This window comes from Python bivittatus, unplaced genomic scaffold (genome assembly GCF_059951505.1).
Source record: "Python bivittatus isolate LINGU-HERP-01145 unplaced genomic scaffold, Pbiv_v1 ctg000840_np1212, whole genome shotgun sequence".
Classification (NCBI taxonomy): Eukaryota; Metazoa; Chordata; class Lepidosauria; order Squamata; family Pythonidae; genus Python; species Python bivittatus.
The window spans coordinates 6,080,241-6,224,419 of record NW_028277113.1 but is presented as its reverse complement, the minus strand read 5'-3'; the positions used below and the strand labels follow the sequence as shown (position 1 = coordinate 6,224,419).

The 144,179-nt window shown below is 37.4% G+C and overlaps 2 long non-coding RNA genes across 2 annotated transcripts; both read left to right on the top strand.

Moving 5' to 3' along the window:
- The first annotated feature begins 36,605 nt into the window (after nucleotides 1-36,605).
- Nucleotides 36,606-100,326, top strand: LOC148213691 (uncharacterized). The gene is made up of 4 exons (XR_015793994.1): nucleotides 36,606-36,783; nucleotides 41,774-41,819; nucleotides 98,776-98,893; nucleotides 100,246-100,326. It is a non-coding gene; the product is annotated as an uncharacterized LOC148213691 (long non-coding RNA).
- Nucleotides 100,327-126,561: 26,235 nt separating this feature from the next.
- LOC148213690 (uncharacterized) lies at nucleotides 126,562-130,659 on the top strand. The gene is made up of 3 exons (XR_015793928.1): nucleotides 126,562-127,483; nucleotides 129,435-129,619; nucleotides 130,149-130,659. It is a non-coding gene; the product is annotated as an uncharacterized LOC148213690 (long non-coding RNA).
- The last annotated feature ends 13,520 nt before the right edge of the window (nucleotides 130,660-144,179 follow it).

The following is a 144,179-nucleotide window of genomic DNA, read 5'->3' as shown; positions in this document are numbered from 1 at the left end:
GAAAATATTGGAAAGGCCTGGAAAGGTTATCAAATCCAATCTCCGTGTCAAGGTGAAATCAATTACACTGGGACCATCAATACAGCAGGGAGGCAAATGTTTTTCATGGGCCTCCATGAAAGAATGTATCAGAGGTAAAATTGGAAGGATAAGGATTCCTCCCTTCATGGTAATACTTTTTTCTTCCTTTCCTACACTCCCAGAGTGGATGGCCAAAATTATTCCAACACTGCTACCAGTAAATAGTACCAGTGAACTATTGAAATTTATGAGAGCAAACTGCAATGTGTGACAGTCACAATTAACTTTGATGGGCTTGTGCTATTTTGAGAGAAAGAGGAAGATGTAGTATACTCCTCTTCCTCTTAGCCTCTTGCCTTCTGCTACTCCACTGAAGTAAATTAAGCAACATGGTCTATGTCTTGTACTCCATTGCCATTCATTAAGGCTATGTGAAGCTTCAAAGAGGTGATTTGATTCAAAGGGATTCAGTCAAATTACCACTTTGAATTGTATCTTCAAATCAACATTTGAAATGAATTCAAGATGTCAGATCAAATCAATTGTCTTCAAATTGAAAGGATGGAGGGGTGTACCTGGCTGCCTGATTTTGACACAAATAGCTAGCCACTGACTTTTGTCATTTACACAAACTTTGCCCATCAGAGCACTTTAGGGAACGATGCTCTGCTATTTGTGTCTCACTCTTCTGATAGAATTTATATAGGCAGGTTTGACTGGAGGAAGAGAAAAAGAGAAACTTAGTTTTATTGTGCTGCTATATACAGTATACGGTGTCATATTACTGTGTATAATTTGTATTTCACAAATATTTCTTTATATCCTAGCATATTAATAAGTAATGGCAATAACATTATTATATTACCATTACTATTATTATTATTATTACTACTATTGATATTATTATTTTGCACAAGGATCAGATAGCTTAGTTTATTAACTATTAATAAAAATAATATAACCTGGCAGCAGTTTTGTTTCAGGCTGGGGTGGAAAAAGAAGACACAGGCTCCTATACTAGTGAAGTGGTTCTGCCAGTCAGCATTCCCTGTTGGTGTGGCCAATTTTGGTGTGTGGGGATGGACTGGAGGTAGCTTCTCCCATATCAAAGGAAGGGGCAAAGAGAGAGGCACACTTTTCCTTGTGCCTCCCACAGCACATAATGCTTCCATACAAGAAGAAGCCATTGCTGGGCTGGAGAAACAGCTCACAATGGAAGAAGATCTCATCACTCAGCTCCCCAAAGACTCTTTCAATCAGCAAGCAGCACTATCCGTTTGGCTGAGCTTGAGGCTTGTAGTGGGGACAAAGGTGCCAAAGAGACAGGGTCTAAGCCTTCAAACAAAAGTAGATGCTCCTGAGAGGTTCTACAGCAACACAGCTTTGTCAGCCAACTTGTCAATCACTCTGGCATCTAACTGCAACAAAGTTAAGGGGCAAAGTTCTCTCAAAAATGCAACCCTTTTAATCTCTAACATATCTTGTTGTCAGAAAGGAACAAGGCTGCAGGTGTTTTTTCATTGAGCTGCTTTCTAGAATGATTCCCATAAGAGGCTAAGCCTGCCAATTTGAAGCCATGCTGAGCTGGCAGCCAAGAAAGCAAAGGTGGAAGTTAAAATTTTATTGATAAGATTATGGTTTTTTAAAAACTCTAGGAATCAAATCACAGAAGGACTTCCAATTTGACAACCACCTTTTTCCCAGAAGAGGCCAAACTTACCAATAGGCCATACCAACAAGACTTCCAGTGGCTGAGGATGTTGGATTCTTCCGTTTTTACCAAGAGTTTACTTTTTAAACAGAAGGGGGGGGGGTAACAATTTATATTTCTTTGTACACTTTGACTATAGTAGAACACTTCCGCCTTTGCTGTCCTTTCCTTACACCTTTTATCTTTGACTTAAAAGTGACTAATCAAAGATATAACTTTTGAAGAGATCCATTGAAACTTCCAAGAATATCCTCCAAAGAGTCTACCATTTTGCTGTGCTGCCACCCCACCAAAATGAAGCAGCTTCATGTATTTTGATGCATTATCACCCATGATCAATTCTTTCATCAAACTGAACTTCAAATTTCAAATTGCTTTGAATCATATTTACTGCCTTTCAGTCTGAAATCATAAATGTGAATCAAATCTTGCCAACCTCAAATTTTGAAAATAAATCAGATCTTGGCTGACTCCCTCAATCTTCCTATTGATCCTTTCCAAAATAATAACTCATGTATAATTTTTTCACTAAGCTCTCATAATGGAGCCAAATCAGCAAAGATGATGTGATGGGAAAATACAAGTACTAAAGTCAGCAGTGCTATGCATGCATATTCATATAATCTGATCAATTCCCTTTGGGTGAGTTTCTTTTTTATAAAGATCTAAAAAGATTTTCAAAGGTCGGTTGAGTGAATGTGGTGCCTCAAGCTAAAGTAATAACTACTAACTTAAATACTTTATTAAACAATTGGATTATCTGTACTAATACCTAATGTGCTTACAAATGCATATATTGAGACAAAATGTTTATTTTTAAATATATTACCAGAAAGATAAGCATCTAAATGCAAATTTTCATCAGGGTTTATTTTTTTAATTCCAGATTATTACACAAACTGTACATAGTAGATTTCCAAATAACACACTAGACTGGAAGCATGCTACATATACAGAATCAGATTGTACTATGCATTCTCTACATCTGACTGATAAACTAAAGGTATGGGCAAGCATCAAAGAATTTTTATTTCCACTGTTGTAGAGTTTTGAAAATTCCAATGACCTTTCTTAGATCTATCAGATTATGTCACATCAGATGTAGTTCCTTTTTATGCATGTCAAGGCTGCTGAAAATAATGAAACCAGAAACATTTCAATTTATGGTTTTAATTTATTAGTTTCAGAAACACTGTAATACCCATATTTTTCAATCATTAACTGCAGTGTTTTGGGATCCAGAACAAATGTGTCCAAACTACTGTTTGTTTTGGAGAAAGAAATTTTTAAAATATCAGTCAGGTGCTATCAATCTCTATAGCATGATGTTTCTGATTTCTACACCTTGCTGTACTAGTCTTTTATGTGTCTCCTTCCCAGCCTCCCTTTCTGTCTCCCCCCCCCCCTCCCCGGAACATTATCTTTTAGCAGTGAAGGTGTTCTTCATCCAACAAATGCTGTTTCTGGGTGAATGTACATACTCAGAAGTGTCATCTATGATGTACAGACGATAGATGAAGGATGAATATAAACATGAACCACTAGAGATGGAAAACCCATTTCAATATTCTGCAAAGAACAGTAAAAAGACATTTACAGCCAAAAAACAAACAAACAAAAAAAATGTCAGCAGGATACAGGAAAGTGAGCCACCCAGGTTCAAAGGTATCCAGCAAGATACTAGGGAATTGCTGGAGATAAGTATGAGCAATACTGGTGCTTCTGATGTGGCTTTATTAAGGCCAAGAGGATTTTGAAATTCAGACTTCAGTAATGAATGGAATTACAACTTCCATATGTACACACTGGATTCAGAATGGTCAGGGGCACCCATGATGACATTCTAACATTATGATGGATAATGGAAAAAAGCAAGGAAGTTCCAAAAAAGAAAGTTATTTGTGCTGTACTGATTATACAAAGGCTTTTGACTGTGTTGTCTGTGTACAGTTTGTAGAGCTTAGAAAATGATCAGATTCATTTTGAGTTGGACTCCAGCTCTGCAGGTCTTGCTGAGTTGGCTGAGGTATGGTCTGGCATGATTATCTAGGAAGAGTTTGGTTTTTTGGTCCCAAGGAAGTTGTCAGCCCCACTAGGTAGAAAAATCAACTCCACAGACTAGAACTATACTCAACTGAGATAGGCCATAATAACAGAATGTTGTTAACCAGATGGTGCTTTACTTCCCCTTCTTCTTACACCCCAGTGAACCAGGGAGAAGCCCGCCTGAGACACTTCTGGATACTATCATGCTACTCAGGATTTTAAGAACGTTTCAACCCTCTTTGCTTAGGTAATGGTTCTTGCATTAAGGTCATCTCCAGTACTTTTCATTGAAGTAGACACTCAAAGCTATGAGATGGCCTCTCCTGGTTGGATAAGACCTGGAAGAAGACAAATCAATAATGCAACCACAATTAAATTGTTCAAAATTGGGAAAGGCACATACCAAGTTTGAAAACTGTCATCTTATTTATTTAACTTATATGCAGAATATATCATGAGAAATGTTAAACTAGAAAAAAAAATAGAAATTGGGATTAAAATTGCTGGGAGAAACATCAACAAATTCAAGAATGCTGATGATAACTATATAAGAGAGGAATACTTAAGGAATCTCTTGTTGAAGGTGAAAAAAGAAAGTGCAAAAGCTAGATTACACCAACAGGAAATGCCACCCAATGCAAATAGATGGAGAAGTACCTGAAGTGGCAATAGACTTTATCTACCTCAATTCAAAAATTCACAAGGATGGTGACTGTGGTCATGGTTTGTGGTTTAGCTGATATTTGGCAGATCTTGACAAAAAATAGTACAGAGATATAATGCTAAACAAACAGATATGTTCTAAAGGACATGATTTTTTTTTTCTTCTTGTAACATATGCCTATGCAAACTAGGCCATTAGAAAGGCTGAACAAAGAAAAATGGATGCCCTTGAAAAATGCTGCTAGAGAAAATTGTTGAGAATACCTTGGACTGCCAGAAAAATACAACAGCAACAACAAAATTCAGTAGTAGATGAAGTAAAATCAGTCCACTCACTGGAAGCACTAATAATAAAGCTAAAGTTGCAACATTTTGGATGCATAATGCAAAGGCAAGAATCACTGGAGAAAACCTTGATCCTTGGGAAAAAATCAAAGTCCATAAAAAAAGAGGCCCCCAAAGACCTGGTGAGCAGCTACTATGATTGATGACATAAGCATAAGCTTGCAAGAACTCAAAGAAGCAAGTTCTGACAGGCAATCCTAGGGAAGTGATGTCCATCATGTCACAAGGAGTTGGAAGTGACTGAATGTGATTCATCTACATCTGTAAGTTGATATGCCAACTCATTTATACCACTTCAGGGCCATCTTTTTAATTCCCACACCTTTTTGTTGTGCACGGAGATCAGACCAAAGTTCTGCAGTTGCTATAAACAATTCATATGTTGTTGTTTAATTTAGAACTAACTTTTATATTTCAGCAGGGGAAAAAAAAATTGTCTCGTTCAAGACAATTAACAAATGAAAGGGATTGGTCAAAAGAAGTAAAGGAAAAGCTCTTACCCTCCCATATATAATCCTTCTACTGAAAATTGCCCCTGATGGAGTACCTTAAGGGGAAGGTAATAGGTATTCAAAGGACCTGGTGAGTACATGCATACTATTAATCAGTATTACATATACATATGAATACAAGATTATTCATGCTTTCCTCTCAAAAAATTAATGCATCTATGGTAAAGGTAATCAGTGGAGCAAAATATTCTTGGTTGTTCTGCCTAGAGTTGTACAGTCTGAGCAAATGTTATAAAGAAGGAGGAGGAGGAAGAAGAGGAGGGAGTACCAGAGATTGTATGCTGTTGAAAGGAAATGGGAATAGTATGTTGGCAGTTTTTGATCTGCCTCTGAGCTCCTGTTTTGATTTCCAGTCTTGAAAATGCAAGTCTGGTTAATGAGCATGGTTATTTCTTCCTACCCCTTCCTCCACCCCATTTAAAGTTGTTTCCTATAGTCAGAAATGTGCCTTTTCATATTATCAGTTTATCATTGCGTACGTATTTTACTATTTATGTTTGCAGATATATTCATAATGGAAATGTATTTTCATAGCGTAGCTAATGTCTATTTATCCTGCTTGTTCTCCTTTGGGCTCATTATTTGTTGATGAGATTTTCTTTCTTGCTTGCTTGCATGTTTGGCTTCTTGCAAAGAGCCATTTCTAAAAATAAACATTTATTCCTTCTGTGCTGGAAGTAAATGCTTCCAAGGCAAATCCTACAAGGTGCTCAGCTTTTGTTCAGCTGAATGCCAGGATTGTTATCTGAAAAGGCCATCTGACAATCCAGTTAGGTATACAGGAGCAAAAAGTGTTCATTACCAATCAACACTTTGGAATTAGAGAAATGTGAGGATGGTCTGATTTGTTTAAAAATGGTTAGGGTAAGATAGAACAATGAAAATAGCAACAAAGAAGAAGAAAAGAGCTAATTAGTTCAGACTTGTTTTTGAAGTGGTTTAAACGTGGTTTTATAGCATGTTCAACATAGTTTGAATGCTTACTTCTCACTCATTGCAGAAATTTGCTTCCTGGTTTCCCCTATACCTTGGTACATTTGTGGGTTGGGCAGAATGTTGAAAGGGAAAATCCTGCCATAATAGTATGGAGATTGGGGTACCTGCTGTTCCCTTCACTTTATGTGCCCAATGAATGCAGAAAAACCAGTTTCTGAAGCAAGCTTTTGACTCATGCAATTCCAATGGTATCTTGATAATTGGATTCCAGTTGTTCATACGTATATACATACATAAAAATGCCTACTTATTCATTAACATAATGTTCCAGGATTCAGATGATGGATATTGAACAATTCACTGTGTTTTTATCACAAAATACATACGGTTATTAATGTTACCATCAACACAGAATAAATGAGTATTCTGATGCCATTAATACATTGTAAAATGTCTTTTCAATATGTATTAATCACTTACCATATATGAGTAAATATACCTCTAACTTTCACATTTCCAACGTAAGTAGGACTATCATATATGGGCTATTAAAATCTGGACAGTTATTTATTTATTTTGGTGCTTTTAAGTCAGTATTGACTCCTAGTGACTGCCTGGACAAGTCCTTGCATTTTTCTTGGCCAGATTTCAGAAGACGTTTGCCACTGCCTCCTTCCTAGGGTTGAGAGAGAGGGACTGGCCCAAGGTCACCCAGCTGGCTTTGTGCCTAAGGCAGGACTAGAACTCACGATCTCCCAGTTTCTAGCCTGATGCCATAACCACTATACCAAACTGGCTCTTGGGTAATTATTGGTGCTCAGTTGTTAAGCCATGTTGGACTCTTCGTGACCCCATGAACCATATCACGCCAGGCCTTCCTGTCCTTCACTGCCTTCCTGAGTTGGCTCAGTTTCATGCTTATTGCTTCAGTGATGCTAACTAACCATCTCATCCTCTGCCGTCCTCTTCTCCTTTTGCCTTCCATCTTTCCCAGCATCAGGGTCTTTTCCAAAGAGTCCTCTCTTCACAGTAGGTGACCAAAGTATCTGAGCTTCAGCTTCATTATCAATGGGTAATTATTAGATGGCAGCAGAACCACTGTAAAACATCTAGTTTGTTTATTTTAAAATATGTAGATGGTTGCCCATCTTGTGAAACATAACTCTGGGCCACTAGCAAAAATCACAAGAAAATAATACAAGGAACAAGAAAACCAGGTGCCCAGTCCAACAACTACATTTGTCCAGTTCGTGCTGCCATCTAGTGGATGTGCAGAATAATGCAGACCAGATATGAGAGCTGTGCTTTTCTAATATATTTTGATACTGTATTTTAATATATTTAATACTTTTGCTAGACTGTAGTACTCTCTCTCTAGAATCCGATAAAGGCTTTCTTTAAGCAGGGTTTCCCAAATGGTGAGGTGCACCTTTCTGTTGGGGAGGTGCAGACAGCCCAGGGGAGATGTGAAGAACCTTTTAGTTTTACATTTTTACAATAATTCCACCTTTCCCAAAGTTTCATTGTATTGTTTTCATTGTTCATTTGTGTTCATTTTGGTGTTTGGATTTTTAGGGGAGGTATGTACATTAAGATTATACTGAAGGGTGGTGTGAAGGCAAACAGTTTAGGAACCCCTGTTTTAAAGGATGCAACCAGAGTTTATCTAATCAACCACTTTCAGATCTACTGAGTACCCTACATGCAAATACTGTGAGGCACTGTAATTCAAGAAAAAACAAATTCCTGAATTAACCATACCAGTTCAGGTTTTCTTTGAAGTCCTACTTACCCGTTAGGAACAATGCAGTCTGTAGTCTCCTTTGGGACTTGGGCAGAGTTCTATGTTCTGCTTAGTTTATAATGGATGCACCGTCCCAATCCCCTTAATGCTTTCCTTCATGGTGAAACATAGAGGAGGGCTCACCTGGTGTCCTACTTTCCATCTCTATTCAGTTGCCATTATGCATATAAAAAATAAAGCTGGAATAACCAAAGGACACTCCCTTTGGGATGTCCATGCTAATTATCTACAGTATTCTTTCCAGTGGCTCTGTGCCTTTTCATATACAGAGATATAGAAAAAGTGTAAATTGTAGCCTGCTGTTCATGTCTTCCTCTCTTGTTGCTTTTGCTTGGCTTTTGGCTTGTTTTGCCACCTAACAGGTTTTAACGCTTGCCAATGTTTAAAGAATGAACATCAAGCTAGACTTTGATAGCTGAACTGAGTGGCATGTCTGCTTGTTCTGCTCTAGATATAGGGAATGACTGAGAATGAGCTGGGTGCAAGCTAAACTGGAAATTACCCATAGTAATTTTCCAACAGTTTAGGCCATATAGCATATTCCTAGCTCATATCCATATATATAAAAAGCAAAATAAATGAATGAATGAATGAATGAATGAATGAATGAATGAATGAATAAAGCAATCCAATACCATAGCAACAGTTCTTTGTCTTCTCAGCCAAATGAAGAAGCACTGTATTCCACTAGAGACTCAGGCAAGATTCTCCCAGAATTGAGACAAAGAATCTTCTCTAATGAGATGTTCAGAGCAGCCAAGATGGGAGGAATGAGTTATGTCAAGGGGCAATATTTCTTTTATCATTCATGGTACCAGTTTTGTATACCAAACATCATTCATTCATTCATTCATTCATTCATTCATTCATTCATTCATTCATTCATTCGAACTTCTCTAGCCGCCCATCTCAACCAAGTGACTCTGGACTATAAAAAAACAATTAAAACAATTACAATGCACTACAAAATAAATATATATGGCAGCCAAGAAAAAGTATCCCATAATTATCAATATAGCCAGGAAACGGGATCCTTAACACATTTGGGCACATTACCAGCTCTTTAGGGCCTTACAAAAAGCCAAGAGGGTTGGAGTGATCCTAATCTCTGAAGGGAGAATGTTCCAGAGGGCAGGGGTACAGCAGAGAAGGCACATCTCCTGGTCCCCATCAGCCAACTTCCTTTTCTGATGGGACCTGCCGCACGCCCAACTGGCCGGACTGAATTGAATGGGTAGAAACTATTGGGATAAGATGGTCCCTTAGGTAACCCGGTCCTAAACTATGAAGGGCTTTTAAGGTGACAACCAACACCTTGAATTGTACCGGGAAACATACTGGCAACCAATCCAACTCACATAGTAGAAGTGTGACATGTGTCGCATATCCAACACCATTTTTTACGCATGCAGCCTCATTTTGTACCAGTTGAAGCTTCCAAATGCTTCATTTGCACTTATAATGAATACTTGATTGATAATACTGGAGCGAGGTGGCAAATAAATTCTTATTAAGGAGAAGGATAAATCTTCCAGTAATTTATCAAGGGCAGGGGTCCCCATTAGGAGCGTCAGGAGTGCTGCACCTCAGCAATCCCCACAGGAAAAGGTCTTTTGTGATGTCTTCCCCTGGGATTTGACTGAAATGTGGCAGCGAGCCAAGGGGGTTGCAGACCATTGGAAAGATGATTGTATAATGAAAGACAGAACAGTTATGCATACACACACATACTCCTGGTTAACTCAAAACTAAGTGCAAAAATCTCTCTCACGCAAACACAATCCTAGTTCATTCATAACTATGTAAGTGTAAAAGCTTCACACCTCACTTATTAGAATAAGAACAGGTCAAAACCACACAACAGTTCTTTGCCAGGCACTAAGAGTAACTTGAAAACTTGGCCCCAGACTCCCTTGATTTATGTTCAGTATGCATCTACTATAGGTTCATTCATACACACAAGTTCTAAGACCACAAGGTGACTTGAATAGTTGACCTACTATCTTCTTACATTGGACAAAGTGAGTTATCCTCAGTGCTCTGCTATCAGTGAGGTTTCATTAAAAACATGGCATAACTATGAATGGAACATTTACTTTTCCAAATTAAAAACAACTGGCAGTTTCTTTGACTCACCCAAACTTTCAATAATCATTGGGTTCTTGATGTTTTAGTATTTACCCTTTTAGTATGTTTTAACCAAAGCATAAAATATGCCATGTCCCATGGAGGAATTTTATTCTTGATGATGTATATTTAGTGTCTGCAACTTTTAATTATTTAATGTCTTTAACAGTTTATTTGCCTTGAATTATAAACTACTTGGGGGATATTGTTTGTAGGTGGCCATAGAAGCATAATAAATCATTTTTAAAAAATCAGATCAGATTCAAGATTCAAGTAACTCTCTCCTGTACTTTGTAATTCAACAAGTAGATTAATTGATGCAAGGTTTATGCATTCCATCTTAGTAAGACTCATTCTGAAAATTAGTAAATAATGTCATGTTTCCTATAGACTTCAGTGCACTGAATGAGCAGCTGACAAGGTGATAAAGTGTATTAGTTTAAGAATAAAAATGTTATCTTCATATATTTTCAATCCTTAGGTTATTATCTCCATATGCTTGGTGAGTGGAGTAATCAGTTTCATTAGGAACCTTCCAGAAGCAGTGGGTGTAGCAGCCAAATTAGGTGGCATCTTCCTGAATGTGCAGTTAAGGCCAAAACGGCGATCATCAAGTCCATCCATTTTAATCAGCAATACACCAGGGCAACACAGTTTGAGCTCAGCTGTTAAACTGTTAATTAACTCACTGCTGAGGAAGAGGCAATCAGTTTGAGAAAACACAGGCTTCTGTCAATTGACTCACTCTAGAAATTCATGGCCTACTTACTCTGCTGGTGAGGAGAACTGTGGTTTGCTGTTGTTTTAACTCAGTGTTACTCAGCAAGAACTGCTGCTTAGCTGTTCACTTTCTCTCCTTTTAGCTGGGGAGGTGCAAACCCATGACATTCTAGCTACTGCTGCATTGCGACTCCCAGCAGGTCCTCAGAGTTGTAGCATCTCAGCTTGATATGTACAAAATGGCACCCCACATTGTACTCATATAGACAAAAGTGTTTGATAAGATATGGACCATACACAGCATCCAAAACTCAGTACAAAGCCCAAGGCCTGGGTAGAAGGGACAACTACAGGAGTGTGCATTCTTCCTTCGTTTGGCCATATAAGCTGCAGAAGTTGCAGAAATAGTCTGAGTAAGCAACTCCTATCGTCAAAAGACCATGCCATTTGAAAAATCCTGAACAGATTCCTATGAAATTTGGCACACACAAGACTCTAATGTTCCTGTTGCAAAATTCATCCTATACTGATAAAAACAAACAAACAAACAAACTAGTTATACATGCTATTAGGTGTTTTATGATTTCCTATATGCATGTTAATGAAAAGATACACCTCCAGTTTTGATTCACGTGCCACAATCAGGAGTGACTCAAAATAAGCTATCTGACCTGATATCGATGGGATTTGGCTACATCCAGAGCCAAGGTTTTGAACAAAATGCTTGGGGTAGTTTTCTCATAGTCCTTATATGTATAAAAATAAATGCTTATATTACTATACGTTTACTATATGTAGCCAAGGAGGAAAGGATTAAGCCTCCCCTTTTTTGTGTTCTGAGAACCAAATCTGCATTAGGTCTTTTGGACTGTATTTCAGTTATTTAAAACTCATATTTATAACTACTTGCTTTACATTAAAAAAAAAAAAAAAGCATGTAACTAGTCCCTGAGATTATGTACATGGGGAGAGCCAGGAATTTTATCGGAGCAAAATAAGAATATGAGGAACAACTTGAGTAACCTATAGCAATTCACTTTCCCTTTAGAAATTAGGTGTGGCTCAAAATATTTCATTTAGGACCAAAATAGGTCTTACCTAATCTGTTCATCTTGAGACTATAGCACAATTAAATCATCCCAAATAAATTATTCAACTAATATATGGTTGCCCACCAATTACCATAATTAATTATTTGATTGCTTTACCATTCAGATTATTTCTATAATCAATTCCCTTACACAACACACAGTGTAAGGAATGTAACAGCCACTATGTAGGACAGACAGGCAGAAGACTAGCGGAGCACATCCATGAACACCAACTAGCAGTCAGAAGACACAATGAAAACTTCTTAATCTCACAACACATGGACAGACTCAACCATAGTCTCAGCTGGGAAACTGTGAGCATCCTAGACCAAGCTAAATCCAAAAATGCTAGGGAATTCCTGGAAGCTTGGCATCAGACAAATCAGCCATCATAGACACAGAGATAAGCCACATTTGCACACCATCAAAAAAAGATAATAAAAAGCTAAGAAGGAAACAAAAAGACCAGAGCACATCCTTCCCAGCAGCCAACACCCAGATAAGCAGGGATTAACACCAGACAAACAATCAAGCAGAAACCAATACCCTAATCAAGGAAATACCAAGGAGAAAACCACACCCCCACCAACATAGGCAGGGCAAGCTACTGTATATAAACAAGGAGCAAACCCCACACTAACTTGCACTGATAATGTTACATAGTTGGGTAATGAAACATCTGCAACCAAACAACCAAGTTCAGAGAGCACCAAGGACTCCACAGTTCAACCCTGAGCTACATATATTTTCTTCTATTGAAATATCATCCTCTGCTAAAAGTTCTGTCCTCTTATCTGAAGTGGTAGTAAAACATAGTGTGAAGGAGATGAAACGTGGTTTGAAAATATCCCAAAGAAACCTTAGCACCAGACACATTCTGAATACTTTCTCAGAGGCCTCAGATCTTAACTTCTCACAAAAATCATACTGCCAGTTAATATATCCAGTACTCCTGAGAAGTAAATACAAATATAACTGCATTTCATTTGGTCACTTTATGCTTATCTTTGGTCGTGGCTGCCCATCAAGCAGCAGAAAGACATCCAAGTCACAAGCTTGTTCCTTCAGGAATAGCACCAATGCATTAAAAAACAACATTGGAGAAACTAGAGCATCTTGATCGATAAACAGCAACTCCATCTTGCTCAACGTTAGCCTATTTCATCTCATCTAGAACCTAACAGCCTCCAGGCCCTAGGCATCTCTTATCTGACCTGGAGTGACAATATATGATTGGGTAGCATTGGCATATTGATGAACTGGATTGGTCATGCATTGGCATGACCTTATTTGGCAGCTTCATGTAGCTATTAAAAAGTGTGTGTGTGCGTGTGTGTCTATGTGTGTGAGAAAGAGAGAGAGAGAGAGGGAGGGAGTTCACACAACCCTGTGGCATCTCACAAGGGAGTGGCCACCTGGCTGATCTTTCTTCCATCCTCCCCACTCCCACTATCTGGAACTGCCCAGTAAAAAAAAAAGAACAGAACCACTGTAGAATACTACCTCCAATCCTTAAGGTGTAGAGGAATTCCATGGTTAATGGTATCAAAGACTGCTGAGAGCTGTAAGGACCAGGAAGATACACTACCTCCATCTAAGTCACAGCAAAGTTCACTCAGAAAAGTTATTTGCCCTATGCCTGATCCCTAACTGAAACAGCTAATCCCTGGTGATCCTAATCAGCCTGTTTGCCTTGCAAAGGTGCAGGATAGCAGCCAAACTCATCCAGACCAGGTAGTGATCTGCGGAAAGAACTAGTTGCAATGTCTTCAATAACCAAAGTGACACAACAGCTTTGTAGAGAAAGTGAGATCTAAAGCGTATCTACTTACAGGCATCAGGCCAAGATTACTTACATCAAGTCCATGATCAGTAAACCTCCCTGAATTGTCCCTGACTTGGTCCCCAGAAGATGGAAATTGAAATCTTCTAGTACCAATAAGGGAGAAGATCCCAGCTTGGGAAGTGATGATTATCAGCGGCTCAAACCATTCCTTACCAAAAGAAAAAAGAAAAAAAAAATGTGGTGGTGGAAGGTTTAGGACTCTCTAGCTTAGGAAAGAGGTGACACAGAGGAGATATGATTGAAGTACATAAAATCAGGCATGTCATGAAGAAAGTAGACAGAGGTAAGGTTTTATCCTTTTTTTACAACACAAGGACCAGGGTTAGCCAGACTGGAAGGAGACAGAAGATGTACTTCCTCATACAGAATCTAATTAACCTCTAAAGTTCATTACTGCAAGACATGCTGATCGCCATGAGCTTAAATAGTTTTATATATATATAATTTTTACTAAATAATTTTTTAAAAGAATGAAAACAATACAAATTTTGAAAGAGAAAAGTAAGGAAAGGAAATTAGGAAAAGAAAAGAAAAGAAAAGAAAAGAAAAGAAAAGAAAAGAAAAGAAAAGAAAAGAAAAGAAAAGAAAAGAAAAGAAAAGAAAAGAAAAGAGGTTTCCAGTGTTCTTAACCGCAGTTACAAGTACATTTATATTTTAGCCTCTCTGTCTAAGGTTACAATATAATTTCCTTCTTTCCATAGTCTACCCTTTCTAATCATCAAACCCATAAATCACAAGTTCTTTTTTTCCCCTTTTTTTCATCAAAAAGTCCATAAGGGGTTTCCAGCCACTAATAAATGTAGTTATTGACCTTTCCCTAATCATAGAAATCAATTTTGCCATCTCTGCTAATTCTGTCATCTTCAGCAGCCATTCCTTCTTTGTGGATATTTCAGAGTCTTTCCATTTTTGTGCATATAATAATCTTGCAGCAGTTATCATATATAAAAACAATCTTCCATAACTGTTTTCTAATTGTCTATCTGTTAGTCCCACCATGAAAAGTTCTGGTTTCAACTGAATATTAATCTTTAACATTCTTTGTATCACTGTATGTATTTGAACCCAAAATTTTCTGGCAAGTGAATAGTTTTAAAGGGGGATTGGATGAATTGCAGAAAGGCTATCAGTTTTAGGGGAGCGATCCTCCAAATACCATTTAAGGGGAGCAATGGTGGAAGAGGGATATGTCTGTATCTTATCCTTGCAAGCACCCCAGAGACCATTGTGGGAAACAAAGTGCTGGATGAAGATGAGCTTTGAACTGATCCAGCAGGACCATTTTTACATTATTGTTGTTTTGTATAAAATGAAACTCAAATGTCGTGACCTACTCCCAAGCAATGTATTTGAAACACTTCAGCACAATAACCACTTTGTGTAGTTTTGTCCCTGTGGACTTCAGAACTGGAAAGCATATACCTTTGCAATATCTGATCCAGGTGAACAAGGTACTTAAGTCTGTTCCCTCACTCTTAATTAATTTTCTGTATTTTAAAGTCACAAGGGTATTCTGAATGCTCTGCATTTCCTTAGGGAAGTGTGTGATCCTCCACATCTGGAAGACATATGACATTGTTGTTCATAATCTTTCCCATGTCAAGAGGAGGAACAGTGACAGCAAAAGAAGTTGTAGAAAGAGGAGGAGGAAGACAATGACAAGTTGCCATTGCATTTGGAAGTACGGCACAACATAATAATACATCTATTTTATGTAATGAAAAATCTAGTATGGCATGTGGTGAGAAAGCAATTATCCTCCATGTTAGCACAATATGGGTGGTTTGTGATTGATTGATAGGCCAGTGACTTAAAGGAAAAGTGAATTATGTTTGATGTCAGTCAGTTTTGACAGATTCCCCACTTACTATAGCCATACATATCATTACTTTACAACATGCACTTTGAAAGTTTAAAGTCTTCAGAAACAAGCTTCAGACTTCATGAAATTAATGGAAGCAGAGCAGCATCTGGGTTAACAAGGCAGAGAATAAACTCCAGTTTCCATCCAGGTCCGACTTGCACCACTTCCGTCACACTAAGCAGCATTCAACATGTGAGTCATGAATTGTGGCCTGCCAGGTTTTTTGGTCCTAGTCTGTGTGATGGAATGGAATTATGAAGGCCAGGCTCAGGGAGATAAACATTTTCTTAGCTCACCAGAACCACGTGGGAGGAACAAGAGGATGAGACTGGCACCTCCCTGAGGAATTCACACTGTTGTGGCTGGCTGACTTTGGGAGCTGGGGTTGGGGAGCCTAACCCAAGGAACTCCAAGATACAATGCAAATTCAGTCCAGTTATGTTTATTAGCTACAACCTTTAGCAAGAATCTTCCCAGACTGAAACCCCAGCTCCCAAAGTCAGCCAGCCACAACAGTGTGAATTCCTCAGGGAGGTGCCAGTCTCATCCTCTTGTTCCTACCATGCTCTTCTGGGGAGCTAAGAAAATGTTTATCTCCTTGAGCCTGGCCTTCATAATTCCATTCCATCACAGTCTGGCTGGTAAAACAGGAAATTAATGAAGTCGCAGCAGTGGGCTGTGGACAAAATAAAGCTAACAAACAAAATAGAGGTTGCACTCTTTTCCTCCATGTCTTTTAGAAGTGACCAGGGTCAAGCCCAGCTCCTCTCTTTGCCTAATCCTATCAAACCAAACCTTCCTTCCCTGCCCCCAGGCAAAGACCCCCTGCCATCCCATCTAGACCAAAGAACAGAAGCCTCCTCACCAGCTCACCGTACAGCCCAAGGGCAGTCCTAACAAGGAAACTGCAGCATAGAGAAACCCCAACAGTCCATCCTCAGTCAGCCTTTCTGATCAGAACCTCAACCTTCTGTCACCTTGACAATGGCTCTGTTGCTGTTCCTGAAAGAGCAGTTTTGCCTAACATTAGAAGTAACCCCAGGGACAGGGACAAGGACCTGCCTGGCTTCCCCAAACTAGCCAGCAAATCAGATCCCTAGGATTCCCAGCTTGTAGCCCTCAACTTCTATAAAAATCTTTGCTTTCCCCTTGTTTGGGTTCCCTCTTTCTTGTAAAAATCAGGGTCCCAATGATTGGTGCAATAAACATGGTTCTTCTTCTCAGTGTTGTGCTCTGTATTTCTGAATTTTCCATGACATGAAATGACAGGTAGACAATATTCATGAGGAGAGAATTGGGTCTGATTGAGTTTCAGTCACTACAGCAGATATAGCAAACCTAGACAAACTTGAATGATTCCCCCCCCCACCTCAAAAGCTAAGCACAGTTGTATTGAGCTGTTACTTGGAAATGAGACCTTCAAGAAGTATCAAGTTGGATTGGGGAGCTGAAAAAGCATCCTAGAGAAAGGAAGTAGCAAAGCATTTTTGTATTGCTGTCAAAAAAAAAGAAAAAAAGATGGACATTTAGTCACCAAGAATTGAACTTAAACTGAGGAAGCTTTTATCTTTGGTTTCACTCTACAGCTCAGAGAGGTTGGATGACTATCAGAAGTGCCCTAAAGATCCAGCGTCTTGCCATCACAATGCAAGCTTTGCCCCTTTCATTCATATGTGCAATGTCATGCTCCACATACAAAAGGGGCAGAGCTTGTGTCATGAGGGGGCAACAAAGCTTTCATTCTTTGCCTTCCCCTTGCTCACCTCTGTGGACCTCCCTAATTGCCATAATCTGCTCTACATAAGCTACTCTGAAGTTCACTTGAGAGATCTAACTAGTGTAAATTGGTGCCATTAGACATCTGAGTGGAGCAAATTGTTAAAACTATGTGACTCTTTTCTTTTATCAACTACACTGACAGATGCTCTGTTTCTGAGCATAATTCATAGACCAGTAATCCAATTACTGTATTGGAGTACCCTGATACGGAGCACCACAATACATAAAGAGTCCTGCTGGCAAGAACAGGGTAGGGAGAATACTGGATAGATAGGCCTTTTTCATTTATACTTCATTTTTCAAAGCTATTTCTCTCACATATTTATTTTGATCAACTCAATAACTTGTCTAAATATTTCTCCAAATTAAGGAAATGGATGGGGGCTGATATTTTAGTGATGAGCAGGGTGGGTCATTTGTGTCCTCCAGAAATTTTGGATTAGTTCCTAACACTTGGTAGCATAGTCAAAGACAAATAATGATAAGTAAGTCAGTAAGTAATGCTTTATTATGTTATTGGAATTGCAATGCAAAGTATCCTGAAGATCCAAGTGTCCTACCACTGGTCATGAGTATATGCAAAATATTTGGAATGACCCAGTTAAACAAATGATTTAAGGAAAATAATCTGTTTGTATATTATTGTTCATGTCAAAAATAGAAAACCTATAGCATAATTCCCCATCTGTTCTGACACCATTTAGGGTGGCTTATTAAGTTTGTTTCTTAAGGTTGTGAAGACATGCTTGCAAGCATGTGAGAAATGTCTTGGCAAAATCTCAAAAGCAAATAAGATTCTTGAATCATACTTTTTCTGGCAAAAGATGAGAACAATTTCAGTCCGTGGTTGAAATAGCTAAGTGTCCTTCCAGTGACACTTAGCTGCAGAAATCAGAAAATATTGTGGAAAATTAAGCATAATGATGTTTACTTAGGGCTCCTCCTCATGGTTGCACTGAAGTGGTTTCCTTTAGCTCCTGAGGTAGCAGAAAGGTATGCTGGCTTACTTTCCTCATTACTGAGCCTTAATTTGCCTCAGTAACCAAGGTAAGTGTCCTTACAGATTTACTGAGGAACAAATTAAGGAAAGTGATTGATTTTGTTTCTCTCTCACCAAAGTTACCAGTCAGCAGGGAAAACATCAAGCAATCATTCTCCCTCATGTGAGCTGGGTCTGAGAGAGGAGGCAAGCTTTCACTGATGGTTGGAGTCATAGGTTTAGTCATCTGCCAAGCCTGGTTTGAGACATCTGGTTTGTGATTTGGTTGAGCACGGCCTGCTAAAGCAGGAAGGCGTCTCTGCTATACTGGGGAGTGTAACAGAAAGATAGATCGTGGCTGCCCAGCAAAGCAGGAAGCCACCATCCATCCTATGTCGACCAGTGGGGAGCTGACCCATCAACAGTTGTTAGTCTGAGAAGTAGCTGACATGCACTTTAGGGAAGTTGCGGTGAAAAAGGAGAGACCCTGGTGACAGTGTCTATCTGTTTTTAAAAATGGTTCCAAAGACAGCTAACAGTGGGGAGTAGCAGCAAGATGGAGGTGGGATCACTCCTTCTCACTTCGTTTCATTTCACTACCATTGCATTCCTCCATGCTGATAGGTTGTTTGAGCTCTTTTAAACATAATTTAAGAACAGTCAATCCAGGTTTTAATGTAATCAGAAAACAGACATGAAGGAGTTGCATGAGCCACATCATGAAGCAGGATCCTTTCTCTGCCCTTCCCCTCCATGGCTCCCGTCAACTCTTTCTTTCTTCTTCTTTTTTCTTTTTAGGCTGGCTGACAGGTTTGGATAGTTGGCAGCCAGCTGTTTAGCTGCCAGATCGCTCACACTTTTCTCAGCTCTGTGGGATCAGAGACCTAGTGAGTAAACAGCTGGACCCCCTTGCCATTTTTCTTGCCATCTATTCTATAAGCTGGCAGGAGAAATGGGGAGATGTGCTCTTTATCTTCCAGGACTACAATCCCATGGGATTGGGTCTATGGGACTGGGTGGGCAAAGCCAATTTCCTCTCCTTCTCAACCTGGTAGCCTGAGGATTAGCTGCTGGGCAAGGGAGGGACGGCAGGAGAAGTGGAAGGGCCTAGTGGGAACACAGAGAAAGCCAAGTTTGAAAGAACTGGACTCTCCCATTGCCAAAAGCAGCATGATCCTCTAAAACAAGATCAGAACAGTCATTTCTGATTTAAAGTCATTTAAAAATGGTTAGTGGAGCACCCTCATGCTGCAATTCCAGGAATGCATGGAGGAGCCATGACCTACAGAAATTATAGTGGACTAGATTTCTAGAATTACCTCAGGAAAACTTACGCCATAAAGAAAAATCTGAGTGTCTCAGCAAATCTTTTGGCTAATTTAACCTCAGTGGTAAAACTGTCAATGGTATCTTTTGCTCAGTAACTGACTGATGGCATAGAGTACTATGACCTTTTGAAATATCAACTTCAGAGATGAACCCGGGGAGGAGGAGGATAATTTAAGGAAGGGGATCCCTGTACAAGTTGAAAAAGGTTGCAACACTTCTAAGCTTGAAAGCCAGTTTGGTGTAGTAGTTAAGGCATCAGGCTAGAAATCGGAAGATCGTGAGTTCTAGTCCTGCCTTAGATACAAAGCCAGGTGGATGACCTTGGGCCAGTCCCCATCTCTTAGCCCCAGGAAGAAGGCAATGGCAACCTACTTCCAAACAACATTGCCAAGAAAAATGCAGGGACTTGTTCATGTAGTCACCAGGAATCAAAATGACTTGAAATCACCAAAAAAACCAAAACCCTTCTAACTTTACTTAGTGACTGTTTTGTCTTTTGATTGACAGTAGAGCTGTCATAAGATGGAGTGATGTTGCAGGTGATCAGTTTGAGATACTTAGTAAATATTATAATTTGTGGATGGATACCAGTTTGTTCCTTTTATATGTCTCTTTGGGTTAAGGTACAGGTTTCAAATCAATTTATGTCTAGGACAATTTCTAATTTTGGAGAAGGCATGTTGATGAAGTATCATTTAAAGGTGGTTTTTTTTTTATTTTTATTTCCCTGCTGATTTGATGACGTGAGAACAGAGTCCAACCATTTAAGTCTTATTTCCAGTGACCTCCTATCACAGGTCTCTCCCTTGGGTTTCCCATCCCCATTCTCAGGGTCCAGGTGTCAGTTTCAAGCCAAAATTTGATAGTGTGCTATCCAGCCAAATTGTTCTCTACCATTGGGCAAAGAGCTAGTGACTGCTCTAAAAATAATCCAGTGAATTCCATGGAGTTTGGGCCTCCCTGATCCAAGTCCAGCATCTTAATCACTGTACTACATTTCTTTTCATCTTTCACTGTGCTATTGGTAGCTTGAGCCAAATTGCCTGAATAAAAGATGGTTTGTGGTTCATCTAATGACGGCAAGGGATTATTTCAAGAAGGAACAAAATTACTTAAAAAAATTATTATGAGTTGTGGTGGAGTTGGGAGTTCTAAAAAATAAATAATAAATTAAATAAATTAATTAATGCATTTATAGTAGCAAGGGTCACTTAAGATGAGAATCTAATTAACTACTCTGCATTTATGTAGCCTAGTAATTCTGTGAAACCAAGCTTGTTTGCTGGGTTTCTTGTGTAAATTATATACTGTGCTTTGTTCACAAGCATTTCCAGTTCTAGTTTACTGAGGGGTGATAGAAAAACATTGTCTTTCTTTTTTCTTCTATTACTTCATTTCTGTTGATTCTGCTTTATTCAACTCCATCACGGCTTCTATGACAATCCCTTGAAAAGGATTGCTTTACATGATGAAACCTAAGCACAGACATATTGGCTGTCATGGTGGGTATGGCCAATAATTAAGAAAAATCAGTCTAGTTGTTTCTCATTACCCCCTCTTGCTTTCTAGAATACATCTTACCACCTCAATTTACCTTTGACTTTTTATTTTTTATTAATTTTTGGCAGATGGACAAATTTCCAAATAAAGCATTAGATCTTTTAATTTTCTAATAAGACTCCCCTTTATGTGAGATCTGGAAGCATTGTTGTAATAAAACTGATATTCGAGGCCGGTTCTTTGCTTGACGACATGCTCACTTGCTTCTTCATTAAAATAATGTTTAAAAAAATACAGGGGGAATTTGGGTCCAGCAAATGCCAAAGGAGGCATCATTTTGGGGCTTTACTTTAGCTGTTCCCTCCCCTCTGATTTATCCTTCCTCTCTAAGAACTCAATTTCTTTAGCCCTTCCCTTCCCAAATATTAATGATGCATCATTTTGTTTCCATTTTGTGTCCATTTGCATTTTTGCAACCTAGATGTGGCCGTTCTTCTCTTCCTCAGTGCTTGAGCTTAATTTTTGCTTTTAGGCTCTCTAAATATTCAGTTGTAGAACTTCCTGTGCGGCATGAAGTCATGATGTCTTTCCACCATCTTGCAGTTGCCTCAGGAAGACACTAATAAATGGGTATGAGGAAGCTTTGAACCTCATACTGTATAGTTTACATGACGAAAACAGTCAGGTAGATGTTGAATGGGACAGGGAGGAGTCAGGATGGCATTTTCAGGAACCACCATGTATTTATCCTGATGTGTAATTTCACCCTGACAGACAAAGCAATCCAGAAGAATTCCAAAAAAGGAACATTCTAATTGGAAAAAAGTGGAGTAAGTTATCCTATAGCAATACATGAATGTGTGAATGGAATGTCAGTCATTACATTGTGCTTCAGAATTGGAACACCAAAAATACATCTATAATAATCTAAGCCTACTGAATAGGATTACGGAAGGGGTAAACACAGTGGGCCTTCTCTTTATTAGACATGGGTGTCTGCAGGGGGAAATTGTATATGTGTGTCAAGAGATATCACATGCAACATGACATCATTGGGCAAACAAAGCAAATTATGTAAAGTTATGATGCAAATGCTCCAAATATTTTTCAGGCATTCATGTCTCAGTCACCTCTTGACTGGATTATTACGCTTTACATTGGGCTGCCGTTTGGAAGCTATACCTGGTCTAGAATGCAGAGGCTCAAGTAGTTATGGGTCTGCCTTGGCACTCCCATGTAACACCTCTTCTTCTAGTGCCACACTGGTTACAAGCTGGTGCAATTCAAGGAGCTGGTTGTCATCTTTAAAACACTTCATACCTCACAGCCTGGACATCAGTGGGACTGTCTTCTCCCATAACATCTGCCCTTCCAATAAGATTGAGTATGGTGGGCAAACTCCAGGTCTCTCCTGTCAGAGACTACCATTTTCAGTAACCCCCAAAGTCTACCTTTTCAATTCTGTCCCCTTCCTCTGGAATAGACATCAGAATGATTCCTTTTCTCCTGGCTTTTAGAAAATCCATTAAACATAGCTGTTCCATCAAGTGACAAGGGCCAGAAGATTATGACAGTGTTTTCTGGTGAGAAATGATATTTTAATTTTTGAGCATTATTTATGGTATTCCCAATTATTTGCATTGTTTCTTTATTATTATTCTTAATTATCCCCCTGAAGCTTTGTTCTATGGTTATGGTTTATGTTGCTATGCTTAATTGTTTGTTTTTAATCTGAATTTACAAAGATGAGAATTGTACACCACTCAGAGTCAGCTGAAGCAGCGTGTAAGTCCTGAAGATAGATAGATAGATAGATAGATAGATAGATAGATAGATAGATAGATAGATAGATAGATAGATCAATCTGCATAGTTTGTGGGATTGCACAATGACAATCATGACACACATGATGCCATCATAGCTTCTACCAGATGCCTAAACTATTAGCCTGTGTGAGACAGCTCCTTTCAGTGAGGTATCTTGCCCTGCAAAGGCAACACAAACACTGAGGCAATTTACCTCACTGAGACACTTTACATTCTCTCCTTTGCTAATGTCAAAGGAGGCTAAAAGAAGCTGCAGGAGAGTGTTAAATGGAGTGGAGTGAAGAAACCTTGCCACTTTGTTTCACTCTTAGGAGGCCAGGTTGCTTCATGAAGCAATATCAAGGTATGTTAAGGTATGTCCAACAGCGAGAAGTGAGCAAATGACAAAACATGCCCTGATGTGGTATCTTACATATTTGCACTCCATGTTGGGACTCGAGTTGGAAAGAATGAAGTTTACATCATGATGTCCCCATGCACATATCACTTCTTCATCATTGTGGTTACCTGCTGATACCTATGTTCAGAGGGTGCTTCACTCACATTTTTGCAGAGCTCTAAAACCTGTTGCCCTGCTTCCAAAATATGTCCCTTTACCTCACAAAGGCGATGAAGTATTTCTCAGTGACTTTGAAGCACATGCATATAGATACTGAATCCTTCTTTTTCCTCTAAAGACTAAGGAATTTCAATTATATCAACTTGCTGAATGTACTAACTGCCTTATCTTAAGAGCCATTTCATGTATATATGAATGTTTTTTGTTCCATTATAAAACAAACTGGTTTGAGTTCTGCCTTTCTTTCCCGCTGTCAGCATCTGAATGTGAGAGTTACAGCCCTTGTTAATGACTCATCCGGCTAATCTCCATTCTATTCATAGCTTCACACTGCCACTGTTGCCTTGCCACGCTTCCATTGCTGAATCTTTTGTTTCAAATAAAGAAACAGGCTGTTCAGATCTCCTGTGGTGAAAGAACTGGAGAGAGTGACTTGTCTTTCTTTAAAAAAAAGAAATAGTAATAATCTTTGGAAACATTGGAAGAAATTAAACCATTTTTTCCCCCAAGATGGGTAAAATATGTAATATACAAGCTTCCCAAGAGCACCAACTTCAAGTAAGTATCCTTCTGATACTGGTATAAGTTTCTGATTCATCAATGCATTATTTCCCATCAGGATTGTATAAACATTAGTCTATCATGACCATCTCAACAGCTCCCTATTTTCTCTCTTGGCAACTCAGAAAGTAAATGTAAAGAAGCTAAAAGGCTTGCAGTATGTTTGTATTTTCTCCTCTACACTAAAAAGGTAGATATGCTCACAAGTTAAGCTTGATTCTTTGTGAGAACATGGACACAAACCAGGTGGTTTTCATGATAACAACCTTCAAGTAGTTTGACATTATCTTTTTCTGGGATATTTTTCAACTTCCCAATGTAGCCTACAACCTTAATATCCCATGGTGGTTTCCCATCCAAAAGCTAATCTGACATATCCCTGCTTAACTTCCCAGCCCAGACAAGATCAGCCATTGCTGCCACTAACAAGACATAGTCTTATAGTCCATACATCTGGAGGTCACCAAGACTGGAGGAAACTGAAGGAGGCTAACCATAGAGGTGAATATGTATAGCTCAGGGTTGAACTGTCATGACATACCGCTCCAACCAATTGTATCTTTACCAGGGACTCCAACACACAACATAGCGAAAGAACTGACAAAAAAGCTTGGACACCTCACAGAGAACAGTGAATATTCTATCAACTCCTCACTATAGTGCCTCCAGAAAATCAAAGATGTGCACATAGATGAAGATGAAATTATGGTCTCATTTGATGTCACAGCACTCTTCACGTCCATAAACCCAGAACTAGCAAAAGAATCCATATCAGCAGTACTACACAACACACCCGACTTAACCAAATACACCCAGATCAAAATACCCAGAATCATAGACCTCATCAACCTCTGCCTCACCACCTATTTTTAGTTTGATTGACAAATATACCAACTGTAAGGTTTTTCTAGCCCAGAATCTATAAGTTCAAATGAGATTCTAGACCGAGGTTTTTCCAAAGAAAGTTCAGCTTTTATTGTTGGCCAAGAGAAAAGCAGGGTGGACCACTCTGTCTGGCTGGCAGAGAAAAGACAGGGAACGGCCACACCTAGAACAGTTTACAACAGCTTTTATACCTTTTTGTTATCAGGAAGCATCTAGGAGGAGGGTCACACATACACACACACCCGTGTGCCCATCCTCTAAGGTTGGCATAATATTAGCTTAAGCAGTATAAACTAATAGTCAAGTTTCTAGCCCTCACGTGCTCCAGGGGTAAACTAACTTGTCCAAATTGTGCAGAGGATGTGCTTGCATAGTGTGGTTAGAACCAAAAGCAGGTGCAAAAGTTCATGCATGCTCAGGAAATGCGTCCAGGAGCTCTAAAGCGAGACATTAGCTTAACCACATCTTTCCATTTCCTTTCGCACCGCTACATACTCAGCCTAGCTCTTATATGTAACTTTTATCCCTACTTGCAAAAAAAGCAATTTTTTTTCCTTAATATCATCTAGTCTGACCCTAGCCACACAGTCAATAGGTCAGCAACAGCTTGAAGTGCAGAAGCAAAATAGGCAGTTAGTCCAACCATTCCTTACACGACAAATCAGAGGCACACCCATGGGATCACCACTGTCAGGACTCATAGCAGAGATTTTAATGCAACACCTAGAAGCCATAGCACTTCCCCACATACAGTATGTAGATGATACATTTGTTATTATAAAAAAGAAACAACTAGAGAAGACACATGAAACCATTAACAGCATCTTCAAAGGAATATAATTCACCAGAGAGAAAGAAAAAAACAACACACTACCCTTCCTGGATATCCTCATCAGCAGAGGAAAGAACAGGAAATTAGAAACCCAAGTTCATCGGAAGACAACCCACACCAATCAAGTACTCCATTACCAAAGTAACAACCCAACCTCCCACAAGAGGAGCTGTGTAAGAGCATTATTCGAGCAAGCACAAATGCATTGCAGCAACCCAGAACAGCAGAAAAAAGAAAAAGAGCACCTATACAACATCGTCCAACAAAATGGATATCCACGTAATTTTATCAAAAAGTGCCTGACCACTCAACCTACTACAACACAACCTACACAAGCTATGAAAAGGATCACACTGCCATACATCAGAAACGTCTCAGAAACCACCAACAGACTATTACAACCACATGGCATCTCTGTAGCACATAAACCAACAAAATCACTCCAAAATACCCTAAGTAAACCAAAAGACCCAGTAGCCCAAGAAGAAAAAGCAGGAGTCATCTACAACATACAGTATAAGGACTGTAACAAACATTATGTAGGACAGACAGGCAGAAGACTAGCAGAGTGCATCCACGAGCACCAACTAGCAGTCAGAAGACATGATGAAAATTCCCTAATCTTACAACACATGGACAGACTCAACCATAGTTTTAACTAGGAAATGGTCAGCATTTTAGACCAAGCTAAATCCAAATATGCAAGAGAATTCTTGGAAGCCTGGTATTCAGACAAGGAAGCAATTAACAGCATCTACATACTATTCAGAAGAGACAAAAGACCAGAAGATCACCTCACCAGCAATCTATCACATCACCAACAGTCATCACCAGCAATCATCACCCAGATAAGCAAAGGTTACCACCAGGCATACAATCAAGCAGCAAACATATGCCAATCAAAGAACTACCAGAGGAGCAAAACAAAACCCCCACCCTTACCAGCACTGGCAAGGCAGGCCACAGCACATAAATAGAGAGAAAACCCCATCCCATTTTAGCACTGAAGATGTTACCTAGCTGGGTAATGAAACATTTGCAAGAAAGGAACCAAGCTCAGAGAACCCCAAGGACTCCACAGAGGCTAACCATACCACGCAGGGACCACAGGCACGGCTCCTTTATGGCATGCAGGTTACCATCATGTCAGTCCTTTTAAAAACTTTTGCCTTTAAGGTTTAACCTTATTGCAATCTTCTTTAGACTTGGAGGCCTCCAGATGGTTTTCAACTCACAGAATGCTACAGTTATCATGGCCATGCTCTAGGACTATTAAGGTATTGTCCACCCACGTACATACTGTAAATCATAAGAAGCTCTGGACAGATGCATGGTCCGTCCCCCTCCAGTGCAAACATTAAAAAAGTGTATTAACATGTACATACTCTGTTTTTATTGGCCATAAAGATTGCAGTTTGCTTCTTTGCTTCAGCCTCCAAAGGATTCCTATGTAATTATGCATGTAAGAAAGCACTTTTTTTTTCTGAAATCACTGAGTTCAGTTAGATACATATACATATTTCTATGAAAAGCAACACAGACCTTACTTTAATTATTTTTGTAATGCCAGTTATGATATCTCCCATTTCTTTACCTAAAACTCTCAGTTCTGGAGACAAATATTTTGCAAACTCAGAGGAGGAGTCTTGCCCATATGCCAAATGTGTTACAAGCTTTTCTGGAGAATTTAATGTCAGTCTACTTCTCCTACTATCTTTCTCCATACTGCGTATCACAGGTCTGAATGTCATGAGTTCAAGGTCAGAGAGGGCAAAGTATTGGCAATATCAGTTCTGTAAAACAGAACAGTTTACAGTTATGGAATAGAGAAACAGAATGCAACTATTTCTCTACAATCTCTTTTGTTACAAGTAAGTCCGCAGTGTATTAATATAGTTTGGGGTGGCATAAAGGGAAAGATTGAGAATCTCCTCCTGCTTCCCTCAGAGTATTCACACCAATTGTACACAGATGTTTTTAAAAAAACAAACCACCAATGGCACTAATGGAGAGCGTTGTGTGCTATTTTTAATACCTACATGTAAAGACAGACAGAAGTAGGTTGGGAAAGGTTTAACCCACCTTTCTCCATATACAGTAGTCCTGATTTATATTGGTCTTCCACAGTTACTAATAAGAAATGGAAAAAATAGAGAAGTAACTTCATGCTATGTAGTCAATGTTATATGTAGTTTGACCTTTAGAAAGATGAGGACATTGCAATCCTGGGAGAAATCCCTAGATAAAGTCCAGCAGAGAAATAGAAGTAATCTTCACAAAGCTTAAAGGAATTTATGTCAGACCCAGCCCAAGAACAACTGTGAAACTACCAGTTGAGTAAAGTTCCTTTAGTTGCTTACACCTTATAGACAGAATCTTGCCAGACTAAATCTATACTACTGCAACAAGTGGATATACCTGGGAGATTCTAGGGAGTGGCTATCCTGAACTTTTTCCCACGTTCCTCTTGCAGACTGTGTTGCCTTTTGTCTCCTTTCCCTTCCTGGAATGCACCTCCTCTTTCCTGATAGCCTTGATCTCTCACATCACCCTCCTCTTCGTAGATACATTCCATCACAATTTGTTTCAAACTCACACAGAAAGTTTAAGCTTTGGCCATTCTCCTAAAGGGTAGGATCTTGAGGGGGCAAAATTAAGTATGGGAATGAAAATAGGAGGCTTCCATTCCCATCCTTCGATGTGTCTAAATATGGGGGGGGGGGACTGAAATTCAGCTATTTTGGCATAGAAAATAGATAACATAACTTTGGACAGTTATCTCCCTCATTGCAGGAGGGAGGGAGTGAGGGTTAAAGTTGTGGGGGGAGGGATGTAAGTACATTGCCTCCCAGAGGCTTCACACTCCTTTTTCTGTTCTTAATCTCATCAACACAAGGCAGCAAGCTTTCTCCTAAATCATCAGTTGTCTGGAGGAAAATTGCTCCTAACACAATATCTGAATCATCTGTTTGACTGATAAAAAGGCATATGGGGTTTGGATGGCGGAGGAGGAGCTGTGAAACAAAAGTCTGTTTGAGCGGGTGAAAGGCTTGTTGAGCATAGGAATGTACTTGAAGGGAATCTCATAGTGAGATGAAATATATTATTCATAAACCTAATGAAGACCGAAGGCTCGAAAGCAAGCCAAATGATATACTGTGTGTTCAAACTTGCCATAATGTTTGTCAAAGGCAGTTAAATATTCGCACCCATCTTTCATGAAAGTCATCCTGTAAGTTCCTCTAACTTAGCAAAAATTAATGCTTGGTGTAGTATTTGTAGGAGCTCAGAGATGAGGGGAAGAGGATAGAGATCCCTAACATCTACAGAGTTTAGAAATCAATAAACATAAATGGCCCCAAAAGGACCAACTTCCTTTTTAACAAAAAAGATGGAGGCAATCACTGCTGATGAAGAGGAGAGAGTAAATTCCTTCTGTAATTTTCATCAAGAACTTTTTTTAGGCAATCCTACTCCAGGAATATTTTTGTTCAGCAGGATGTTGTGCTTTGGGAAGAAGTTTTATAACTTAACTGAAGGGAATGGAAGGTTTGTAGCTGTTCTTTCCCAAAAGTGCCAGCATAACCGTAATATTTGAAACATAAGGCAGGAGAAATGTTCTGCAGATCTATGCAGGAAAAATATTTCAAGATCTGGAAGCAATGAGGTTGGAGTCTCTAAAAATCAAATGTAATGAATTTTCATTCCCAATAAATATGCAGATGATGGTTTTGAAACCAATTCATCCTTAATAACACAGGAAAATGCAAAAGAGAAGTCAGATGGCATGTAGATATTCTTGACAGTCACAGAGAGTAAGAAAGGGTCTGGGAGATCCCACCATTAATGGTTTTCATCTTCATTGGAGCTTCTATGGGTTGAATCGACAATAAATATTTGCTTGCAATGGAAGAGCCTATGACATTATCTGTGGTGCCAAAATCTATTATGGACCAGAGCTATATTGCAGAGTTTGAGGGTGAAGATAACATGAAGTACCAAATGTTAATGCCTTGTATCATAGATATGAGTCCCACTTAATTTTGAGATGCTCTCCTGCTTGACAGGGGGAGATGGGACTGACTTTCATTCCAACAAGCCAGGTATGGAGCACTTAGGCCATCTTGTCACAGCATGCTCCCCTTATCCACAGATATGGTGCTTAGCTGCTGCCTCAGACAGGGAGGTCTTAGCAGGGCATTCTTATGGTAAATGGTTAGATCCTCCACAACATAAACATAGACCATGCTTTTACTGGTGTTGTTTCTCTCTACTTGACAGTAGAACCCTGCTGCCTCCCATGGGTTCAACATGGGAACATGAGAGTTCAACATGAGAGCCAGTTTGGTCTAGTGGTTAAGGTACCAGGCTAGAAAACAGGACTAGTCCCACCATAAACATGAAAGCCAGCTGGTGAATTTGGGCCAGTCGCTCTCTCTCAGCCAACTCACCTCACAGGGGTTGTTGTTGTGGGGAAAATAGGAGGAGGAAGGAGTATTAGGTATGTTCGCTGCCTTGAGTTATTTATAAAAAATAATAAAGGCAGGATAAACAAATCTAAACAAACAAACAAACATCCACTCTTTGATGAGTGGACCAAGGAGGGGAGAAATGAATGAAAGAGAATAGAGGCATTTCTCTCTTCCATCAGAAGTCTGCCACAACTCTTCATGCCTTCTAATTCAGGTAGAACTGAATTAATGTTTCCAAGGATCTGGGATCCCTGTTGAATTAGCTTTTTCTGTGGTAATGTCATCACTCTGTGATCTTGAACTGACTTGTGGAATTCAGGTAGGCTACAAAGAGATTATTTCATGAGGCTGAGTGCCTGTCTTACCTGTGGTTTTGTCTATGTAGGTTGTTTGAGTTGATATTTATGATATATTTTTATAAAAGCTACTCAGATTCAGTGGAATTGAGCAGAATATATATTTTGTAAAATAAACCAATACAATTTTCATACATCTGAAATACATGCAAGCCTTTTCATTCATAACTACACTTTCATTCTACACTACTGCACAAACCCATCAGCTCCACTCTGTAAGACTAGACTCCTTTCATCCAGTTCTATTAGATATTTCCCCTTTCTTTCTGTGTGTTTATCTATTTTGACTCTTTTTCTTCCCCCCCTTTTTTCTTTTTCTTTTTTCTTTTCTGTTTTATTTGCTGGCTAAAGACCATATAAATAAAACTGAAATTGCCTTTTTCTCTTAGTTTCAGACACATACTTACTTTTTAAAAATTCATTTCATGTATTAATTCATGTTCTTTACTATTTTTTAATTAAACATATTCGTATGTTACCACAATAAAAAATAACTCTCAGCAGCTCATACAGAAAGTCTCTTACTCTTCTTATATTTTAAGTCTTTGATGATTTTCCTTATCATCATATGAGCTTATAGAGATTGACTTCTAATTATCATGGTCCATTAAGGTTTTCATATGTTGCTTTTTAGTATAATAGAGAAAATGTAGACTAGAATACCAACTATAGTGAGGCTGTACCACAAGAGGCATTTCCTGCTAACAGTAAAGACAGTACTGGTTGGTTCTGGCACATTTTGACTAGTATGTCATAAGTACGGCTAAAGTTGTATTTTATCTCAAGCATGTTCACACTATATTATGCAAGGTTGGATCTCTAACCAACGAACTAGCTTGCAAGGCAAAATATTGTTGCCATTGTCCCAACAGTGGGACAATGTTCAGTCTCCAACTTGAAGATGTGTTTTACCACTTTAGCTAAAACAAAAGTCAAATGCTAATGTTTAGCATGAGCTTCTGTCCTGAATAAACAAAAAGAACTAAGATAATAATGACTAATCTATTCTATTCCCTTTAATAGAATATTTCTAAAAAATCAGGGATGAGTCTGAGATTCAAGCAGAAAAGCATACTGTATAACATAGTTATTTTTGATCCATATATGGCAGTATGACATAGAAGATACTTCTTTTCAAATCAATAGCAAAATTTGAAATAAGTTTCTAATCATTGGAAAAATGTATGTGTTGGGGGGATGGGGGAGGAGGAAGAATTTGCAATAGTTTAACAATAATAACAAAATGAAGAATGTCTTATAAGCCTTATCTGTACCATGAATTCATTAAAGAGATGAAACAGTCAGGAGGCAAGGTGAAAGGGAGAAAATCATGCTGGATCTTTTAGCTTAGGGTGAACATATTAGTGATGTTCTCAACTGGCTTTAATGATGGAGTCATTACAAAAAGTTACAAAAAGAAAATTGGTGAAGTTGCTTGAAAACTTCTTCCTTTTTACCAACATTTTACAACCTTTCACTGCAGTTTTTGGCAAAACTTTAGTGCAGGTAGTCCTCGAGTTATGACCACAATTGGGACCGGAACTTCCATTGCTAAGTGATATGGTCATTAAGTGATTCATGCTTGATTTTACGACCTTTTTTGCCACAGTCGTTAGGCAAATCACTGGAGTTGTTAAGTGAATCATGTGGTCAAATGAATCTGGCTTCCCCCATTGACTTTGCTTGATGGAAGACCCCTGGGAGGGTGGCTAATGGCAATCATATGACCCTTGGATGCTGCAACTATCATAAATACATGCCAGTTGCCAAGCGCTTGAATTTTGATCACATGGCTGCAAGGATACTGTGATGGTCATAAGTCTGAGGACCAGTCATAAGTCACTATTTTCAATATTCAGTTGTTAAATGAATGGTTGTAAGTCAAGGACTACCTGTATATTGATACGGTACTAGAATTATTCATCTCAGATACAGGGGGCACTTAGAAACTGTTCCTGCTTTATTGACTGATTGCAAATTTATTGATTTAAGTATTGATTGTCTTTTGGTCAAAGCAAAAATAATTTACTTGGGCTGGAGGGTATTTTTTTTTTTGGTCATCTTCCATAATAAAGGCATGACTTGTATTATCTGTTCTTGTTTTATCAAATGCAGATTTTCTCTTTATCACAATCCATACAGGCTTTGCAAACCCAGGACAAAAGAGCAGCCCTATGCCTTTTAGTAACAGTTTGGAAGCTGCAGCCTTCTTCCAGGCAGAGACAAATCTCAGAGAGCATCTTATTCCTATTTTAGCTTAAGACGGACCTTCAAAGCCCTAAGTAGTTGGGGCCATTTCTGAGTCTGACCTTTCAAGCCTTCGATGGCTGGGTCCTTAGTATTTGAAGAAACATCTTCATCCATATGCATTTTCCCACTGCTTTATCTGCAAAGGAGAGGCTAGTCTATGTCCTACTTCAGTCTGAACCTGACAGCTGTAAGAGCCAGGCAACCATCTCCTGTAACACCCGCATGGATGAGGTTCACACAGTTCCCTTGATGGCACTTTTTCTGGAATCATATTGTAAATTGGCTTTCTCAAATGACATCTCCTGCTGGGAAACTGGATGCGTTTTAACTGCTGTGTTTGCTTTTATTTGTTTTTTTGTGCCTATTATCTAGCTCTTCTGACTGTGGCTTTATTAGCAATTTTATATGTCTGCAGTTAAATGCATTTTTTTGTGTGATTTGAGAATGTTGCCATTCTCAGTGTCATGCTGGGGCAGAAAGAATGCCACACAAACGACCACACAAACACACTTATTGTCCCTGTCCATGCTTTATTCAGATTCCGTGTGGGAGGATGCATTTTCTGCTCATTTGCAAAGTCTTTCAGCTGAACTTGGTTCAATCGCTCTCTCATAGCTTGCACTGGAGTAAAAATCAAATCAAATCAATCATTACTTTACTGTAGGAGAAGACAAAAGGTATTTAACACATGAACAGAAATTAAATTTGTGGAAATGAAATGAAGTCAAATTATTTTGTTTAACCTTACTTTCTAAATTTGGAAGTGAGCCCCTGGCATTCCACTCAGAATCTTGCAGCTATGTTAAAATCTAGACAATCTTCCAATTCACATCTCCAAAATGCAGAAATAAATGTGTTGATTAAGAGAAATCAACTTGATCCAAATGCACATAATAAGCAAGCAGCCACAAATGCATTAACTGAGGGACCATCTCACCCCCTTCACATTGACCAGTCCCACCCGGTCAGGCAGAGAAGGCATGTTACAGACCCCGTCAATGAGAGAATGTCAGCTGGTGGGGCCCAGAAGGAGAGTTGTCTCTGCTGTTGCCCCCACCCTTTGGAATATTCTCCCCCCAGAGGTGTGATGGGCCCCTACCCTCCTGGCTTTCCAGAAAGAACTAAAGACCTGGTTCTGCCAGCTTGCATGGGGCAAGAAGAGCATTAACCAACCCTAGGGGTGGCTGGCATCCTGATGACACTCCCCGAGCCTAATAATTTCTAGCTGCCATCACGTCTTCAAAGATATTTATTATTTATTTAGGACTAATTGTTATATTGTATTTTTAATTTATCTTTATCCTTCCTGTAATCCGCCCAGAGTGTTTTCTAATGAGACGGGCGGTGACAAATTTGATAGATAAATAAATTAAAAAAGAAGAAAAAAAATCTAGCCGGCAAGGTCTTTGCACAAAGTGTGTAATCTATGAAAAAGATATATAGTAATATGCCCTAGGAGAAATGCACATAATATGTAAGGAATTTTCATGTGATTTTGTTTAAATCAATTAGTGCATTGATGAAGAAACTGATCAGAATGGAAGTAAAGACTCCCACATTGAGCTCAACTCCTAATTACTACATAAGGCATGTAGTTTTCTTGGCAAAAATATGAAAATAGTTTGCTATTGTCACCTTCTGAGTTTTTTTTTATTATTATTATTTCAACTTCCCAGTTTAGCATATAACTCCAGGAGTTCTAACTGGTCTATCAACTGTATCATCCATATAATAATACGGCCCAGCCCTGTTTAGCTTTTTGAAATCAATCAAGTGGGATAAGTGCAGATCCTTGCAGAGTGGAATGATAGACCAAAAATCAGATAAACAGATATTTGGTGTATGAAAACGTGTTATATATTTTAAAATTATCCTAGGTAGTCTTTCTTGGGCTAGAGTAACTGTGACAAACTGCAGTGTGATCTCATTCATTTTCTTATGACCAAAACAGACAAAGAAATGAATTGGCATCATTTAAGTGGCTAAAATATACCTAGGATCCAGGCTGTTCTGTATAAATGGATGGCAATGCTATTATTATATAACACTGCTGGAGAGGCTATTTTGCATTTAATGATTATTTACAGTACAAAATGATGGACAATGATTCCTAGTTTCAAATGGGAGGATGAGATATGTTTCCCTAGGATTCTTTTCTTCTTTTGCCCATACCCTGAAATATTGCAACTGAGCAACATTTTACATAAGAAGTGCAAGTTGTCATTTTGAAATGAAGCTTTGCAACAGGGGGCAAATAAAGTCTCCTTCTCTGGGCTGCACTTTGAAGGCTTCCAAACAAAAATATACATTTGATTCCAGACAGTAAGGAAAACCAGCAGTTTTTGTTATTATCTCCATTGGCAGGTGGTATTGTTCAGATTCTTTTTCTTTCTTTCTTTCTTTCTCTCTTTCTCTCTTTCTCTCTCTTTCTCTCTCTTTCTCTCTCTCTCTCTCTCTTTCTCCTTCCTTCCTTCCTTCCTTCCTTCCTTCCTTCCTTCCTTCCTTCCTTCCTTCCTTCCTTCCATAAATATCATCAGGAGATACGTGAAGAAAAGCTGACTTGATTTCCCCCCCCAAAAATGACATTACTTCCAGATTGAGACTGTTGTCCCCAGTAGCATGAAAGCTGGTAATAGCTTGTCTATTTCATTCTTAAACATGAATGTAAATTAGAGAACATATATGGTTGAAGGTAGCTCATTAAGCACGTGCTGCATATCTCCCATTGTAATCCATGGGATTTAAAAGTACTTAACTTTTAACTGCCCTTCAGAAATTATAGTTTTTCTGTTATATTTGGCCTCCTGTTACTTTTTTTTTTTTTTTTTACACAATGAAGAAATAAACTATGGAACTTTTGATGAATTACTACTTTGGGGCTGTAGCTGAGATATACTTAAAAGGGAATTAAATTCATGGAGGATAGAACTAGAAATAGGATTAGCAGTGATAGCTAATTGGGGATTCTGTGGTAGCATATAGGTGCTATGCTGAACTTCCCAAATTCAAAATACCTATTTTTTGTTACTGAGCTGCAAATGCTACTTGTTCATTCAGAAAGTTTTGTCTCAAGGTCAGAACAAAACTCTTGTTTTGTCCTTGGAACAAAACATGCCTGCCTTGAATGGCATTCTTTTAAGTGTTGAAGGAGAATTTTGAAGGTCAGGCTAAAAGCCCCTAGCCCAAATATACTTTCCCATGGAAAGTAAAATTGTCAGCTCAGCCATAAAAACATTTAGAAGGCCAAGGAGTGTTGATAAACTAGGAAAACTTACTGGAAGCAGCGCTCTGGGAAAGCAAAAAAAGTCACTCCCTAGAAGTAACTGTTTAGTGGAATGTTGCCTCTTTGTTCTTTCAAAACTCCATTCTCTTTGTAGTCCTGCTCATTAATCATAATGACATCCTAACTGCCCCACTCGGTACATGGTGCATCCCATCCAATCAAATACTTGTTGCTGTCTATACCCAGTACAACACCTTGCTGCTGTATCCAATCATATGTATATTCTAATCTGCCTAAGTTTATAAATGGAGACTGTAGCTCCTCCCCTCTTTAGGCCAGTCTTTGCTTCCACACCTGCCAAGAAAGTAATGTGTGCTTCCTTAAAATGTGTCCTGCTCAATGGTTCCAATATACCCCTGGGCAAATTCTCTGACAATGTCCCAGGCACTTTTGAAAGCTGCAGTTGAATTTTTTTCCAGCTTGTGGATTGTTCTTTAAATGCCAAGCCTAGTCAAACAGCCTGCAAACGGAAGCAGATAAATGAAGGTAAAGGGAGGCAGATAAATGTGAAGTGATGTGTGGGTGTCCGTGTCATTTGTTTCACACAAGATCATTGCTAATGATGAGACTACAGGCTTATTTATTCATTAAAGGTGTAAATGCAATGATTACTGCTAATACTAATTTGGGTTGATTTGTTGAGTTCATGTGTTAGCTCTGTGCATGCTCTCATGCCTTCCTGATGTTAAGTTTCAGGAGGAACTTAAATACTTTTTTTTTTTTTTTGGCTCATCTGTACAGATTGGGATAGTGGTGTGTATATGTGTATGTATTCCTCTTGTAATGATTATTATTTATGGAAGATTAAACCAGCAGCATTTTTTCTGCAGTGACAAAATTGTCTAGAATTGATTTTTTTTTAATATGCTTATTAAGAAACAAAAACCGGAAACATTATCTTGGGCAATTTTTCTGTAGGTGGTGTAAGGTTCCAGAAGGGAAGCACAAACATGGCTGAAGATTTCCAGAGACTTAGCACAAAACATATAGTTGGGACTATATCCTTAAAGTCACTCAAGAAAGGAAGCCATTATAACTGTTGACACTCACTGAGCTGTTAGAAGTTAATTCCAAAACTTTTACCTCCTTTTGGTTCAAATCCAGAACCTGTGCTTCCCACATATCTCTCTGTGTAACAGTAATCTGGTCTTTTGTTTATCCACATTCATTTATATGTGCAGTTGCATTATATTCCATTTATGTCTGCCCTGGGAATTTCTAGCTACCAGGGAAACCCTGATAGGTTGAGTGAAGGTAGCAATCACTACAGACTATCACCCCATCTACTCTTGTGTCACTGGGTGAAAAACAAACGAGCAAAGGGCTTGCTCCAAGTTCTCACTATAGCTGGAACATTCATAACACTTTAAATTTAATTCTGAGGTACATGTAGCATTTAAGCTATTTCTAATTTTTTTTTTAGCTGAGCACTATGAACTTGGACTGTTCCAATAGGTAGGGATATTTTGTTCCAAACTCAAAACATAATGTGTTTCGCATTTCATATACACATCTGGCCTTGGAGTGACTTATATGTTTACTTCATCTATATAATACCTTTCCACTAAGATGTCACACATGGCTTTTCTTTTGCTTGTCCTCATAGCAATCCCTAACTGGGCTAGGCTGAGAAATATTAGTGGAAAACATCCAAGGACCCTCATGATGGATGGAGAGTCAACCTGGAGAATCTTACATTCTAATTTGGTGACTAATTTGCAACTGATTCAGTTAGACAACAGCTGATGATTGATTGAATGATTGATTTTATGTTTGTTTATTCGATTTATATAGCCACCCATCTCACATAGGCAACTCTGGGTAGCTCACAAAATTAAAAGCACAACAAAACATAATAACAAAATAAAATAACCAATAAACCATATTAAAACCAAATTAAAAATGTTAAACCATAATCAGTGGCATTTATAATCCATACATCAGTCAATCCATACATCACAAGTAATATGATTACCAGAAATCACATAGCTTCTAGCCAGGAAGCTACTTTGCCACTCCTCTGCTAGGGAGAAATGATTAAGAATGTGGCTGTAGGTGGCTTCATGTTTTCTTTCAAGATTTATTTAAAACCCATAAATCCAATGAGAGCATAAGTACATACTTCTTTTTTACTTCTTTTAAAATTAGAGTCTAGTCCTCAGACTTGTAATTAGGCTATACTTCTTTCTGAAGGCAGGGTCATATGAGCAAGAGTCACCAGTTCCTTTCATGCATATGGTGACCCTGTAAGAGTTTTGAGCAGACCCTAAATTTGTACCCTATGTTGTATAGGCTATAGATATTTGCAAATGTTGGCGTTGAACCAATACGCCAATGGAACTGAAGGCAGAGCTTGTATCTACAATATCTACAAGCATTAGATTTTGTGTGGGGAGAGAGAAGTGTAATCATGTGTGGTCTGGACAGTGGCTGAATGCTCCACCAGAAGGACTCAGATAAATCTTCATTATAGCCTTACTTTACCTGAGTCAGGTACAAAGCTTATTTCATATCAAGGGCAGGAAGGATGGCTGCATTATAGTTTACCATGGCCATAGGTTCTAGCTTTCTTGATGGGGAACAACTGCTTCATCGCAAACTGTGGCATATCTTCTGTCTCTTTTTCTATGCATCCATGACACAGAAGAACAGCTTGCACTTGCCCCAATTATGAAAAATGGTCAAAGTGGTCCTTTCCATTTTGTAATTTTGTAATTCTACTCTGTGTTCTGGCAAGTGTAGTACCAAATTAGCTGAAATGGGACACCTGTGGCCATAATCTTAGTTCGGGTGATCTGCCTTACATATAGCCACAGCCATAATTAGGATCATAGGGAGCCTGCAGTAATGCACCATGATCTAAGACTTCTGAAGTTTTTCAAAGAGGCTCATTTTCCTAGGGAATAGCAAGGTCAACATAAGGCAGTAGCAGCAGGGGGGAAATATATGTTCCAACCATTATGAGCACTGAAGTACCTAAAGATGTCCTTCACTAATGTACCCAAGGAATAAGCAGTTAGTGCATTTGGGATGCAACTTTAACCTTCACATTGAGATTGCTGACGAGGGGACCCATGACCGACCATTCCGAAGAAAAATGTTTCCCATGGGCTAAAAGCATCAATCCCTTTTGCAAAGGTTGCTAACCATCTGCCTGAAGAAAATTAGTTTGCCTGCTGCTAGACTGACCTTAGATTGAACTATAGACCTGAACATAAAAGTTGCTCCAGCATTCTAGGGGAAAAAAAAGACACTTGAGCCTAATGTATATGAAATCTATCTTTATGACAAGCTTCCAGTCTCTAATTCCACACACACACACTCACACACACCATCTTTATAAGTCATGCATGGTAACTCAGACTTTTTAAAAACTGTTTTTAGAGCCCAAGTAGTTTGTAGAAAGCATGCCTCTTTTCCCCTGAAGATCTCACAAAGAACAACTTCACATTTTGATAAATTAACTCTGTCAAAACATTTACATTCAGTACCTACATTCCAGCATTCAGTATATACTGAAAAGAGATAAATGGGTATGCCAAAATGCAGGCAGTTTTCAACATATTTCTCCTTGTAATGGCATGGGTTTTTCTTCATCTTCTTCCTTGTTCTTCCAATCTATAGGCAGCTTCTTAGGCATCAAGCTTTCTGGAGTGGAAGTAAATATTTGCCATGTTCACACTTAAGAAACAGTCAGGCGTCTTGACTTATTAAATCACAATATAAACAAGCAGCATGCTTGTTGGTATTCACTGGCATGTCATTCTTCCTGTTTCTGTTAGTGGGTAAAGGGTCATTTATAATGTTGGTGTAGTGGCAAACCATCACTAAAGGGTTGATCTCCTTTTCTGCAAGAAAGGGAGGGCAGTTGCCCTGGAAAGGCAGTTGGGGTGGGAGTAACGAGGGCAATATGAAAAAGAGAGCAGCCTAGAGATAAGGAGAGTCCTTTCAACATCATATCACTGGCTAGGTTCAACTAACAGATTTGTCTATCGTGATTACAATCCACAAAATAACCAGATAGCTAAAACATGCAGAGCATGGCGTCTGGAATTCTTTCCAGCTGTCTTACCAGCAGTGGCCATAATAAATGCCTATTTTTTTTCTTCTTGTAATGAAGTGAAGCACTGCATCTCTGTGAGTGAGTTTCTGCCCTCCTTTCATGTTGTGTCTATGTGTATGTATGTGCACTTGGAAGTCCTAGGCCTTCTGCATACACCCTGGGTCATGTGATCAGGAGGCAGAGAGGAAGGAAGAAAGAGTTAGATGGAACAGTTGCTAAAGGGCCAAGGTTTTTCACAGTTGCTTCTCCACAGGGAATTTTGGGGTGGGGGTATCTTTTCCTTTACAACTCCCATTACTTTCTGAGGTAATGGTTACCTTCTGAGCCTACCAATGGAAGAACTGTTGCATCAGTGAGGCACTTCTAGGTACTCTTTGTTGGGACTTGCTCAGAAAAAGGACTAGTATTTCCAGGAAGCTGGAGAAATTGGGGGACACCCCCTTAAGGCTTGGATAGTTTATGATCCATGGTTTCTGGTGTTTTATGGAGGTTTTAAAAAGTCATAAGCCCATTTTAAGCAGGGCTTATTGCTGGTCTTGGGTGTGGAAATTATGCTAAGCTATCCTGGCCCAATTATTTTACCCACTGATAAAGAGAAAGTAAAGAGGTTGCATGGGCCACAATATTTCTGAAGTCCATACTACAGAAGATTTAAATACTGTAGGAATAAGTGGCCAGGTGACACAGGATAATTCCTTCCTCTCCCTTTTCTTTTTGCCACTGAGTCTTCTAGATATATGGTAGAGATGCAGCATGTCATGTTTTCGTTAACCCCTGCCCCCTCCCCAAATAGATTTGTGTTGTCAATGACAACCAATCAAAGTCTAACCTTTGCTCTCTTAACATATTCCATATTTCCCCAGACAGTCCAGTTTATAGATTCTGAATGTCTTGTCTGGCCAGGAATCTAAAGAGCTAAAATCTCCAGGATTGTTCATTGATTTTATAAAACACTGAAGGAACCACTAAGGAGCCTCACCTTCAACATCCCCCAATCTTTCTTCATCAATTTACTCTCCCCTGTTTTACTTAATCTCCCTGTTCCTAACTTCTTCCATCCATGTGCCTGCTCTTTTGTCTCCCTTTGTTGTTGTTGTTTTTCCTTTCTGCTCACTTTAGGCCATTGCTTTCTTCTCCTTATGCCAGCCACAGTGGAATTTGCAAATGGGTGTCAAAACAGATAAGATGATGGTTGCAAAGCCCATCCCTTTTGTATGTGCTTGTATCAAGATGCCACATCCCCAGTCTTGCCTGTTTTGACATTCCACCCCCTATCCCCATAGATGCCATTGGCCAGCCATCACACTCCTCCAAATGCTTTTCTATTTGCTGCCTGACTGCTTACGTTGCTGCCTATCACTAACCTTGGTCTGCAATCTAATATTGGCTCTTCTTTCTTGTTCCTCAATCTAGGATTCACCTTGCTGCAGACCAGGATTTCCTCTTCTTCAAGCCTCTGGTAGGAGGATATTAGTGTGTTAATATGGAGTATATGTGTGTTTTCTGTATGTGCTTCGTGAGTATGAATATGTTGGACTTTAACCAAGAAGATCTGGATATCCACTAGACTCTGAAACTTACTAGTTAACTTTTTCTCTAATTCCAACTAATTTCACAAGGTTGTTGTGAGGATATAGTTGAGGGAGATTCCAGGTAAGCCACCTGAAGTTCTCATAAATAAAGCAAGATAGAAAAGCATAACTACATCTTTGTACTGTGCTACATACAACACATTAGGTGAAACAAGCTATCTTTTAGACCAACCTTTCTCAACTGGGGTTCTATGAAACCCTAGGGTTCCATGAGATATCACGACTGAATACATCTATATCTATATCTGATAGGGTCATCATGTCTAGAAGCTGCATGGCAGCGTATCCAGGGTATAGCAAAGTCTGTGGAATTTGGCTAGTGTGGAAGTGTATGCAGATTAGTTAATTTCTGATAAAAATTTGAAAACACTACAACTTGTATGTATCTGCATAAACAGAATGAAAATAACTTGAATGTGGAAGGAATGTGGGAAAAAAAGATTTCTAGTGAGAATTCTTTGGATCCTGCTTTAAGTTTCATGGTATAAGAACTGTGAAATATAAATGGGCTTAATTAACTGATAGATTAAAAAAAAAAAAACTTTCTAAACTGAACTCACTAGGGCCTGAGAACACTACCCTAGGGATAACACAAGGTGTCCTTTACTTTCATCTCTGGAAAGACCAGATTATTATCCCTTATTATTACAAAAGTGGCTTGTTCATAAGATTGTTCAGCCCTGCCCATAGGTATCCACAGGAGGGGTTGAAGTAATAAAATATTGGGATGTAAGTATGAACAGTTGGAGTTAGCATCATGACATCGCCAGATTTTTTTTTTTTTTTTTTTTGTCACTGTAGTTACCTGTGAATGTCTGTCTCCCATCCAACTACTGTATTTACTCATACTTTATAGGAGAACATTTTCCTTAACCAACTTCAATGTACTATCATCTATGGTTTGGAAAAGAGGTAACAATTGTATCCCATTAAAAGACAGTATTTATCTTTGGCTTAATAATATATTTATTAGCTAACAGTCCAGGCAGTCAGATAAGAAGTATCCATCCTGATTCATCTATAGAAATTTCTAGAAAGATTTCCATGTTCTGCTTGATGGGGATTGCTGTTAAGGGGCTATTGATTTAGATATGATATTAACTGTAAAGATGATAGATAGATAGATAGATAGATAGATAGATAGATAGATAGATAGATAGATAGATAGATAGATAGATATGCAATCTGAATATGGATCAGTTTATTTAGTCTACAGCATTGCTCTAATATTTTTTCTCTTTTTATGTTGTTTAATTTGTCTACAGTGTACACTAGATAATTGGTCACTGTAAATAAGGCAAATAAAATAAAAACGTTCTAAATATTTAGTTAATTTCATTTTATTATACCAAAACTCTGACTCTGTATGTAGATCTACCCAACTATTCACTCATTTGGGAGTTAAACAGCAAAGATGTTTCAGATAGATTTTCAGGCTTTTGCCACTAATGAAAATATTCATTATATAGTTTTTGAAGAAAAATCTATAGAATGAATAAAGTTATGAAAACATTGCTGTATTAGTAAACAAAAGAGCTAAACACCCATGAAAATGCAATGTAATGTAATAATTGCAATGCATTTAATGTAATAACATGAATGAAAAAATATTTAAGTTAATACAACTCAAGCCTAACCATTTAAATAATTCAGTATTTCACATTTGATGGTTTCCATTGTTCTTGCAAATTTCTATGGAAAGGTCACCCAGGGACTTTCTTATTCCTGTCAGCAATCGATAATGGTGAATGAAGTGAGCTTCTCTTCTTCATCATATCTATATAGCTGCCCATCTCACAATCAAGTAATTCTGGATGGTGTACAACAAAATTAAAAACTAAATATGCAGATTGATATTAACATTATTAATATTAAAAACTTTAAAATTATAAAAGGCAAAAAACTAAAAACAGAATATAACAGAGATTAGGCGAAGAAGAGGTGTTAATTACACAGGGGTCATCTCAATATTTTGCTGGTCCCTTGAGGTTCTCAGGCCTGCTGACACAATCAGGTCTTAAGAGAGTTCCGGAAAGCTAAAAGGGATGAGGCCAGCGTCACTTTGGGGGGAAGGATGTTCCATAAAGCTGGGGCCACAGCAGAAAAGGCCCACCATCTAGTACCCACCAAATGAAACTCCCTCGTCGATGGGACCCACAGCATGCCCTCTCTGCTGGATCTGGTGGGATGGGCAGATGTAATCAGGAGATGCGGTCCCTCAAATAACCTGGCCCCATGCCATGTAGGGCTTTAAAGGTCAAAACCAGCATCATGAATTAGACCCAGAATGAGACCAGCAACCAATGCAGCTCGTGGAACAGAGGTACAACTCCCATCCCGCCCATGTCAGAGATCATCCAAAAGTGCAACCAATGCTGTTTCCATCCCATACCTGGCTCTGAACTGAAAAGGATCTAGATAATCCACTTCATCCAGGGTCCTCTGAAACTGTTGCGCAATCACCTTCTCAATCACCTTCCCCAAAAAAGGGAGGTTTGATACTGGATGAAAATTGTCCAGTATAGTGGGGTTCAGTGATGGCTTCTTGAGGACAGGGCAAACCAAACTTCTTTAAGAGGTAATAGAACAACCCCTTCACTCAAAGAAGAATTTACCACTGAGAACCACTCACAAGACACCTCCTGGGCTGCCTTAACCAGCTAGGAGAGGTATGGCTTTAAAGAGCAGGTGGCTGAGGTAACAGTCCTAAGGACCCTGTCCACTTCATCAAGCCCAACAGGATCAAACCGAGTTCCTGGAAAGCCACTGCCAATCAAAGTAAACAGTATTGGGCTCAGAAAATACATAGCAGTCATGAGAAAAGGAAGTTTTCTATGCCCCTGTATAGATATAGCACCTTGCTGGGCTGTACCATTTTACCGTCTCAGGTTGGGTATAGAATAAATGAATGTACTTCATTTAAATGTTAATATGTCTTCTTTCTGCCTTATAATAGCCTCTCAAGACAACTGAGGAGAAAAGAAATAAGATACAATAAAGCAGACAGATGTGTTGATGCACTGTGGGAATAACAGTGCGGAATTACAATCTGAAAGGAATTAAAATATTCCCATAAAGCATAAAGCACAGATAGTGAGTTTGAACTTGACAGATTCATATAAATTATTTGTTTTTCTCTTCCGTTTCTGTACTAGGCTTCAGTTTACTTGAAAACTGCATTAAAAAAAAGAAGTATATGAAAAATGATGCAACTTTTCATTTGCATCTCTCTTAATGTGTATATTTTTTGCATTTTTCCCAACTTTTGGGGGTGGGGGCATCTTTCCTAATCAAAATCATATTTTTGAAGACCTAGGAAAACCCTGGATTATGTAGAGAAGCCACTGCTCTATTTATAGATTGCTGTGTTTAGCTTTGAAACTCAGAAGCCAATTTTGCTGTAAGAATGAAAGAACTCTGATTCAAAATACATTCTGTGAATTGTTTGCACTGAGTCCGGTGTCAAGGTTTGTCTCTCATTCATGTAGCAAACAGTGATGTAATCCTAAGAGATATCAGCAAGATACCAAAATCCAGCCCATTCTTACAGCTTTTGACTTTTTGTTTTCATGTGTACATCAAAGCATCCCTCAGATCTTGTAGGTACTTTCGGGGGCTTTTCTTTTGCAGGATAAAGACAGTATGATAGCGTGCGGGACTGTATACTTTATTAATATGTATTCATTCCACTTCACTAATCATTTAGCAAGGCAGCCAGTATGAAGAGATTTTAGATTATTCTCTGAAAAAGAAATAAAGGCAGTTCACTGCTTTGGAATATGCCTGCACAAAATATCAGAAAAAGAGAAAAGTCCACTTTTCTTCTTTCAGAATGGAAAAGATGTGCCTGTGCAGCTAGCTCTTCATAACAACTGTTCTTGGTAGACTGATAATTCTATGCCATTCTTCAAACTAGTGCCCAGTGGGGCTTTCTATATGAGTCGTCTAACTATGTGTAATGAGGTGGTATTCCAGTCTTTTTGAGGAGAGAAAATATACATTTACTTCTTGCTTACTGCATATATAGAAAGATTCTGGAGTTGGGTATAAATAGCCTTCCAGAGCACTATATCCAGTTTGTGGGTAGAGTAATTGAGCAAAGGTTTTTTCAGAATTTCTCCAGGGGAAGAAAAAAATCTCCAATAGTTCCTCAAGGCAGGGCTCCACCACTGATATGCTAATTTTCAGATCCTTGTTCCTTGTTGCATCATACATTCTATCTAACATTTGTTGCAAATCATTCAGATGCTCAGCCAAGAAAATTTGTCTGGTTAACATTCAGAAATAACTTACATTCAGGCCCTAACCAGCACAACTTTAACATAACCATGCATTCCTTATACATTTATGCATAGTTACCTTCAGTAACAGATGAGACATCACACATCCTTATCTTATTATGTGCTTAATGTTCAATTATTTGCTAAGCATTCCAGTCATTGTCACACATGCTTTACTTGCATTATATACTGCTCTTATCACATTCAGCAACTGACCTTCAACTTTACAGCATGTGTAAAACATGCTGTAATTCAAGCCTATTCGCTTTATCATATGCTTTCTTTAAGCATGCAAAGAAAGTGTACAATAGACTTTCTTTTTTTCACATTCATACATTCATATCACCTGCTGAAGGGCAAAACTCTGATTTGCGCACCACCTGCAAGACATAAAGCCTTATTGCACTTACCAAACTTTGCTTGTTGTTTCTTTTCATACCTTTTTAATTAGAATTTTGCCAAATACTTTCCCAGGCACTGTGAACAAGCAACCTCTCTCCCACTCCCCCATAGCTTTTGCATCTATTCTTTCTAGCTTTCTCTTTCTATAGGGGAACAGTAATGGCATTCTTCCAATTATTAGTACATTCAACAAGCCACACAGTGACTCCAAAAACCAAATAAATAAAATCCCTAGACAATCTGCTCCGCTATAAATATTTAGTGTTATAGGCAACATGCATTGTTACTATACTACAGAAACCTGAAATTATGTGGAACACTATGGATTAATGATATTTTATTGTAGCTGAAAACAAGTATTGTATGTAGGAAAAGAATTAGATCTGAGCAGCAGTCTAGATTAAGAGCATTTATAAGATTAAAAAGTACTTTTTAATGTTATAATACAATAAATATATACCACAATAATACCAGCATTCTGAGAATTATAGATTTAACAAAATAGTATTAACTAAAACACAGTAATTTTTTTTTACAAGTTATACGTACTAATTTTCTTTTGCCCTCACCTACTGTGATGGAATGGAATTATGAAGGCCAAGCTCAGGGAGATAAACATTTTCTTAGCTCACCAGAACCATGTGAGAGGAACAAGAGGATGAGACTGGCACCTCCCTGAGGAATTCACACTGTTGTGGCTGGAGGACTTTGGGAACTGGGGTTTCAGTCTGGGAAGATTCTTGCTAGAGGTTGTAGCTAATAAACATAGCTGGACTGAATTGGCATTGTCTCTTGGAGTTCCTTGGGCTAGGCCTGACATCAATCTTCCCAGACTGAAACTCCAGTTCCCAAAGTCCTCCAGCCACAACAGAGTGAATTCCTCAGGGAGGTGCCAGTCTCATCCTCTTGTTCCTCTCACATGGTTCTGGTGAGCTAAGAAAATGTTTATCTCCCTGAGCTTGGCCTTCATAATTCCATTCCATCACACCTACCCACCTATCCACATACATCTCTGGAGGTGTCCCTTCAGAAGCAAAACTCCTAAGTTCTTCTTAAACCTTCACTTAGGCTGAACTGTTTATTTCAGCATTTGAGAGAATTGTCATTTGTCCTATTAGAAGATCACTTCCCACTGACATTCAAGTCTCATTCTCTTTGGTACATTTGTCTTGGATCATCCTAAGCTGCTTCCACGGCAACCCTTCTTGGAGAGCTTCTTTAGTCCCCTTAGCAGTTCTTCCTCCACTGCACAAACCAACTGCCTCTTTTCTTCTGTTGTGTAGGAAATCTGCTTCCTATACCACCCCACTCACCCCCTTGATCTCTCAGCCTGGGTGCTGCATGTCCTGCTGCAATATTTTATCAGTGGTGATCAAATTAAGTAGTAGTTTGAAAGCAATTATTAGAATCATGACTATAGATGTTCCCCAGGCTAAAATGTGGCCTATGCTTCATAAACTTTTAAGAACAGAACAGTAGCATAAATCAGAGAGTGCTGTTTTAATCTCAGTTGGAATAGATGCACTCACCATAGTGCTGACCTTGGCACTTGAGAGCACTCCCAAACTTCATACCTGTTCTTTCAGGGAAAAAGATGCCCAGTCAGGTGCAGATAAATTCTTAGCCACATGGATAAGGTATTCTGCAACCATTAAACCCTCTGTCTTGCCTGGATTCACTTTTAGCCTGGTGAACCTTATTCAGTCTGCAATCTGATCCAAGCAGGACTCCAACAAAAAACGTGACACACATGATGGTGGTGGTGATAATGATAACCATCAAAAAGAAAAATGGGCCTGAGTGCCATCTGTTTATAGATGGCAGCCAGTTCCTCATCCCCCCCGCAGCTTCATAGACATTTTTAAAAACATGGGAGGACAGAATGGAAACTTGCAGCACCCTGCATTCTAAGGCTGCAGAGAAATGCAGTGATTTCCCAAGGTTATTATCTGATCCTTGCCCTTGAGGTAAAAGTGGAACCATGAGAAAACTAGAGCTCCAACCCCCCAAATTCCTATGTCAGCTCAGGAAAATGCCCTGTCTGATGGTTTCAGAACCATCAAACATTCCAGAAGTTCAAGCAGGGAAATGTCACTCTTGTTATTGCTCTTCCTCTGGGCCATGACTGATTGAAACAGATTCAGAAAAGTTGGGAGTATGAACAATTGTAGTATTTCTACTTTATATGACTTGGCACCAAGGAATTTACAAGATTGTTTTCCCCTTATAGATGTGGCCCACCTGCCTCACCCAGTGTGCACATGTTGCCAATGTATGTTTATAGTTCCCCAGATGTGTGAGATGAAGGGATGGAGGCTCATAGGAAGGGTTTTTCAGTTGCATACCCCACATTATGGAAAGTAGCTGATGGCCTTCCAGAAGACAAGGGTGTTCCTTGGGGCTTGAGGAGTAAATTGTCAATATTACACCTATTGTATTATTGCAAAATTGCCTTTTTTCTTGATGTTTAGTTTTGTTTTTATTGTGTTTTTTGTCTTTATGATGCAAACTGCCTGGAATCCAGCAGTAAAAATAAAAAAATAATTTATTTTAAAATTTAATTTAATTTTTTTGCACATAGTATTTTGTGTTCTGAAACTGGCCCCTTAGTGAATTTTATCATTTATCTGTTTAAGCCATAAACCTGCTGTTTCTTCCAAGCTTTGGATTTAAGTTATTTGGGACTGCCTTCATTTCAGTTGTCATTAACTGAAAATATTTAGCAAATCCAATCAATTTAGATCGTTGTTCAGAAGGTTAATAAGGAGCATGATTAAACAGCTAGTTAGGATGATCCAAATCAAGAGATAAATTTGATGCCAAAGCAGTACTCTAGCCTAGGCACACGTTCCTAGATAGTTCTGTTCTTTAGATTGAGCCTTTGCTCTTATCCTAAGAAATTTGCTGCTCCAGTCTGCTTACTCTGTACAGAGACTTCATCATTTTGTTTCATTTGCCAAATCAACTAATTAAAACAGGCTCAGAAATTGCCTGCAACAATAGCCTGACATCTGAGGTCTGGCATATGGCTGCTACATCTGGAATGCAAAAATCCATTGAACATGAGGTGGCAGCAAAGATACATAGAAAACTCTAACTCTTTGATCCATCTGGTAGTTTCCTAGATTTTTTGCAGCTCAGATGTGGTAGGCCTAGTCTGATAGTATTTCAAAAGCCTTCAGAGAAGAAAGAGAAAACAAGCAGAGGCTGTCTACTCTGTTGAGATCAGTTGGACTCACTGGTCACAATAAGAGTTGCAATTAATATTATTGATGCCTGAGTTTGCTTTTCTTACGTATCGTATTTTTTCTTATGTATCATATATTTTAAATTGTAAACCTAAGGGTAGAGATTGTCTTAATACTCATGTTTGCAAGCACTCTTTTAAAGGGAAAATGTTGAAGTAATCCTGGGTTGAATCCATCAGTATATTCACTAGGGTCCATAGCAGATCATGTATTATGAGTAGGGTTTCTGATGGATAACTTTCAGGTGAATCTATATTTGAATTCTTGACAGACACATCTACTAAATGGACTATTTCAATTCTAAAATAATAATCCTGTTCTGGACAATTATACCAATTGTATGCTTAAACTGAGATCTGCCTTCGATGATTTTATCAGAAGGACAACAGCTAACCATAAGATTTGCAGATCGTGCCAAAGTAAATGCAGATGACAGACATATGTAGCTGATATCCATCTCTTCACTTGGGATATAGGTTGGAATGAATTGGCTTTAGTTTACCAAATTAAAGAATGAACTTTAGAGCTTTTTGGATAGTCATTCCAGACATCCAAAACATCCAGACATCTATAGACTGAGTTCTAGAACTGAGACAGTCATGTTATGTGAATGAGAAACAGCACTGAACCTTTTCTACATCCCTCTCTTTTCCTCATTCTGCTCATCAGAATCTTCAGAAGTTGAGTTTATACAGCTTAGAGCAAGTAGATCCCCCCACTGTCAGCTACAGAAAAGCAATACAGATGAATGCTTGGATTCTGTATTGCGGAACTTCTGGATACCTGCTTGCTCTACTAAACATTCCCACTTTGAATTGTCTGTGCAGTGTTGTGCTTGTGGAATAAAGGGTCATTTCGTAAGTAAGTACCTGAACTATACCAAGCCTCATTTTCAGGGAAGTGCCATAGGCCTCCCTTCCGATAGCTCAGAAAGAGGACTTTCTGAGGGAAATTCAAACATATGACTTGAAACAACATTTTATGTTAAGTGTTTGGTGGGGAATTTTCTTTGCTCTCAAATAGACTCTCAAAGCTTTCAGACTAAATTGATTCTGGAGCAACGGCTAACTTCACAGACCTGGCGATTTCTTCAGATATGCCTTACCACAGACCTACTGATGAAGGTCAAGACTAACAATCGAAGGCTTGTACACTATGGCCCAGTTTCTTAATGTACTGTTCCTCTTCACTTTACCTTTTCTGACCATCAGGAAGTTTAAGTTTATTTAACATTTTTACATGTCCCAATTATACTGGGGATGGATTGTTTTTAGACCCACAATCCACATGATCGCTGGGATCAAGAAACCATTACATTTAATTCACATATATGCCCAAGTAATCATTGGCTAAGGTGCCCCTTCAGGGGCATCTGAAAGGATGATCAATGATATCAAAATTATGGGCAATACAGGGTGATAAAAAAAATCTGATCCTTTTTTATATGGGGGCAATGCGGCCAATGCATGTTTAAAACGGGTGGGGCTTCAATTGCTCATTTTGTCCACCATTTTGATGTCATTGACAACCCCTACAGATGCTTCTGTGCCACCTCTGCCTTCATCTTGAGTAACGGCACTTTCCTAAGTAATACAAAGGACAAGGCTTAGGTTCTCACCCAGAATTTCTCTTCCGTTCCCCCCCCCCTCCACACACCGTGGGAATTTAAAGCAAGTTTAACCAGGGTCAAAACACTTTTTATGTCTCATACTGATGTATGTGAATGTTATTTGACCTTAATATATCATTCTTTAGTCCTTGGTCTTTTCTCAAGAAGTCACCACTTGCTGTAATATTCATTGAGTCCCAACCAATTTAAGCCTAACAAAATCTGAGATGCAAAAGATTGAACATTCTCAGTGATCAAACTTCCACTGTTAAAAACCTTGTTAATTTCAGACACAGCTCTAAGGAAAAACATTGTCACTAATTCTCTGCTTCATGTAACCCAAAAGGAAAATGTTCTGAATGTTATACTGAGTGTAAAACAGCAAAACTGATCTTTAGGAAAACGTGCTTGTTATTGAGAAATATATCTGTGTTTTGTGCTTAGGGATATGAATGCCTTAATGAAATCAGTCAGTAACTACTAGGAAATAATGTATCATTCATTCCATAGAAAATATTTTCAATTATAGTTTTGTTTCAGTTGATGGCACTGATAATAAGAAACCTTTTGGTGGGGGACAAAAGCTGAGAAAAAGCCATTTCCTCTCCCTTCCAGAGTGATTTGGGGCATCTGCTGAGAAGAGTTCAATTACTGTTACTATTTTAGCCAGTGACTAAAAAAAGAGTGAACAAAAAAACTGATAGATATTTCTCCTGTATACAGGTGAAACTCGAAAAATTAGAATATCGTGCAAATGTTCGTTTATGTCAGTATGGCAACTCAAAAGGTGAAACCAATATATGAGATAGATCCATTACATGCAAAGCGAGATATGCCAAGCCTTACTTTGGTATAATTGTGATGATTATGCGTACAGCTTATGAAAACCCCAAATTCACAATATCAGAAAGTTAGAATATTACATGACATCAATAACACAAGGATTGGAAATAGAACAATATCGGACCTCTGCAAAGTATAAGCATGCATATGTACTCAGTACTTGATTTGGGCCCCTTTTGCAGCAATGACTGCCGCAATGCAGCGTGGCATGGATGCTATCATCCTGTGGCACTGCTGAGGTGTTATGGAATACCAGGATGCTTCAATAGCGGCCTTCAGCTCCGCTGCATTGTTCGGTCTCATGTCCCTCATCTTTCTCTTGGCAATGCCCCATAGATTCTCTATGGGGTTCAGGTCAGGCGAGTTTGCTGGCCAATCAAGCACAGTAATTCCATGGTCACTGAACCAGGTTTTGGTACTTTTGGCAGTGTGGGCAGGTGCCAAGTCCTGCTGGAAAATGAAGTCAGCATCCCCATAAAGCTCATCTGTGGAAGGAAGCATAAAGTGCTCCAAAATCTCCTGGTAGACGGCTGCGTTGACCCTGGACTTAATGAAGCACAGTGGACCAACACCAGCAGATGACATGGCTCCCCAAATCAACACAGATTGTGGAAACTTCACACTGGACTTCAAGCATCGTGCATTGTGTGCCTCTCCATTCTTCCTCCAGACTCTGGGTCCTTGGTTCCCAAATGAGATGCAAAAGTTGCTCTCATCAGAAAAGAGGACTTTGGACCACTGGGCAACAGACCAGTTCTTTTTTTCTGTAGCCCAGGCAAGACGCTTCTGACGTCTGTTGTTCAGGAGCGGCTTGACAAGAGGAATACGACATCTGAAGCCCATGTCCAGGATCCGTCTGTGTGTGGTGGCTCTTGATGCACTAACTCCAGCCTCAGTCCACTCCTTGTGAAAGTCCCCAACACTTTTGAATGGCCTTTTCCTGACAATCCTCTCCAGGCTGCGGTCATCCCTGCTGCTTGTGCACCTTTTTCTACCACACATTTCCCTTCCACATAACCTTCTATTGATGTGCTTTGATACAGCACTTTGGGAACATCCAACTTCTTTTGCAATTACCTTTTGGGGTTTTCCCTCCTTATGGAGGGTGTCAATGATGGTTTTCTGCACAACTGTCAGGTCAGCAGTCTTTCCCATGCTTGTGATTCCTACTGAACCAGCCTGAGAGACCATTTAAAGGCTCAGGAACCCTTTGCAGGTGTTATGGATTCATTAGCTGATTAGAGTGGGACACTTTGAGCCTAGAATATTGAACCTTTTCACACTCTTCTAATTTTCTGAGATTGTGAATTTGGGGTTTTCATAAGCTGTATGCCATAATCAAGTAAGGCTTGACATATCTCGCTTTGCATGTAATGCGTCTATCTCATATATTGGTTTCACCTTTTGAGTTGCCTTACTGACATAAATGAACATTTGCACGATATTCTAATTTTTCAAGTTTCACCTGTACTTCAAAACCTTTAAAAATATCTCCCCAGTTACTCCTAAATTACAATTAACAATCTGTAAATAGTACAACATTTAGAAAAAAAAAAGATGGGATTTTATCTCAACTTTAAATGACACATGTTATTTATTAGATTTACATCCTATCTTTTGTATAGGAACTCAAGGCAGCATTGCATGTAGGGCTGTATCCTCCTTGTGAATTAGGTTGGGCTGAGAAAGAATGATTGACCTAAAGTTGTCATGGGAGCTTCAATGGCTAAGGGGATACTGGGTCTCCCTGGTCCTAATCCAACATCTTCACCACTACATCACACTGGCTGGCTGGCTGTTCAGTATTTTCTATTTCCACTGGCAATGCTTCTCACAGATCTCAAACACAGCTCTTCCCCAGACATCCTATCAGAGAGTTCCTTTTAACCAAAGATTCATCAGGGATTAATATGTATGTCCGACTGCTAGAATTTACCACCTAGCTAAACCCAGTCCAAAATCAGGTTTTATGCCCAGGAAGCACTTTATGAAAAGTTTACTGAGCCTAATTTACTTTGATGGGTGATAATATGCAGTTCTGTTATACATTCAAAACACCAAGTTTGATTGTTCTGATCTGAAAAGCAATAAATGTACAAATGTAATTGTTCATGAACTATCATTTATTTCTTCAGGCTTACTGAACAGTCTTCTCACTTCCTTCATTTTAAAAAAATAATAACTTGAGAGGTGGGATATGTTCATTGTGACTGCTATTTTTTTAAAAAAAATTATTTAACAATGTGTTTTAATCTTGGGAAATCTACTACTAATCACTTTTCTGTCAATGCTTCTTATGCATTCCTTTCCTATTAGAAATGGAAAGATGCTAAGCATTTGTAGATATGATGTCCAACTAATATATTTATTATATATATTATGTGTGTGTGTGTGTGTGTGTGTATTTCAGATATAGTTCAGAGTGTTTCCATAAAGGGTGTATGTATGTATGTATGTATGTATGTATGTATGTATGTATGTATGTATATGTGTATATATATATACACATATATATACATACATACATACATACATACACACATACACACATACACACACACACACCCTTTATGGAAACACTCTGAACTCAAGCACTTTAAATGTATAATTTTAGTTGTTCCAGTCATTATAGTAGGTATAAAATTTAACCTCCAAAGCTATAATATTTCTTTTTCTTAGATTAAGGAGGGCATCTTTGAATGACACATACAATTCAGCTGATCATCATAGCTGAGAACTAGCCAGAATATGAAGTTGTGAAAGACATACATAAAGGTCTTATGGATCATTTTCAGGGCAATCAGAATATGATTGATCTCAGTTGCTGATGGAGGTTAAAACAAACATTCCCTAGAATTCTTTACTATCACATGAGTACCCTAAAGGGCTAGTACCTTTTTAATAATTGAATACACAAGAGGTCCATGCTGGTTTATTCTTCTACTTTACAAAGCTTTACTCAGATTCCCCACCCACATTTTTCTTTTTTTTTTTGCTACAAAAATAACATGACAACAGTCTACTGGCTCCCACATGAATTAATGATGTCATCAAGGATGCCATACTTATTTTTAATTTGCCATCAAACATAAAATACCACAAACAACATTCCTCTTGTCACAGATTTTACAACAATAGCTGCTTTCACTGAATAGAAATGCTAGATATACTTACAGCAATACTAGGTTTTGCCATGAAATATAAATTGAACAACTGAAAGTGTTTCAAAATAATTATTTGAATTATAAATAGACAAATACAGTTATTGTACTGTACATGATTGCACACAAAAGTAACTTTGCAAAGAATTATGGGTAAGTCATGTCAGAAACTAATGAGCAATTTGGACAGAGAGAAAATCTAAAGAGTGAATATTGTGCTAAAGTCCATTGCTCAAGATGAAAGAGTTAGGTAAATGGTGAAAACTTGTACAATGTGCATTTGGTGTTTTGCTTATCAATTGATGAAGAAATGAAAAAAAAATTAAACATTTGAGTATGCAGGTGTTCAATATGATTTATATAATAAAATTTTACAAGTGCTGTCTTCTCTAGATGTGATTCAGAATTAAACTACTTATCTGCCTTGAAAGAGACATTTGAAAGACAGTATGTTTTAACTGCCTGGGAATTTTATGAGATTGTGAACTCCAATTTGGAAGATATTGAATTGATATTAACAATAAGGCAGTGTTTTAAATACAAAAATATTTTTAAAAGTTTCATTTCAGTTCAGGATAGCTTCCTATGGAAATTTATATCATGCCATTTGAATCTGTCAGTTAACAGTTAAGACTTAGAAAAAGTGTCCATTTTTCTGTTACAATCTATAACAAAAGCAGATATTTAGAAGACACTGTCTCCTCTAAGAATATGTTTAAATATTCTTTAAATATAAATAATTCAGGTCCTGATATCTCAAACATTGTTCATTAATAAGCATCGTGACTTAAGCGATGCCGTGGGCATCCTATCTCGATGTCTGGAGGCTGTGAGGATCTGGATGGGGAACAACAGGCTTCAGCTGAATCTTGGCAAGACTGAGTGGCTTTGGGTTTTGAGCACCTCTGGTTCTAGGATTTTACCATCTTTGGTACTGGATGGAGTCGCACTGCCTGAAACAGACCCTGTGCACAATCTGGGGGTCCTCCTGGACTCTCAACTCCTGCTCAGAACAGGCGGCAGTCGTGGCTAGGAGGGCCTTCACACAGCTTTGTATTATGTGTCAGTTGCACCCATTCCTAGACCAGAGGGACCTCCTGAGGTCACTCATGCCCTGATCACCTCCTGGTTAGATTATTGCAATGTGCTCTGTGTGGGGCTGCCCTTGAACAGTATCCAGAAACTTCAGCTGGTGCAAAATCCAGTGGCATGAGCAGTTATGTGTGTTTCTAGTAGCACACACATTAGACCTCTGCTTCATGAACTGAATTGGTTGCCAATTTGTTTCTGGGTCCAATTCAAGGTGTTGGTGTTGACCTTTAAAGCCCTTCATGGCGTGGGGCTGGGCTATCTGAGGGATGGCCTCTTCCCAATTTCATCTGCTCATCCTACCAGATCCAGCAGAGAGGCCATGTTACGGGTTTCATCACCTAGGGAAATACATGTGGCAGGCCCCAGGCGGCGGACCTTTTCTGCTGTGCGGCCGGCACTGTGAAATCTTCTCCCCCCTGAGGTGAGACTGGCCTCGTCATTGTTGAGCTTTTGAAGTCCCTTAAGACTTGGCTATGCCAGCAGGCCTGGGGACTCCAGGGGACGGGGGAAATAGTGAGGTGGCTCCCTTATTTTTAACTTATTTTTATTCTCTGTTTTATTTTGTTTTATATATTTTTAATGTATTTTACTGTTTTTGGCTTTGTTGTACACTGGCCAGAGTCACCTGTGATGAGATGGGCGGCTATATAGATTGATTTAATAAATAAATAAATATATGTTTTAGTGTTATGTTTTACTGAATATGTGAGTTGCTTAAAAGAAAAGAAAAAAAAACAAATGGAAAAGGATGCAAGGGCTCCATATTTTAATTAGTATTAAACTAATTAGATAGATGGACTGAATCCCTAATAATTCTAAGTATACGTTTTATCTAAAGGAGTCCTAATCAACCATAGAACGTTAAGAAGTATCCAGTGGCTTCCATGGTGCTGAGCTACAGTGGGGCAAAAAAGTATTTAGTCAGCCACCAATTGTGCAAGTTCTCCCACTTAAAAAGATGAGAGAGGCCTGTAATTTTCATCATAGGTATACCTCAACTATGAGAGACAAAATGAGAAAAAAAATCCAGAAAATCACATTGTCTGATTTTTAAAGAATTTATTTGCAAATCATGGTGGAAAATAAGTATTTGGTCACCTACAAGCAAGCAAGATGTCTGGCTCTCACAGACCTGTAACTACTTCTTTAAGAGGCTCCTCTGTCCTCCACTTGTTACCTGTAGTAATGGCACCTGTTTGACCTTGTTATCAGTATAAAAGACACCTGTCCACAACCTCAAACAGTCATACTCCAAACTCCACTATGGTCAAGACCAAAGAGCTGTTGAAGGACACCAAAAACAAAATTGTAGACCTGCACCAGGCTGGAAAGACTGAATCTGCAGTAGGCAAGCAGCTTGGTGTGAAGAAATCAACTGTGGGAGCAATAATTAGAAAGTGGAAGACATACAAGACCACTGATAATCTCCCTTGATCTGGGGCTCCATGCAAGATCTCACCCTGTGGGGTCAAAATGATCACAAGAACAGTGAGCAAAAATCCCAGAACCACATGGGGGGACCTAGTGAATGACCTGCAGAGAGCTGGGACCAAAGTAACAAAGGCTACCATCAGTAATACACTATGCTGCCAGGGACTCAAATCCTGCAGTGCCAGACGTGTCCCCCTGCTTAAGCCAGTACATGTCCGGGCCTGTCTGAAGTTTGCTAGAGAGCATTTGGATGATCCAGAAGAGGATTGGGAGAATGTCATATGGTCAGATGAAACCAAAGTAGAACGTTTTGGTCTAAACTCAACTCGTCGTGTTTGGAGGAGAGAGAATGCTGAGTTGCATCCAAAGAACACCATACCTACTGTGAAGCATGGGGGTGGAAACATCATGCTTTGGGGCTGTTTTTCTGCAAATGGACCAGGACGACTGATCCGTGTAAAGGAAAGAATGAATGGGGCCATGTATCGTGAGATTTTGAGTGAACACCTCCTTCCATCAGCAAGGGCACTGAAGATGAAACGTGGCTGGGTCTTTCCGCATGACAATGATCCCAAACACACCGCCTGGGCAATGAAGGAGTGGCTTCATAAGAAGCATTTCAAGGTCCTGGAGTGGCCTAGCCAGTCTCCAGATCTCAACCCCATGGAAAACCTTTGGAGGGAGTTGAAAGTCCGTGTTGCCCAGTGACAGCCCCAAAACATCACTGCTCTAGAGGAGATCTGCATGGAGGAATGGGCCAAAATGCCAGCAACAGTGTGTGAAAACCTTGTGAAGACTTACAGAAAACATTTGACCTCTGTCATTGCCAACAAAGGATATATAACAAAGTATTGAGATGAACTTTTGATATTGACCAAATACTTATTTTCCACCATGATTTGCAAATAAATTCTTTAAAAATCAGACAATGTGATTTTCTGGATTTTTCCCCCCATTTTGTCTCTCATAGTTGAGGTATACCTATGATGAAAATTACAGGCCTCTCATATCTTTTTAAGTGGGAGAACTTGCACAATTGGTGGCTGACTAAATACTTTTTTGCCCCACTGTATATCCAGATAGAGCCAGACCATGGCACTATTTATTCAAAACAAGCTTTTTAGTGGCTTCTGTTTACATCAGACTTCAGTCTCACCTGATTTAGTGACCACAATCTATTCCAGCAAAATGGTTGCTAAGCAAAATGGTCACTAAGTAAACCACATGACTGAGAGAGAGAGAGACACTGCAAAGATCAGTTGTTGCTGCCATCTCATTCAGATAAAGTTCTCTTGTGCAGCAATGCCAGCATTACTCTCACTCCTGCATGTCTTGTCAGGCACAGAAATTTGGGCGTAATTGCACATATTGGTCAGAAAATGATTTTTTTTACTACAGTTTACTACCGTCTATAACCGCCATATTTGTGAATAGTCGCTAATTGAGGTAGACGGTAAAGGAGGACTGGCTATATATTCTGGCTTAACTTTATGACAACTTGAAAAATTGTGTTCAGACTGAAGTGCTTTGGCAGTTATCTGCAACATATTCAGTCTAGACCCCAGGCTATCATGTTTTGCACTGGGTGATTCCCCTGCTGCTGTTTCCCCCATTTGGCATTCCAGGATAGTAATTGCCAATTATTTTCCTTTCTCTGGGTGGCCCTTACTGGACACAGATACACATGTGGGTGTGCATGTGTATAACGTAAAGTGTATACAAAGTTAAAGCATCAAAGTTATATGTAGGTACAACAGCCAGCTTTAAAATTAAATTTCCTTTCTTGCCTTTTCCCTGCTTTTCACGAGAAACAACTGCTGCAGATTCTGTTACAGCAAGTTTTCTTTGTAGCATAATGGTTACAACACTTGTCTAACTTGTAGAATGTTCAGCAGGTTTTTTTTTTTTTTTTTTTCCTTTCCCTGAACTGCCTACTTTTCAGCTGTTTCTTAATTAAGTCCACTGGTGCACTGTTTCATTATTTTTTCAGTCTCTCAAGTCACAGAAAAGTATGTAGCACAAAGAAGGAAAAAAATGCTAATTTTAAAAAAATCTGCTGGGTTTTCAACCAGGGACATTCCACATATCAGGCAAGTGTTATAACCGTTATTAAGGAAGGCATGCTGTAATAGAATCTACAATTGGTGTAATTCAGGTAAAGTGCAGAAAATGCACTGGGTCTTCCTGCTTCTATGAAGTATCCAATCAAAGTGCAGGGGCTGGCTTAGAAGAAAATAAAGTGCCTCAGGCAAACTGGACAACAGCACTTGAGCCATCCGAAGCAGGAAAACACTACTTTGGAAGCAGAGCAGGAAAATGTGAATAAATATCACATTCATAGTGGCTGGGAGCGAATACAGGGCTACGTCATCTATTCCTGGTCTCCAAGGTTACTTGTCCAAACTGGGGATGGGACAACTGACAATGCAGATAAACTCTATGATTAGATGTTCAGTGGAAGTCTTTTACTGTTGAGTTCCTGGAGGTGAGAAATCACAACTGTAACGCATGCTTAATATAGTTTTCCTGTATAAATTATGTTCTCAGTATGATACCTGATAAGACTCTGTATTGAGAGTTTCTTCAACTATATATGTTTCCCAGCACTTTGAAAATATAATCAGTATGGTGAAGTGCAACCAATCCAATTGCAAAAGTCATACCCTAGGAAGAATAATCAAATTGCTTTGGTCTTCCTTGATATTTTGAAGCTGGAGAGAACAAAGAAAGGAAAGTAAGCAAATACATTGAATTGAATCATCTTTTTGTCTCTGAAGTTAACAAAATACCACTTCCAGAATGGAACATCTAAAGCTGTCTTTGGTGTGCAAGCTGATGAAGTAGTACAGGTTCTAGCATGAAGACATGTCCTCTAGAAGTGGTTAGTGGGGAATCTTCTCATCAAGGCAAGGAGGATATATGGATGTGGCTTATGTCCTGTTTAGCCTAAACTGTTTAAAGACAAATTATTCTGTGTATAATAAGAAACCTATTATATAACCAGATTAAGCCATGGGATATATTCAGAAGGAAGAGGAGTATTTAATAGATGTAATAATTTTCCCCCCTTTAGGTAATTGGTGGATGGGGGGGACATCTCAGAGTTTCTGAAGTTCCTCCTCTTGAACTTTCATTTTCTCCAACCTTGTGCCAATGACTTTAAGAAACATGGCTAGGTGGAAATTCACAGTTAAAGATATAATCTAGAAAATAGTGATAGTTATTACAACAAGGCCAGATGTTTAAATATCTTAGAGGCATGAGGGAAGGATGGGAGTTTTCAGGTACATGTCTATGGCTACTACACAATACGCAATTTGAAGGATCTTCATTGTGTTAGGTTATATACAACCAAGATGTAACTCAAACTCCAAGGGAAAGGCAATGCTTAAACCACTCTGAAGCAACATAAATGCAAGTTTGGAAATCAACAGATTTTTCTGCATCACCAATTTTCTCTCTATCCATTCTGTACTGAAGTTTGTTTTTGTAAGAATTGTATATCAGAACAAAAACAAGTCAGATGATTTCTACATGGGGCAAGACAATTTCAAACTCTGGATTTATGAGTGGGGGAATGGGGGCAATTTTCCTGGAGCCTACATAGGAAGAAGGCCCATTCAAAATATGGGTCAGTCTTTAATATGATTGGATAGTTCAGTATGTCAAAGAAATAAAATTAATGAGTTAAACTACAACCTCAAGAGTTATTTCAGCATTTAGGATTTCCCCCCACATAATCTAAATGCATATACAAACAATTCAGGAAAAAAAAAATACAATGATGAAGAAAGCAATGAGGGAAAAAAAAGGCATTCAAACAAACATTTTGCTCCTGAACCTTTTAGGTACTTAAAAACTTACAGATACAGTTGGCTAAGATAATTTCTGTATTCTAGCACATTAACAAAAGGCCTCTACATAGAATCTGGCTTTAGAAGCAGAGACATTGGCTTTCTGCACATTTTTGTTTATGTTTACTTTTTTTTTATGTTATTGATTTTTTGGGAGAAAGGTAGCTGCTTTATGGTCAATTTTATAAAGATATTTCTCTGTCTTATATAGTTTTGGTTCTAAGTAATTGGTAGTAGATTAGATAGGTTTTATATCTCAATTTTCTTTGCAAATTCTAATGATGATATTACTTTTAAAATTGCCAAATACTATTTTGAGCCTGTGCTATTAGGGAACAAACTTGAACCTGGCAATCTAATCTCTTTTTATTTTATTTTATTTTATTTACTTTGTAAATAAGATTTTATAAATTTCCATATATTAGCTAACTCTTACAAATTGCTTGGGATAAATCTCCCCCCCACCCCGTCTGACCCGGTCATGGACTGTAATAAACTAAACTGTGGAGGGAGCAGTATAATTATATTTTTTTTCCTTCTTATTTTCCATATCCCTACCACACAAGGAAAAGTTTGGTCTATTATGTTCTGTCTTGATTTTGCATTTCATTTTGAAAATGGTGGTACAAAAAGTGTGGTCTGGAAACCACACACAACCTTTGAGCATTCCTCTTGTAGTGCCTGGGGCTGATGTTTGCATATTCTTCTTTTGAATTGGATCAGTTAAGAAACTTATTTCCTCCCTTAATTCTACCCTGAAAAATCTCCCCTAAAAAATGGGTCATGGCTCCAGCCACTTTCGATCTGTTGCTCTTGACACATTACCCAAAACTTGTGCAGCTTTTGAAACAAGGGAAAATGCAGAGCCCTCTATAAAGTATTTTCAGGGTTTTATACAAACAATATATGGTCATTTACCTGAGATGCAATGAACTGAACCGCGTATGCATTTAATAAATGTACTGTCACTATTATGGTCACAAGAGTCAGTGACACAGAATATTTGAGTGATTGGTGCTAAGACAGTTTACCTTGGTGGCACGTTTGCAGAGAACTTGGAGCTGCGGCATAAAAACAGCTGAAACTGGAATGGCTATATCTGCTTGTTGATTATTTATGCTGGAACAATGATTCCAGAGGGTTACAAAAGTATCTTCTGCTGCACAGTCCCAAAGGAAAGGATGCAAATTTTTCAAGCCCACCACATCTCACCACTTAAGTTAGTGCTTGGAAAATTACGCATTAGGTTTATACCCCATGTTTCCTTCAGGAGCTCAAGGGAGTGCATATAACACTCCACTTTCTATTGTTTTCCCCCACAATAAGCCTGTGATGTAGGTTGGACTGAAAGCAAGTATCTAGCCCAAAACAATCTAGTGATGTTTTGTGGTTGAGAATGGAGTAGAATGTGGGTTGCCCAGCTCCTACTTTAACATATATCTGATGTCACAATCACATGGTACAAAGACAAGATTTATGATATTTTTCATGTAGCAAATGTAGCAGATAATTTGATGTCCTACAACTGGGTAGACTTGATTTAAGGAAAATGCCATGATTTATTTTATTTTTTTTTTAGGCTGAGGACCACATTTAATCTTTGAGTGGTATGCCAGGTAGTTGTATTATAAGGTGGTTAAGGCAAGACAAAGAAGTGGGAAGAAGCCAGGACAAAAACAATAAATGTGAGTTAATTTAATTTGTACACATATGCCTAACTGATATGATTATTCCCACATTGTTAATATTTTTTCCCTTGGAAATGGAGACCCTTAAAGGTAGCAAACTCTTAGAGAGGGAACATGTGGCTGAAATAGAGCACAACGGACAATCTTCAGATAGCACTGTGGCTTTTATCGAAGACAGAAACTTACAATGAGTAATATTGCTTTTGAATATAAATACTCAGTTCCAGAGGCTTTTCTTTTTCATGGATTATGCAGAATGCTTAATGGTGAGATATTCTATGGCTCGCAGTGGTTTGACTTCCATTACAAACAACCTTGATTTGAAGTGCTGCATTGTGAAAGGGCCATTATTAATTGAGAACTTAACATCAAACCTACTTCTATTTAAACAACTTTCTGTATACTTCTCTCCAGAAGATAGAAAACAAAATGCAAGAATTCAGCTGCGATAAACCAGCTGCAAACTTCAAATCTCCTGTAAATGTTTATCAAGACCTATCACATTAATGAAAATGTCTATAGAAGAAAGAGCTCCTATACAGTATATCCCTCAATGGGCCTCCCAGGAGATGACATGTGGCTCGGTTTGAGTGGTGGTAAATATCTTTTTGCAGGAGGGGTTGGTTCCGTCACTGGACCCAGCAATACTGGACAATTTTTGTCCAGTGTCCAACCTTCCTGTTTTTGTAGATGGTACCTACAGCTTCAAAGGGCCCTGGAGGAAGTAGATTATCTGGCCTACTGCAGTCTGGGTTCAGGCTAGAATACAGCACCGAGATGGCAGCACTTGTGGGCAACCTCTGATTTCAGGATTGGAGTAGTATACCTATCCTAGCCTTTCTTGATCTCTCAGTGGCTTTTGATACCACTAATCATGGTATCCTTCAGGGCCGACTCAGGGGGTTGGTAATGGGAGGCACTGTTTTTCAATGGTTCTCTCCTTCCTCCATAACTGGTTCCAGTCAGTGTTGGGAGTGAAGGAAAGGTATAGGTTTAGGTCTCTGCTAAGGTTCCACAGGGCCTGATTCTCTCCCCATTCCTATTTAACATCTACATAAGTGAAGCTATCTGTTTACACAAGGTGAAGATTTATCAGTAAGCTGATTATGCCCAGTTGTACATCTCTGCCACTGTCGAAGTGCTTTCCCAGTGTCTGGTGGTTATGCGGGTCTGGATGGGGAGGAACCAGCTTTGGCTGAACCTTGACAAGACTAAGTGGCTGTGGGTTTTAGTGCCACACATATCTTGTGATTTTCCATTGATAACTCTGAACGGTATGGTATGCAATCTGGGGCTCCTTCAGGACTCACAACTCCTGCAAGTGCAAATGCATCTTGTGCATCAGTTGCACCCATTCCTAGATTGGGAGGCACTGCTCACAGTCACTCATGCATTAGCCACCTCCTAACTGGACTACTGCAATGGGCTCTATATGGGGCTCGCCTTGAAAAGCATTCAGAAGCTTCAGCTGGTCCAGAATGCAGTGGGATTGCAGTATTAGGTACACCATGGTATGCTTGCATAACACCACCGCTAAATAAGCTGCACTGGCTCCCAATAGGCTTCCAGATGGAATTGAAGGTCCTGGTTGTCACTTTTAAAGCCTTGCATGGCCTCTCCCTAATGGTTTTTGCCTGTGCCACAAGATTTGGCAGAGTGGGCATGCTCCATGTTCCCTCAGTAAGGCAGTGTCTGGCACTGAGCCACCCAGGGTCACCCTTTGGGGGAGATGGGCGACATATAAATTAAATAAATACATAAATAAATAAAGGCCCTCCCTGGTGCCTGCCCAATACGGCAGGCATCAATGGTGCCTGCCCTATTGATACAGACAACCCCAACCTTACTGGCCTTTCAGAAGGCCATGAAGACCTGGCACTTCCCCTGGACATTGGGGCCAGGCTTTTAGTTTGGGAGCTCCAGCGTGGAAGTACAGCATAAGGTTTTATGTTTTATGTTTTTAAAGCGTCAGTGGGAGGAAGGCAGTATAAAAAATAATTAATAATATTATTATTAATAAGGCCTTGACCCAGGTTTTTCTTTGTTTGCTTCTTTTATTCAGTGCCCAGAGTTTCACCAGATAGTTGGCAGCCTTACAAATATAATAAGTAAATAAATAAATATTAAAGTCATGGGTCACTGAATAGCTTCAGAAGTATCTGAAGGTAATTTGGAGTAATAAGATACTGCTGTACTTTCATAATGATCAGAAGCAAGTACTCAAAACATTTGACTTCCGTTGTCCATAAATTGGAAAATGTGTCCATAACTTAGTGGTAAAGCACATGTTTGGACAGAGATGGTCTTAGGCTTTATCCTTGGCTATCTATAAGTTCAGACTGAAGAGCTGCTGCCAGTCAGAATAATTAAATATAACTGATAGATGGACCAACAGTCTGACTCAATGGCTAGTTTTCCACAATACACTACTCCATCATGTTTTCTGGAAGCTCAATTGTTGTTATTAGTAGAACATGCGTGATGGATTAGCATAGTCTGTGAACTCAGCTTGGGGGGTTGTGACTCAGTAAACCATGTTTAAAGCAAAACATGGCTTAGTGCAATGTATGAACAATGCTAGAATAAGCCATATTGTATTCCAATATACTTTTCTTCATATCTTTTAGGAAACAAAATGTCTGATGTGTGTATCCTTTCCACTTGCTAGAATCATTAAACTAAAAATGAATGAGATTCAAAACAAATTATTGAAATATTTTTTTAAGTAGGAAAGGTTTAAATTAAATTAGAATACTCTTCAAAACAAGGAGGAGTCTGGAAGCACAAATTTTAATAAAATTTCAGATTCACAAATTTTATTAAAAGGCATAAGCTTTTGTGAACTGCAGTTCACTTCATCAGATGCATGAAGGAATGGCAACAGTTGTTTTTGTTTATAATTCTGCCATTTGAAGAATTATATTTTAATGTGATTTTTTTTTACGCTATATGCCATTTTGCCTGTTAGAAATTACAGTATTGTTTTGTAGAAGACCATGCATGATTTCACTAAATTGAGAATGATCATGGGTGCAGCTTTTAATTTTCATTAAAGCCCTTTAAAAATCATACAGTGCAGGGCCTATTTGCAAAAGCCTCTTGCTAATGGAGGGTGTGGGGATCCAAGACAGTTTCCAGAAGATGAGCCAGAATGTTTGTCAAGGGTAACAAAGTAAAATGTAGATCCAAAGAAGCTATTATAGAATTGAACTGGATGATGCCAGCCTTCTCTGAAATTAGCAGGCATGATTTGATTCAGAAGGCATGACTTCCAGCACAACTGAGCATTGGATATTATCTCATAGAATGGCTTCCTTCCTTTCAAGAAAACAATACAGTGATACAAATAAGTCAACATTTTTGAGCTGGCCCTTGAGCCCAGCTTGAAATTTTAACCATTGATCCTTTCTATAGTTGTCTTGTTCTCTCTGGAGTTCATAGGTCCAAATTTTCTTCCTTTTCCTTTTTTTTTTTTTAATACCAAGAAAATGTTAGAATAGAACTGAGAATATTCTGAGAATATGAATATGTTCAAATGTTACGGTTGTGATAGAATTCACTGATAGCCTACATATTTTAAGGTATTTTATTCAATGGAAATGAACCAGGGAATCATCCAAAAACGTGGCTTGTTGTTGCTATCAACCATCATCATCATGATTACCACCATCACCACCACCTTGTCACTGAACATTGGTACTGAATTTGAACTTTACTAAATAATCTTTCCTTGCCCTGACAAGTTCCAGAACTAAATGTCTCTCATTTGCTGAAGTGAAAATTTCCATTTTTGGTACTGGAAGATTCCAATTCTTTTCTACACTATACTTTGTTCAAACTTTCCTTCTGTCACCCAGAATAAGCTCCTTATTTAAATAGAACTTCCATAAGCAAAATTAGCTGCATCTTCCTGAAAATCACATTTTTAAAAAATTTGTAGGAAAAAAATGTACAATTGGTTTCACAGAGTAAAAATGGAAAAGCCACAATATGGTGTGTTAATATCTCTGATATTTTTGGGTAAAGCAATCCAAAAGTCATACATAAGATTGATTTTTATTTTATTTTTTTACTTTCCACAATATGTATCAGGTAGTTTCCTTCTATGACAGGAATGGTCAATATTTTGGGAATATATGTAAGGAGAAACCTATTGATCCTTGAAAAATTTTGGGGGATCTTTTGGTGATTATTTGAATGGATGGGATCAGTGATGAAGTGGGGTTCTTGAGGAGATAGGACCACAGACAAACATAAACATGGATACAGAAATGCTAGCATTTGAGGTGATAATGTCTGGGCCACCCCCAGCTTCCTTGAGCAAAGGTCCTCACAATCAATACTGTAACCTCCCAACCCCTGGGGAAAGCCTACTTGGTATCTACTTAATTCCAGAGGAATGTATCTCTGCAGTATTGCATCTTTCATATTGCTTATTAATACATGAATGAAAATATGGGGGAAGAGTTTAATGTTTACACCATAACTATAACTTGCACCAAGTGGCTTTTTGTTTTCTGGGCAGCCTGGTTGAGGACTATAGCCAGATCAGGACTATAAAGTGTTAAATCTCCCCACCCCCACCCCACTTCTCATGACAGAGTATTGGACCACATTGTTTTTCCCCACTATAGTATTTACAAGAGCCAGTCTTATTCTTATCATCATATCTAGCTTGTCAGCAAGGGATTGCAGGTTAAATCTACTGAGATGAATCCTTGAGAAAGAAGAAAAGGCAAGCTAACAACATTTTCTAGTACTGGTATTGTCTCAAAACAAAATTGCCAGCTGATGGATACATAAAATCTTTTTAAGTGAGTTTAATTATATTTTAGTGGCTTTCCCTCTCCTGTCAAACATGCACATCCTCATGTATCCTAGCCATACATTTTTTTCCCGTTTTGCAGCCTCTTTTTATGATTATTCATCCTAATGTCCATAAATGAAACTCTATTAAAGCTTATTTCTTAGGCTGCTGTAAATTCAAACAGATATAAACAGCACACACAATGCTGAGCACACAGAATTGCTTATACAACAGACATTTAAAAATACTTTTTTTTTTAATTTGAAAAGTAAATCAAGGAACTTTTCAATAGGTTGAGAGAGAAACCATAAGTATAAATAAGTATTAGAGTTTGTCTATTCTTTTAACAGTTATATTGCCCTCATAAAGTAAAATATTAATAATTTATCTTGTGTGCCTTCAGGGTAAAACTCCCACCCACCTTAAAAAGTGAGTTGCTTAACAACAAATGGGCTGTAATGTAAGTGATAAATTTACAGGATTGGCTAGTTAACATCGGCCAGTGGAAAATATTGCTATAAAATTTCATTTACCATTTACCAGAATACTGCTCCTAAGCACTCAAAGTCTCTTTATGTATGTCCATAAATTGTAAATTCAAAAGAAGCTTTTGCTTTTATTATGTATCCCCATTAACTACTACAAAGAAAGAGTGAACTTATCACCTTTAAAAATATAGCCTCATCAGGTCCGGATTTATGCCCATGAATGAAGCAATGATTGAACACTTTTTGCATGGATAAAATTAGGTGCTTCATATATGGACTAGAGAAGAAATGGTAATGTCAAATCCTCAGGCAAAAATATATTGTCTAGAGAGTTGGTGAGATTTCACTGCACCAAGTCATACAAAAAGAAGCACGTGTTCAAGGGAGACCATACTCGTCAGAGGCATGCCAGTGGAAATGCAACAAAGGTTTTATAATGGTGTTATTTAAAAGTGAGACCACTGCATTCTATTCTCCTTCTCCAGTTTTTCCATGCCCCTCTTCCAAGAACTCTTGAATACCTCATCTCTCTTGGCTGTAGCTTGAGGGCTCCCTTTCGATTCCTTCCTTCCTTCATGCAGCTGTTAGGATTCCCCCCAACTTACTGTTCTCTCCCTGGGGCTCATATGTAGATCTATTTTGGATACAGAAAGACTCTTACCACTTGTACTATATATCAGAAATATTTCAAGTAAATATTTGGGGTAAAATGATCCCGCCAAATTCTTCATTACTATTCCATAGTTCTATTAGGTCCTAGACTCTTGTCCTGTAACCACATTTTTAGAATGTTAAGAATGGGTTCTGGGCAGCAACCAGACATACAGCCAGTAGTGCTAATCATAATCATAAATCACAAAGCTGACAAGACAAAATGTACTGTAATAACACCGTATCAGCCAAGGTTAAGTTGGTCCAAACCCTGCTGGTCTCTTAGAAAGCTCTTAAGACCAAGCTGCTTTCACAGTCATGGAAGTCAAGAGATTAGGTGAGCCCATGATGTATTGATCGGTTGGTTTTCCTCAGTTGCTGTCAGCGTGCATGGCCAGATGAACTAATTCTATTTTATTGTAAGGTTACATTAACAGAATCTTGCAAGTCTGAAAGTACATTTCTCCCCTGTCATCTTTACAAACTAGGAAGGGTCCTTTCTGAGATGTTTGCCACACCCCAATTCCTTTTGCAGGCTATCATCCAGCCATTCCCCTGGCTGTGGCTTTTCCCCTTGCCTCCCAAGGTCATTTCTCATACCATTACAGTTGCATTTTTATGGTTTCTGTTTTTATTTCATTATTGTTTTGTATTAATGTTTTAACTCTATTAGCCAACTGAAACAAATTTATATTGGGTGGCCATATACATTGAAACAAACGAACAAATAAATGTCTTCTACTTTGTACTATCCCAGTCTCCACAATAACATGGATAACTTCCATTTTATAAATGTAAATTCTTCTTCCATTCGTTGAAGAATCAGGATCCAACCATAGACTCAAAGAAGAAAGGGTGAATAATTTTAATTGATACCCCTTCTCCCATGTGCTCAATCACATCATGTTTTGTGTCATCTTGGAGGTTCTGTTAGGTCTTCTGGTCAATTTTCTTGGAAGCACAGAAGCTACAGGAAGAAGGGGAAGAAATCATGAAGTTCATCTCTTGGCTCTTTTCCTCTAGCAATGGCAGAATTTTGCTAAGCCTTAAACTGGATCCAAACATTTATTAATTATTTTATTGAATGTTCCTTTAGTTCTGAACAACAGTGAGAAGAGAGCCAGTAGAGTCAGGGGTGCAACAGCTATATCCAATGCCAACCCAAGGGATTTGGGCTAAATACCAGAATCATGTACAGAAGCCATTTGCACCAAGAATCTGAAATTATTTCCATATTGCTATGAGATTGCCCTTCCTACCTGGACAACTGCTTCACTCTTCTTAATGGAAAAAGTGGCCCTGGTACCGTGGCATTTTTCAAGATAAAAACGGGATGCCTTGGTTGAAAGCTGCCTATCCTGTTTCTTGATGATTCAAGCAAGAATTTAAATGACCTTGAAAGAAGAATCGCAATGACCTTCATTACTGCAGGCCAGTCTTACCATTATGAAGATCGTAATGGCAAAGCAGTGGTGGTAATAAAACTAATTGCACATCTTGCTCTTACTAGAAGCCTTAAGCATTTCAGACACAGTTTGGGTGTATCAGGTTTTCCCTCCATTCTTTCTCTAATAGCTTTCCTTATACCTTAATCCCACCTGCTTTTATTTGGTCTTTGAAATCAGACAGCAATGGCAGAAGGTTAATCTTTACAACAGTGTGTGTTTTGTAAACCGTTTCTTTCCTGAGAAGCTTAACCTGAGGGGAAAAGAAGGAGGTGTCAAAGGAAGGTATAAGCTTTTATAAACGTGTAGAGCAACGTTGTGTCTGCTTGCATTGCTAGAAGCGATACCATATGTCTGTCTGTCTGTCTGTCTGTCTGTGGCTTTTTGCAACTTGATGGGTAATACACTTGCAACTGAAATTTGAATGTTTTGATTCTTACCATGTTGACAACATTGCTCCTAGCAGTGGAAACAGACACAATGTCGCTTTACGCATTTATAGAATGGTATAGAAAACACAAGAGCTAGTTTGGTGTAGTGGTTAAGGCACCAGGCTAAAAACCAGAAGACCTTGAGTTCTACTCCTGCCTTAGGCACGAAGCCATCTGGGTAACCTTGAACCAGTCACTTTCTTTCAGTCCTAGGAAGGAGGCAATGGCAAACCACTTCTGAAAACTCTTGCCAAGGAAACTGCAGGAACCTGTCCAGGTAGTTTCCGAGAATCAGACACGATTGAATGGATTAAAAAAAAATACAAACATATTATTGTAAACATGCATTCTGCCATCAGTATCTGTTTTTGAAGACAAATACATACATAGACAAATGCATACATATCGAAGCTTGGACATAAGGAAAATTAATAATGATGGGATTCTGAACTGATCCTTGAACCTCATTCATGTGCACATACCTCACTGTCTGGCTGAATTTACACCCTGTAGGGTGCTATTCAAACCCAAGTTTGCAAATGAATGCTTTTTTTTTTTTTTAACAACCTTTACTAAGATCCAGAATCAATTTTCCTTCATCTACATATTTAATGGAAATTATACATGAAACAGTTTTACTCAAGTTTTGCCATTTTAAGTATATTTTTCCAGTTCATCTTCTTTAATATAAATGTTCCCAATATGTACTTAAAAATAATATATTTGTCCATTTTTTATATAACTTTCAGGAACATGTTCTTTTTTTGTTATGCATTTTTCACAAACAAATATTAGCTTTGTGCAGCTGTAGCAGTGTCAGTTTTGATGGATTTTACAGATCTATTTATATAGAAATCTATGGCAGCTTTCTTTTATATTTTTATTACTAGCTTTCTTTAAACACTTGATGTGATGAGTAGCAGCTAGCTAGGACTGTCTCTGAGGTGGTGATATCTTTTTATTTTTGGGGGGAAGGTATCTAAGAATCCAGTAAACATTTGTATTTTCCAATGAGGTCACAAAGTCATCAAACAATTGCTATTGAAGTGAAAACCATATTTTCTTCAAGACTCTTGAAAAAAGTTAGTTGGGCTTTTAAAGTGTTCCTTGGATGCTCAGAAACCTTAATGGATGGGTTTGTCTGTGTGAAGAAGTTGAAAAGAACCACTTCTCTTCACCATGAAGAAAGGGGATGGTTAATTGGCAATAAGGAAACTCTACCCTACCTGTGTGACTCTAAGCTGAAAATAGTATTTTTATGAGCTTCTGGCTTGAGGGTAGAGACCTCTGCAGTTACAATTGGAACCTCTGCCCCTTCCATTAAAAAAAAAAACATTAAAGCAAATGAATCACTTTGGGGCATTATGATTTGCAAAGGTGAGAGTTTCCAATTAAGTCTCCCTCTTCCCAAACAGAATCCAGCATAAGTGTGTCACGTTTTCTGTGCCAGGGGTTGCATTTGGACTTTGAGTGAAATTCCAGGGCCACAGTACCAACACTGATGACCAGGACTGGGAGAAAACTAAAACTGATTGACTTTTATTTACACTTAAATTTAATCAAAAGTATTATGACTGCTCTTCAGTCCTTTACTTATTCATTTTCTTCTTCTATATTATTAAACATTACAACTAAGTAACTGCTTTTAGAGGTTTGCAGGGACCACACCCAAAGTTTTTGAGAATGCACGGCACCTTGAAAGGCACCTTTGTTTTGTAGTGTTCCAGCCTTGGCAACTTCCAGATGTGTAGATCTCATGTCCCAGAATTTTCACCAATGGCCACATTGGCTGGGGAATTTGGGAAATTGAAGCCCACACATCTGGAAATTTCTGAAATTGGAGAACATTGCTTTAGAGGAGAAGAAGAAAAAGGAGGAGGACGAAAGGAAGAAAAAGGAGGAGGACGAAAGGAAGAAGAGACATGCTTGCTAGCTTCTTATTTAAAAGAGCATTTAGTTTGGCTGTAAGTATAGTACAGCACAGTGGCATTCATTGAATTTTGAATTCATTACACTTCCATGTTATTTTATTTTGGGGAATGGTCTTTTTAATTTAATTTATTTTATTATTTATTAACAAAAGGATGTCATGCCCCCAAAATGATAAAATGATCTCAGTCAAAGATAAGCAAGTCAATATTACAGTGCATATGCTCCAAATATCAATAGAGAAGAAGCAAAAGTTGTACAGTTGTACAGTTGTACAGTTATCCTTATCAGCATAACAGCAAAAACAGCATCCCAAGACCATACTAATTATAGGAAACTGGAATGCTAAACTTGGAAATAAAATAGTATTTAGAACAGTGTTTCTCAACATTGGCAACCTTAAGATGTGTGGACTTCAATTCCCAGGATTACGCAGCCAGCATACTGGTTGGGGAATTCTGGGAGTTGAAGTCCACACATCTTAAAATTGCTGAGGTTGAAAAACACTGATCTAGAGTAATGGGGAAATTTGACTTTAGTGTAAGAAACAAAGCAGGTGATAAACTAATAAGAGTTCTACTAAGAAAATCCAATGTTTAGAGCAAATATTTTCTTCTAACAATGGAAAAGATGATTCTACACATGGACATCACTGGATGGATAATACCAATATCAAATGCAGACTAGATACTCTTCAGGTAAAGTTAGAGAAGCTCTATCAGTCAGCAAAACCAAGATCTGGTGCTCACTGTGGCTTATATAATGAATTTCTTCATGCAAAATTACAACCTGATGCCTCTGGATTGTGGTGCTTGGACCATAAAAATATTACAGTAAAGCACTCCATATAATTTACTCCTATGCATGACAGATCTTGTTGTTGTTGTTGTTTAGTCATTAAGTCGTGTCCGACTCTTTGTGACCCCATGAACCATATCGCGCCAGGCCTTCCTGTCCTTCACTGCGTCCCTGAGTTTGCTCAGTTTCATGCTCATTGCTTCAGTGATGCTATCTAACCATCTCATCCTCTGCCGTCCTCTTCTCCTTTTGCCTTCAATCTTTCCTAGCATCAGGGTCTTCTCCAAAGAGATCTCTCTTCGCATTAGGTGACCAAAGTATCTGAGCTTGAGCTTCATTATCAATCCTTCCAATGAGCAATCAGGGTTGATTTCCTTTAAGACTGACTGGTTTGACCTCCTAGCAGTCCAGGGGACTCTCAAGAGACTTCTCCAGCACCACAGTTCAAAGGCATCAATTCTTTGGTGCTCAGGCTTCTTTATGGTCCAGCTCTCACAGCCATACATTACTACTGGAAAAACCATAGCTTTGACTATGCGGATCTTTGTCGGCAACGTGACATCTCTGCTTTTTAATATGCTATCTAGGCTTGCCATAGCTTTCCTCCCAAGGAGCGAGCGTCTTTTAATTTCATGGCTGCAGTCTCCGTCTGTGGTGATCTTGGAGCCCAAATAAATGAAGACTGTTACTGCTTCCATTTCTACCCCTTCTATTTGCCAGGAATTGATGGGTCCAGATGCCATGATCTTAGTTTTTTTAATGTTGAGTTTCAAGCCAGCTTTTGCACTCTCCTCTTTCACCCTCATCAAGAGGCTCTTTAGTTCTTCTTCACTTTCTGCCATTAGGGTGGTATCATCTGCATATCTGAGGTTGTTGATGTTTCTCCCTGCAATCTTAATTCCGGCTTGTGATTCTTCCAGCCTGGCATTTCTCATGATGTACTCTGCATATAGGTTAAATAAGCAGGGTGACAGTATACAGCCTTGTCGTACACCTTTCCCTATTTTGAACCAATCGGTTGTTCCATGACCGGTTCTAACTGTTGCTTCTTGGCCCGCATACAGATTTCTCAGGAGACAGGTAAGGTGGTCTGGTACTCCCATCTCTTTAAGAATTTGCCACAGTTTGTTGTGATCCGCACAATCAAAGGCTTTTGCATAGTCAATGAAGCAGAAGTAGATGTTTTTCTGGAACTCTCGTGCTTTCTCCATGATCCAGCGAATGTTGGCGATTTGATCTCTAGTTCCTCTGCCTCTTCGAAATCCAGCTTGTACATCCGGTAGTTCTCGGTTCATGTATTGCTGAAGCCTAGCTTGTAGGATTTTGAGCATAACCTTGCTAGCGTGTGAAATGAGTGCAATTGTGCGATAGTTTGAGCATTCTTTGGCATTGCCCTTCTTTGGAATTGGAACATAAACTGACCTTTTCCAATCCCGTGGCCACTGTTGCGTTTTCCACACTTGCTGGCATATTGATTGCAGCATGTTTATAAAGGCAAGTTCATCCAAAAGCTCATTCTGTTCAGTGCATTGTATTTGCTGCAGTGATGTCCTCCCCACAATGAATATAGGAGAGATGTTTGTGAGAAATCCCCATGCCTAGATTAGTAATATGCAGACAATTCCCCATGTACATTTGTGAGGTGTGTGTGGAAGTAATACAGTTACAATAATAGGCACGGCTATTCTTTGCAGCCACAAGAACCTCTCCATATTTTCACTGAACACCTGGAGAGATTCCTACATCTTTGTTGAGGACTATATATATCTATATATCTTTATATCTTTATATCTATATATCTATATCTAGATATATCCTTAGTTGAAGGTGCTGTACTCTATAATTATGGTTCAGTAAGTTTGCTAGTTGTTAGGAAACCTGAAAACCCTTTGCCTTTTATTTTACTTCAATGGATCAATACTTCCCTGGAATTAAGAGAACTTTGAAATAACAATTCTATCTTCTAAATAAAACTAAAAATATATTTTAAAAATGGGAAAATAATTCCTAGTGTACAAATGTTTTTCCTTGTTGGTTATCTTGACTATAATTTATAGCTTTTTGAGTTTTTTAAAAATTATAATTTTACAAAAGAAATGTTTGTAAAGAATTTTCTCTTTTTACAAAAGAAGCATTTCCCTTTTAATTTCCTGTCAGGTTTTTTCCCCCTTTCCATTAACACTATTTCTGAATACAAATATCAGATGACTTCCTACCCCTGACAAATGCACAATTAGGGGAAAAAAAAAAAAAAAGCCTACTGGATTATAGTGGGCACTTCTGAGATTTCATGAGGGAACTCTAAAATCTCAAAAAGGTTATCCATCTGGTGAGATGTTATTAGATTTTGAAATTTCATAGACACAGTCAAAGGATAGGATGGATGCCATGTTATATTGGTTAGCCCTATACTAGCCAAACCCTTGTTTGTTCCTTCCTCCTTTTTTCTATTCCTCCCCTGTTTCATTAACATTGGTAAATTAATGAACTCAGATTGATTATTTACTAGCTGGCTGAAGAAATACTACACATCAACACATTGATATAACAACATCAACACATTTGTTAAATAAATTATATTCAGTGCCAATTATGTTTACCCTTGGAATTCTATTTTTGGCATCTATCAGATTTTTTTTTTTTTTAAGTTACATTGGTCTTCTCTTAAACCAACAAACAAAAATCACACCATACTACTGAGTGGGACAAGATCTTTATTAGTATCATTTTGGATTTTAAAATATGGCATTGGCATATTTTATATCTGGAAGTTTGTTATTATTAATGTACTGAAAATCCTATAAAACTGACATATGGCTTGTTTCTGTCCAGAGGAACATTCCCAGTCTGGGGCTACAGCTCTTGCACTGCCACATACTTATCAAACTAAGCCTTAGGCAATTGGCCTTGGACAGCTGTTTCTAGGAGTTTATAACACATACTGGATCTGGAACAACAGAAAGGAGAAACTACACATTTATTAAAAACTTTCAAAAATGAAATGTTCTGTTTTATTTAACTCAGTGCATATCAATGAAGTAAAGCTCGCCAGCTGTGGAGAATGACTAAATTCAGAGTAAATAGACAGACAGACAAATAGATAAGAGAAATTGGTTTTTTTCCCCCCATTCATAGTGATCATGTAGACACGTCTACCTAGTTTTATTACAGCAGTGTGGAACTGATTTGCCATTTCCATATTCCAGGATTCCCCCCCCCCCTTCCCTTTCGACCCACAGCCCTGGGTTTTCATGCCTTGTTCTCCCATCTCAGTACTAGCCAAATCTGGACATGTGTAGATTTTCTGGGATCACTCACAATTGGTTAGGTTGATGATACCTGTAGTTGGCAGTAGAGATCCACTTAAGAAAAAAAAATGTTTCCATATCTATTCCAGTATTGATTAATGTTTACTAATTATTTATCTATTAAGATCAGAAACCTGAAAAGGGGGGGAAAAACAACATTTATTCATTGGGCTAGATATTAGGGAGTCATAAAGCTGTTTTATTTTCTATGCCATGTGTGTTTTACATTGTACTATACTGTGTATGCCTCCAAGTCTCTTTTTGATTACAATAGCATAGAAATATATTTCATAAATAAATACAATAAATACACTGAGTGGCACTTCTGAATAATTCCACAAAGAATAAAGATTCAAATCTGGTTTCTTATGACCTGCACTGCAATTTATTCAGAAGTGACTAATACACATGTCTCAACTATATGGTAAAAACTTTTGGAAGTTCCAAGACAGATTTAGAAATCTGGCCTTGTGGCAAAACTACTGCTGTTTTAATAGTAATGCCTTTTGGCAGAATTTTCACATCAGGAGAGTGTGCTTCTTGAAATGAGTATTCTTTTGATTACATGAAGTTGTAACTTTTTCTTGATGGATTCTCCCAAAATATCTGGGGGGAAAAAGTGCATGCTTCAGTATATTAGAAGGAGATCCAATTAAACTCAGTGTTTTTCATTCTGATTTAATTGGGTGTAGTACTGCAACTTAAATCAATTATTCCTGGTTCATTGGAAGAATGTCTGAGGCTTCTATTGTCATAGTAACATGTGAATCATCATGATTGCTCATTTGATAGGAACAACTGCAGGGTAGAATGAATATTTCAAACTTGTCTGAATTTGGGAGTACTCCTTGTGTTGTGAACAATGAAATCTTCTTGATCAAAGTATTCTGACTGGTGACATCCAATGCATCCATGCAGAAAACCCCAGACACACTCCTTCCCCTTGAGACCTTTGACACCTGAATTCAATTATATGGCCTTGCGGATTCCTGTTGCTCAGGGATCAAAAGGGGGGGGGTGTATTTGTGTGTGTGTGGGGGGGAGAAGGAGAGAGAAGGAGAGAGAGAGATTGATTTATGGAAGCAGGCAGGCATCTGAAAAAAATGCGTGACCTTATTCTGAGATACAAGAAGAATACACAGATTCCATTTCACTACAGTAATGAATAAGAATCAGTAAGAACCTGATCCAATTCTCCTTTCAATGTTCACCTATGACCACAGTAACTGAAAGAAGATGTTGACAAAGTTTGGATGAACTGCATGCTTCCCTGATGTTTTGAACTGAGTAATGACAGGAAAAGCAATCCGGACCAATACAAAGGCAATAGTTACAGAAAGGTCTTTCATTTAATCACTACAAATGGGGAGACCTCCTCAACAATAACCATTCCTGACAGAACCACCAAAAGCTTTTCAGCTTTTGGGACTTCTGGGAAAGCAATGGTGCACTGAAGACAGCTCTGTGAAGAGCAGAACTGACAGACATGGCAGAAAGAGGAGCCAGTGAATGGATCAGCTCCTCAGAACCCCTTTCTAGATTAAGAAGGGGACTAGGATCACCTGTAAGTTTGCTCCATACAGAGGCTCCCCACAAAGAGATCATAAAATAACAATCTCCAGTGGGTTTTAGAGCTCTGGGAGCCTGAGAGAATATCATCTTGCCTAAGCTGTGGTTTGGTGCCTTGAAAATGACACTGGTTTCATGTACTTCCTCTCTTAATCACCTTAGGAAATTGCCTGTTATTGATTTTTTTGCATGTTAAGAAGTTTCATGTAAGTTTAAGGATTAAAAAGAAAAAAAATACTTTCTAAAAACAGCAAAAGGGGGAATAGTACGTTGATTTGAAAAGTTAAAGGGCCAGATGGACTTGGAAAAAAAATATTTACTGGGGTTGTTTAAAATTTTATAAATATATATATTAAGATTTTGAAATTAACAGCAAGAAATCCTCCCATGGGAAAGTTTTGTTGATTGGAAAATAAACATATGATAAGAGAGGACTTTGAAGATTAACTAGAGGGAACCAGAAAGAACTAAAGATTGCAATTAAAGGAGAAGAGACCCATTAATACAAAGGAGCAATACTATTTGACTATAGAAGAAATCAAGGATATTTGGGAACAATGTACCCAAAATTTACTCTTAAGGTTGTCTGCCACTATAAAAATGGATTTAACAGAGGCTACAGAAAAGGAACAGATTTTACTGGACAAAATAGAGACTGAGGCTGAGGATTTTTTTTTTTTTTTTAACTAGGACTGAATGATGAGGCTTTAAAGATTTGTTTATAGATAACAGATAAGATATGGGGAGAGATTTCATTTGCTTTATTTTTCAGAGAAAGTTATAAGTTGGAATACAAAATGGATTTATTTGATTAAGATGAGTGTGTGTGTGTGTGTGTGTATGTGTGTGTTATTATCTCTGGTAGCTCTTAATGGACTTTTGCTGATTAGGATTGAATGATGAGTTTTACAATTTGTTTATTGATAAGAGATGAGATATGGGAAAAAGAGATTTTCTTTATTGAAATATTAGAGAAGGTGTTAAGTTCTTGAAGTTGTTTATACTTGTCTGGAGGAAGGGATTTCTTTATTTTTCTTTTTTTCTTTTTTTATTATTCTCTTTTTTCTTTTTCTCTGCACCTTTTACTTTCTTCTTTACTTTTGATATTCTTCTTAGTTTGTATTAGTCTTTTATCATTGCATTTGTAAACTTTAATAAAATTATTATAAAAAGCTTTTCAGCTTTTCAGAATGGTAAGTTGGTAAAACCTTAAATAATAAGGGAATGGACTAGCAATATCTAAAGTTCACTGTCCAATGCTGTATAGAACTGGGAAACCAGACATTGCAATGTGATAAGGAGATGTGGTTAACAAGAAAACTCCTTTGTCATGCATTCTAGGAGAGGTAAACTTTAATACCAAAATAAGGTTTATATTCACACACACACACACACACACACACACACACATCTTTATTCAAGATTAAGGACGTTATATACACAAACATAAAAAGAAAGAATGCAATGTAAAATACAAATGAATAAGTGAGGGATTTAAATATGTCATGGAGATTATAATTTTCCAGTATTATAATGATTAGTTGTAAATAGCTAAATGTATTATTTTGCTTTAACAGACTAAAAAAAAAAAAATCATTTAACTCTAAACCAAGAATTAATATTGAGAGCCACGGTCAACACAGCATAAACCATTGAATGAAATTATATGCTATAAGAAATTCAACCCATATTACTAAAAATCTGTTCTATTTTAGTAATAATAGATAAAATTAAAATATAGACTCTATGCTAGAGAAATCCAAATTTTTGTTGTGGTAAGCCATATTTTTCCAGAGTCAAGTTTAACACTTAGGAATTCTCAGGATATTTTTCAAGGCCTGCCAGCCATCCAGCCAGCCGGCCGGCCAGCCTTCCTTCCCTCCCTCCCTTCCTAGTTATCAACAATAACTTTTGTTTTATCTGCTTCTTTTACATACATCTCTATTCTTCTGTAGCCTCCATAACTGCCCTTTAGAATGAATTTCCTTCTGGGTCTTACCTTGGGATTCATTACAGGAAGCCAAGGAGGCTGATAATGTTACAAAACAGGAAAAACAGAAAAATGAAAACTAGAACATATACACATAATCCTTAATATACTTATTTCTTCTCCAGAAACATGGTCTTCTCATAATGTGTCCAAAGTATGATAATTTGAGCCTGGTCATTTGTCCCTCAAGTGGGAACTAGATCAATGTATTTCATGATCCATTTGTTTGTTTACTTGGCTATCCACAGTATCTTTAGGAGTCTTCTCCAACACCAAATTTCAAAAGCATCAATTTCTATTCTGCTTCCTTAAATTCCAACTTTTACTTCCATAGAGTGTCATAGGGAAAACCACTGTCTGCATGATTTTGATCTTTCTCAATATAGACACATCTCAGCACCTGAATAACTTTTCCAATGTCTTCATGGCTACTTTACCAAGTGCTAATCTGCAGCATATGTCTTGCCTTTTTTTTTTCTTCACTATTTATACTTGATCCTAAAGGCAGAAGCTATCCACTACTTCAATATCTTCATTGTCAATTTAAAGGCTGATTGCTGTACCTGCTGTCATTAATTGGGTCTTCTTTATATTTAATATTAGTCCCATTTTTTCTCTGTGCTCCTTGACTTTCATTATTGACTTGCAGATCATTTGCATTTTCAGCTCTCGGATTAGTGTCATTAGCATAGCACAGGTTATTGAAGTTTCCTCCTCTGATTTTAAAACCATGCTCATCTTCCTATCCAACTTTTCTCAATATTGAATTCTCAATAGATTGAATAAACAAGGGAAGAGTACGTAGCTCTGTCTCACTCCTTTGCAAACCTGGAGCCAGTCTATTTCACCACATTCTGTCTATTCTGTGGCTTTCTGATCTGTGTATAGATTTTGCATGATGATGATGAAATGTCCAGGGATTCCAATTTTTCTAAGCACATCTTCCTATATTTCTGTTGTCCAGTATAGGTGCCTTCTTGCTTTAGCTGTGCAGCTGGGATGACCTTCATGCCTTGGGTGACCTTGCTGGGAATATAGAGACTTGAGCATACATTTGCAGTGTTCTTTGCTCATCCCTCCCAGAAGTACCCCCCACCATCCAACACAAACAAGCAGCCCAGTAGGACTGGACTGGGGGGTGGCAGTGTTACCATTATATATTTATTGTATTTGGAATATTAAAATTGAAATGATTTCAAAAATCACCCAAAAGTGCACAGGAAAGTTGCTTTGAAGCCCACCTGCTTGAGTGCACTTTATCACGATCACAACATATAGGGAAGAGAGATCGGCTTTTCCTCTTCAGATATTACCATGGCAATTAGGATAGAAGTTTTATTGAATTCATAGGAGTTGAAGTAAGTATCTCTGAAAACCTGTCAGCTGAAATTATTCATTTTAAACCTCCTCTCTTTGAACACAATTTCTAGAAAAAAAAAAGTATTAAACAGAATGTTGGGGGGTGGGTTTGGTCATAGTTTGCAGACCCTACAACTTTTTTCCTTTTCTCCTTTACAGTCAATTGTTAAACCATTCAGTGCTGTCACCACCTCTGAACGCTCAAACTTCAGTTTAAAGGAGCCATTAGCAATTTCCACATTTCCTTGGCAATTTTTAATCTCCAATAGGAGACTTTTATCAAGAAGAGGTTTGGAATTAGGAAGCCTTGTTATGTTTGTTTCATACCTGGAAACTCCCAGGATTTTTAAGAAATAATTTTTCAATTGAAGACTGAAGCAGAGTTTATGGAAATTTCAGGGGTTTGTATATGACTTACATATCTGGGCTGCAAAGATCATGACAATCATTACATGGAAGTAAAGGATTCTTGGCTCCTGTCTAGTGGCTCTCTGGATTTTTGCAGCCTATATATGGCAACTTATGGTGCGTATAATAGCTCAATTTTGGTAAATATCATAAATTATGACAGTACAAGTTATATTTGGGTGAATGCAGAATTTAAAGGCCATCAAGAAGCCAAGAAAAAGAAATCTGCAGAAATAGATGGATATAAACTAAATATTAATTCAACATGGCTGCTAAGGTCTATGATCACTTCTCCACAGTATATTTTAGTTGTTAATATTCTCTAATTCCTTACTAATCCAGACCAGACTTCCTATTGGAGCAAGTGGATGCCTCAGAAAACTTGTGTGAAAGGGCAGCAAGTTCAGGATTACATATTGTATATACAGTATATTATCAAGGAGCAATATAAGTGCTTGTAAGATTTTTTTCCCCCCTTCAACTGTCCTAATAGCCCTTTGACTTGAGGGAGGGCTATTTATTTTGTTACCTTTCCTAACAAAATAGCTTAGATTATCCCTGCCTTCATTATTGTTGAACTACAACTCCCAGCAACTCTAGATAACATGGCCAACAGTGAAGTATAATAAGAGTTACATTTAGCAATATCTGGAGGGTATAGTTGGGCAACATTTGGAGAGACTTATTCCCCAGCCTTGTAGTTGATGCAGAATGCAACTAGTTTGCTCATCAGGGTTCCTTAGTGTAGGAATATTGTCAGCCTTGCATGGTAGTCCAGACAAGAAGCACATCCAGAAGAACTAACTCTACTTTATTATAAGGTTATATTAACAGAAACTTGCAAGTCTGAAATTACATTTCTCCCCTGTCACTTTTAGAACCCATGAACTAGGGAGGGTCCCTTCTGAGATGTTTGCTATCCCCACATTCTTTCTGCAAGCTAAGCTGCCTCTTATCTGGCCATTGCCCTGACTGTGGTTCTTCCCCTTGTCTCTTAAGATCATTCCCACATACCACTACAAATACACACACAGAGATACACACAGACACACAGGTACACACACACACACATACATATATATAGTATATGTATGTATGTATGTATGTGTGTGTGTGTGTGTGTGTGTGTGTATATATATATATATATATATATATATATATATATATATATATAGTGTGTACTGTTTGCCAGTTAATTACCAGCCACATTGAAGAAATTACAGTTGATTTATAGGATCTTAAATACCTCAGGACGCAGCATAGATGTCTGGTACAAGCCACAATTGATATTGGATGTATCATGATGCATCATTCAAACAATGTGAATTATGTAATTTATGTCATTTGTGCAATGACGATATGATGCACATGACATTACTGGCCCACCTTGTTTCCCCTGTGAATGCCTATGATAACTAATTATCTTCTTCTTCTTCTTTTATATCCACAGCCTTCACCTTTTGCAGAGGATGGTTTGCTTATTATACCATGTTTTGCTAGTGTTCATTTAATAATACTACAGGTGTGGGCATTTTCTGTTGTTGTACCCAATCTTCTCCCTGAAATTAGGTGGGCAAACAATGTAGAACATTCCTACTGACAACTGTAGGCATAGGTCTTTGTCCAAATATTAGCACTGCCTAGCATCACCAGTGATACCAAATATTGTTTTGTTGTTGTTGTTTACAAAAGGCTAAAACTGTGAAAATTAAAAGTGGTACATAGATCCTTTTAATAAAACTATTGCCGCCACCCCAACAAAGAACAGAGGAGTATATGTGTGTGTGTGAGTGTGTGTGTATGTATGTATGTATGTGTATACACACATACATACACGCACACGGACACCGTATTTATCGGCGTATATCACGCACTTTTTTCCTTAAAATTTGGGGCTGAAATCCTAGCTGCATGTTATACACCGATACTCCAGTGGCAGGGCTGGGAGAATGGTGCTTTCATTTGAGCCAGGGCTGTAACCAGGGCAGCTCTGGAGGTGAGAGGCGGGCGAGCGAGTGAAAACTGCTGCTCTCCAGTGCTTGCACAAGCAAAAACTGCATTCCCCAGTGCTTGTGCGGTTTTCACTTATACGAGTGCTGGGGAGTGCCGGTTTTCACTTGCGCAAGCGCTGGGGAGCACAGTTTTCACTTGGGTGAGATGGGGAGTGCTAGTTTTCACTCGTGCGAGTGCTGGGGAGCGTGGTTTTCGCTTGCCCACTGCTCACCTCCTGCTCTGCAGAGCTCAGGTGCTCGCATGAGCCATAGGGAGCACCAGGTTTCTTCCTTCAAAGAGGTGTTTTTTCTTTCATATTACGTATTTACCTTATAAGTGGTATAAATATTAATAAACAGAAAGTTCAGAGCTCCCTTTATTATGCTTCCAAGTAATTTATTTTAAATTTAAGTGTTTTTACTCAAACTTCCTTCTTAAAATTAAGGTGCGTGCTATATACCTGTGCGTGCTATAGGCCAATAAATACGGGGTGTGTGTCTGTGTGTCTGTGTATACATACACATACATACATACATACCTGAAGGACATCTGAGATCAAAAAAACAGAAACAGAATATAGGTGTTGGAAGGAAATCTTACCAAGTTTGTTTCTGAGCCAGGAATAAAAATATGCAGGCTGTTGCTTGAAACGGAGATGAAATTTATTTCTGAGAGCATCACTTACAAGTCAGCTGTTGGGGCAGCTGCAGCAACTCTTCCCCTTTAAGCCCTTTATATAAAGAAACCTTGCTGTTGTTTTTTGAAAGCACACAAAAGTGCGCCCCTCAGGAATTCCAAGAAAATGCACTTAGTCGGCACTCTGAGAAGAAGCCCTCTGTAGTTAGGCGCCCTGCTGACTTGTGGTTTTCCACTCATTTAGAATTTGTTGATTGAAATGGTAATCTCCTAGGGGAAAGGACCTCTACTTATTTGATCAAAGAGATCTCCTGTTAAACCTCAGCTCGAAAGAAATGCTATTAGCCTGGCATCTCTCGCTGCATTTTAATGTATGTATTTGGTTCATTTTAATTGTAGTTTCTCACCTTTTGCTTTGATCACGGTGGGAAGACTGCATGACAGGGAGGAGGATTTCCTCCTCACACTCTCACCTAGGTATTTTCAATGGTGAGTAAACTGGAAATTAAACCTTCTTTAACTAATGGGCTTTGCAAATACACCTGCTTGAACTTCAATCAAAACTTCTATGAGGGTTTATTCTTTGCCTTCATTTACCAGAAGCAGCTTTGTGGAGTTCAAACCAGGCCAGGAGCAAATAAAATGCCTAATTTACCAAGATTATAGATTCCAGCAGAATCTACTGTTAATAATTACCTACTAACTTCTTCCCTCCTATTGATTTCTTTTGTTCAAAGGACTCTTGATGTGCCAAGCAATCTGTTGAAAGGCCATCCTTTTATGTAGCTTGGCATTCTACAGTGAAAACTTTAATCTAAATAAGGAATTGGGATAGGAATCTTTGTTATTTTCTTCTTGGATGAAAGCTATGCATTTACAGTTATTGGCGAGTATCTAGAACAAACTGAAGGTTTGTGAAGAATGTTATCAGATCCCTGCCGAGAGGCAGTTAGATGAGTAAGGTGATTCATAGACAAGGCAATTTGGGTAAATACTGGATATGTGATGATTCAAATGGGAAACTCAGTAGTCTGTTGCTCTCTTATGAAGCAATATAGAATCATCAAATGAAATCAGAGTTCCTTCTGAACAGCAGGCCTTTAGTTTCCATATATAAGTGAATGGTTATCATTCAGGCCTATGGTAGATTGTCCTTCCCCTGTGACTCCATATGTATCCATCACAAACTCCTCTATTTCTGAAGTTCATTATTATGATTCTTGATGTGGAAAGACTGAAGAAGGGACAGCTTTCATCAGGGAACCCCAAGGTTTGCAAAGACAGAAAAACTCTTTAGAAAAATCAACTCTTTGGTGGGGAAGCAACCCAGTTATGACTGAATGTACTCATCAGCCACAGAAAGGTCACTATTTTGGATAAATGTAAAAGTAGATGGGAAGGAGATTCTGTGGCTGCAGTTCCAACTTCCATAATAAGAGGAAACTGATATGGAAAGCTTTGTTTTAAGTCTGAATGATGGCATATCATCATCATTGGCAAATTCACAGGTATCCACTCAGTTACTTGGTTATTTTTCTTCAAATGCACTGATTAAAAAAAAAAAAAGTCTATATACTGTACACTGTATAGGAGACAAAGTGCTCAGCAAGAACCAGCAGGCCTAAAGCTTGGCTCTAAAAGAAATGGTCTGAATCTAGAGTCACTGAATTGTCAACAAGAGAAGTTTCCATTGACAGAAGAAGAGCTGTACTGTATACTGTAGATATACTACAAAGCTGCAGTCAGAGGCAAAAGCAACAGTGAATATGCTTGTAATGTGATATAAACAGAGAGTAACAACTCACAATGAACTGTGCTATTGTTGTGGCAGAGATGCTTACATAGCAACTCAGTACAGACTTAAGGGCAACATCTGGAGAAAATGTAATAAGGTGGGAAATATTCAAAGAGCCTGTCATCAAGGAAAAGCAAACCATTCACTATAGATAACCAAGTCACTATTTAAAAGAAGTGCAGTTGTGCATGTTGTGAATGAAGAATTTCATAATGAGAGTGAAAAGCATAAAATATAGAATTTTACCAGCAGTACAGCTCACACCCAAAATGAATGGCAAAACTCTATCGTTGGAATTGGACACTGGTTCTGCTGTATCAGTTATATCACAGCATGAATCTATGCAGGATTTCAGAGATGCCAAATTAACAACATCAGTAATGCAATTCAAACTTATACCAGAGAACAACAACAACAACAACAACTAGTCTCAGTTGAGTGGTATCTATAGGTATAAAGTACCATAACCAGAAAGTTACATTAACCCTTTACCTTGTGAAAACAGGTGGACCAGTGCTCTGAGGACATGATTGCCCGAGGAAGCTGCTACTGCATGCTATACTTCCTCTCAGGAACCTATCAAGAGTAAACTGGAAAAGGCACTGGATGACACAACACCTTTCTTTGAAGGTAGAATCAACACATTCAAGCATATCAAAAGTAAAACAGTGTTAGGAAATGTCATGACCAAGCTAAGAAGAATGGAACTATCATGATCTGGGGTAATTTTAAAGTTACCATTAATCCACTATTACAGATTGAGCAATACTTTTTGCCCAAAGGGGCAGTTTTGAGGGCAGTTTTGCTAAACTTAATAGGGGTGACATTTCAGCAAAATAGACATAGCAGAGATTTATTTACAGATCAAAATGGAAGGAGATTTCAAGGCATTTCTCACTGTAAATATACATATACATCAAGAGTTATGTTGCTATAAAAGTGCTTTTTTTTGTAATAATTTTATTAAAATTTACAAATACAAAGATAAAAGACTAATACGAACTGAGAAAAATATAACACATGAAGAGAAAGAAAAGTGCAAAGAGAGAAAAAAGAAAAGGAAAAAGGAAAAAAATAAGAAAAAGATATATAATATATATAAAATATATATAAAAGAATGACTTCCCCCTCCCTCCAAACAAGTATAAACAACTTCAGTAACTTTGATGGAATGTGAGGGAGGCCTTGGAAGATGTGGGAAACAGATGCTGCCTAGGGAACAATCAGATAAAAGAGAAAGGAGTCCGCAACACACTAACCGCTAGAAAAAGAAATTTAGGAAAGACCTGCCCTAACTACTCAGGCAGTAGATAGGAAGGACAGGAGATTTGTATTTTCAGACTTGCAAGATTCTGTTAATGTAGCCTTCAATAAGGTAGAATTTGTTTATTTAATCTTGTTTCCTGTCCGATTTATCTGGGAGGGCTGACAGTAACTTAACACCTTCTCTAGTGTTTCAATTAAAAAAAAAAATCTTCCCATATCTCATCTCTTATCAATAAACTATAAAAACTCATCACTCAGTCCTATTCAGCAAAAGTCCATTAAGAGCTACCAGAAATTATATATCTATATCTATATCTGCACCTTAAATAAATCCATTTTGTATTTCAACTTATCACTTTCTCTGAGGAATAAAGCAAAAGAAATCACTCCCCATTTATAAACAAATCTTTAAAACCTCGTAATTCAGCCCTAATCAAAAAGAAATTCCATGACAGCTACCAGAAACCACAACATCTATATTTTAACCCTGGTTCCCTCTAGTCAACCTTCAAAGTCACCTCTTATCATATGTTTATTTTCCAATCAGCAAAACTTTCCCATGGGAGGATTTCTTAACAGTTAATTTCAAAATCTTCATATATACTTTTATAAAATTTTAAACAACCCACAGGAAATTTTCTTTTTTAAATCTGTCTGGCCCCTTAACTTTCCAAAATGAACATTCTAGTCCCTCTTTTTCTGTTTTCAGAAAAAAAAAAAAAAATCTTTTTAGTCCTTAAACTTACATGAAACTTCTTTCATCCAGGATAGAAGGAAGCTCTCCCGACATAATGAAATTTGCCCTTCAGAAGGTTAACATCCAAAAGGTCAATAACAAGCAATTTCTTAAGGTAATTAAGAAAGGAAGTTGGTGAACCCAGTGTCCTTTTGAAGGTGATGAACTGAGATTAGGCAAGATGATTTTCCCCCGGGTTCCCAGATCTCTCTACAATTTCTTTGCAGGGAGCCTCTGTATGAAGCAAACTTATGGGTGATCCTAGTTTTCTCCTTAATCCAGAGCAGATCCTTTGGATCCAAGGAGCAGTTCCATTCACCGGCTCCTCTTTATGCCACAGCCATCAGCTCCACTCTCGTAGAACTGTCTTCAGTCCGCCATTGCTTCCCTGGAAGTCGCTATAAGGGTGCTGTTTTGAGGTTAGCATCAGCACCAGCACTTTGGCAAACAGCCATGGCCCAAGTGTGACAAGCCTATATAGCCACCAGTGCTATTTTGATACTACCATTTTTTACTGGGAAAAATGGAGATATGTGTATATGAAATCTTAGGACAGTGTTGTAGAGAATGGCAGACTATGGCCTCAGAGGACACTGCAACAAATGCTAGTTCTTTAAACCAAGAATTGCATATTGTGGTCACACAATTGACACAGAAAGTATACATACATGTACACATTCAAGCAGACATGAATGTCTCAAGGCCAGAAGATCTATCACAGCTACTATTCTTTTTAGGATTTATTAATTATTAGATTCTAGCCAAATTTAGCCCCAATGCTACAACTGTGTTAGGGGTTTGTTTGTTTTAATCAGTTACAGATTACAGACATGAAAACTTTGTCAGTCTATATATTGTATTACTTCATACCAATATGAAATAGCTTCTTTTACTCTTTTGTAGTCAGTTTATTTCCTGTGCTAGTAAATTGGTATAAGCACTAAGTGGTCTTCCAATTAGGCAATGTGTTAACCTGGCTACCCACTCTTCCTCTGGCCATTTACAAGCTACAGCAACTTTTTCAAACATAATGAAAAAAAATTCAGTGTCTTCCTCCTCTGTGAGTTTTGGAATGTTTATCTCACAGGGTCCTTCCCTTGCTACCCCAAAAAAGTGGATTTGGAGATACTGGTGTGTTTTTACAGCAGATTGTGTTCCTTTAAGAAGCACTACAAGCTCCTTGAACTCCTTTCTTCAGATCTCCCTTTCCTTCTCTAAATGGTCCCTTCACTCAGTTTCTAGCCATAAACTATCATCCTCCTCTTCTCTAAGAACTTTCATTCGCCCTTTCTCCTCTCTTTTCATCATTTTAATCTCCTCTTCTTGTTGCCTCAACATCTTCCTCATAATGCCTATCAGGGCGTCAGATGGGTCTGTTTTACTTTCAGGGTTGGCCTCTGCCTCCATAGGTTTTGGTTTACCCTCTTGTTCCATTTCAAGATGTCTTACATAGTATGTGCATACAAGTCACATGCCAGTATACTCCTCCTTGCTTCTAAAGCTTTTTTTCCCTCAGGAGCAGGATCACTCTTTCTATTTTTCATGCCAGCCTTCTATTCTTTATGTCCGGATACTATACCATATCCCACCACTTACACTTAAAAAAAAGAAAAAAAATCTGGTAATGATCACAGACACAAAGACTGCATTTGTTTTTTCCCACAAAAACTGATTTATTAAACAAAATTAAAGTCTTACTCCTTACCTCTAATCTTAATGCTAATTCTATGTTTGTTTCTATTTCCCTACCTATCATAACCAACAATCTTCCTATTACTATACGTTTGCAACTATTTCTTATTTAATCTCTAATATCTATCTCTATGTTCTAAATTCCTATCTCTATGTTTGCAGCACTATGTTTTCCTATCTTATTTCTTAACTCTTTAATCTTATTTAATCTCTAAGTGTCTATCTCTATGTTCTATATTCCTATCTCTGTTTGTAGCATGATGTTTTCCTATCTTAACCATTTCTTAGCTCTTTAAGTCTTTTCTTTTTTCCTCCAGGTCTTCAACTCCCATAGCCAGTCTCCATTTCCATTTATATGTGAAAACCCTTTTCATTATACAGTGGTACCTCGATTCACGAACACTTCTGTTCACGAACAATTCGGTTCACGAACAGCACCATTCGCAAAATTTTGCTTCCGTTCATGAACTCTGCATCAGGTGACGAACAGGATCCGCGGCCATTTTCTCTGCTGTGACACGTGGTCGTGGCTTCCTGTAGGGAGGGGGACTCTCTCTCCAAACACTAACCACCTCCCCACCCGCCTTCCTGTCCTCTACGCCAGAAGTCGCCTCAAGCAAGGTTAGTGTTCTCTTCATACTGTACTGTACTGTACTTTGTTTCATATTTTTGTGGTTTAAAAAAAAAATACATATGGTTCAGAACGGATTAACCGTATTTACATTGAACCTTATGGGAAAATTTGATTCGGGTCACGACCAGAGTCATGGAACAAATTAAGTTCGTGAACCGAGGTACCACTTACTATAGACTTGCCAATTGGCTTTTCTCTCCCCTCCCCCCAGCACTCACAGTCTTCTCTTTCTGGAGCTGGTTTCTGGAGCTCTGCATCTGGACTGTTGCAAACAGTTGGCCTGTTTTGGTTTACAGACTCTGTTCAGGCTTTTCTTCTCCTGTGTCTCAGCTTTGCCTGTCATTCAGTTTTGTAGCTTCAAGGCTTGCAGTTTTTTTTTTGCTGCCTTTGTGTTGGAGGTTTCTCTTCCCCACTTCTTTGCTCTCTTCCTTACTTGATTCCTTTCTCCTCACACCCACACACATGCTTGCTTGCTTTCTGTTCCATTTTAAGGGACAAAGTTTCCAGTTAAGGAGAGGGTGGAGCTGTTTTAACCCTTCTTCCCAGGCAGCTGCAAAACTCTGGATCCCAAGAGGGAAAAGAAATGCTTGCTCACTTCATTCTTCCACAAACTCCTTTACTACAAATGGGCATGGAAGTGGATAAAATAGTATGGACAAGCTTTTACAGAAGCAAAGCGAATTGTAACATCACACATTACAGCCCACATTTACTAGTGAGGTTGGCTTGTAATGCTTTACTTTATGACATTGTCAAACTTATGTCTCTTCATAAAAAATGGCTTTGAATTGCTCTTTGTATCATGCATTCTCACAGGTGTGGAGAAAAAATATATAGTACTCGAATAGACAGGGAAGCATGGAGTTTGTGAGGAGGGTTAAACAATTCAATCACTACCTGTTCTGATTATCACCAATCATCAGGGAATACTATTCATTTTTAATCCACTGAAAGGGTTCCACTGACACAGGCAGCTCAAATGCAGTACTGAGCTTTGCTCCTTGGAGGGTGCAAATTCCAAAATAGAGACTGTTGCTGACAGCTTTTGGAGTGATACATCGGCCAACTGAGGAGAACAGTCATACAGATTGAAAAAGCAGCTCCTGATGTAATTGGAGCCCCAAGTGTAATTCCGGAGGTAACACCAGTAGGGCCTTCCCCTAAAGTATCGATCATATCTGGTTGCTCCACAAGCTCCACAGTATTAGTATCACCAGCTACACTGAATGTTCCTGCTTGGGGTGACATTGTATTGTATTTACATAAGAAAGCCAGTCCAGCACCTAGATTTGTAAATATAATATGGTTGTATTTATAGCAGGGAGAGTAGTGTATTGTTCCAACAAGGAAAAATTATCTCAACATTTCTGGGGAAATAATTAATAATCTGGGATAAGAATTAATTATCACAATAATTAATCCAATAATTACTGTGATGATAACACAGAGAAAGGACTAGTTTGAATCATTTAGCTCAGTTCCAATCATATGGATTCAGTCTATATCAAATCTGTCTAAAATAGGACTACCAGATATGGGCTGCAGAATTCCAGATTGGAAGATTTGGAAGCAGATTTATTTAAAATAAGCAACTGAAAGGGATCCTGCTTAGAAGACTTCTAAGGAAGCCACTTGTTGAACTCAGGACCAGTTTCTGTGCTAGAAAAGGAAAGTAGTCCCTGGGTTAAGAATGCCTGGTTTAAGCACGATCCATAGTTAAGAACATTTGTAGCAAAATTTAAGTTAAATACACAATGATTTGAATTAAACACACAATGGTTTGAATTAATTACACAACATTACTTATAGAGTATTATGCAATAATATTATTCTGCTTACCTACAAATTTGACTTAAGGACAGACCTTGGGGACAGAACTTGTTCTTAAACTGGGGACTACTTGTATATAGACAAATATTAGATGGCAGCAAATAGAGTTTTCTGTATGTCTTTGTTAACATCTAGTAGTGATCTAGATTTTTGTAGCCCATATATGATACCTTTAAGTATGGCACTGAAATTATGCTTTTCCTCATAAGTATCTCCTACCTAGAGGAAGAAGATTGGCTCTGATAAACTGGGAGCCATAAATTATATAGGAGAAAAATTATACATAGAGAAAGGAAAACTGTAGAATTGTTTGGGAAATCTGGCACATGATACCTCTGTCACATTGTGAACATATATTTAAAATTACCTAGAGTATCTTATTTCTTTTGGTGGTGTCATTCTTCTGGCAAGTTGTTGAACAAAAAGTTATTTTCTTTTGTCTGAGTTTGATCACAGTTCCATAAAAGTGGGTATATTTTATATGCTTGCTCTCTTGCTATTATTTTTAGTAGGAATACTGCAGCCAAATTGACATCATGATTGGAACAGTTGATAACTATAACAATAAACAAACCTTTGAATTGATCTGTGGGTTCTAATTGTATGTTTAAAAATGGTAGATTAAAAAGAATTATTGTAGTTACCTATCTTATTAAACATGTCCCCATACTTTTGTCTGCTGATCGTTTTTCTTTTATATTCCAAAGCAGTTTTATCACCTTTTAAATAGTTCACAGTTTAAGCCAAAGCTAGGCACCTGTGGCACTCCAGATGTTTCTAAACTACAAATCCTAGCACCCCTCTTATTTGAGTATACTTCCTAAGGTTGCTGGGAGTTGTAATTCAGCAGTATCTGGGTGCTACAAGTTGCCTATTCCGTATTTAAATCTTAAATCATTCTAAGTATCTCTTCTGGTGATATCTGGTATATTTTTTCATACTATATAGGTAAGTGGGAAATTCATAGTCCTCTATATGTTGGTGAATAACACATAGGCTTACAGTAGATTTTAGAGCTATCATTCAGCAGTATCTGGAAGGCTACACGTTCACTATCTCTGCTGAACAGTCTTAACAAATGAAAAATAGGGTATGTGTATTTGAGTAAATCTCTCCATTCTATTATTTTGCTACTACAGACAACCTAACCCTCTTAATTTTCCTCCAGTGATATGACCCGAGCAGCAATCCATGGGATTTGTCCTGCTCAGAAACTACTTTTAAGATTCTGATTCAACTATGCTAAAAAAGCCCACATTTTGGCCTCGTCCCTCTGAGGAGGCTCTGGGGCTCACAAAAAGAATGCTTGTAAGGCACATGAAGCTTCTTGGCTATCCTTTGAATATCTCTGATCTGTGTTACCCCTGTCATCTTTCCTGCCTAACTGCCATGTTCATTTCTGGTTTTCCCTTCTTCATATTGTTACAGGGATGTTCTCTAACCATTCAGAAAGAACATAAGCCACATTTGAAAACTGGAACTATGTTGTTTTAGTTATTCATTTAGGCCAGATGGCCCTGATCATTCCATCACAGACAGTCGTTTCAGAAGTGTTCCAACTGATTCGAATTCCCAGACACCATTAGGAGGCAGATGACTTTACTGCAACATAAAGCCACAAACAACCATGCAGTTGTACATATGATTCCTTACATATTCCACATTTTGCTATCTTATCTTTTGTACTTTGGTCCAGCTTTTCAAGAAATAAGGCAGGATATCTCAAATTTATCCAAGCAGACAGGCATTAGTTCCTTTACTTTGCATCCCCCCTGCCCCCATAAAAGATATGGATTGAGGGAGAGTTGTACTATCAAATAAATGTTCCCTTAGCTGCAGATGTTTGGAAGTCAGAAATATTGTTCAGATAGTTGCTGCTGCTTTCGTGTGGTGCAGCACAACTGTTTCTAGAAATGCATGGAAGACTATTGGCTAGCTGAACACCAGTCCTGGCATCATCACTAGAAAGTGGTGGCTACAAGAAAGAATGTCCCCAGCAGATGATAATTTGACTGGGTGAGATTATGTCTTCAGAAAGCCTTCAGATCATTCCATGTAGAATATAAAATTAAAATGATGAGAGGGTTTATTAAGAGTAAGTCCTGACAGAAGGAAAACCAAACTACTTATCCCACAAAAGTGGGCTGCAGCAAATCCAGCTGCTACTTCTATCCTACATCTCCTTTGAAGACTAAATCTGACTCTGGATGCCCTGATTTCTAACCACTAACATACACGAAATAGAAAATGGCTGAACTCTTCTGTATCACACTTCACTTAAAAGAATCACTTTGCAGTGATTGTAAAGAGTTTTCAACCACTTGGATCTATACTCCCTTCTGATAAAACATTTATTAGATTTCACTAATAAATTCCATTTCACATATTTTTCTGAAGATGTAATCAAGTCAGTTTGTTTTCCAAAAAATTAAATTTGTCAGACAACTTTATTTAAATGCTACTTCTACTACAGTCTAGACCCTTGCAACCAGCATTAAGGACACAGCTGTGCCATTGGTGACATGCCATAAACTGTGCCAACTTTCAAACTTCCTGCTGTTGTGCATTGTTTGCTATTTGTTAACTAGAATCAAGTATATGCTGTGTACCAAGAGATATAATTCATCATGCTGTTGGTTTCATTTCAGCCACAAGGATATAATTTAAGGCAAAATGCCTTATCCTGTTAGAAAATTACTCAAAGGCAAACAAGTTAGACTAGATGTATGTATAATAGAAGATTCTTGGGGTCATATAGGGCACAGTACCATTACCAACAGCAGATCTGAAATCCTATTATTTGTATGCTAGGTACCGAAGCATATGCTAAACTTCACCTCTCTTACTCTTTAAAGAAAAGGGGGGGTATCCCATACAGAGACAATAAATTACTCAGACCTCTTCTCTATTGGCTGGAAATGATGACAGGTTTTTCTAAGCCTACAGATAATGTAATTGAACTTGGTTTTGATCCAAACAGACAAGGCTGCAAGCCAAAAAAGGACAAGGTTTTCATCACATCTTTAAGTGCAGAAATACTGCTGTAATTTAATCTTGTTTTAAAATACAATAATTGTTATATAGCACACACTGGAGAGAATAAATCAAACTTGTCAGTTCCAACATATAAGTGTGCGTGTGTGTACGTGCATACCCAAGCATGCATGAACAATCTTGGTTCATTGTCCTGATCATATTTACTAAGACTTGACTCCAGTTGGCATTGTAGGCAATTCAAAGCCTATTGATTAAAATACCAATAGTAGTTGATTGACAAAGATGTAATTGAGATTGCCAGCTCTAAATGGCAGGAAATATTGAAGATTCTTGGCTATGGATATTGCAGCTGCTGACATCATTTTCCCACCATCATTATCATCATTTGTTCCAATAATCATCATCTCTAAAGCAAATAGGTCATTTTTAAGTTTAGACCTTAGCTTATCTTCACCTAAGAATCCATTCTATTCCAAGCTAGTACAGCAACTCTTTCATTTTCCTTTCTCTGTCATAACAAAACAGAACAAATGACCAAAAAAAAACCCCTCTAAACCTGTGAGGACGAACTATCCATTTTTAATCTACGTAAGATATTTATTCATATTGAAAGTAGGCTAAATTCTGTACTTCTGCTGCATAGTCCTACATGTAATCAAATGAAGAACACATATACAAATATGTGCAGACTGTAAGTATACAGAATTCTGCATAATATATTGGTTCCTTCGCAGGGCTCTTCACATGGTTGCTAAAATGTTGTGGTATACATGATTTCAATATATAAGATGATTTGAGTAAACCTACCCTCCACTATTTTCATATGCAGTATGAACTTGCTGTGCATGGAGGTGAGAAAAAATGTTTTTGCCAACACAAAAGACAGGGAGAAGTTTGATGATACTTCTATGACTAGTGCCACTTATTTTCTATTCCCCTCAACTGTGTCTACTTTGGTCCTGTTGTTATGGTGCCTCAAATAACAATGAAGATGCTTCCAAGGTTTAAAATGGATTCTTCTATTCCCAATCTGGAAATGCTTGTCCAGAGATCTGGAGTGAGGAGGTGTTGCAGGTTCTGTTTTTGAACCACCAATCACCAGACTGACTCAGACTCAATAGACACAAAGCACTGGAAACTTGGACAGTTGGTTGGGGTTTTGTATCTCTCTTCTGTGGCTGGGGGGAGACTTCAAATCAAATCAAATCAAATCAAAGCTTTATTATGGTCATAGACGAGCACTTGGGGGGGTGAGATTTTTATTTTACAGGAAAGGTTACAAATATGGAAAAGAAAGGAACTGTAAATTATAAATGCTTCAACTAGTTCAGAAACTAATAATAAAATTATTTTCTATAAGCTCTGTATCTATACTATATTCTTTAAAACCGAATTTCATTACATTTTCATATCTTTCTATTCTGAATCTCCAATATATTTGTTTATTGCTGACTTCTATTTTGGTTGTCTTAATCCTTGTATATCACTACTGTCACTCTTTCTAGAACTTGCTCCTTTACCTTTTTTAGTTTCTGCTTTCTATTCTGTTCTGTCAAAGTCTTTACTTTTTCTTCATTTTTTCTGCTTATTTGTTCCTGACTGGGCTTCTTGATTCTTCTGCTCTTGTTCTGAAACTTGGCTCCATCTGAGGGATGGAGAACTTCTTTCTCATACCAGTTCTGAGGGAAGGAAAAAATAAAAGCCTCTCTCTCCCCAGTTTTCTTAGCTGCTGCCTCTTTCCTAGTTGCCTTTTCTCATCAGGGTTGTCTATCTTTTAGTTTGCCTCTTTACTTTGACTCCTGGGCTTTGGCTCTCTTTATTCAATTTTCTCTTTGGGAGGCCTGTGGCTGCAGAGCTGCCAGGCAGCCATCTTGTCTCCCCTCCTTCTTGCTTCCTGCCCAATGCTGTTCTTTGACTGGCAGCTGGGTTGTCCTGATGATGGGGGAGGGCCAGGAAGGGAGGGGGAGGAAGGAGTGCAGATGCTTATAATCTGCTCAGACAGTCTGTCCTTCCAGAGGAGGCACCATGTTTATGAAGCTCATCTGATCCTGAAGCAATAGGTTTATTTATCAACAAGTATCTTAGGGTAGCTGGTTAATAAGCTGAGGATAGGCAGCAGATAATAACAGTTCTTTTTATTATAGAACTGCTATAGAGAGGTATATATATTTTTTAATCTTGATCCTCCAAATATCTCAAACATCTTCACAAGCAGGCTGATAATGTTGTATATTGAATTTATACATCCTTTCACTAATTCCAGACACATTTTTTAAAACTACCTTTATTGACATTCTGGTTCCTGAAATTGTATATTAACATCACATTCTATTATCAATTTACTAGATAAATGCAATAAGCTAGAGTACTGTTGTAGTATTAAATCCCAGCTAATGGAAGAAAATCAATTTTAATCACTTTTCTGGTGACATTTTTCATATGTTTGTTTCCTAGGATGTCATAAGGCCAGTGCAGCCCCAGGTTCTCATGGAAGTCCTCCAGGAAAGAAATGCTGAAAAGTCTATCTTCTACCCCTATCTCTCAAAAGGAGGAGTCAATACAATTTAAACAGGTAATACAATTTGTACACTCCCTGTCTATATCATTTGTGGTAACTTTTGACCCATAGACAAACTCAAGGTAAAGAATCTTGTTCAGTTCCTGGCATTTAGGGAAAAGAATATTGCCCATTCCCTCAAAAAGGGCAATACAATGTAGTTCTTTGTAGCTTCTCTTACATAATTCCCTGGCCAATCTTAAGACCATCTTTATTTCTGAGCCTTTACATATTTGGGTGTTACAGTTGCTACAGAAAAATGGCAGATGGACATGAAATTGCTTTTAAGGCCATCAGGTCTTCACCTTTAGGTTTACAGCCATTCCGACGCTTTCCTTTAGCTAATGCCTCTCATCTTGGAATGGGTTCACTATCAACTGCTGACATTGCTGCAAAGTTTGTACACATTGCCCAATATATAATATTTAAATGTTGAAAAATGACATTCGAAAAACTTTCAATGGGTTATAGTTGCTCTTGCATACACGCATAGCCACCCACGGGCAAATCAGTGCACATACTTGTCTGGAATTTTACAAGTTACTTATTTAGGGGCACATCTACAATGTACACATATGACTTTCTATCAAATACATGGAGGAGGATTTAAATATATTTTTTTCATTTTCCCAATAAATTTGAAAGACACCTAGTATACATCTCCCCAAACCTATTATTCCATTGGATAAGTTAATGAGGTTTTTTAAAACAAACAAAAAAACCAGTCCAAGTGAAAAGTCCTGCTCTTGAACAGAAAGCTATGCACCTTGTGACTTAAAATCATTGTGTTGGAAGGAACGATTTAAGTCACTGAGTCCAATCCCCCATTTAATGCAGGAATACAAATTAAAGCACCCTGGATAGATGGCTGTCCAGTCTTCACTTGAACTCATCCGCTAACAGAAGCCCACTTCCTCTCTGGGTAATAGCTTCTATTATTGAAATGATCTTACTATTAGGATTCTTTTTGTTTTGAGATTCAATCAGAATTTCCATTTTTGTAACTTAAATCCCTTAAAGATGTGGTGTCCAGAATAAGACACAGTACTTGATATGGGGTCTGATCCAGACAAATTAGTGTGGAATTATTATTTCGCATGGTTTGGCAATTCTACTTACAAATCCTGATTTAACCTGAAATTTCATTTTGCAGACCAGTCATGCCTTGGGCTTATGCTAAGTTTGCAGTTAACTATTATTTCAATATTTTTTATGCATGTACTATTATCAAGCCAGCTATCTCTCATGCTATACCATTTTTGTTTCCTAAGTAAAGAACACTTCTCTCTCTTAAATATAATTCTCTTACTTTCAGCTATTTTGTTCAACCTAAAAATATTATTTTGAATGCTATTTTTGCCTTCTAGGGTGTTGGCTATCATACCCAATTTTGTATCTCCTGCAGAATTGATAAACATTCCCTCCACCTTTTTATTCAAGTTATTAAGGTAAATATTAAGGGTGGAGAATTAAGAAGCAATACTTGCAGCATCCTACTTGATACCTCTTTCCAGTTTTGGAAACAACCATTAATGACTTCCCTCAGAATACAGTTTTTGAGTCAACTATGTAGCCACTTAATTGTCATGCCATACATCCCACATCCAGTTAGTAATCAGCATGTCATAGGGTACTTTGTCTAGGCCTTATATGTCAAGGCATTCCCACAATCTATTAAGGAAGTTACCAATCAAGTAACAAGGGCAGATTAGTCTGACAAGTTTTATTTTTAACAAATTTATGTTGACTTCTGGTAATTACTGCATTGTTTTCAAAGTGTTTACAGATCAATAGTGTTGTGGTCTGCTTAGACTCTTTCTAGGTTTGTTTATTTATTAGGCTTCTATGCCACTTCACTCAATGGCTTCCTATTCCTCTATGCGTGATTAAGGTTAAATTATACAATATACAACAAAACTGAACATCAACCAATTAACACCAGCCCACTCATCAGTTTCATACTGATTGACCTGGTGTCAGAACCTGCATCAACCAACAATTGTTAATTTACAAAGCATAGCAGTCAATGGGAGTTTCATTGATTTGCTTCTGCCAATTGGGACTAGGGAGGGAGGCTAGTAGTTAATGGTTGTAATAGGAGTAGTACTGGGAGATGGTGAGGAGCTTAACCTTATATGGGCAATGAGGCCGGACCTGATTGCAGGCAAGGCCAGTGGGGGCCTGCTGGCCAGGAAGGAGCTATGTATCCCTGGGAGGAAGGGAAGAGGTCACCACCAGGTGAAAAGGAATTGAGGCGCCATGGCAACAAGGGGAGGGGGGATAAATAGAGGGAAGTTTACGCAGGCTTTAGTTTTAGCAATGTTTTGTTTCAAGCTGCATGTACCACACAATAATGGAGCATTTATCTGAACCAGGCCTGGTTTCATGAGAATTCTTCTAAATTGGGGTTTGGACTTTGTGGACTTGACACCTGGTGTTAATTGGTTGATGTTCATTTTCTCTCTTTGAAGAGAAGGACATTCGCTCTTCTTCAGACATCTGGCATTTCATCTGTTCTTCAGAATTTCTCAACATGAGGGTTTGGCCAGACAATTTGCCAGTTCATTCATTACCCTAGAAGGTACTTCATCTGGTCCTAAACTTATTCAAGGTAAAGAGATATTCCCTCACCATGTTTCTATCAATATCTAACTTCAATACTGCCTCTTCATCCTGCTTTGAAATCTTCTGGTGGAAAGAATAGGATTTTTTTGTGTAAGTAGTTGAGGAACTTTTCTTTCTATTTACCCATCAGCATTTTGCCTTTTTCACTAAAGGGATGGTACATTTTTTTCTCCCTTTTCCCTGATCCTGTTTAGATTTTTAAGCTCACTCATTGTCAATTACATGCTAACACCTGTTGTGATGTATGTGATATGTATTATTATTATTATTATTATTATTATTATTATTATTATTATTATTCACAAAAATGTGAAATCACAGCTACCAGTTCTTTAGCTGGTGTTGGCCTTCATTTGCATCACGTTCTTCCCAAGAAACCAGGATGCCATAATGTATCAGTGTAGAATATGTACATATCCAAGCAGTGTGGCCTTTTGTAATTGACAGGCAGACATGTTGTCAATGCGCAGGTTTTCTGAGGGCCATCCAAGGCTTTTTGGTATGGCACCCAGTGTGCTGATATCTACTAGGACCCCCACACCATGTTTATGCCATAATCTTTCAACTTCAATTTTCAGATCTTGATACTTTGTAATCTTCTCCAATTCTGTGTCTTCTATTCTACTATCCTCTGGTATTGTCACATCAGTTATCCACACTTTCTTCTTTTCAGCCACAGTTAAATCTGGTGTGTAATATGCCAAGACTTCACCAGTTTGTATTCAGAAATCCCACAATATTTTAACCTGCTCATTTTCAACTACTTTTTCAACTATATGTTCCCACCAATTTTTCAATACTGGCAAGTGATAATTTTTACAGATGTTCCAGTGAATCATTCTGGTGACTGTATTATGTTGTTGTTTATAGTCAGTATGTGTGATCTTCTTGCATGAGCTGAGTATATGATCTATTTTTTCTTCTGCTTCTTTGCACAATCTGCTTTTATGGCACCTTTTATTTCCCAAGTTTCAGTAAAGCCAAATAAGAAGGCTTGAGATGAGGCTTTTAACAGAGGTTTTATTGGCCAAGGAAACCTTCTGGATGGCTCAAGGAGTGTTGCCCAGAACCACACCTTGCAAAGCAAGCAACAAAGATTTTATAGGCATATTCAGATATTTCAGATAGTACATCCCCTCATATCCATACAAGGGAATTTTGGGATGACCCGGGGAAAAGTAAAGGTGGGCCTAAAGAGGTGAATCTAAGTTTAAATACCTAACTTCTTTGGAATTTAGGGCCTCTCTCGTTGCAACTTCTTTGCCTGGTACCGATCTAATTTATGGCTTCAGGCATATGGCTAATTGCTTCTAAGGAAATGGGGTGGGGGACTGCTGTGCTCCCTTAGAAGCCAATCAGGCATTCAACAAAGGGATAAGGTGGGGGAAAGAAACGCTGTGCTCTTTACAAAGCAAGTTAATCCTTTGTAAATAAGATAGAGTGCACTATCACATGCATGCCCACACATTATGAGAGAGTGTAAAATTGTGTATCAAAACAATGCCCTCCATGCTCTTTGAATCATTTCATGATTTTTCAATCCTGGCCTTGATTGCATTAGTTCACATAGCTTGCTGTTGAGCAGCCAAAATCAAGCCTTCAGTTTCTTTCTTTTTTTTAATGTTCCAGTTGTAAGCAATTGCCAGGTTTTATCTTTATCCACTCGCTCCTCAATCTTTTGTAGAAATTGACTATGTAATGCTTTTTATTATTTTGTAATATTATGTCATGCTTTTTTAATTTTTTAATTTTGTAATATTATGTAATTATTATTATTATGGTTGGTTGCACAGGCAGCCAGGTGTTTAGACTGGATTTGGCATTTTTATCCCCCTATCGAGTCCTTCCCAAGGACCTGGGATAGGCAGATATTGTTGTATGATGGTGTTAAAGATATTGTTGCAGGATGTAAGCTATTCCAAATAAAGTTGCCTTTTGCAATTGACTGATGGTGATTTTGTCAATGTCGAGGGTCTTCAAGTGGTGCTCCAGATGTCTTGGGATTGCACCCAAGGTGCCTATTACTATTGGTACTATCTTTGCTTTCTTTTGTCACAGTTCTATTTTTATTTGCAGGTCTTTGTACCTTGTGATTTTCTCCAGTTCTTTCTCTTCTATTCTGCTGTCTCCAGATATTGCAATCTCTTGCAATTATCTTGTAGTAGTAGTAGTAGTAGTAGTAGTAGTAGTAGTAGTAATAATAATAATAATAATAATAATAATAATAATAATAATAATAATATAATCCATGGAAGGCAAATAGAAAGTAAGGAGCTTTGAATTTCCAGGAAAGGTTTAATTTCAACCCTGGGTTGCAATGTAGCTGGATTCTGAATCAGTGAAAAACAAACTGGTTCTTTTTTCCAGATAGTCAAATCAGCATTCGAAATGACCATGGCCATCCAGATACAACTCTTAACATTCTTCATTATTGATCATGCTGGTTTAGAATGCCATATTGCCATCTTGCAGTAGAGAAGTAGCCAATCACATGGCCCTTGAACACTGGAATGAAATCAGGAAATAGATAGGGTATTAGGGGATGTTACTTTCATTAGGTAGAAGGACCAGGATTACACAACTTTGATAACCTTTCATCCAATCATCTAAATCAGTACAGGCTTTTACAGTTTAAGGTGACATCAAGGAAACCATGTCTTCCACATCCACCTTATTAATGGAATCTTGTGACCTCTGTAATAGGTACTGTAATAAAGCTCTAAAGGATTAATTATCACATCAGTTTTTGTAGATCACAGTGCACTTTATCAGATACCTGCAGAGAGCATATGGTGCTCAAAGTACCATAGCAGTCTTTGCAAGTCTGTGAACTGGTCTGAGCTTCTTATTACCATTCAGATTTCAGGCAAGCCTAAAATGCCACAGCTACTAGATTTCCTGGTTCATGTAAATATTCCACGTATTGTGTCACATTAACTCTAAAAGTATGGTTCCTTGGCCAGACTAGTATCATTAGAAATACAACATGCACCACTTTAATTAACTGAGAGATATCCCCATACGGAAGCACAATATGTATGCAATGCATTCCAAAGACCTTGACACGCTAATGAAAATAACATTGCAGTAATCACTCGTTAACAAACTTAATTACTTTTTTTCCCCTCCCTCATCACTTGACAGAAGCCTCCACAGAATGTGCGTGGGAGAAGATTCCACTCTAGGTAAATAATATCGCTGGCTGGGTTAGACGTCAGTGAAAAGATTTTGTTCAAAATACCAAAAATAGGGATAAAACATACTGGAAATTGAGTGGCATTGGTGTAAATGAATGCAATAGATGAGAATTGAGGTTCTTTGAATCTAAAATAGAAAGCAGGAGATAGAGCAAAGGAATTTCTCTCTTGAGAACAAACAAGTCTTTATCTATAATGGAAATCAGAACACTTTCCTTGTCATCCTGAAAAGCAGAGCTCATTGTCTAGAGAAATACCACTCCTGTTCATTACATTTTAAACAATGAAACCACATTCATAAAAAATTTGCCAACGTGCTCTGTCACGTAGCCCAACTCCCAGCAATTAATACACTCATTGTTTGGTGCAGATCACTATAAACAACTGTAATTGCTGATCTTGTTTGATGGGAAAAGAAAATAATTTTCCTTTTGTGAGCTATGAGAAAGCAAATAATTCAGATTGCTGGAATTGTTCAACTTGAGCACACAATAGGCTGGGGGAAAAAAGACAAAAAACCTGAGCTGTAAGGAGAGGGGCAGACATGAGTAACAATTTCAGATGTTCTTGGCATTCTACCCAGCGAGGTAAAGTACACTTCAGTCTGTTATTTATGGAAGCCATGAAATCTATAACTTAGAAAATGTGTGTCACTAATACGTTCCTTTGCTTTCCTCCTATGTACCTGCCCAGTTCCTTAGATCAATAGGAGATGCCATCCTCAGGAATGTGTACTTGGCCATCACTCCACCAGTAGTTAGGAAAGGTCTTTCACTAACTTTTCACTGTTGACTTATCTTAATCATGCTGATTTTAATGTTGATTTTAACTGCTATAATTTTATGGTTGTATTTCATAGGTTGCATTTTGTTTGTTTGCTTGTTTATTTCAACTTATATAGCCACCCATCTCAAATATATGACTCTGGGCAGCTCACAGCAGTTAATATAAAAAACAAACAAAAACTTCATTAAAAATATAAAACAATAGAAAAAGCCATACCAAAAAGAAGAAGAAGAAGAAGAAGAAGAAGAAGAAGAAGAAGAAGAAGAAGAAGAAGAAGAAGAAGAAGAAGAAGAAGAAGAAGATAATAACATGTTTAATTGCTATAAGCCACTTTGAATGCTTATATAAACAGAAAAAAATGGGGTATAAAGTTTGCTATGTCTGTCTATCTATCTGTCTGTCCGTCCGTCTATCTCAAAATACTTGTAGAGAGGTTAGAATAGCCCACTTCACACTCAAAATCACTGTTTTGAGTTTAAGTGGGAGCATTTCAGGTTTGAAATGTTTTGTTTGATACACTTCTGCCAGCTGAATTATTTTGGTACACCAGGCAGAAAATCCCATTTCTTCATCCTTGACAGTAAAAATGCAATAATGCTAAAATAAATAACTATTTGCAGCACTTTCATGACACCTCAGATCTGCTGCCTAAGGCTTCCACATCATTCTACCTAATGATAGGGAAACCTTGTAGCAACTCACTGAGTAAATATTCCTTTCCTTATCTTAAGCCTATGAAAACCATCAAAATGTTTGCAAGTGAATATCTTCATTGTAATTTCTCATCATTAATTACTTTTCTATCTTCTATTAATTATTTCACACAAGACCATTTAAAGTATGGTGTCCAAAGGCTGAATGATTAAACTAATGATCTTTAACAACATACTCTTCCTGTTCTTGATAAATTTTTAAAAATTGGACAACTTATATTTATGCTGCAGTTGGAAAAATAGAGACCCTTCCCCTTCTTTGGAATTTCCTTGAGGAACTGTTGATGGACAGAAATTCTGGAAAATTCATGGGATAAGTAATGAAATGTTCGAGGCTATTTTGAGGGTAAGGTTTGAACTAAAGCTGTGTCTGCTTCACCCTTTGGTATGAAGCTAGCATCTTCCTGCATATAGTGTCTCATTAACGATATTACTCTGTTATGTAGCTTCTTTCCAGAGTCATTTGTGCATTTTCAAGCTGTGTTTCTGTTTAAAATGGAAGCATTAGTGGTTACAACAGCTACTCGATATGGGAGTAATTCTTAGCACCAGAAGGGTATATTTAAAACAAAAACAAAAATAAAAATGGGAGAAAGTAGCCTTTCAACCAACTTTGTAATAGAATTTGCATATACTGTTATTGCTTCACTCAAACTTTCACCCCAAATCTAAATGTCTTCCCCCATCAAACAACAGAAAGGTGGGATGTGATTCTTGGAAGCTGAGTCAAAATATTGTCAACAGCTTGCTTGTCAAATCATCTCCTTGAATCAAGACATACCTTGCAAATTGGCCTCATATTGTACTTGAAAGTCTTTCTCATTTTTTCACTCATGCTCTTAGCCAGCTTCGTATGTCACAGAACACATATCTTTGTAAGGAAAGAAAACCTGCCACGCTTGTTAAAAGATATTGGACATATTTCAAATTTCTGGCAACAAAAAAAGGACACAAAAGAAAATGATTTATGTGAGGGATTCACGGTCTTTGTGCATGTGACCATAAATAATAATGATTGTGCGGAGACACTTATCATTTGACAGACTTTTGTTATAATGAAAAGGAACCCTTTGCATGAAAAAGTCTACTTAAGCATTCTATTAGGTACATTAAATTCAGTTCTGTTCACAAAAATGCTGAAGTGTTAACTTGAAAGGGCCATTTGTAATGACAAAAAGGTCATAAAGCCACTTTTCATATAATAAGAGATTCTGGGTGTTGCCAATTTTATAAAACAGGATAAATCATACTTAATAAGTTTATCATTAGGGGTTAGGTTAATTAGCCTTCTGCCTTATCTTATTTATGTAACAAGTTTGTCCTCACAAGAAGCTGTTGAGAAATGTTGAGACTGATGTAATCAGGCCTCATATTCAATGACTCTTAGGAATTTTAAGAGAAAGGAAGTAAAACTGATAAATTTCCAACTTTAACCTGTACGGAAGATTAAAAAAATGTGGAAGTACGGAAGATTAAAAAAATGTGGAATAATAATACTATGTTTCTTATGATCTAAAAGAAAGGTAATTCAACAAAAAATATGGGGGGGGGAGTATTGAACTCCTCAACTGATCTTTTAAAAAGGATTATTCTTTTCCTTGCATTGGAGATGCAGTAAAATTAGATTGGCTTCCTATTAGCGTCTAGTGCTATTTAAAGTGCTGTTTTTAACCTATAAGCTTTTTAATGGCTTGGCTGTAGGTTACCTGCAGGACTACATCTCCCCACTAGAGTTGTCCCAACTACTGCAATCATTTCTGGGAGGTCATGGGGTTAAAGCCCAGAAGTGTTGTTTTTCAGTGATGGGGGCAGCGCTCTGGAATGGCCTCCCATTGGAAATTTGTTTCCAACGTTATCTCCCTTCTGTAAAAAGTTAGAATGAACTTTTCTGGAGGGTTTTGGGGACTTGGTGCCTTGTATTGCCTTTGTGTTTTAATTGCATTTATGTTTTACGCACTGTTATTCTGTATGATTAGTTTTGTGAACTGCCAAGAGCTTTTGTGATGCAGTTATAGATTTGATAGATTAAACAGATAAATCTAAAGGGGCACTACTACATATGATTTGATCAAACCCACTGGAAGTTCTTTATTGCTTAGATATGATTACTATGGTGAAGCAGGTTCCTGAGATAAAGTTATGCTTTAAAGATGTTAATTTCTTGTTAAATAATATTCCCCAAATTTGGACCCTGTCAATTTATCAAGAGCTCTGGATATATCATCTGTGGACAGCTCCAAAAAAGGTGTGTGCCAGATGTTAAAAATTGGATATATATATAAACTCCCAGTCTTTGAACTGGCCCTTTACTGGGGGAAAGAAAGACTTGGAAATATGATTCTGTGTAATTAAGGTTTAATTTGTTGTTTAAAAATTAAGTTCTAATTATACAACTTAATTTTGAAACAACAAATAAAACAAGAATTTGTTTTATTTAGATTTTTGTTTCATTTTGTTTAAACTGTATTGACAAAGTTGCTTTTAAAAAATCTTATTTGTAGATCTAAATAATAATAGTAGTAGTAGTAATAATCAGCTGCAATCTGCCCAACTGTGTAGTTCACTTACATTATTTTAGATTCTGATTTAAATATCTTAAACAGGCTCACTACATGAAAGTGTTTACTTCAAGGGGCCTAATGCTTCCTTCTGATAGATTCTTTTGCTTATAACTGACCAGAGGAACAAGGCTGGAAACAAGATGATGCTGTTTCTGAATCCATAGCAAACACTAAGTATATTGGCTTTAATAGTATTGAGTCAGCATTTTCCATCAGACATGGAAATAGGCTAACTTAGGGGGCAGAAGGAAGGCTAGACCAATAAAACAGTCCACCTAGATTATATATATGAGAGGTAGACAAGATCCACCACAAGATTAACTTCTATAGCAAGAGTGTCAATGCACCTTAAACTATGACTTATATAACAAAAATAATATTTAGAATTTATTAGACTCCACTACATTTGTATAGAAAAGGATTGTCAAAAACAGCATTTTGCTGGAGATGTAATAAGGACAATGCCTCTTTAAAGCATAGGTTTTTACAATGTCCTATACTTACTAAGTTTTGGGAGAAAGTAATGGACTATATAAATATGATTGTGCAACAAAAGCTAAACTTTTCAGATAATATTCTTTTGAACAATATACCTAGTACATGGAATTTGAGATCTGGACAACATAAATGGATTCTCTGTGCCCTTACTATGGCCACTGATATTGCAGCATTGGAAAGATAAGTGTATGGCCCCATTTATTCAATTGATTGAAGACTGATTGCACTTGCCACTTATGAGCAGATTGCCTATAGACATAGACTTTGTATGGACAAGTATAATGAAATACAGGACACATTTATACAAAATACAGTAGGATGTGTGTGTGTGTTTGTGTGTGTGTGTGAATGTGTGTGTCATACTAATGTATTAGAAATATATGTTCATCTGAATAATATATGCATATTATTGCATATATAGATTTGTAACTATTTACTGTTTTAATGATATACTATGCCAAGGTTTTATTTCCTTTGTTGTATTTTTGACACTTTTTTGTAATAGCACTGTTAATGTTTTTTTTTCTCTTCTTGATCATGTATTAGTACTATTTTTGTGTTTTGTTTTTGTTTTTGTGTTTTTGTTATTAATTAAAAAGTAATCAAAATTATTTATTTAAAAAAAAAAAGATCCACAACTTGGTTTCAAAGCCATGTTGATATATGCATTCAGTGTAATTATTCTGAAACTATCCATGTCCAATCTTTATTCAATACATGCTGTATATTTATCCTGGCCTCATCCATTTTTTCGATTGCCTCTCAGCAAAACATAGTTCTTGATCCAGAGGAAAAAAGGAACATTCCAGAAAGCTGCACTATCTTAAGAAACAAATGCCCCTATAAAATGCTATGGATTTTCATAGTTTCATATAAATTTGTATATATACAGGGATGGATCAATGGATGCACACACACACACACATGCATCCACCACCCACACTCATATACAATTGCAAATGAACAAGGAAATGGATGGACAAACAGGTTGGAAAAGTGAAAATCTGAGCAAAAACAAATAACCCATTTATCCATCCCTTTTAATCCTCAAGATTGGTTATTGGAATTCAGGAACAGTTCATCCTGCTTTCTGCAGGATTAGGTGACATGTCTCAAGTGACAATCTTACAAAGAAGAGTAACATGTCAGCTGTACTATTGCAATGATGACTACAACTATAGCTATTATTATGGTTATGTTTTTCTTTTCAACGTAACACAGAACACAGATTTCTGCTTAGGCATCACTTTATCCTGGGCTGCCTCTTTTCAGTACTGACTAATGTGAATTAACATTTTACTTCAGATCTTTTAGCATGGTTTAAAACCACAGGGTCATTTAGATCCAGCAATATTTATGATTTAAAATTCCAATCACTTAAAAGTAAATATACTATAAAAATGATGGCAGTTGTTGGAATCAATAGACAAGCATACTTTCTGCATGGCTTTTTGGTAGGTATGATTTAAAAGGTTAAAGGATTCATTTATTCTGCTCGTTATATACATTTTTATGCATGGTTATCTTCTTCTATTTGTGTTTGGTTTTCTGATCAACATTATCACAGGCTAGCATTGTCATAATATATTTTGCTGGATCATAGTGTTCTTGTGCAAGCAGGAGTCATTTTGGTCCAATTTAAAATTAGCATCATCTGAAGCTATTGATGATTTGGACATCGCTAATTGCTTAATCATCTACAGCTGTGCACATATTTGGTAGGCCTTATGGTAAACAAATTCACTTCTTTATCATGGCAGCCAACGTCTTGACAAGCAAGCCCCTTTCCCAAAAATTCCTTCTGTTTTTTTCCCCTCTTAATTGAATAAAGAAATATTAATTTCAATAACCCTATTGAAATTAGACACTAATTGAAATAACACACTATTTCTGTTCTGCACAGCTCAGTATACAATCTGTGTGGTGGTGTGATTTGCATAATAAAGACCTAATAAATAGTTCATAGAACCACTTTAGTTTCTGAATCCTAAGACTTACATATTTTACAAAATAAACTTAGGAACTGAGAACTATTTCTAAATAATAAAGGGGCATATATACTTAGCTGGTAAGATTTGCTTTGAAAGTAAAAATGCCATTGGCTTCAAAATAGGGTTTTCTGTGTTTGTATGTCTATTATATATTGTGCATACATTATACACAATATTCTGTGTATAGTGTATATAAACCAAGAGGAAAGAAAATCACTGGAAAAAAAAATTCCTTACTTTAAGGGCTCCAATAAATGATATTATAGATGTGTGAGTGTGTTTATGTGTATTAAAACAAACAAATGAATTATTTTATGTGGTGTAATTTATTGGAGCCCTTATAGTAAGGGATTTTTTTTTCTTTCAATGTTGTTCTTTCCTCTTGATTTGAGACATCAGTGACTGTCCCAGTGATCACAAGGAAGAGTTGATTCAGCTATTGCAGTAAAACCTGGAACATCCTAATTTCAGTCTGGAATTCAATACCAATATAAATACACAATAGATATATACATTTTAAGAGAATGGAGGACAACTTTGAACTTGAAAGTGAATGGATTGTAGAAATCACTCTTTGAGGGACTTGCTCCCTGGCTTAATTCCAGTCCAGACATAAATATAAAAGACACTGATTTTTAGCCTGTTAAGAACTATAAAGATCTGTTCAGCAACATCAGCACCAAGCCAGGCTGGGGAGCTGAATTTATATGCATCCTTTATTTCATGTTTTGATTTGTCTGCACATGCTGATATTTTTATCTGTCCAGGCTGATCATTATTTTCTTTTTTAAAATATTCTCTAAACTATGGATAGACTTCAATAACCCACAGACTTCAATCAACCCTGAGCAACTTTTTGTAGGTGCCTGTCGTTCCCTAAGAATGTTCTCTTGACCTTCAGCAACAAGCCACTAGCTAATGAAGCTAAGATTTTCCACTAATTTCTGGAAGAAATGTAAAGAAATTGGTATGCTAAATCTCCAATAGGCTGAGAGAAAATGCTTTTAAAAGATCTCCAAAATAAAATTTGCTAGGGGGAATCAAAAAGCCCAGCCCAAATTTCTTCACTGATACCTTTACAACTGTTTATTTTCCCCCACAACCTTTGCTTTCCAAATATTTGGATGAAAATGTTTGTCACCTTCATTTGCTGCACCCAAGTTGCTCTTTCTTGCTCTAAATGGAGGCAGCTTTATAGCTGTCACTGGTCTGAAGAGGGTAAGGATGAATAGATCAGTTGTACATAGTGATCAGCCCTCAAATGTGAGACAAAGTCACCATTATTCATACAGCTTCCTAATGTCTCTTTCAAAATACCTCTTGACTCAAAACTTGCTTACCAAAATATGTATATTTGATAGCACTGTGCACAAAAATGTGTATCCTTGAAAATGGTTCTCACTTAACTAAATATTAGACAACAGGGTCAGGCCTGGTTAGGATTTGGATGGGAGGCCAGCTAGATTTCCAGGGCTGTTGGCTAGGAAGCAGAAAATGCAAATCATCATCCAGGAAGAAAGCAATGTCCAAACTCTTCTGTAATTCTGGTAAGAAAACTGCATGGCTGCAGTCACTTGAAGCTGAGATTGACTCAAGGCTAGCTTTACATTTTACCTGTAATGTGATTGAGCATTAAAAGAACCAAAACAGACATGCAGCTGAATTTTACTTGTCCTGAGTCCCAAAGAATGTCACTGGTAAATTAAAGAGTTCAGGAAATCTTTGGCTAGCTTATACATTTGGATTGTAGGATGGTGCAACATTAAACAAGGTTCCAAATGACAATCCAGTCTGTCAGTCAACAATCTGGTAGTCATGTTGTGAACTACTTTGAGTTTTCAAATACTTTTCAAGGGCAGGTTCATGTGTCATATATTTATGTAAAACCAACTGCCACCCAGATTCCTTTAAATGTCATTCTATTACACCAAAGTAACAGAAAAAAGTTAGTGTTTTCAATTAAAATTAAAGGAAAAGGCAAAAAGAAATGGTCTAGACAATTATTTTAAAACAGAACAATTATGGAAAAAAGAAGAGACCAAATGTCTCAAAAGTCCTCTTGCTCCCCTCTTTATTGATAAAAAGCTAATTCAGATGTCAACACATATCAATCACTGATTCCTGCAAAATATGTATATATTTATCCTTCCAGTGTTATAATAATTGGTTTGGTTGTTTTCAGTGCAAGAAAAGTCTACAATTTATAACATCCTGATAGATTCCAAGTATTGAGAATGTAGGCATAGTAAAACTATATGTTAGATTCATCAGTTTCCCAGTGCTGTCAAGAATTCCTGATGGTTCTCCTCTGCCCACAAAAAGTCACAGAGTTCTCTTGCCCTGGTTTTACTTCCCAGATCAGATTTGGACTCCTTTGGTGACGCTAAAATTTCAACAAGAGGTCAACAGTCGCAAGGGTCAGAACAGTCAAGCCAGAGGGAAAAGCAAAATTAGTCTGAACCAAATTGCAAATCAGATATAAAATCAGACAGTCCAGAATTTCAAAGCAGCCACAAAAGGAACACAAATAGCATGAATCATGGTAACAGGAATCAAGAAGAATGATCTCTGAAACCAGCAAAAGGGAGCTATTAAAACCATGATACAGATAATAAAGAGATCATTCTCAAAGAGTCATGATCTCTAAAGTCTTTGTTTGCCTTTCTAGAACTCATAAGCTCTTCCTCCATTTTTCCAATTTCTCTAATCTTTTCTTTCAAGGACCCAGCAATGATCCAGTTTCTTCTAAATTCAAGTCAGTTGTGCTTTGGTGATATAACAAGTGTCATGCATATTAGTGTGCTATTGATGATTTTACCCAAACAGCCTCCTCCAGTTCTGATCTGATTCATCTGAGGTAGACTGATTCGTGACAAGAAATCACTCCTCTTATACTGTATCTTTCTTGAAAAACTCCCTTGAGTCACACTCAACTCTGGAGACTTCAGGGATACATCTATGAAGAGTTTTTGGCAATAAATATGACATGCATTGCCCTTTTCCGGGACTTTTGTTAAACTTCTCAGTCTCACCTACAGACATGGAATTCCCTGATGATCTCCTATTCAAGCAGCTCTGATCCTGCATAATTTCATAGCCCAGGGAAGAATAGCCAGATGCTGCCAACTGCTGTAATGTATCTTCTTTCTTTTTTATTTTAAACAAAATCTAGCAGTAATCATCACAGGCAGTCCCAGTATGGGAATATATCATAGTTTGTTAAGAGTCAACATCCCAGACAGTAAAAATAGCCATAGTAGATAGTGGTCAGTTTCAAGAAGGAATAAGTTATCAATCAGGTGGGGGTCTGTCAGGGTAATCTATGCAGGAAAACAGTCATTCTGCAGAGAAAATAGAGAATTAGTGGAAAGCAGGAGCTCAGTCTGGTAGGTCTTAATAATTAAGAATAATATGCTCAGATAGATAAGAAGGCCACTAAGACTGCTATTTTATAGAGCTAGAGAAGTATTGCTCCTCACCCCGGTCACTTGAGTGAGCTCCCACTAGATATACAAAGATATCTAGGAACCACTTCCAATAATCATACAGCTCAATGTAGAGTTCCTCCATTAAACTGTTTGCACAAGTGGCAAACTGCTGGAACAGCCAGGTTGTGTAGTTCAATTATTTCAGGACCTTAGACAGATGGGTAATGGATTCACAACCACAACTACGTAAAACTTGACCAAGAAAAGTGATAAACAGTGAACTTTTGCTGTCCTTATTAAGCATTATAAAAGGGGTGCGAGGGAATAATGAGTTGATCAGACATAATGAAGCTAATATAGTCATACAATAAGACCTGCAGAATATCTGAGAAGGAAACAGAAAGCTAACAGCAGATGAAGCTGTATGAACAAAGAGAGCAATGCCATCTCTTTCACAGTTGTTCCCTTGATAGTTGAGTCCTATTTTAAAGGATTCTGCCCATATGATTCATTTAAGATGCAATTTAGAGCATCCTATGGGGTTAACAAACAAGCTTGCTTGTTTACAAGTAATGTACTTCCCACAGGAACAGGCATCACATTTGGGGTATGTTAAACATGCTGTTAGAAGAACCACAAGGACAGAAGCTGTTAGATAGACTCAGAGTGCGAGAACAACTATCTACAATAACACTGCCTGGAAAATGTGTAAAGAGGTAAAAATGAATGCAAACTTTTTTTTAAAAAAAGGAAAAATAAAAAGGGCAGGAAAAAAACAAAGAAAAATAAAAAATAAAGAAAAATAACATAATAATAAGAATAAGATATTGTTTCTTTCTATTATTTTTAAGTTTGTATTAGTTTTTACATTTTTAATTGTAATTTTTAATAAAATTACCATAAAAATAAAATATATCAAGAGGGATTAATACCAATATAATCAGGAAAAGAGGGGAAGGGAGAATACACTAAAACATAAGGATGGAGAAGCATTTTGAATTCACCTAATTCATACTTTTACCCAAACCAGAATATATCTTGTGAATGCAGCCTGCAAGCTTAGACACACAATACATTTCCTACAAGTGACAGATGGCTCTATCACTTACATGGAGTTAGATACTCTGGCCCCTCCCTCTGCTGATTATAGAAAAGATTTGAGTCTTGTAAAATAAAGGGCAGAACTCTGTAGAGGTCATCCATGAAGAGATGCTGGTTAAAGGACTATGATTTTCAACTTCCCAGCAGCCTCTGATTAACATTTTTTTTCAAATAGTATTCTGTTTGCTGTCTTTTGTTAAGTCTCATGTTCTTTCTTTGTACAAGTTATGGAATTGGGTATTGAACTTCAGTTTTTATTCACACTTCAGCCTATGTTCAGGAAAATACAGATTTTCATAATAAAAATATTGTCAAAAATTTGAAACCTCTCCCGATTCTGGGAGAGTGCACTTCATTTGGAGCAGTCCAGCACCATCTTGTGACCTGCCCAGAGTATTGTATTTTCTTTTGGATTTTTCTGCTAAAACTAATTTGTAAGTTGCTAAAACACTGTAATAAGGGCAGCTCTTAAGGAAAGGTGCACAGACAAATGAATAAATGAGATCAATAGGTGGGAAAAACATTACATTTTCAAACCTTGCTTGTAAAATTATGCATACAACAAGAAGTATATACAAATATATATAATAAGGAAAAATAATTTTTTAAAAATAGTGTTAACTGAAATGTGCACAAAAGTCATACAAATATATGTGTGAACTGCTTTAAAAATGGTAAACTAATAAGCTAAAGATATAAAGTGAAGAAAGCTAGAAAATAAAAACATAAACAAAACCTAACCCATCATATTTGCGCATTCCTTAAAGAATAGAACTACTTGCTTGAGGCTGATATATCAAATGCACTGAAGCTTCAGAAGTGTGAAAAAACGATAATTGCAATGAAAGTGAAAGATTAGTTTGCAGGATGTTTTCATAAATATCCAACTTATATAATATCTGGGTAGACCTTATTTAAATATTTCTTCTCTGTTGAATCAAACATTGACATCTCATGAAGCACAATCTGGAAGATGTGAAATAGCTTAAATTCCAAAAGAAAACAAATAAGATTATTGATACTTATTTTTAATAAAACCCATAGCTGGCTTCCTTACAGTCTTATTATAACTACACCCATTTTTCTGAAACTAAATTCCATTTTATGTTGTAAATTGCATCTCTCCATGCAGTATAGGGTACTCAGTGCAGATAAAAGATTTTGATCCTACCCATCACTTTTAATGGGGTTTGGCAAAGCTATCCTCCTCCTGATTGCTCCTGACCATACATCTGACAGTGATGAAAATACTATCTATGCCATCATCATCTTAAATGCAAGAGTACCAGGACTTCATGAACAAAATCTGAGGAGGGAAAGAAAAAAAGTAATGCATATGAATACCAAATAAACAGCAACCACCACCCAAAACCCCAAAACATTCTGATAAAAATAAATGGCACATTTTCATATTCTCAGAAATGCACATGAACCAAAACAGTCAATTTGGGCTCAGTTTATTTAAAGTCCTTCCCTCCCCCCGCCCCATGGAATGTCAAAATGAAGGTTCAAGAAGGAAACCAACAATATGAAAGTATAGCATAACTGGAAAAATGTGTATCATTTTTAGCTTTCTGGAGAGACATTGATTGCTTCCTACAATAACATTCAGAGCAATACTGCACATTCTGTCCCTGAATGAAATTTCTTACAGAAATAATGCTCACTGAAATAGAAAGCATCACAGTTGAATTCACCTACATTCCAAGCAGTGCTTTTCTGAAAGGGTCAATCAGATGTTTGACAAAAACCTTTTGTGTACACACAATAAGAAATTACCTGTGTCTTGCATTGAACAACAACAACAACAAAATCACAGGAGCGCTATATCTCTGATACCACATCATTGTAGCATGGAAGTGTTTCTTCTCTCTTTTCAAACAAATTCTTTAACAGGCAGTACTGCATTGTAATATTCTTTTTTATTCTCTATTAATAAAGGGATGCTAAGATGGTGACAAGGAAGGGTGAGAGAAAAGGGTACATTCTCACCAAGGCTATTAGCGTTTGCTTTGACAGGAGAGTGAGTTCATACAAATAAAGTCAAGGTACAGCCACACAATTTTCATTCTATTTATCTTTGTGGCTTTGTCATGCAACAAGTTGTAAATGGGGAAAATTATTAACGTTACCTGCTGCGATCAATTCAGATGAAAGTGTGGAAGCTGGCTTCAAACCTTCCATTCATGGTTTCCACATTGACATTCAGAGCTGGCCCAATGCATTTTGTTGCCCGAGGTAAAGGACAGCGTGGTGTCCCCTTCTCCACTCTGGGAGTTGAATACTTTTTAATTCAATGACAGAATGGGAGGGGCTTCTCCACCACACTGAGGGCCAAAAAGCAAACTTGGGAGGTACTTTATAGGCAATGTGGCCTTCACAGCTCCTCTGGGGGAGATGGGTGGCATTTAAATTTGAAAATAAATAAATAAACAAATAAATAGTGGAATATCTGGGGTTATCAAGAGAAAACAGCTGGAGTTCCATTACTGTGGCCTGTCTGCATTTCCTACTTGAGAGAACTGTCTTGTTCTAACTAATGAAGAGGTGGGCAATTTTTTTTTTTTTTGTAGCTGAAGATCACACTTAACCTTTATAGCTAAGCTTATTTTAAGATTTGTAAAACATGCTTGAAAATGGTAGAAAACTGGGCCACCTATTTTTGGCAATTATGTTGGACATTAGTGAAACAGGGCTCTAGGAGCTGCAATAATAAGCAAACAATAAAAACTGGGAGGTTCAGGGGCTACATGATTTGAGGCTGCAGCTTTTCTCTCCCTAGCCTAATGTCAGAATCATCCCTGCTTTCATGATTGTTAATTAAAAAAAAAAAAAGAGATGCATGCATTCATAACTTTTTTCCCAGATCTGTATGCATAGCCACATTGCATATAAAACCCTGGTTGCTATCAATACCACTTTGTTGTAATTCAAGCATAGTATCCAATCCAAGTTTTAAAAGTGATCCCACCTTCTGTTATATGCAGCTCAGTGTTACATATCTTTGCTTAGAAATTCCAATACATCTGGGGCCTGCTCCATATGAGCAGCAGAATCAGAATGCTGAAATGTTAGAATGGCCAGCACTATTTCATTGGTTGAGGTACACCATCAATGTTCTTGGTTTAACACTCCCCATGGGGAGAAAAATATGTCTTTGTGCACTTGGGAAGAAATGTTCTAGCCTGGGTTACTTTATACCATGTGTGGGTGCGTTCCTTTTTTTCCTTGCAGAAACATTTTTCCCCTGTTATCCAAATAGTAAAAATGGAAGACTGAGGTGATCAAGAAATTGTTTTTGGGAAAGAAATAATATTTTCGCCAAGTGTATTGTTTTGTACATATTGATGCTAGCAGACTATTTGTTAGTGCCATTCATGTCTCCATGATGGCATTCACAAGCAAGAACAAATGTCATCAATCTTCCATATAATACCATTGCTGGTCATATAGGATGTGGTACTATGCAGTGAATTGTTTCTGGAAAACTCTCCTTTAACTGCTGTGGCATATAGTTATTGATAAAGTAGGTGAACTATACTTCAATTAATCCCCTAGAATATATCTGAAATATAAAATACTCATTATAGGTAGGATCTGCATGATAGTCTTGGAAACAGTTCAGAAATATAACAAGCTACTTCTGAATCAATATAAATTCCCTTGAACTCATTTTTATTGTCTGTTGATATCAGGAGAGAGATTTAAAAAAAGTTTTAATTCAGAAAAATATTCAGAGAGAGAAAACAACTTCCCACCATTGACAACCTTCCTTCCAAAAGGGACTCAAAACTTGGGCTGTGTTTTTTTCTTCTATGACTTTTTAAAATTTGGCTGAGGAAGGAAGATAGATGGGAAATACACTTTATTTCAGATTTTAATCTAAATCTGAAATTAATTTGGGAGTTTAATAATTAAAATGAGAGAAACCTGACCAATTTCCCAAAGCTCATGTCTGAGTTTCATTCCAATGAACTTTTTGAGCAACTCCACGCTATAAAGCATATGACTTCTTTCTGATTAACCTCTTTCAGTTAAAATCACCAGGCAATAGGAAATACCCTTATGTGTCCTTTTACTTTATTTCAAGTCCTTGGTTTGCTCCCCTCTGCCATTATTATTCACTTTTTAGGTTATATTTCAAATCATTTGCTTTCTCCTGCCAATAGAAGATGCTTCCCATTTTCTACAAACCAATCTCTATATACCACTGAGTGCATACTGATTTTCTCATCTGTGTGATATGAACATAGTTTTCCTTTGGTGAAAGCAAACAGAGATTAAAGATGGAGTTTTTTCCTGGTAGATATAACATCTAATACAGAAGTAAGGAAGAACACTAAATGCTATCAAAATTTGTATTTTAAAAAATCTATGGAATTGTTGCCAACTGACCTTAAAACCTAATATAAATCTAATCTTAGCAGATGTAGAATGCTTTCTGGAAGTAAGCATTCTTTACTTATAAGTAACTAAATTAAGATAGGAGGAGGAAGAGTTGCAGGAAGAGGAAGAAGGGATCCATACAATGTGGATCCCAAATCTGAACAGATGGAAGACTACTGTCCAATTTATAGCAAAGAATCTATACTAGCAATTTATACAAATAACCTATGGTCTATCTGAGAGCTGAGAGTGAAACCCTCAGGAGAAGGGATGATGATGATGATGATGATGATGATGATGATGATGATGATAAGAAAGACAAAAAAGTCTGGATAGTGAACATTGCAATACCTGGAGACAGCAGAATAGAAGAGAAAGAACTGGAGAAAATCACAAGGTGCAAAGACTTGCAAATAGAAATAGAATGACTGTGGCAAAAGAAAGCAATGATAGTACCAATAGTAATAGGCGCCTTGGGTGCAATCCCAAGACATCTAGAGCACCACTTGAAGACCCTTGACATTGACAAAATCACCATCAGTCAATTGCAAAAGGCAACTTTATTTGGAACAGCTTACATCCTGCAACAATATCTTTAATACCATCAAACAACAATATCTGCCTATCCCAGGTCCTTGGGAAGGACTCAATAGGGGGATAAAAATGCCAAATCCAGTCTAAATATCTGGCTGACTGTGCGACTAATAGCAACAATAATAATCTGCCAGGTTGCAAACTGGCAGCCTTCTTCATTACTATGCTATTTTTGCAGTGTCAGAAAAGGGAGCCATAGAACATATTAGAGTGCATTAATAAGCATCTGCTGAGTGGAAGGAGTGGTGCTTCCTTTGAAAAGTATCCGAGAAACAGCTGAGGTTAGCCTGAAACAAGCAAAGAGCTCTAGACAGACAGACAGAAGTGGTCAAGGCAACCTAAGAGAGAAAAAGTGACTTAAGAAGTGGAGCAGACAGATGCACCCTGAGGTAGCTTTGAAGGTGAATGGGAGATTAATGGAGCATGACATCATATATTTCGGCCATCCAGAAACAGTTCTGTCTTATCTGGTGTCTGGGCAACCAGATAGTGCAGGTAAGCCCATCATTTTGGTATAAATATAGACAACAGTTACAGTGAATGCACTTTGTAACATTATTGCATATTATTATTGTTAATTGTTAAATGGTTCCCCCCCCCCAAACCTAGCCTGTTGACCCGCAACAAAATTCTGCAGATGAATATAGTTGATGGATTATAGATTTAAAAAGTCATAGTTAATGTGGCATACATTTTCCATGTTGTTGCCATTCAAGAACACAAAGCAAACTCTTCATAAAGTGTAAAGACCACTCAGTGCTCTTTTGCTGAGCTTTTGGGGAATAGGACTGCTGTCAATTTTATGTCTGGTTTTTAGGTGTGTTTGTGTGTGTGATTTTAATGGTTGCTTAATGGTTCTGGTTTTGTTGCTTTTTTGACACTGGGATTTTATGTGTTCACCAGGGTCTTTGATTGGAAAAGTATATAAATGCAATAAATACATGAATAAATAAGAGATCATAGCTAGGTTTCAACAGAGTTGCCCACATTTCAGTTCAGGGCATTGCTTTGAGGGATCGGTACTAATTGTGACAAACTGGAATCAATCATGAAACCCAAACCTTGTTTTGTTTTTGTTTTAAATATATATGCTTTTTTGAGTTGTTTGATTAAACAGCTATCATGGTCCATGAGGCAAAAGTCACTGTTAATATTGTCCTGCCCAGTGATGAAAGACAGAGCATGTGGCTTCTTTTTTCCTTGAACTCAGACAGAAGAAAATGATTCTCAGGAGCCTACTGCAACAGTCCACTTTGTCATTAGATTATTGTAGTTCAAATGTACCAGTTATGACTCTGGATCAGAGAGTATGAAGGCTGTCAAAAGCCTTCTAAATTTTCTTTTGCCTCATATCACATTGATCATATCACAAGTCAAGAGTCAGTGAGGTTACAACTATAGTCATTTTAGCTCTCATATGAATTTGTCTTATTTCTTCTGGCTTTGTACATATGCTACCTCATGCTTTTATCTCCCATCAGTTTGTAAATCATTTTCTTCCTTATAAATTAATGAATGTTCTAGAACTGAACCCAACTATTTTATTTTTTAAATTATATATGTAAATCTATACATATATGCAGTAAGAAAATATGTTAGCTCTAGTCATATATGAGAGCCAGTTTGGTATAGAGGTTAAAGCACTAGGCTAGAGACCATGACTTCTAGTCCCACCTTAGGCACAAAGCCAGCTGGGTGACCTTGGGCCAGTTACTCTCTTTCAGCCCTAGGAAGGAGGCAGTGGTGAACCACTTCCGAAATCTTGCCAAGAAAACTGCAGGGTCTAGGAGTCAACACTGATTTAAAGGAATACACATAAATGCTAGTCATATATGATTGCACCACTCTAAAAATTGAAAGTTCTCTTCTACTTAAAGATCTACTTAAAGGTCTCTCCTACTAAAATTTGAAAGGTCTCTCCTACTCCAAGTGTTCTGATTTCATAACTAAAGAGCTTGACCTGATTATTCTTTACTATTGAAGTTCCATGTGGGAATGAAGATAAATTCATCTATTTATTTATTACATTTATATCCCACATTTATTCTGGAGCTCGAGCTGCTGTAGCTGGTTTCTGGGTTTTTTTGTTTTTTTGTTTGCTTGTTTTTGTTTTTCTTCCACCACCACCGCAAGCTTGTGTGGTAAATTAGGCTGGAAGAGAGCGGCTGATTCTAAGCCCCCAGTGAGCTTCTGGATCCGGGTCTCCTTTGCACCAGCCCAACACCTTAACCCACTGGCTCTCTTAAAAGCCAGAAGACATGGTATCACAGAACTAGGGATTTATCTGAAACAGCATTTATGTGGAGAGTCTCTTCCTTTTCTCATGATCCATGTTTCTCTATAACACATATTAAGTTCGGTTATACATTGGTTTTAGAATAAGCATTTTAAGAGGACTCTAAGAAGCATCTGCAAGGGTTTTTTATACCCACACTGATATCAGATGATCAGGTAATTGTGAGGTAATTCCTGTACTCACAAACAATTTAGATATGCCAGTGTTTTCCAACCATGCCTTTACCTTGTTCTGTAGAGTTTTTCCCATATCTGTTGGGGAGAGAGATTGGTACTATTGTAGCGCATATTATGTACCTCTTAGAGTTCAGAAGAGAAGTTAGAGAAGTCCCAGTTTGTTAAGACACTTTATGCTACATTGCACCTTCTGGGAGCAGATAGGTTAAACCAGAGTTGTCTAGACTGATGCATCAGCTTTAATAATAAGTGTGTAATCCACATATATAGACAGAATATATTATGATTGCACAAATATGAGTTGTAGACATTTAGTTGCAAAGTGATTTTGTTCAATCTCTAGAACAAAGTAATTCTGCATTAATATCATACAAAATCCCAAATCAATTCAACACATTTCTGAATCTATTTTCTCAGTTGTATTGGTGATCTTAATGAAAACAACATTATTCAGTACCTGATCTGATAATCCAAATCCAATCAGTTTGGTTGTTCAGATCAAAACAAATTAATTTTCCAGAATGAATCCACAATTCCCAGTGGATCAGACTCAGTTTGCACAGTCTAGAAAATACTCTCAGGGATACTTCTAATTTTTTTAGAGGCTATATTTGAGTAATTGTTGGCTGCTTCACATGGAAAATTCTTTTCTGGCCTCCAGAAAGTTGTTCTCCAAAGACATTCCTGAACATGTACAGGTCTCCACCATGGCAGTTATCCTGGTTGCCATAGAACTTGGTTCAGTAATTCAGGTGGCAATTTCTTCCTTCAAGACAGTGAGAGTAGATGTTTCATTTACTCCTGACTTGTACCTGAAGAAGCTGCTGGTGATCTCCCCCCATACACTCACAGGCTTTATTATGAGTGAGTTGGAATTTTCCTACCCCTGTTCTTCTTTCTCTCTAACCTATGCCTTTTACAAAGCCACTGAACATAACTGCAATGTTTTGTTTCAGCAATCTGGCCAACTCGGGTTAAGTGCTCACTACTGAGTATTGCTGCTGATAGCACTGATGCTGTGCCAAACCTAATCAACTTTTTTTAATGCTATTAAGCAAAGATTTAGAGATTTTTGAAAAGGAGAATCATTACTTATTATCATTTATTCTTTTATTGTTGTTTTCCCTAATTTTAGAAGACAACAGATGTTTTTCATCATCTTGTTCCCCATAAAATATGTAATTGCCGAGCTGCAATTTGGAACAGAAGACAGCATTCAACAATTCATTATCAAGCTGCTGAATAAAACTATTTAGAACACATGAAAGAACATATCTCAAGTCAACATACGTGGCAATCTGCGGCTAAATCTTTCAATTTGTAGCACATTCCTCCTGATTATTGTTGTTTCCAATTGTTTGCATCCTTCTTTTTCAGCAGCAGCAGCAGTAGTTTTAATTTTATTGTCTGCCACTTCCACTTTGCTTTGCAACATCCCAGCTTCAACAACTGCGCGTAAAAAATGACAGCCCTCTTTTTGTCGGGTTTCTAAAGAAAATGAAGGAACAGCAATAGGTCACGTTTATTCATCCAGCGATGGGCTCTTATATGTTGGCAAAAGTTTCAGAGAAGTGGGGGGTAGAAATATGAAAGTGTTATTCTTGACTCTGATAGGCCACATTGTGGATATGAAACAGCTCAGCATACATTTAGCTTTGTCACAGGACCTATTCCTGTCGTGTCGAAGAAAATGCAATGGAGAATTACAGGCAAGGTAAATAGTGAAAATCCACAGGTTTATGATTGGAGGGAGAAATGAACATTATCTCAAAGGAGCTGTCTTATGAATTTGTGAAAGTTTTCTATCATTTGAAATTCACTGTCACATGTATGGGAGTCTGAGTGTATGATGGGATTCCATGGGGAAATAGAAGGAAAAAATCAACAGTATAGAGTACATCTTCAGCTTCCTTACTAATCCCAACTTTTGTTTATTTAAATTCAGGATTCTAAATCACATTACAGTCCCTAGTTAACTACCTAACCTGTTACTAACCAAACCTAGTTTACTCTTACTAACTTATTAAGAAATTAACTATTTACCGTTTTGATGTTTGTTTTAATGATGAAACTATGGTGTGTGGGTGTGTGTGCATGCGTGCGCATATAACAAATGTTTAAAAAAGCTAGCTTTTTTTCTAAAATGAAACATTGACATGACCCTTAAGACTAGTATTCCAGGATTGTTTTTCTGAGAAACTAAAGCAGTCCTGATAGGGAAGGAGCCAAAGTGACTGCTCCTCGCATACTGTATAATCTAAATTTGTATGTGAAGTGCACAGCCCCAGATGTCTCTCTGTGTCCTCCCCCACAATCTTCAGAATCAGAATGCTAAAACTGGTGGGATATAAACAACATTTTGACACAAATTGTCAACATTAGTGATAGTTTTTAACAATTTCTTGGTGGCGATGGGGAATGATTAAAATATGTTTATCTTCATATAGGCTCAATATATCTAAGGAAGGGACAGAGGAAGGGATGAAGGAAGGAGACCCCATGTTCTTCATGATGTCATTAACCCACCTCCTGTGGTCCCTACTTGCCAAAAATAATGCTAAAACAATAGAAGATGATCATCCTTTACCTAGTTGGTGGATGCACAAAGTTTTTTCTTTGTTTTTATTTTTGTTTTTGTTGTTGTTTGTTTTTTAGTTGAAGGCTGCACAAGGATTTTACAGAATATACCAGGGGCTGCATTCTAGTGTGGGAAATGAGTGGGGTCAAAGTAGAAAATGAATATGCCCATCATAAAAGCTACAGGTAGTCCCTCGTTTAATGCCCATTCGGTTAATGAAGGTTTGAAATTACGACGGCCTCAGAAAAAGTGCTTTTTGACCTGTTCTCACATTTACAACCATCACAAAATGTTGTGCCACCCCCCATGATCACATGATCGTGCTTTGCAACCTTTTTTATGATAGTTGTAAAGCAAATCACTGCAGTTGTTAAGCGAATCACATGGTCGTTAAACGAATTCCAGCAAAAAATGTCCATTGGGAAAGCTGGATTCCCTTAACAACCACATGATTCACTAAAGACTGCTGTGATTTGCTTTACGACTGTCATAAAAATGTTCATAAAATCAGGTCCAGTCACATGGTGACTCGCCTAATGACCACACCACTTAATGACCAATTTTCTGGTACCTATTGTGATTGTTAAGTAAAGACTACCTGTACTTGCTTTCATAAGGTGAATCCCCCCTCCATCCTTTTTTAGCATATCCACCCTTAAAAGCTCAGTTACTGCATTTGAGACCCAGTTTACAAGCTGTGCAACCAAATTCTATACTTTTCACAACTAGAAAAGTTAGAATAAAAGTCCACAATTCAATAGCTCCCATGCTATGAAAAATGAATATGTAGGAGCCTTAAAACATAGAAGCTCTCTGAAGGCAAGTATATTCAATTTCTCTGCTTTAGCTATGCTGTTTTTTTTTTTTTTAATCTATTGGGTTTTATTTGAAATTGTTAGAGAAAACAATTCACTCATTTCTAGTTCAAGAAACTTTCCCACCTTGCATTTTGTTAGAGAAATACAGAGAAATGCAGAGATGGTACTATCTCTTTCATGCAGTATACCACACGATAGTGGGGATTGTTTCAATATTTCCCCGTGAGGCTAAAGAAACAAAATAGGGGGCAGTCAGATACTGACTGGAACAAACCTCACTGCCAGCCTTTTAGCTTAATTCACGCTTTCACTCCCACCATTTTTTTAAAGTTGCCTGCAAGATCTCTTACATCTAATTAAGCAGCATGGAGTCAAATAGAAATTGCATCTTCTGCTAGCCAGAAGCAGGCTAATTGTACAGGCTTTGCTTCTAGACGTGAAAGAGTTGACTTTGTCCTCAGTATGCCTCTGATGAACCCGAGAGAAGAGTCCTTGTTATCCTCCCCAGTTTGTTCACGTCCAACTGCACAATCTGTGACCCTGAACAACAACAGTAACAACAACACTCAATTAGAATTTTCCTTGGCAGTGAATTGTCTAATTGCCAAAGAGTGCTCATGAACTGCTCAAAGGCCTGCCATTCAACTTATTTTCAGAGATACCTGCTTAAAAGCTAGATTTTTTAAAGTCTCCTGGGCACCATAAGGGGGAGGGATAGAAAGCATGAGGCAAGTGACAAAAAATAGTGTTTGAATGTTTTCTTCATGATTGCTGCCACAGATCCAGCTTTGAATAACCCTCACAGGGAGAGCACAGTGACAGTGGAGTAGCTGAAAGAAGATAACCTCTCCAATAAGGTATGTGAAGAGTGCACTTGGCTATCTAACACAGTGGCACAAAATTTCATCTTGTTCTGATAAAAAGATCTATCCAATGGGAAATGTAATTTTAGAAATGAATCATAGGGGGCCATCAGATTTTAAAGATATGTCCCCTCCTCCCAATAGTTTTATTTCCCTTATAAAGAAACTGACAGGCACTTTTAAAAAAAGTGTATTTTTCTTGGTGTTTTGAAAGGTTATCTTTTAGAATGATTTTAGGTTTTGTGAAACATTGATAACAGCCTGCCAAGGCTGATGAGTTTGCACTGCTTTTTGTAGAGTTGAGAGGAGAAGGGAAAAAAGAACATTAGGGCTTTTCTTATATCATGTGTTTTCCATGTGAAATTACTGGGGGGATGGATCTTTATAATAAGCACTTGGAATAGAAAAAGATCCTTCAGTGACCAAAACTTTAATATCAGAAAACCTCTATTACCATGCATACCATTTAGCTAGGGTTGACACCAGAATTACGTGGAAAGCCAGTATGGTATAATGATTAAGGTGTTGAAGCAGGCCCAGAAAGTTCTAGCCATGGAAGCTCATTGGGCGATTTGGGGCTAGTTATGCTCTCATCCAACTGAACTCACCTCTAGTGTGGTGGGGGGAAATGGAATGGAAGAGTACTATTTATGCCACCTATTTATAGAAGAAAGGTGAGATACCAATTTAACAATAAATTAAAAGTGGAAGAGAACTTCTACTCCAGCGTGAATGGCTCTGAGTACTCACTGATAAAAATGTTTAGTGTGCATGACCTAATTTTTTTTCTGTCCAGTAGAATCAGAGGAAAGTGCTTTTCATTACACAATTCCATAATAGTTTGGCTAAGGCCAAGAATTCCACAAAGTTGTTAGGTTCCACAGTTCTGATCTCTGGAATTAATGCTATGATATTGGGTTGAGAAGAAGTAAGACATAGTAAGAGTAATGTTATTCATAATTAATGGAGAAGTTGTAAGAAGATGAGAGCCCAAAGACTTTCCAAAACTCTTTTGCCAGGTCTTGAAATAATTTAAGATGTTGATAATTTTTGATACGGAGCAAACTTTCAGACTGCTATGATCTACTACTAGCAGTGCTGAATGATTGAACTTCAGGTTAGTGACAAACTATACCAAATCCAGATTATCTACTTCTTTTACTAAACCTGTTAGCAATCTGAAGTAAAAAAATGCTGGTAGCTGAGCTTCTTCTATCACCGTAGATGAAAAGAAAGAATTGTGTAGTTCAGACCATGTACACCTGATTAAAATGAGTGGGACATTTCAGAATTGACGCAGATAGCATTGCACTTAAAAAAAAAAACCTGCATATTTTTTATGATCCCTGATGCCTGTGTTGGGTGTCAGATATAGATTTTGTCCACTGCCAGTGGTCCTGTCATTTCTGAAAAAAAACAGAACAAAACAGTTTTCCAGTGTTAAGTTTAGGCTCAGATAAAACTCCATTCACTTTTATAAATCCTTGTATTTCTTTCCCATCAGTCTTATTTCAAAGTGATGCTGTCTACTTGTTTTAAATCATTTTGTCAGAAAGTTTTCTTTTTTCCCTAGACTGTTCAGCTCAGAAAGATGCTAAGCACTTGTCAAAGGGACAGAAAGGAGTTACGGGGTGAAGTTGCTATTATTTAACTGGATGACTTTTCTGGGCAAAATTGATGATAATAGCTGCCCAATGTTACTACAGCTTGCTAAAAACGTCTTTGCTTTTAAATTGTGTTTTTCTGCTATTTTGATGGATCTGCCACAGCAGGAATGTGTACCTTTTCTTACAGCAAATGGAGATACAGGCTTTTCTAGGGTGTTTTATAATCTTTTCTGTCATCTTTTACTGTATGTCCCTTTCATAAAGAATGTGAAATACATCTTTGTTTTCTCCTTCTTTCCTTTTGTCCCTTTTTCTACCATAACTTCACTTTTTGTAAGTTTCTGCTACAGGTATATGACTAGGGCCTCTAGGTCTCTTAGAAGATTTTGGAATGGTTGTAACAAGCATCACATCATTTCTATGCAAGATCTTCAGTAACAGCGGTCCATATATCTGTGGGTTCAGCAGCTTTCTCCTTCTATTTTGCTTCACCAGAATGAATGAAAAAGGCATCACTGGAAAGGTGAGAAACTGGAAAATACTAAGCTACAGCAGCTTGCCCCAGGAGAAAGGAGGAAGCCCAGTGTCCTTTCTCTCTGTTACTGGGGATAGCTTTCTTTTATGCTACTAAATTACCAGTGCTAGGATTGAGTGGACCAGAGTAAGTCTGCTCCATTTCACCATCTACTTTGGGAGGTTGATTTCCAATCTGACAATGTTTGCATTGATTTTTTAAAATTAAAAATTCATAGAAGAATTAATCGGACTACACCTGGTGGCAGAAGGGGGTTATACTTTTTTCTAAAATGAATAAGTTGTCTTTTATATCTTCCTTAAGTTTTTAAATAGTTATGTGGTCATAAGACTATTTCAGAAAACACCAGGGAAAGTTTTGACAAAGAACCCAGAGCTGCTATAAGCATATTGGGCTTTTTAAAGTAAAGAAAAATTCCTTGGCCATTTTGTACATTTTACAAAGTAAGTGGATTCCCATCTATGTCCCCCCATGTTCTCTGCTCCCCACCTCTCCCTCCCCCCTCTTCCCCCCACAGGTCCATAGCCCAGAATGGATGAACACTAACTGGAGTCTTGAGTTTCTTCCAGCTAAAATCTGTCATGTCATGAACCAGCTAGTAGTGAAATATCTACATTTACCAATCCTACTCCCATCCCTGGGATCTATAGAGGAAATCTTGCAACCATTGTATCAATATTCACTTTAATCTGAGACCTCTTTCCACGATGATTAAGCATGTGCCTTCCATTAAAGACAAAAAAGAAAAAAAAAAGTTTGATACAGGCCAAAGGGATGGGCTGCGGCTGCACAGATTTAAGGGAAGAAGGAAGGAAAGAAACAGCTAAGTAAAGGGTGAAGCTACAGTATGGCGGAGAACTCTCTTTGCTAATAAAGATGAATAGATCACCATAAACCCAGTAAAGCAATATTCCAATCCATTATTTTCAAAATACTTTTCATCTTTAAAAAAAAAAAAAACCTAATTTCCATTGCTTTTGTATGCAACTTCTTCTATTAATAGACGGGTTTCAAAGTAAACTCCCAGAAAAATCTCCTCTAGTGCACATTTCCCAGATGTCATTATTTCTTTACAAAAATTGCCTTGATGTGGTTTTTTAGACATACATTTCCTATATACTGTGTGTGTGTGTGTGTGTGTGTATATATATATATATAAAAATATATATATAATCACTCCTACATATCTATTTTAAATTTAACTATCCCTACGTGTCTGCAACTGCTAAAAATATGTCCTTTTTCATGTAATTCTTTTATGAAAAAAGTGAAAGGTCTGGCTTATTTTCCCCCTTTTTGGGCCAGAGAAAGGCACTCGTGGAAATCAAAATTAAACACCCTCCTACTATATGACTAAGTTTCCAATCTTGGAAGTACTTACTTTAAAATATCACTAGAGAAGGCAGAAAAAATACCAATTTCTGAATGGAATACTTAATCATCAGAATTTTATATGGGGCCTAGAAAAAGATAATTGGTTGCTGGGAAGCAGTGGGTTTTAATTGGGCCATTGTTGTTGGCACAAAATCATTCCCATCTGTTTAAATTGCTTTGAAGCACTATTTGTGTTGATGCTTTGTTACATTTTTAGTTACAGTCCTTTAATAACAGCAAGCCAAATTGTTGACAGTGCAAAATCCTTTTTTTTTTTCCACGAGCAGAAAAAAATAGACTCTTACATTACCAGTCGGACACCAAACGTGTGATAATGTATACATTTCAAATTGTGTTAAGCATGAGTTCTACCACATGCACAAGAAAACCTTGTTTCAAATTCATTTCTACTGACTGAAGAATGAAATGAATTATCTCAACTTGGTTTTGTCTGTCATTTGCCATCTGTGTCTCTTTTATGTGGCTAAGACTTCAGGGCTTACTTCAACAAAATCTAGCTGGCAGGAAGAAATCCCCTCATCCATGAGAAGCATGTGAGAAAGGGTCATGAGGTCCAGAGGGCTTCCTTTTACTAACAGCTCAAAATCCCACCCCTAACATACTTAGCAACAATGAGAAAAATCTTATCTGTTTAAGGATGCATGCAAACACATAGAAAAACATCCATATAAGAGGGAATACTAGGCCAAAGTATACATTCATAAGGAAAAGTTCTGTACATATAAATCACTAGTATATACATTAGTAAGGATCTGAGTAGCATATCAACTGCTGGATTTGCACCGTGGGGTAACCAAGAGAGAAGTATCCATTGCAGAGACTTACTTGTGATGTTTTCAATACATTGGAGGTTGCCTGAAATCCAAGCATTTAAAATGGCATAAAGACCCCATAAATGAACACCTTTGGACATCCATTGCTCAATTTATGTACTATTCATCCAGTAACTTGGAAGCCTTAGGGCAACTGAAGTGATGGTGATGGAGGATATTAACCACTGTTCTTTTGGTGTACAAATACTTCTGAGTAGGTACGCATCTCCTGAAGTTAGCAGGGAAAGGCAGAAATGTGTGCTATGGATCAGCTGGTTCACCCAGAGGCAAGTGTTGCTGCTAGGGTAGTATGAAGTAACTATGGAAACACTGACAACTTTGTAGTGGGAGCCTTTATATGTCATGTGACAACAAAGCAGAGGTGAGACAGTTTACTCTAGGAGTCCAAGCAAAGCATGGAAGATCAGTGTCAAGAGGAAGAGAGACAAGACCTTCTGCTGAACTATTCTGGACTAGTAGCAACATCCTCAGGTACCTGTTTGCTCCTGTCAAAGGGCCCTTCTCTTATCTTCAACGCAATGCTATGATGGTTGGAACATAGTTCCATAATATATGCAGCCAGATACACCTTTATCCTTGGCTCCACTGCAAAAGTAGCCACTGCAGGTTGCCTCCTCATTTACATAGGTAAATGATGCTGATTGCCAGTAAACATTCAGGTGGAAAGCTAAGATGTATTATATATAGTGCTATCCCATCCCAATATATAGGCCCAATGTTATTCAGAGATCTGGCTCAAAAGAAAACTCATCATCTCTTGTTATTCAATGTTGGTTCCACTCTAATTATCTCCAGGGGAAAATGTGTATGAAATTGAGGTGGGTTCCCAAAAAGGGAGACATGAATGTGATGGAAACATGAAAGGTTTGCAAGGACAAAAATGTATGGAAAGTTATAAAGTTGGCGTAAACTGGATTTAGTTTGTTGAACTTTTTCTGATTTCATGACTTTATTTCTTTCACTTCTTACTCTTTTTGTGTACGTTTGCATAACACCACTTATCCTAAAAGAGAATAGTGTGGTAGATATGTATGTATTTATGTATGCAGCAGGGTATTTACCATATAAGGTGCATCACTGAGAAATTCCCATTATAATGTTGAAATGTTCAGATTTATTTAAATATGGATTCTGTAGCATTACAGCAGTATTTTGATTTGATATGCAGCTATTTCTAAGCATACTACAAGATTTATTTTTCCTCCAGAACAACAGCCTGGTGAGAATGAGTAACTCAAAGACATCCCTAGAGCTTCCCTGGCTAAGAGTGGACGAGACCCTGTAATTCCCTGTTTTTAGTACAACACCTTAACTACTACATCTCATTGATTTTTTATCATTCAGGGATAATTTGAAAGGCCTCTGCAGTAGATTTCAAAAGATGGAGCATCACATAGATAGGAAAATGATTGGATAAATAGCTGGCTCCTGAGTATTTTAGAGCTTTACACATCAAAATTAATTCCTTGGTTTGGATTTAGTGACAAACATACATCTTGGGCAGCTTTTTAAAGAACTGGTATAATGTAGTCTTATGCTGCCACGTCAAGTGACACCATACACCTGCCTCTTTTCTGTGATTTGTTTATCTCCAATAAGGGACAAAAAGACATTTGAGGTATCGCTACTGCTTATCCATGAACTGATCCCACTGGAAAATGTTATGCTTAACGATTTGAAAGCTAGCATTAAATTTTATCTGTGGACTGATAATCCCAAATGGTTTAACTGAAGAGGGCAATCATTTCTTAGTTTATGGTCATTCGAAGTAATACACGTGTATCAATCAACTTAAGACTAGTTAATAACACAAAGCTGTATATAACCAGATTTGGGGGGGGGAGAGAGAGAGAGAGAGAGTTAGTTAGTTAGTTAGTTAGTTAGTTAGATGCTTCATGGAAGGATTCTAAAAAAATTCAGATTCCATTGTATTTCCTATGCAAGTAGATCAGCACATACCTACTTCTGATAGGTGCATGCTGACCTATTTGAACAATTGGAAGTTTTCATACTTTTTTTCCCCTTGGAGCCAAAGATTAAGTCTATGAAAGTAATATAACAATAAGATTTTTTTTGTTTGGAAATACATTGGTATGCTCCATTTCAACACAAGATAAGACCCTCAAAAACAGCAATTAAAAGAAAAGCTTTCAGCTAAAATAGCCATAATTCATTACATAAACATTGAACAAAAAGATCAGAGATTAAAATTGGCAGCTTCTTATTAATTTCTCATCTTGTAAGACCAATCCAAATTCGTAATTACTTGCGCCCTGACTCCATGGATTGCAGCAAGAAAAATTACTAATGAAGACAAAGCAGCCAGTCCAATTTCCTTTTTTTTTTTAATTTGCAGTCCTTTTATGTGTCTTTAATAATCATTTCTTTTATTACAATCCCAAGAATGATATCACTTACTGTGTATGGGTCAAAATAAACCTCTTTAAATCCTACAAAGAAGCATCTGAGGGCGTACTTTCTCAGCTCAATTAATCTAAACTCTCTTCTGCTCATGTAAAAGCTAATTATAAGGCAGCATAAGAAGTTAGATGTAAAATAAATAATATCAATGGCTCATGTTTTCCCAGCATGACTTGGTTTAAAACACTTAAACTATGAATAAATGAAGAAGGTTCTTTATAATACTCCAGAGAAGCATAAAAAAGTTGTTTATAGAAGTACTTCTCTGAGCTATTTAAAAAAAAGAAGAAGAGGAATGCAACTGACATCTAAATCTTAAAATCAGAACTTGATGTCTTTTTCCTCCACAAAGAATTGAAGACATGTCCCTCCTCAAGGCATGGATTGGGGACCAACCAGTTACAAGGCTTCGTAATTAACTCAGTTTTTCCTCAGAAAACTTTACAGAAATATCAGAAACTATATCTGTGTGCACATGCATGTGTGTGATATATAAACTACACATACACACACAAAACTATATACAAATACACATTTTATATCTGAAAGGGAAGTAGAATCAGGTAGGAATATTCTGAGGAGTGAGAAGAGGACTTCATATGAGAAGTTAGGGTGGCCAAACTTAATTTTGTATATCCAATGGGGGAGGAGGCAAGTTCTGACCTCTTAGAGCTACTGAGATTAAAGCGGTGATGTGCTGATGTCTATTGAATCAATAGACCTGAAAATATTGACATTTTTGTAAGCTTTCTGGAGAACTTGAAGAAGCTATGTATAATAGGTTTATGCTTTTTGCTACTTCTTTTGTCAAGAAAAAGAAACTCCAAAAGAATCATGCTGTTATATTTTGACTGTTATAACCAAATTTGGTGGCAGAGTCTGGCTTTGAAAATAAATGGAGTTGCTCTCAAAGAGCTATTGATAAGTACAGTTGCAAAGCTGACTCCTCTGTGTATTTTATTGTATATTATTTTATTGTATTGAGCTATTTGTACTATTTTTTTTCCTGAAATTTATATCTTGAAGAGGGGCATCCAGATTTTTTTTCCTTGACTTTTACCTTGAATGTTAATCATGTACAGGTTTGCTATATAAAATTCCAAGACTTGTCTCTGACTCATTTAACTTCTAACACTATTCCTTACTGCATTATCTTAACATAATTCTCAGTCTACTCTGTACCTAGTCCCCAGAATTTTCAGGATCAAATCCCTATTTTTCCTTTGTCTTCAAGTACTTTTTGCTTTGCCTGCTTAGAGAAATCTATGAATTTCTTATCCTACTTTACTTTTACTAACATCTTGAGTTCATGTAAAAGTTCTTTCCTCATATCTGTTCCTGTAGTTGACATTGCACGTAGAACCACTAGGTTTCAGTCCATTGCCTTAGAAGAATTCCAAAAAGATGTCATGGGAAGCGGGAGCAAACATTATACTCTTATGTCTAATTATCTCCATCAGATAAAGTACAGATTAGGGATATGACAGAACAACTTCCTAGAAAAGGATACTTATAGGAAGTAGAAAGGGATAGGTCACCATGAACAAATGCACTAGCATGGAACTGTAGAGATGATATCAGAAAGGCTAAAGCTCAAAAATTAGCTGAATTTCCCAAACAATGCTAGTCACAATAAAATGGGCTCATTTGGATGTATTTAAGAGAAAAGAAAGAGAAAAGAATCAGTACCTACTACTTAACGTGGACAGCAAAATGATAACAAGTAACAAAAACAACAACAAAAAAATAGGTAGAGCTACTCAGTTCCTATTTTGGTTCAGTCTTTCTTCATTAATAGAATATGTGTGCCACCAGGTACTTGAAAAGAGCAGAGGACTGAAAGTTAAAATGAATATATTATGTATATTCATAATTTGTTTAAGAAATCTCTCTTTTTTTGGTAGTAATTTTATTAAAAATTACAATTAAAAATTATATATGTATAATTTTTAAAAGAATAAAAGCCATACAAATTTTGAAAGAAAGGAGTAAGTAAAGTAAAGTAAAATAATAAGCAAGTGAAAAAAGTGCAAAGAAACAAAGAGAACAGAGAGAAAAAGGAAGGGAAGGGAAGGGAAGGGAAGGGAAGGGAAGGGAAGGGAAGGGAAGGGAAGGGAAGGGAAGGGAAGGGAAAGTTATAAAGAAGTGGCTTCCAATTTTCTTAAGAGCAGTTGCAAGTACAATAGAGTATAAATCTCTAGAGGCAGCCCAACTGAATCCCAGAACACTGAACAAACTTGTTAATGGTCTGACCAAACCATCATTTGTTTAAGAAATCTCTCCTTTTTGGTAGTAATTTTATTAAAAGTTACAATTAAAAAGAAAAAAAAAACTAATACAAAGTAAAAAAGAAAAAAGAAAGAATAAAAAGAAAAATAGAAAGTGCAGAAATGGAAAAAAAAATAGAAAGGAAAATAGAAAGGAAAGAAAAAAAATAAGACTATAGTAAAGAAAAAGAAAAGAAATATCTAAAGAAATGATTTCCCCTTCATCACAAGTATAAACAATTGTTGTAACTTATCACCTTCTCTTTAAAATACAACAAATGATCCCTTCTTCCTAAATCCCATCTCTTATCTATAAAGAAATCCTTAAAACCTCATCATTTCAGTCCTGATCAGCAAAAGTCCATTAAGGGTTACTAGAGATAACAACATATCTATTTTAACCTTGATCAAATAAACCAACTTTATATTCCTTCCTTTTACTTTTAACAATCTTGATCCTTAGTCTGTTCAAATAATGTCCTAGAACTTGGTTTCTTTTCATTTTTTCTTTGTCCCTTCTCACAAAATTGTTCAAAGTTTAATGAGCCTCTTTTGTAAATCCAATATAGGAAAATTATCCAAATCACTGTCTTGGTTTATTATTTGTATATCCCTTTTAATTATTAAGACATCAGCCAATTCCTTTTGCATGTCCAGTGTAGCATATTTTTCCATATCATTATTGTAGCCTGTCATTTTTAAATCCATTTTCAGATCAGTCTCAATCTTGTTAGGTAAAACTTGTCCCTCTTCCATAGCATCTTTTAAGCACAATCTATCTATAGAGATACATGCTCTTAAATTAACTGATGGGTCCATTGTTCAAAAATATCCTTCATTATGTCCAGTGTTGATATTTTGCTTCATCCTTTATTAGTGAGTCAAATTTAAGTGTTCTTCTCCTTTAATTGTAATATTTAGTTCCTTCTGGTTTCCTCTAGTGTCCAACCTTCAGAGTCTCATCCACTTAATATCTGTGTGGAACTCCTGCCTTGTGCTATTAGGCAACATAGGGAGATCTACAGAGTAGTACATAATTCAGTTGAACACAAATTGGTTTTATTTGCAGATGACATTCTTCTGTTTATTTCTAAACCTCACACTACTATTTCAGTGTTGATGCAAATGACAGATGCCTTTATCAAAATAGCAAGATATTTTATTAATTGGTCCAAATTGGAATTGATGCCAGAAGGTGCAAAATTAGTTACCCATTCATTAAGGATTATCAATTCCATATTTGTACTGAATCCATTAAATACTTAAGTATGTGTATATCAAAAGATATAACTTAGTACATGTAATATAAATAAAATATATAAAGAGGTTTCTTCAGATATGGATAGATAGGAGTCTAAAAACAAAACAAAAACGATTACCTTTTATAGATATTTGTTATCAATAAATCAATTTGACATTCAGATGTTAAGAGATGAGTGGAATAGAGAATTAGTTTCTATATTACCTAGACAATGGAAGCATATTTTAACTTCTATCTCAGGACTGTCAATGGACCTTAAACTAGGACTTATACAACAAAAAATAATATTTAGAATGTAATGGAGTCCATTATATTTGTATAGACAAGGACTGCCTAAGACAGCATTGTGTTGGAGATGTAACAAGGACAATGCTTCTTTAAAACATATATTTTTACAATGTCCTATACTTACTAAGTTTTGGGAAAAAGTAGTTTGACCATATAAATGTGACTGTGCTACAAAAGCTAAAATTTTCAGAGGTTAATATTCTTTTGAATTACATACCTAGTACATGGAATTTGACAACCGGACAATGTAAATGGATTCTCCATGCCCTTACGATGGCTAAAAGACTGATATTGCAACACTGGAAAGATAAGTGCATGGACCCATTCACTCAGTGGATTGAAGACCTGATTGTGAGTGGATTGCCTATAGATATAGATTTTGTATGGACACATAAGGAAATATAGAACTTATTTATATAAAATACAGTAGGCTAGAAAAAAGCATGATAGTTACTAATTGTATTAGAAATATACACACAGAGACACACACTGTGTGTGTGTGTGTGTGTATGTATATGTATATTCACATAATATTTGTATTAGATAAATATGTACAGGATTGTAACTGTTTACATACTATATATTTTTATTTTTTATTTTTCTGTTGTATTTTTCTACTTATTTTTAACACTTGTTATGTAATTGCTTTTTTAATAATGTATGTATCTTTGTGTTTTATTCCTTTTTTGTTTTTTTTTCCTTTTTTTCTTTTGTCATTTTTGTAAAATAAAAACAAAAAAAATAAATTAAAAAAGTCTCAAACTATCATTTTTTTTAAAAAGAATTCAGAACAGAAGCGTTTTCCCATGGGAAGGATTTTTATGATTAACTCCAAAATCTTATTTCAAATCCATCTGGACCCTTATTTTTTTGTAACTTTCCAAAATCAAAGTTGTAATCACTCTTTTACTGTTTATTCCAAAATAGATTTTTTAAAGTCCTTAAACTTGTACTTAAAACTTCTTTCACTAACGATTGAAGGAAATTCACCTGGTGTTGTAAAACATGTTGCTCAAAAGGTTCCTAGTAGCTGAAAAGCAGTTAACAAGTAATATCCAAAAGTCATTAGAAAAGGAAGTATGTGACTGCCATGTCCTTTCTGAAGGCACCGACCATGGTTTCAGTAAGATGGTGATCTCCCAGAGCTCTGAACCCACCAGACACCACTGTGTTGCTGTCTCCTCATGAGGAGCAACTGTATGGAGCACTTGTGGGTGATCTCAAGTCCTCTTCTTGTCTGGAGAAGAATTACGAAGACCCAGTCTATCTGACAAGTCTTCATTCCATCGCAGTTGTCAGCTCTGCCATTTCTTCCCCAGAAGATAGATTTGTTTAAATCTTGAAGAATTCCCAAATATTGGGATGAGAACAATGTTTTGCCATTCTTAAAAATTGAAGGAAAAGAAGATTTAAGGAACTTTGGATCATTCAGTTTGACACAGATTTTAGAGGCATAGTTACAGGGTGATCTATCTATAACTATGCTGAAAACAATATAATGATTACCAGGAACAATGGTAATCTGGTGATTACTAGAACAAGTCTTTCCACACTAATGTTATCTCACTTTTAGATAGGATAATATTCTTAATAGATTGAGGGTATGCTATAGACATTATCTTGATTTTTTTCTTGCAAGCATTTAACAAATAGCCCATAATATTCTAATTACAAAGCTAATAAAATGTGAGCTTGATGACATGCCAATCTTAAAAAAAAAATCACATCCAAAGAATGCTCATTGATGGTTCCTCATCAAAGTGAAGGGAGATATTAAGTGAAGTGCCACAGGGTTTAACTTGCGGCCTAGCAATCTTTAATAGTTTTATTAATGACTTATACAAGGAAGTGGTGGAAGGGCTTATTACATCTGCAAATGAAGCAAAATTGAGTGAGATTTTCCAATACTTTAGAGGGCAGGAATAAAATTAAAATATTTTTGAACAGTTATAGCTGAAAGTAAAATTTAAGAGACAGGTGCAAAATCTCTATGATCAGTGCCAAATAAAATGGATACATTACTTCCTGTGATTAAACAATTATGCATTCACCACCTGTTCCAGACCTATGCATTTGATTTTTGTTTTTGAACTGTATAAATGCAGAGTTATAGAATGGTTGATACCTGCTTGGCCATCATATGTACATAAAAAATCTCAAAAAAGAAAATTAGAAATATAAGTCAGCAGTATAACATGACAATAAAAATTTCAAATTTAGGTTGCATCAACAGTATATAGGGCTTTTTTTTAATCACAGAAAATAATATTTCCACTTTATTCTACATTGAACATACTCTGCCTTGAATATATGGTCTAATTCTGGGCATTAGAAGGACTTCGATTCTTTAAGAAGAATTCAGGCAAAGTGGAACAGATTAAAAAAAAGAAGAAGACGACAATGAAGATAATCAGGGATCCAGCAACTAAGTCCCATTAACAGAAACTGAAGGATCTGTGAATGTTCAACCATGGAAAAAGACAATTTGAAGGGAGATATGATAGCATTCTTCACCTACCTGTAAAGGATAAAGCACAAAAGGTCAAGATTCATTCTCTATCATCCCAGAATAATAGATTTAAGTTATCAAAAAGCAGTTCAACTGTGGAACCAATTACCCAGAAAAGTGGTGGGGTTTGGATGTATTCAGGCATAGCCTAGGGAGACATTTCTTGTGGATGCTTTAATCTGGATCTCTGAGCAGAGCAGGGGATCAATCTTTAATTCTATGATTCTGTATCATGGACTATGCTGGAGATATTTGACCTGGAGCTCACACAAAGACAACAACAGGTTTCTCAGATAACAGGGAAAACATTTTCTCTTTCTTTTGATATTGACCTTTCCCAGCTTTTAGAATCACTATAATTACCATTCTGCTAGCTTTCCTATCAAGAACACCAACATGTAAAAATTAATAAGAATTTTAAAGCTTAGCTAAACTATATTTTAGCTCAACATTCAGAGCATATGAGCATCTATATGTACCCTTTGAGAAAAACCTCAACCATTTTAATTAAATTTTTTACTGAGGTGGCTTTTGCTGACACCACTCTAATGAGAACTGCTCTATTTTGTTTTCCAAGGAAATTGAATTTTCAGGCATTTAATTTGTCCTGATCCTTTTTATTCCTAGTGTTCTCTTCAAGGTTTAGGGCCAGGATTTCTGAAAGAAATAGAAGTTGCCTAGAAGTTTGTGTGTGTCTGCTTATATGTTTCTGTGCATTTGTCCCCTTTGCAGTTCCAGTTATCCCCTAACTTTATTTAATGGATTATATTAGTATTTCATTTACAAAACACATTTTGTTCAAAAATACAATGCATATGTATTTTAAAAATGAAGCAATATTATTTGAGCATAAAGCAAAAAGTTTATTCTAGTTTATGTACTGACTTTACGTTTAGTGAGCTCAGTCAAAAATTGAATGTTTATTTGTGGACAAGTGGGAAATCTTTAAAAGGTAGCCTTATTGGTAATTGCAGAGCTTTTTGTTGTACTGAAAATTTCTTCTTTATTTTCTATATGTATTTACATTTTTCCCTGCTTAAAGGAAGAGGAGGAGAAGAGGAGAAGGAAGAAAATTATTTCACTTACATTTATGAGGTGACCAGGTGACCAAAGCGGGGGGGGGGGGAGGAAAAGAGACCTGTCTTTCACTGTAGAAAAATATGTTTGCAAGTGGGCAGTTTCCTAGCCCTCAATTAAATCTCAGAGGAAGATGACATAAGGAAACACTTTATATGGCCCTTTATTTATTTCTTAGATTTATATCCTGCCTTTTGTTTAAGGAATTCAAGATGATATACATAGTGTTCCCTCTTCCTATTTTTTTTCCCCCACAACAACAATCTTGTGTGGTAGGCTGGGCTGAGAAAGAATAACTGATCCCAGGCACCTGGAGAGCTTCTATGACTGAAAATGGTCTAGACCAGTATTTCTCAACCTTGGCAACTTTCAGATATGTGGACCTCAACTCCCAGAATTCCCCAGCCAGCAAGGTGCAAGATTTTGGCACAATATTGTGCTGCAGTTATCAAGAGACTGACTTTGGGTGCCTTCCATGTTCCCACCTGATCCACAGAACAGAAAACTAGAAAGTAGCGTGGCAAGAGTTGTAATGGAACATAGAGAGAAACCTTGGAGTAGGTTTGGAGAAGAAAATTTTCACTCTGAATTTGCATGCAAGCTTAGCCAATTTGCATATTCCCAGGATTGTCCACAGGATGTGGTCAAAAGCATCAAGATCACAGCCATGACTGGACAAGACAATCGAAGCTCCACCTCCTCTACTTTATGGGTAGAGCTTCTATTGCACCATCATGGCTGCCATCTTGATGTTTTTGACCACACCCTGGACACAACCCTGATTCTTCCACATTTATTCAGAAATCAGAAGACACTTGCATAGTGAGAGCAACACTTTTCAGAATGTTGCAATCTTGTTTACAACTAAAAAAAAAAAAAAGCAAAATGCATATATTAAGGAACTTCAGCACAACAGTGGATATAACTGAGTCCATAGAAAAATGTGTTACTTTAGGGAAAACACTTGCTAAAAGTACATATAATATACATACAAGAAAATGAACACAGATATTTGTGACATTAAACATTAACATGTAAAATTTAGCAAATGGGGCCAAAAACAATTTGTAGTCAAGAAAATAAACAATTGATCGAAACTGAAATTGAGAAATGTATCCTTCCTTATGTTTAGGTATCCAGTACGGTCAAAGTTATTTTAATCTTGAAATGAAAAGAAAATCTTAATTTTTAATTATTTTGATTTTGTCTGTTTTCTTCTTCCTGAATTTTTATCAGTTTGTACCTAGATTTTATATGCTTTTCCTATCAAACATGAAGAATACAAAATTGTTTTTTAGAAACTTAACCTGAAATTCTTAGAGAACAGGTTTTATCCTTCTTCCTAGTTTCCACAATATGCAATCAGAACCTTTTGGGTTTACTGTGTTAAAGAATGTCATATGCAGTATCTTGGAGATGGGATTTCTCAATCACTGCCCCCCCATTTTTGAAACCTCTCCCACTCATATATTTAACTTTCCCCATCTTTATTATGATTTAGGAAGGCAATCAAAATCTGGTGATTTCAATTGGTTATTTGAGTGGGAGTTGGTTTGAGACCAATACCTTATGTGTGTATAGGAGTTTACAATTATATTGATTTGATTATCTTTCACATAGGAATGTGTATCTATGTAATATTATTTATTGGTTGGCTATATTTTGCTTCTAAAATCTTGTTTATGTATAGAAGGGCTGTATGCCACTCAGAGTCAGCTAATGATTGAAGCAGCATAGAAACTTAAATAAGGAAAAATGTATTCATGCATATAGAGCAGGATGCAATTAAATGCTAGCAAAAATACTCACAGTTGACTATCTTCCTGATATGACCTTCTAGTTTTAAAGCTTGTCCTACAAAAGAAGTAGCCTCAAAACTAATAGATATTAAACATATCTAACAGTAGATTGAATACCAAGGATCATATATTATCAAATTTTCTGTCTTCTACCATTTGGTTCAGAAAAAAATAAATAAATAAAAAGCAAGAAGTAATTATTTATCCTCTAGAGAACCAAACTCTCTTGCCATCTACTGCTTGTTCCATTACCCTTAATGACCTGTAAAACAGCAAAAATATGTATTTGATTACTGTCTTTACCCAATTCTATACCGATACAAAGCAAAGATTTAAACTGTTTTATTACTGAATTCATTATTTTAGTTCTTTCCTTACTGTCACTCACTCGTCATGCCTTTGGAACCAACTTCTCTCTATAATTTGTATCTGGTATTAAAGCATTTATGAAATTTCTATTCTATGGACTGTATTTTTATAAGTCAGTTCCAGAAGAGTAGTCAAGCTTGTTTGCTACTATGAAACAATAAAGACTGCTGTGGCCTCCTTAGGCTAACACGTTTATGTTCAGCTTTAACAAGCAAAAATGTACAGCGTGAAGCAAAAAAAAAATCAGGCAACAAATTATGCAAGAATTATGTAGTTAGAAAGAGCCAGTCACAATGAGTCATGAACCATGGGTTCATTTTCATGATTTC